Source organism: Hypanus sabinus, chromosome 18 (genome assembly GCF_030144855.1).
Source record: "Hypanus sabinus isolate sHypSab1 chromosome 18, sHypSab1.hap1, whole genome shotgun sequence".
In the NCBI taxonomy this organism is placed as follows: domain Eukaryota; kingdom Metazoa; phylum Chordata; class Chondrichthyes; order Myliobatiformes; family Dasyatidae; genus Hypanus; species Hypanus sabinus.
Genome location: NC_082723.1, coordinates 33,860,955 through 34,005,133, shown reverse-complemented (window position 1 = coordinate 34,005,133; position 144,179 = coordinate 33,860,955).

Sequence of the window (144,179 nt, the reverse complement as noted above, 5' to 3'; positions counted from 1 at the left end):
GTACAACACAGGAACCCACAGACCGATAACCAGACCTGTACAACACAGGAACCCACAGACCGATAAAACTGACCCGTACAACACAGGAACCCACAGACTGATATAACAGACCCATACAACTCAGGAGCACTCCGACCCGTACAACACAGGAACCCACAGACCGATAAAACAGACCCATACAACACAGTTACCCATAGACCGATAAATCAGACCTGTACAACACAGGATCCCACAGACCTGTACAATAATGGAACCCACAGACCGATATCACAGACATATATAACACAGGAACCCACAGAACGATAAAACAGACCTGTACAACACAGTAACCCACAGACTTGTATAATACAGGTACCCACAGACCTATACAACACAGGAACCCACAGTCCGATATAACAGACCCGTACAACACAGGAACCCATAGACCGATATCACAGACCCGTACAACACAGAAACCCACAGACCTGTACAACACAGGAACCCACAGACTTGTATAATACAGGTACCCACAGACCGATATAACAGAGCTGTACAACACAGGAACCCAGAGATCGATATAACAGACCTGTAGAACACAGGAACCCACAGACCCGTTCAACACAGGAACCCACAGACCTGTGCAACACAGGACCCCACAGACTGATAAAACAGACCCATACAACACAGGAACCCGCAGACCGATATAACAGACCCGTACAACACAGGAACTCACAGACCGATAAAACAGACCTGTACAACAGAGGAACCCACAGACCGATATAACAGACTTGTACAACACAGGATCCCGCTGACCGATATAACATAGCTGTACAACACAGGAACCCACAGACCGATAACCAGACCTGTACAACACAGGAACCCACAGACTGATAAAACAGACCTGTACAACACAGGAACCCACAGACCGATAAAACAGACCTGTACAACACAGGAACCCACAGACCGATATAACAGACCAGTACAACACAGGAACCCGCAGACCGATAAAACAGACATGTACAACACAGGAACCCACAGACCTGTACAACACAGGAAACAACAGACCGATAAAACAGACCCGTACAACACAGGAACCCACAGACCGATATAACTGACCCGTACAACACAGGAACACATAGACCGATATCACAGACCCGTACAACACAGAAACCCACAGACCTGTACAACACAGGAACCCACAGACTTGTATAATACCGGTACCCACAGACCGATATAACAGAGCTGTACAACACAGGAACCCACAGATCGATATAACAGACCTGTACAACACAGGAACCCACAGACCCGTTCAACACAGGAACCCACAGACCTGTGCAACACAGGACCCCACAGACTGATAAAACAGACCCATACATCAGAGGAACCCGCAGACCGATAGAACAAACCCGTACAACACAGGGACTCACAGACCGATAAAACAGACCTGTACAACAGAGGAACCCACAGACCGATATAACAGACTTGTACAACACAGGATCCCGCTGACCGATATAACAAAGCTGTACAACACAGGAACCCACAGACCGATAACCAGACCTGTACAACACAGGAACCCACAGACCGATAAATCTGACCCGTACAACTCAGGAGCACTCCGACCCGTACAACACAGGAACCCACAGACTGATATAACAGACCCGTACAACACAGGAACCCACAGACCAATATAACAGACATTTACAGCACAGGAAACCACAGACCTGTACAACACAGGAACCCACAGACCGATAACCAGACCTGTACAACACAGGAACCCACAGACCGATAAAACTGACCCGTACAACACAGGAACCCACAGACTGATATAACAGACCCATACAACTCAGGAGCACTCCGACCCGTACAACACAGGAACCCACAGACCGATAAAACAGACCCATACAACACAGTTACCCATAGACCGATAAATCAGACCTGTACAACACAGGATCCCACAGACCTGTACAATAATGGAACCCACAGACCGATATCACAGACCTATATAACACAGGAACCCACAGAACGATAAAACAGACCTGTACAACACAGTAACCCACAGACTTGTATAATACAGGTACCCACAGACCTATACAACACAGGAACCCACAGTCCGATATAACAGACCCGTACAACACAGGAACCCATAGACCGATATCACAGACCCGTACAACACAGAAACCCACAGACCTGTACAACACAGGAACCCACAGACTTGTATAATACAGGTACCCACAGACCGATATAACAGAGCTGTACAACACAGGAACCCAGAGATCGATATAACAGACCTGTAGAACACAGGAACCCACAGACCCGTTCAACACAGGAACCCACAGACCTGTGCAACACAGGACCCCACAGACTGATAAAACAGGCCCATACAACACAGGAACCCGCAGACCGATATAACAGACCCGTACAACACAGGAACTCACAGACCGATAAAACAGACCTGTACAACAGAGGAACCCACAGACCGATATAACAGACTTGTACAACACAGGATCCCGCTGACCGATATAACATAGCTGTACAACACAGGAACCCACAGACCGATAACCAGACCTGTACAACACAGGAACCCACAGACCTGTACAACACAGGAACCCACAGACTGATAAAACAGACCTGTACAACACAGGAACCCACAGACCGATAAAACAGACCTGTACAACACAGGAACCCACAGACCGATATAACAGACCAGTACAACACAGGAACCCGCAGACCGATAAAACAGACCTGTACAACACAGGAACCCACAGACCTGTACAACACAGGAAACAACAGACCGATAAAACAGACCCGTACAACACAGGAACCCACAGACCGATATAACTGACCCGTACAACACAGGAACACACAGACCCGTAGAACACAGGAACCCACAGACCGATAAAACAAACCCGTACAACACAGTAACCCACAGTCTGATAAAACAGACCTATACAACACAGGAAACCACAGACCGATAAAACAGACCTGTACAACAGAGGAAACGAGAGACTGCTATAACAGACCTGTACAACACAGTAACCCACAGACTGATAAAACAGACCCGTACAACACAGGAACCCACAGACCGATATAACAGACCTGTAGAACACAGGATCCCACAGACCTGTACAACGCAGGAACCCACACACCTGTACAACAGAGGAACTCACAGACCGATATGACATACCTGTACAACACAGCAACCCACAGACTGATAAAACAGACCTGTACAACACAGGAACCCACAGAACTGTACAACACAGTAACCCACAGACCGATAAAACAGACCCGTACAACACAGGAACCCACAGACCGATATAACTGACCCGTACAACACAGGAACACACAGACCCGTAGAACAGAGGAACCCACAGACCGATAAAATAAACCCGTACAACACAGTAACCCACAGTCTGATAAAACAGACCTATACAACACAGGAAACCACAGACCGATAAAACAGACCTGTACAACAGAGGAAACCACAGACTGCTATAACAGACCTGTACAACACAGTAACCCACAGACTGATAAAACAGACCCGTACAACACAGGAACCCACAGACCGATATAACAGACCTGTACAACACAGGATCCCACAGACCTGTACAACGCAGGAACCCACACACCTGTACAACAGAGGAACCCACAGACCGATATGACATACCTGTACAACACAGCAACCCACAGACTGATAAAACAGACCTGTACAACACAGGAACCCACAGAACTGTACAACACAGTAACCCACAGACTGATAAAACAGACCTGTACAACACAGGAACCCACAGACCGATATAAAAGACCTGTATAACGCAGGAACCCACAGAACTGTACAACACAGTAACACACCGACTGATAAAACAGACCTGTACAACACAGGAACCCACAGACCTGTGCAACACAGGGACCCACAGACCTGGACAACACAGGAAACAACATACCGATAAAACAGACCCGTACAACACAGGAACCCACAGACCGATATAACTGACCCGTAGAACACAGGAGCACTCCGACCCGTACAACACAGCAACCCACAGACCGATAAAACAGACCCATACAACACAGTAACCCACAGACCGATAAAACAGACCTGTACAACACAGGATCCCACAGACCTGTACAATAATGGAACCCACAGACCTATATTACAGACCTATATAACACAGGACCCCACAGACTGATAAAACAGACCCATACATCAGAGGAACCCGCAGACCGATAGAATAAACCCGTACAACACAGGGACTCACAGACCGATAAAACAGACCTGTACAACAGAGGAACCCACAGACCGATATAACAGACTTGTACAACACAGGATCCCGCTGACCGATATAACATAGCTGTACAACACAGGAACCCACAGACCGATAACCAGACCTGTACAACACAGGAACCCACAGACCGATAAATCTGACCCGTACAACTCAGGAGCACTCCGACCCGTACAACACAGGAACCCACAGACTGATATAACAGACCCGTACAACACAGGAACCCACAGACTAATATAACAGACATTTACAGCACAGGAAACCACAGACCTGTACAACACAGGAACCCACAGACCGATAACCAGACCTGTACAACACAGGAACCCACAGACCGATAAAACTGACCCGTACAACACAGGAACCCACAGACTGATATAACAGACCCATACAACTCAGGAGCACTCCGACCCGTACAACACAGGAACCCACAGACCGATAAAACAGACCCATACAACACAGTTACCCATAGACCGATAAATCAGACCTGTACAACACAGGATCCCACAGACCTGTACAATAATGGAACCCACAGACCGATATCACAGACCTATATAACACAGGAACCCACAGAACGATAAAACAGACCTGTACAACACAGTAACCCACAGACTTGTATAATACAGGTACCCACAGACCTATACAACACAGGAACCCACAGTCCGATATAACAGACCCGTACAACACAGGAACCCATAGACCGATATCACAGACCCGTACAACACAGAAACCCACAGACCTGTACAACACAGGAACCCACAGACTTGTATAATACAGGTACCCACAGACCGATATAACAGAGCTGTACAACACAGGAACCCAGAGATCTATATAACAGACCTGTAGAACACAGGAACCCACAGACCCGTTCAACACAGGAACCCACAGACCTGTGCAACACAGGACCCCACAGACTGATAAAACAGACCCATACAACACAGGAACCCGCAGACCGATATAACAGACCCGTACAACACAGGAACTCACAGACCGATAAAACAGACCTGTACAACAGAGGAACCCACAGACCGATATAACAGACTTGTACAACACAGGATCCCGCTGACCGATATAACATAGCTGTACAACACAGGAACCCACAGACCGATAACCAGACCTGTACAACACAGGAACCCACAGACCTGTACAACACAGGAACCCACAGACTGATAAAACAGACCTGTACAACACAGGAACCCACAGACCGATAAAACAGACCTGTACAACACAGGAACCCACAGACCGATATAACAGACCAGTACAACACAGGAACCCGCAGACCGATAAAACAGACCTGTACAACACAGGAACCCACAGACCTGTACAACACAGGAAACAACAGACCGATAAAACAGACCCGTACAACACAGGAACCCACAGACCGATATAACTGACCCGTACAACACAGGAACACACAGACCCGTAGAACACAGGAACCCACAGACCGATAAAACAAACCCGTACAACACAGTAACCCACAGTCTGATAAAACAGACCTATACAACACAGGAAACCACAGACCGATAAAACAGACCTGTACAACAGAGGAAACGAGAGACTGCTATAACAGACCTGTACAACACAGTAACCCACAGACTGATAAAACAGACCCGTACAACACAGGAACCCACAGACCTGTACAACACAGGAACCCACAGACTTGTATAATACCGGTACCCACAGACCGATATAACAGAGCTGTACAACACAGGAACCCACAGATCGATATAACAGACCTGTACAACACAGGAACCCACAGACCCGTTCAACACAGGAACCCACAGACCTGTGCAACACAGGACCCCACAGACTGATAAAACAGACCCATACATCAGAGGAACCCGCAGACCGATATAACAGACCTGTACAACACAGGATCCCACAGACCTGTACAACGCAGGAACCCACACACCTGTACAACAGAGGAACCCACAGACCGATATGACATACCTGTACAACACAGCAACCCACAGACTGATAAAACAGACCTGTACAACACAGGAACCCACAGAACTGTACAACACAGTAACCCACAGACTGATAAAACAGACCTGTACAACACAGGAACCCACAGACCGATATAAAAGACCTGTATAACGCAGGAACCCTCAGAACTGTACAACACAGTAACACACAGACTGATAAAACAGACCTGTACAACACAGGAACCCACAGACCTGTGCAACACAGGGACCCACAGACCTGGACAACACAGGAAACAACATACCGATAAAACAGACCTGTACAACACAGGAACCCACAGACCGATATAACTGACCCGTACAACACAGGAGCACTCCGACCCGTACAACACAGGAACCCACAGACCGATAAAACAGACCCATACAACACAGTAACCAACAGACCGATAAAACAGACCTGTACAACACAGGATCCCACAGACCTGTACAATAATGGAACCCACAGACCTATATCACAGACCTATATAACACAGGAACCCACAGAATGATAAAACAGACCCGTACAACACAGGAACCTACAGACTTGTATAATACAGGTACCCACAGACCTATACAACACAGGAACCCACAGACCGATATAACAGACCCGTACAACACAGGAACCCACAGACCTATATAACAGACCCGTACAACACCGAAACCCACAGACCTGTACAACACAGGAACCCACAGACCAATATAGCAGACCTGTACAACACAGGAACCCACAGACCCGTTCAACACAGGAACCCACAGACCTGTACAACACAGGACCCCACAGACTGATAAAACAGACCCGTACAACACAGGAACCTACAGACAGATATAACAGTCGCGCACAACACAGGAAATCACAGACCTGTACAACACAGGAAACTACAGATTGATAAAACCAACCTGTACATCACAGGAACCCACAGACCGATAAAACAGACCTGTACAACACAGGAACCCGCAGACCGATATAACAGACCTGTACAACACAGGATCCCGCAGACCGATATATCATAGCTGTACAATACAGGAACCCACAGACCGATAACCAGACCTGTACAACACAGGAACCCACAGACCGATAAAACTGACCCGTACAACACAGGAACCCACAGACTGATATAACAGACCCTTAGAACTCAGGAGCACTCCGACCCGTACAACACAGGAACCCACAGACCGATATAACAGACCCATACAACACAGTTTCCCATAGACCGATAAATCAGACCTGTACAACACAGGATCCCACAAACTTGTACAATAATGGAACCAACAGACCGATATCACAGACCTATATAACACAGGAACCCACAGAACGATTAAACAGACCCGTACAACACAGTAACCCACAGACCGATATCACAGACCCGTACAACACAGAAACCCACAGACCTGTACAACACCGGAACCCACAGACTTGTATAATACAGGTACCCACAGACTGATATAACAGAGCTGTACAACACAGGAACCCACAGATCGATATAACAGACCTGTACAACACAGGAACCCACAGACCCGTTCAACACAGAAACCCACAGACCTGTGCAACACAGGACCCCACAGACTGATAAAACAGACCCATAGAACACAGGAACCCGCAGACCGATATAGCACACCCGTACAACACAGGAACTCACAGACCGATAAAACAGACCTGTACAACAGAGGAACCCACAGACTGATATTACAGACCTGTACAACACAGGAACCCACAGACCCGTTCAACACAGGAACCCACAGACCTGTACAACACAGGAACCCACAGACCGATATAACAGACCTGTAGAACACAGGAACCCACATGCCGATATAATAGACCTGTACAACACAGGATCCCGCAGACTGATATATCATAGCTGTACAATACAGGAACCCACAGACCGATAAAACAGACCTGTACAACACAGGAACCCACAGACCTGTATAACAGACCCGTAACACACAGGAACCCACAGGCGGATAAAAAAGACCTGTACGACACAGGAACCCACAGACTGATAAAACAGACCCGTAAAACACAGGAACCCACAGACCTGTGCAACACAGGGACCCACAGACCTGGACAACACAGGAAACAACATACCGATAAAACAGACCTGTACAACACAGGAACCCACAGACCGATATAACTGACCCGTACAACACAGGAGCACTCCGACCCGTACAACACAGGAACCCACAGACCGATAAAACAGACCCATACAACACAGTAACCAACAGACCGATAAAACAGACCTGTACAACACAGGATCCCACAGACCTGTACAATAATGGAACCCACAGACCTATATCACAGACCTATATAACACAGGAACCCACAGAATGATAAAACAGACCCGTACAACACAGGAACCTACAGACTTGTATAATACAGGTACCCACAGACCTATACAACACAGGAACCCACAGACCGATATAACAGACCCGTACAACACAGGAACCCACAGACCTATATAACAGACCCGTACAACACCGAAACCCACAGACCTGTACAACACAGGAACCCACAGACCAATATAGCAGACCTGTACAACACAGGAACCCACAGACCCGTTCAACACAGGAACCCACAGACCTGTACAACACAGGACCCCACAGACTGATAAAACAGACCCGTACAACACAGGAACCTACAGACAGATATAACAGTCGCGCACAACACAGGAAATCACAGACCTGTACAACACAGGAAACTACAGATTGATAAAACCAACCTGTACATCACAGGAACCCACAGACCGATAAAACAGACCTGTACAACACAGGAACCCGCAGACCGATATAACAGACCTGTACAACACAGGATCCCGCAGACCGATATATCATAGCTGTACAATACAGGAACCCACAGACCGATAACCAGACCTGTACAACACAGGAACCCACAGACCGATAAAACTGACCCGTACAACACAGGAACCCACAGACTGATATAACAGACCCTTAGAACTCAGGAGCACTCCGACCCGTACAACACAGGAACCCACAGACCGATATAACAGACCCATACAACACAGTTTCCCATAGACCGATAAATCAGACCTGTACAACACAGGATCCCACAAACTTGTACAATAATGGAACCCACAGACCGATATCACAGACCTATATAACAGAGGAACCCACAGAACGATTAAACAGACCCGTACAACACAGTAACCCATAGACCGATATCACAGACCCGTACAACACAGAAACCAACAGACCTGTACAACACAGGAACCCACAGACTTGTATAATACAGGTACCCACAGACCGATATAACAGAGCTGTACAACACAGGAACCCACAGACCCGTTCAACACAGGAACCCACAGACCGATAAAACTGACCCATACAACACAGTTACCCATAGACCGATAAATCAGACCTGTACAACACAGGATCCCACAGACCTGTAAAATAAGGGAACCCACAGACCGATATCACAGATCTATATAACACAGGAACCCACAGAACGATAAAACAGACCTGTACAACACAGTAACCCACAGACTTGTATAATACAGGTACCCACAGACCTATTCAACACAGGAACCCACAGTCCGATATAACAGACCCGTACAACACAGGAACCCATAGACCGATATCACAGACCCGTACAACACAGAATCCCACAGACCTGTACAACACAGGAACCCACAGACTTGTATAATACAGGTACCCACAGACCGATATAACAGAGCTGTACAACACAGGAACCCAGAGATCGATATAACAGACCTGTAGAACACAGGAACCCACAGACCCGTTCAACACAGGAACCCACAGACCTGTGCAACACAGGACCCCACAGACTGATAAAACAGACCCATACAACAGAGGAACCCGCAGACCGATATAACAGACCCGTACAACACAGGGACTCACAGACTGATAAAACAGACCTGTACAACAGAGGAACCCACAGACCGATATAACAGACTTGTACAACACAGGATCCCGCTGACCGATATAACATAGCTGTACAACACAGGATCCCACAGACCGATAACCAGACCTGTACAACACAGGGACACACAGACCGATAAATCTGACCCGTACAACTCAGGAGCACTCCGACCCGTACAACACAGGAACCCACAGACTGATATAACAGACCCGTACAACACAGGAACCCACAGACCAATATAACAGACCTTTACAGCACAGGAAACCACAGACCTGTACAACACAGGAACCCACAGACCGATAACCAGACCTGTACAACACAGGAACCCACAGACCGATAAAACTGACCCGTACAACACAGGAACCCACAGACTGATATAACAGACCCATACAACTCAGGAGCACTCCGACTCGTACAACACAGGAACCCACAGACCGATAAAACAGACCCATACAACACAGTTACCCATAGACCGATAAAACAGACCTGTACAACACAGGAACCCACAGACCAATATAGCAGACCTGTACAACACAGGAACCCACAGACCCGTTCAACACAGGAACCCACAGACCTGTACAACACAGGACCCCACAGACTGATAAAACAGACCCGTACAACACAGGAACCTACAGACAGATATAACAGTCGCGCACAACACAGGAAATCACAGACCTGTACAACACAGGAAACTACAGATTGATAAAACCAACCTGTACATCACAGGAACCCACAGACCGATAAAACAGACCTGTACAACACAGGAACCCGCAGACCGATATAACAGACCTGTACAACACAGGATCCCGCAGACCGATATATCATAGCTGTACAATACAGGAACCCACAGACCGATAACCAGACCTGTACAACACAGGAACCCACAGACCGATAAAACTGACCCGTACAACACAGGAACCCACAGACTGATATAACAGACCCTTAGAACTCAGGAGCACTCCGACCCGTACAACACAGGAACCCACAGACCGATATAACAGACCCATACAACACAGTTTCCCATAGACCGATAAATCAGACCTGTACAACACAGGATCCCACAAACTTGTACAATAATGGAACCCACAGACCGATATCACAGACCTATATAACAGAGGAACCCACAGAACGATTAAACAGACCCGTACAACACAGTAACCCATAGACCGATATCACAGACCCGTACAACACAGAAACCAACAGACCTGTACAACACAGGAACCCACAGACTTGTATAATACAGGTACCCACAGACCGATATAACAGAGCTGTACAACACAGGAACCCAGAGATCTATATAACAGACCTGTAGAACACAGGAACCCACAGACCCGTTCAACACAGGAACCCACAGACCTGTGCAACACAGGAACCCACAGACTTGTATAATACAGGTACTCACAGACCTATACAACACAGGAACCCGCAGACCGATATAACAGACCCGTACAACACAGGAACTCACAGACCTGTACAACACAGGAACCCACACACCTGTATAACACAGGAACCCACAGACCGATATAACAGACCTGTACAACACAGCAACCCACAGACCGATATAACAGACCCGTACAACACAGGAACTCACAGACCTGTACAACACAGGAACCCACAGACTGATAAAACCGACCTGAACATCACAGGAACTCACAGACCAATAAACCAGACCTGTACAACACAGGAACCCACAGACCGATAAAACAGACCTGTACAACACATGAACCCACACACCTATACAACACAGGAACCCACAGACCGATAAAACAGACCCGTAAAACACAGGAACCCACAAACCTGTACAACACAGGAAACAACAGACCGATAAAACAGACCAGTACAACACAGGAACCCACAGACCGATATAACTGACCCATACAACACAGTTACCCATAGACCGATAAATCAGACCTGTACAACACAGGATCCCACAGACCTGTAAAATAAGGGAACCCACAGACCGATATCACAGATCTATATAACACAGGAACCCACAGAACGATAAAACAGACCTGTACAACACAGTAACCCACAGACTTGTATAATACAGGTACCCACAGACCTATTCAACACAGGAACCCACAGTCCGATATAACAGACCCGTACAACACAGGAACCCATAGACCGATATCACAGACCCGTACAACACAGAATCCCACAGACCTGTACAACACAGGAACCCACAGACTTGTATAATACAGGTACCCACAGACCGATATAACAGAGCTGTACAACACAGGAACCCAGAGATCGATATAACAGACCTGTAGAACACAGGAACCCACAGACCCGTTCAACACAGGAACCCACAGACCTGTGCAACACAGGACCCCACAGACTGATAAAACAGACCCATACAACAGAGGAACCCGCAGACCGATATAACAGACCCGTACAACACAGGGACTCACAGACTGATAAAACAGACCTGTACAACAGAGGAACCCACAGACCGATATAACAGACTTGTACAACACAGGATCCCGCTGACCGATATAACATAGCTGTACAACACAGGATCCCACAGACCGATAACCAGACCTGTACAACACAGGGACACACAGACCGATAAATCTGACCCGTACAACTCAGGAGCACTCCGACCCGTACAACACAGGAACCCACAGACTGATATAACAGACCCGTACAACACAGGAACCCACAGACCAATATAACAGACCTTTACAGCACAGGAAACCACAGACCTGTACAACACAGGAACCCACAGACCGATAACCAGACCTGTACAACACAGGAACCCACAGACCGATAAAACTGACCCGTACAACACAGGAACCCACAGACTGATATAACAGACCCATACAACTCAGGAGCACTCCGACCCGTACAACACAGGAACCCACAGACCGATAAAACAGACCCATACAACACAGTTACCCATAGACCGATAAATCAGACCTGTACAACACAGGATCCCACAGACCTGTACAATAATGGAACCCACAGACCGATATCACAGACCTATATAACACAGGAACCCACAGAACGATAAAACAGCCCTGTACAACACAGTAACCCACAGACTTGTATAATACAGGTACCCACAGACCTATACAACACAGGAACCCACAGTCCGATATAACAGACCCTTACAACACAGGAACCCATAGACCGATATCACAGACCCGTACAACACAGAAACCCACAGACCTGTACAACACAGGAACCCACAGACTTGTATAATACAGGTACCCACAGACCGATATAACAGAGCTGTACAACACAGGAACCCAGAGATCGATATAACAGACCTGTAGAACACAGGAACCCACAGACCCGTTCAACACAGGAACCCACAGACCTGTGCAACACAGGAACCCACAGACTTGTATAATACAGGTACCCACAGACCTGTACAACACAGGAACCCACAGACCGATATAGCATACCTGTACAACACAGGAACCCACAGACCCGTTCAACACAGGAACCCACAGACCTGTACAACACAGGACCCCACAGACTGATAAAACAGACCCGTACAACACAGGAACCCACAGACCGATATAACAGTCACGCACAACACAGGAAATCACAGACCTGTACAACACAGGAAACCACAGATTGATAAAACCGACCTGTACATCACAGGAACCCACAGACCGATAAAACAGACCTGTACAACACAGGAACCCGCAGACCGATATAACAGACCTGTACAACACAGGAACCCACAGACCGATATAACAGACCTGTACAACACTGGATCCCGCAGACCGATATATCATAGCTGTACAATACAGGAACCCACAGACCGATAACCAGACCTGTACAACACAGGAACCCACAGACCGATAAAACTGACCCATAGAACTCAGGAGCACTCCGACCCGTACAACACAGGAACCCACAGACCGATAAAACAGACCCATACAACACAGTTACCCATAGACCGATAAATCAGACCTGTACAACACAGGATCCCACAGACCTGTACAATAATGGAACCCACAGACCGATATCACAGACCTATATAACACAGGAACCCACAGAACGATAAAACAGACCCGTACAACACAGTAACCCACAGACTTGTATAATACAGGTACCCACAGACCTATACAACACAGGAACCCACAGTCCGATATAACAGACCCGTACAACACAGGAACCCATAGACCGATATCACAGACCCGTAAAACACAGAAACCCACAGACCTGTACAACACAGGAACCCACAGACTTGTATAATACAGGTACCCACAGTCCGATATAACAGAGCTGTACAACACAGGAACCCACAGACCCGTTCAACACAGGAACCCACAGATCTGTGCAACACAGGACCCCACAGTCTGATAAAACGGACCTGTACAACACAGGAACCCACAGACCGATATAACAGACCTGTACAACAGAGGAAACCACAGACTGCTATAACAGACCTGTACAACACAGTAACCCACAGACTGATAAAACAGACCCGTACAACACAGGAACCCACAGACCGATATAGCAGACCTGTACAACACAGGATCCCACAGACCTGTACAACGCAGGAACCTACACACCTGTACAACACAGCAACCCACAGACTGATAAAACAGACCTGTACAACACAGGAACCCACAGAACTGTACAACACAGTAACCCACAGACTGATAAAACAGACCTGTACAACACAGGAACCCACAGACCGATATAAAAGACCTGTATAACGCAGGAACCCACAGAACTGTACAACACAGTAACACACAGACTGATAAAACAGACCTGTACAACACAGGAACCCACAGACCTGTGCAACACAGGGACCCACAGACCTGGACAACACAGGAAACAACATACCGATAAAACAGACCCGTAAAACACAGGAACCCACAGACCGATATAACTGACCCGTACAACACAGGAGCACTCCGACCCGTACAACACAGGAACCCACAGACAGATAAAACAGACCCATACAACACAGTAACCCACAGACCGATAAAACAGACCTGTACAACACAGGATCCCACAGACCTGTACAATAATGGAACCCACAGACCTATATCACAGACCTATATAACACAGGAACCCACAGAATGATAAAACAGACCCGTACAACACAGGAACCTACAGACTTGTATAATACAGGTACCCACAGACCTATACAACACAGGAACCCACAGACCGATATAACAGACCCGTACAACACAGGAACCCACAGACCTATATAACAGACCCGTACAACACCGAAACCCACAGACCTGTACAACACAGGAACCCACAGACTTGTATCATACAGGTACCCACAGATCTGTACAACACAGGAACCCACAGACCAATATAGCAGACCTGTACAACACAGGAACCCACAGACCCGTTCAACACAGGAACCCACAGACCTGTACAACACAGGACCCCACAGACTGATAAAACAGACCCGTACAACACAGGAACACACAGACCGATATAACAGTCGCGCACAACACAGGAAATCACAGACCTGTACAACACAGGAAACTACAGATTGATAAAACCGACCTGTACATCACAGGAACCCACAGACCGATAAAACAGACCTGTACAACACAGGAACCCGCAGACCGATATAACAGACCTGTACAACACAGGAACCCACAGACCGATATAACAGACCTGTACAACACAGGATCCCGCAGACCGATATATCATAGCTGTACAACACAGGAACCCACAGACCGATAAAACTGACCCGTACAACACAGGAACCCACAGACTGATATAACAGACCCTTAGAACTCAGGAGCACTCCGACCCGTACAACACAGGAACCCACAGACCGATATAACAGACCCATACAACACAGTTTCCCGTAGACCGATAAATCAGACCTGTACAACACAGGATCCCACAAACTTGTACAATAATGGAACCCACAGACCGATATCACAGACCTATATAACACAGGAACCCACAGAACGATTAAACAGACCCGTACAACACAGTAACCCATAGACCGATATCACAGACCCGTACAACACAGAAACCCACAGACCTGTACAACACCAGAACCCACAGACTTGTATAATACAGGAACCCACAGTCCGATATAACAGACCCGTACAACACAGGAACCCATAGACCGATATCACAGACCCGTACAACACAGAATCCCACAGACCTGTACAACACAGGAACCCACAGACTTTTATAATACAGGTACCCACAGACCGATATAACAGAGCTGTACAACACAGGAACCCAGAGATCAATATAACAGACCTGTAGAACACAGGAACCCACAGACCCGTTCAACACAGGAACCCACAGACCTGTGCAACACAGGAACCCACAGACCTGTACAACACAGGACCCCACAGACTGATAAAACAGACCCGTACAACACAGGAACCCGCAGACCGATATAACAGACCCGTACAACACAGGGACTCACAGACTGATAAAACAGACCTGTACAACAGAGGAACCCACAGACCGATATAACAGACTTGTACAACACAGGATCCCGCTGACCGATATAACATAGCTGTACAACACAGGATCCCGCTGACCGATATAACATAGCTGTACAACACAGGATCCCACAGACCGATAACCAGACCTGTACAACACAGGGACCCACAGACCGATAAATCTGACCCGTACAACTCAGGAGCACTCCGACCCGTACAACACAGGAACCCACAGACTGATATAACAGACCCGTACAACACAGGAACCCACAGACCAATATAACAGACCTTTACAGCACAGGAAACCACAGACCTGTACAACACAGGAACCCACAGACCGATAACCAGACCCGTACAACACAGGAACCCACAGTCCGATATAACAGACCCGTACAACACAGGAACCCATAGACCGATATCACAGACCCGTACAACACAGAAACCCACAGACCTGTACAACACAGGAACCCACAGACTTGTATAATACAGGTACCCACAGACCGATATAACAGAGCTGTACAACACAGGAACCCAGAGATCGATATAACAGACCTGTAGAACACAGGAACCCACAGACCCGTTCAACACAGGAACCCACAGACCTGTGCAACACAGGAACCCACAGACTTGTATAATACAGGTACCCACAGACCTGTACAACACAGGAACCCACAGACCGATATAGCAGACCTGTACAACACAGGAACCCACAGACCCGTTCAACACAGGAACCCACAGACCTGTACAACACAGGACCCCACAGACTGATAAAACAGACCCGTACAACACAGGAACCCACAGACCGATATAACAGTCACGCACAACACAGGAAATCACAGACCTGTACAACACAGGAAACCACAGATTGATAAAACCGACCTGTACATCACAGGAACCCACAGACCGATAAAACAGACCTGTACAACACAGGAACCCGCAGACCGATATAACAGACCTGTATAACACAGGAACCCACAGACCGATATAACAGACCTGTACAACACTGGATCCCGCAGACCGATATATCATAGCTGTACAATACAGGAACCTACAGACCGATAACCAGACCTGTACAACACAGGAACCCACAGACCGATAAAACTGACCCGTACAACACAGGAACCCACAGACTGATATAACAGACCCATAGAACTCAGGAGCACTCCGACCCGTACAACACAGGAACCCACAGACCGATAAAACAGACCCATACAACACAGTTACCCATAGACCGATAAATCAGACCTGTACAACACAGGATCCCACAGACCTGTACAATAATGGAACCCACAGACCGATATCACAGACCTATATAAGACAGGAACCCACAGAACGTTAAAACAGACCCGTACAACACAGTAACCCACAGACTTGTATAATACAGGTACCCACAGACCTATACAATACAGGAACCCACAGTCCGATATAACAGACCCGTACAACACAGGAACCCATAGACCGATATCACAGACCCGTACAACACAGAAACCCACAGACCTGTACAACACAGGAACCCACAGACTTGTATAATACAGGTACCCACAGACCGATATAACAGAGCTGTACAACACAGGAACCCACAGACCCGTTCAACACAGGAACCCACAGATCTGTGCAACACAGGACCCCACAGTCTGATAAAACAGACCCATACAACAGAGGAACCCGCAGACCGATATAACAGACCCCTACAACACAGGAACTCACAGACCGATAAAACAGACCTGTACAACACAGGAACCCACAGACCGATAAATCTGACCCGTACAACTCAGGAGCTCTCCGACCCGTACAACACAGGAACCCACAGACTGATATAACAGACCCGTACAACACAGGAACCCACAGACCGATATAACAGACCCGTACAACACAGGAACCCACAGACCTGTTCAACACAGGAACCCACAGACCTGTACAACACAGGAAACCACAGATTGATAAAACCGACCTGTAAATCACAGGAACTCACAGACTGATAAAACAGACCTGTACAACACAGGAACCCACAGACCGATATAACAGACCTGTACAACACAGGAACCCACAGACCGATATAACAGACCTGTACAACACAGGAACCCACAGACCGATATATCAGACCTGTACAACACAGGAACCCACAGACCGATATAACAGACCTGTACAACACTGGATCCTGCAGACCGATATATCATAGCTGTACAATACAGGAACCCACAGACCGATAACCAGACCTGTACAACACAGGAATCCACAGACCGATAAAACTGACCCGTACAACACAGGAACCCACAGACTGATATAACAGACCCATAGAACTCAGGAGCACTCCGACCCGTACAACCCAGGAACCCACAGACCGATAAAACAGACCCATACAACACAGTTACCCATAGACCGATAAATCAGACCTGTACAACACAGGATCCCACAGACCTGTACAATAATGGAAACCACAGACCGATATCACAGACCTATATAACACAGGAACCCACAGAACGATAAAACAGACCCGTACAACACAGTAACCCACAGACTTGTATAATACAGGTACCCACAGACCTATACAACACAGGAACCCACAGTCCGATAAAACAGACCCGTACAACACAGAAACCCACAGACCTGTACAACACAGGAACCCACAGACCCGTTCAACACAGGAACCCACAGATCTGTGCAACACAGGACCCCACAGTCTGATAAAACAGACCTGTACAACACAGGAACCCACAGACCGATATAACAGACCTGTACAACACAGGAACCCACAGACCGATATAACAGACCTGTACAACACAGGAACCCACAGACCGATATAACAGACCTGTACAACACAGGAACCCACAGACCGATATAACAGACCTGTACAACACAGGATCCCACAGACTGATATAACATAGCTGTACAACACAGGAACCAACAGACCGATAACCAGACCTGTACAAAACAGGAACCCACAGACCGATAACCAGACCTGTACAAAACAGGAACCCACGGACCGATAAAACTGACCCATACAACACAGTTACCCATAGACCGATAAATCAGACCTGTACAACACAGGATCCCACAGACCTGTACAATAATGGAACCCACAGACCGATATCACAGACCTATATAACACAGGAACCCACAGAACGATAAAACAGACCTGTACAACACAGTAACCCACAGACTTGTATAATACAGGTACCCACAGACCTATACAACACAGGAACCCACAGTCCGATATAACAGACCCTTACAACACAGGAACCCATAGACCGATATCACAGACCCGTACAACACAGAAACCCACAGACCTGTACAACACAGGAACCCACAGACTTGTATAATACAGGTACCCACAGACCGATATAACAGAGCTGTACAACACAGGAACCCAGAGATCGATATAACAGACCTGTAGAACACAGGAACCCACAGACCCGTTCAACACAGGAACCCACAGACCTGTGCAACACAGGAACCCACAGACTTGTATAATACAGGTACCCACAGACCTGTACAACACAGGAACCCACAGACCGATATAGCAGACCTGTACAACACAGGAACCCGCAGACCCGTTCAACACAGGAACCCACAGACCTGTACAACACAGGACCCCACAGACTGATAAAACAGACCCGTACAACACAGGAACCCACAGACCGATATAACAGTCACGCACAACACAGGAAATCACAGACCTGTACAACACAGGAAACCACAGATTGATAAAACCGACCTGTACATCACAGGAACCCACAGACCGATAAAACAGACCTGTACAACACAGGAACCCGCAGACCGATATAACAGACCTGTACAACACAGGAACCCACAGACCGATATAACAGACCTGTACAACACTGGATCCCGCAGACCGATATATCATAGCTGTACAATACAGGAACCCACAGACCGATAACCAGACCTGTACAACACAGGAACCCACAGACCGATAAAACTGACCCATAGAACTCAGGAGCACTCCGACCCGTACAACACAGGAACCCACAGACCGATAAAACAGACCCATACAACACAGTTACCCATAGACCGATAAATCAGACCTGTACAACACAGGATCCCACAGACCTGTACAATAATGGAACCCACAGACCGATATCACAGACCTATATAACACAGGAACCCACAGAACGATAAAACAGACCCGTAGAACACAGTAACCCACAGACTTGTATAATACAGGTACCCACAGACCTATACAACACAGGAACCCACAGTCCGATATAACAGACCCGTACAACACAGGAACCCATAGACCGATATCACAGACCCGTACAACACAGAAACCCACAGACCTGTACAACACAGGAACCCACAGACTTGTATAATACAGGTACCCACAGACCGATATAACAGAGCTGTACAACACAGGAACCCACAGACCCGTTCAACACAGGAACCCACAGATCTGTGCAACACAGGACCCCACAGTCTGATAAAACAGACCCATACAACAGAGGAACCCGCAGACCGATATAACAGACCCCTACAACACAGGAACTCACAGACCGATAAAACAGACCTGTACAACAGAGGAACCCACAGACCGATATAACAGACTTGTACAACACAGGATCCCGCTGACCGATATAACATAGCTGTACAACACAGGAACCCACAGACCGATAACCAGACCTGTACAACACAGGAACCCACAGACCGATAAATCTGACCCGTACAACTCAGGAGCTCTCCGACCCGTACAACACAGGAACCCACAGACTGATATAACAGACCCGTACAACACAGGAACCCACAGACCGATATAACAGACCCGTACAACACAGGAACCCACAGACCTGTTCAACACAGGAACCCACAGACCTGTACAACACAGGAAACCACAGATTGATAAAACCGACCTGTAAATCACAGGAACTCACAGACCGATAAAACAGACCTGTACAACACAGGAACCCACAGACCGATATAACACACCTGTACAACACAGGAACACACAGACCGATGTAACAGACCTGTACAACACAGGAACCCACAGACCGATATAACAGACCTGTACAACACAGGAACCCACAGACCGATATAACAGACCTGTACAACACTGGATCCCGCAGACCGATATATCATAGCTGTACAATACAGGAACCCACAGACCGATAACCAGACCTGTACAACACAGGAATCCACAGACCGATAAAACTGACCCGTACAACACAGGAACCCACAGACTGATATAACAGACCCATAGAACTCAGGAGCACTCCGACCCGTACAACACAGGAACCCACAGACCGATAAAACAGACCTGTACAACACAGGAACCCACAGACCGATATAACACACCTGTACAACACAGGAACCCACAGACCGATATAACAGACCTGTACAACACAGGAACCCACAGACCGATATAACAGACCTGTACAACACAGGAACCCACAGACCGATATAACAGACCTGTACAACACTGGATCCCGCAGACCGATATATCATAGCTGTACAATACAGGAACCCACAGACCGATAACCAGACCTGTACAACACAGGAATCCACAGACCGATAAAACTGACCCGTACAACACAGGAACCCACAGACTGATATAACAGACCCATAGAACTCAGGAGCACTCCGACCCGTACAACACAGGAACCCACAGACCGATAAAACAGACCCATACAACACAGTTACCCATAGACCGATAAATCAGACCTGTACAACACAGGATCCCACAGACCTGTACAATAATGGAACCCACAGACCGATATCACAGACCTATATAACACAGGAACCCACAGAACGATAAAACAGACCCGTACAACACAGTAACCCACAGACTTGTATAATACAGGTACCCACAGACCTATACAACACAGGAACCCACAGTCCGATAAAACAGACCCGTACAACACAGGAACCCATAGACCGATATCACAGACCCGTACAACACAGAAACCCACAGACCTGTACAACACAGGAACCCACAGACTTGTATAATACAGGTACCCACAGACCGATATAACAGAGCTGTACAACACAGGAACCCACAGACCCGTTCAACACAGGAACCCACAGATCTGTGCAACACAGGACCCCACAGTCTGATAAAACGGACCTGTACAACACAGGAACCCACAGACCGATATAACAGACCTGTACAACACAGGAACCCACAGACCGATATAACAGACCTGTACAACACAGGAACCCACAGACCGATATAACAGACCTGTACAACACAGGATCCCACAGACTGATATAACATAGCTGTACAACACAGGAACCAACAGACCGATAACCAGACCTGTACAAAACAGGAACCCACAGACCGATAACCAGACCTGTACAAAACAGGAACCCACGGACCGATAAAACTGACCCATACAACACAGTAACCCACAGACAGATAAAACAGACCTGTACAACACAGGATCCCACAGACCTGTACAATAATGGAACCCACAGACCGATATCACAGACCTATATAACACAGGAACCCACAGAACGATATAATAGACCCGTACAACACAGGAACCCACAGACCAATAAACCAGACCCATGCAACACAGTAACCCAGAGACCGATAAAACAGACCTGTAGAACACAGGATCGCACAGACCTGTACAATAATGGAACCCACAGACCCATATCACAGACCTATATAGCACAGGAACCCACAGAACGATAAAACAGACCCGTACAACACAGGAACCCACAGACTTGTATAATACAGGTACTCACAGACCTATACAACACAGGAACCCGCAGACCGATATAACAGACCCGTACAACACAGGAACCCACAGACCTGTACAACACAGGAACCCACACACCTGTATAACACAGGAACCCACAGACCGATATAACAGACCTGTATAACACAGCAACCCACAGACCGATATAACAGACCCGTACAACACAGGAACTCACAGACCTGTACAACACAGGAACCCACAGACTGATAAAACCGACCTGAACACCACAGGAACTCACAGACCAAAAAAACAGACCTGTACAACACAGGAATCCACAGACCTATACAACACTGGAACCCACAGACCGATAAAACAGACCCGTACAACACAGGAACCCACAGACCTATACAACACAGGAACCCACAGACTGATAAAACAGACATGTACAACACAGGAACCCACAGAGCGATATATCGGACCTGTACAACACAGGAACGCACAGACCGATATAACAGACCCGTACAACACAGGAACCCACAGACTGATAAAACAGACCCGTGCAACACTGGAACCCACAGACCCGTACAACTCAGGAACCCACAGACCCGTACAACATAGGAACCCTCAGACCTGTACAACACAGGAACGCACAGACCGATATAACAGACCCGTACAACACAGGAACCCAAAGACTGATAAAACAGATCCGTACAACACTGGAACCCACAGACCCGTACAACTCAGGAACCCACAGACCCGTACAACACAGGAACCCACAGACCTATACAACACAGGAACCCACAGACTGATAAAACAGACATGTACAACACAGGAACCCACAGAGCGATATATCGGACCTGTACAACACAGGAACGCACAGACCGATATAACAGACCCGTACAACACAGGAACCCACAGACCGATAAAACAGACCCGTACAACACAGGAACCCACAGACCTATACAACACAGTAACCCAAAGACTGATAAAACAGACCTGTACAACACAGGAACGCACAGACAGATATAACCGACCTGTACAACACAGGAAACCACTGACCGATATAACAGACCCGTACAACACAGGAACCCACAGACTGATAAAACAGACCCGTACAACACTGGAACCCACAGACCCGTACAACTCAGGAACCCACAGACCCGTACAACATAGGAACCCTCAGACCTGTACAACACAGGAACCCACAGACCGATATAACAGACCTGTACAACACAGGAACCCACAGACCGATAAAACAGACCCGTACAACACAGGAACCCACAGACCTATACAACACAGGAACCCACAGACAGATAAAACAGACCCGTACAACATAGGAACCCACAGACCTATACAACACAGGAATCCAAAGACTGATAAAACCGACCTGTACAACACAGGAACCCACAGAGCGATATAACGGACCTTTACAACACAGGAACGCACAGACCGATATAACCAACCCGTACCACACAGGAAACCACTGACCGATATAACAGACCCATACAACACAGGAACCCACAGACTGATAAAACTGACCCGTACAACACTGGATCCCACAGACCCGTAGAACACAGGAACCCACAGATCGATATAACAGACCTGTACAACAGAGGAACCCACAGACCGATATAACAGACTTGTACAACACAGGATCCCGCTGACTGATATAACATAGCTGTACAACACAGGAACCCACAGACCGATAACCAGACCCGTACAACACAGGAACCCACAGACCCGTTCAACACAGGAACCCACAGACCTGTACAACACAGGAAACCACAGATTGATAAAACCGACCTGTAAATCACAGGAACCCACAGACCGATAAAACAGACCTGTACAACACAGGAACCCACAGACCGATATAACAGACCTGTACAACACAGGAACCCACAGACCGATATAACAGACCTGTATAACACAGCAACCCACAGACCGATATAACAGACCCGTACAACACAGGAACTCACAGACCTGTACAACACAGGAACCCACAGACTGATAAAACCGACCTGAACACCACAGGAACTCACAGACCAAAAAAACAGACCTGTACAACACAGGAATCCACAGACCTATACAACACTGGAACCCACAGACCGATAAAACAGACCCGTACAACACAGGAACCCACAGACCTATACAACACAGGAACCCACAGACTGATAAAACAGACATGTACAACACAGGAACCCACAGAGCGATATATCGGACCTGTACAACACAGGAACGCACAGACCGATATAACAGACTTGTACAACACAGGATCCCGCTGACCGATATAACATAGCTGTACAACACAGGATCCCGCTGACCGATATAACATAGCTGTACAACACAGGATCCCACAGACCGATAACCAGACCTGTACAACACAGGGACCCACAGACCGATAAATCTGACCCGTACAACTCAGGAGCACTCCGACCCGTACAACACAGGAACCCACAGACTGATATAACAGACCCGTACAACACAGGAACCCACAGACCAATATAACAGACCTTTACAGCACAGGAAACCACAGACCTGTACAACACAGGAACCCACAGACCGATAACCAGACCTGTACAACACAGGAACCCACAGACCGATAAAACTGACCCGTACAACACAGGAACCCACAGACTGATATAACAGACCCATACAACTCAGGAGCATTCCGACCCGTACAACACAGGAACCCACAGACTGATAAAACAGACCCATACAACACAGTTACCCATAGACCGATAAATCAGACCTGTACAACACAGGATCCCACAGACCTGTACAATAATGGAACCCACAGACCGATATCACAGACCTATATAACACAGGAACCCACAGAACGATAAAACAGACCTGTACAACACAGTAACCCACAGACTTGTATAATACAGGTACCCACAGACCTATACAACACAGGAACCCACAGTCCGATATAACAGACCCGTACAACACAGGAACCCATAGACCGATATCACAGACCCGTACAACACAGAAACCCACAGACCTGTACAACACAGGAACCCACAGACTTGTATAATACAGGTACCCACAGACCGATATAACAGAGCTGTACAACACAGGAACCCAGAGATCGATATAACAGACCTGTAGAACACAGGAACCCACAGACCCGTTCAACACAGGAACCCACAGACCTGTGCAACACAGGAACCCACAGACTTGTATAATACAGGTACCCACAGACCTGTACAACACAGGAACCCACAGACCGATATAGCAGACCTGTACAACACAGGAACCCACAGACCCGTTCAACACAGGAACCCACAGACCTGTACAACACAGGACCCCACAGACAGATAAAACAGACCCGTACAACACAGGAACCCACAGACTGATATAACAGACCCATAGAACTCAGGAGCACTCCGACCCGTACAACACAGGAACCCACAGACCGATAAAACAGACCCATACAACACAGTTACCCATAGACCGATAAATCAGACCTGTACAACACAGGATCCCACAGACCTGTACAATAATGGAACCCACAGACCGATATCACAGACCTATATAACACAGGAACCCACAGAACGTTAAAACAGACCCATACAACACAGTAACCCACAGACTTGTATAATACAGGTACCCACAGACCTATACAACACAGGAACCCACAGTCCGATATAACAGACCCGTACAACACAGGAACCCATAGACCGATATCACAGACCCGTACAACACAGAAACCCACAGACCTGTACAACACAGGAACCCACAGACTTGTATAATACAGGTACCCACAGACCGATATAACAGAGCTGTACAACACAGGAACCCACAGACCCGTTCAACACAGGAACCCACAGATCTGTGCAACACAGGACCCCACAGTCTGATAAAACAGACCCATACAACAGAGGAACCCGCAGACCGATATAACAGACCCCTACAACACAGGAACTCACAGACCGATAAAACAGACCTGTACAACAGAGGAACCCACAGACCGATATAACAGACTTGTACAACACAGGATCCCGCTGACCGATATAACATAGCTGTACAACACAGGAACCCACAGACCGATAACCAGACCTGTACAACACAGGAACCCACAGACCGATAAATCTGACCCGTACAACTCAGGAGCTCTCCGACCCGTACAACACAGGAACCCACAGACTGATATAACAGACCCGTACAACACAGGAACCCACAGACCGATATAACAGACCCGTACAACACAGGAACCCACAGACCTGTTCAACACAGGAACCCACAGACCTGTACAACACAGGAAACCACAGATTGATAAAACCGACCTGTAAATCACAGGAACTCACAGACTGATAAAACAGACCTGTACAACACAGGAACCCACAGACCGATATAACAGACCTGTACAACACAGGAACCCACAGACCGATATAACAGACCTGTACAACACAGGAACCCACAGACCGATATATCAGACCTGTACAACACAGGAACCCACAGACCGATATAACAGACCTGTACAACACTGGATCCTGCAGACCGATATATCATAGCTGTACAATACAGGAACCCACAGACCGATAACCAGACCTGTACAACACAGGAATCCACAGACCGATAAAACTGACCCGTACAACACAGGAACCCACAGACTGATATAACAGACCCATAGAACTCAGGAGCACTCCGACCCGTACAACACAGGAACCCACAGACCGATAAAACAGACCCATACAACACAGTTACCCATAGACCGATAAATCAGACCTGTACAACACAGGATCCCACAGACCTGTACAATAATGGAAACCACAGACCGATATCACAGACCTATATAACACAGGAACCCACAGAACGATAAAACAGACCCGTACAACACAGTAACCCACAGACTTGTATAATACAGGTACCCACAGACCTATACAACACAGGAACCCACAGTCCGATAAAACAGACCCGTACAACACAGAAACCCACAAACCTGTACAACACAGGAACCCACAGACCCGTTCAACACAGGAACCCACAGATCTGTGCAACACAGGACCCCACAGTCTGATAAAACAGACCTGTACAACACAGGAACCCACAGACCGATATAACAGACCTGTACAACACAGGAACCCACAGACCGATATAACAGACCTGTACAACACAGGAACCCACAGACCGATATAACAGACCTGTACAACACAGGAACCCACAGACCGATATAACAGACCTGTACAACACAGGATCCCACAGACTGATATAACATAGCTGTACAACACAGGAACCAACAGACCGATAACCAGACCTGTACAAAACAGGAACCCACAGACCGATAACCAGACCTGTACAAAACAGGAACCCACGGACCGATAAAACTGACCCATACAACACAGTTACCCATAGACCGATAAATCAGACCTGTACAACACAGGATCCCACAGACCTGTACAATAATGGAACCCACATACCGATATCACAGACCTATATAACACAGGAACCCACAGAACGATAAAACAGACCTGTACAACACAGTAACCCACAGACTTGTATAATACAGGTACCCACAGACCTATACAACACAGGAACCCACAGTCCGATATAACAGACCCTTACAACACAGGAACCCATAGACCGATATCACAGACCCGTACAACACAGAAACCCACAGACCTGTACAACACAGGAACCCACAGACTTGTATAATACAGGTACCCACAGACCGATATAACAGAGCTGTACAACACAGGAACCCAGAGATCGATATAACAGACCTGTAGAACACAGGAACCCACAGACCCGTTCAACACAGGAACCCACAGACCTGTGCAACACAGGAACCCACAGACTTGTATAATACAGGTACCCACAGACCTGTACAACACAGGAACCCACAGACCGATATAGCAGACCTGTACAACACAGGAACCCACAGACCCGTTCAACACAGGAACCCACAGACCTGTACAACACAGGACCCCACAGACTGATAAAACAGACCCGTACAACACAGGAACCCACAGACCGATATAACAGTCACGCACAACACAGGAAATCACAGACCTGTACAACACAGGAAACCACAGATTGATAAAACCGACCTGTACATCACAGGAACCCACAGACCGATAAAACAGACCTGTACAACACAGGAACCCGCAGACCGATATAACAGACCTGTACAACACAGGAACCCACAGACCGATATAACAGACCTGTACAACACTGGATCCCGCAGACCGATATATCATAGCTGTACAATACAGGAACCCACAGACCGATAACCAGACCTGTACAACACAGGAACCCACAGACCGATAAAACTGACCCATAGAACTCAGGAGCACTCCGACCCGTACAACACAGGAACCCACAGACCGATAAAACAGACCCATACAACACAGTTACCCATAGACCGATAAATCAGACCTGTACAACACAGGATCCCACAGACCTGTACAATAATGGAACCCACAGACCGATATCACAGACCTATATAACACAGGAACCCACAGAACGATAAAACAGACCCGTACAACACAGTAACCCACAGACTTGTATAATACAGGTACCCACAGACCTATACAACACAGGAACCCACAGTCCGATATAACAGACCCGTACAACACAGGAACCCATAGACCGATATCACAGACCCGTACAACACAGAAACCCACAGACCTGTACAACACAGGAACCCACAGACTTGTATAATACAGGTACCCACAGACCGATATAACAGAGCTGTACAACACAGGAACCCACAGACCCGTTCAACACAGGAACCCACAGATCTGTGCAACACAGGACCCCACAGTCTGATAAAACAGACCCATACAACAGAGGAACCCGCAGACCGATATAACAGACCCCTACAACACAGGAACTCACAGACCGATAAAACAGACCTGTACAACAGAGGAACCCACAGATCGATATAACAGACTTGTACAACACAGGATCCCGCTGACCGATATAACATAGCTGTACAACACAGGAACCCACAGACCGATAACCAGACCTGTACAACACAGGAACCCACAGACCGATAAATCTGACCCGTACAACTCAGGAGCTCTCCGACCCGTACAACACAGGAACCCACAGACTGATATAACAGACCCGTACAACACAGGAACCCACAGACCGATATAACAGACCCGTACAACACAGGAACCCACAGACCTGTTCAACACAGAAACCCACAGACCTGTACAACACAGGAAACCACAGATTGATAAAACCGACCTGTAAATCACAGGAACTCACAGACCGATAAAACAGACCTGTACAACACAGGAACCCACAGACCGATATAACACACCTGTACAACACAGGAACCCACAGACCGATATAACAGACCTGTACAACACAGGAACCCACAGACCGATATAACAGACCTGTACAACACTGGATCCCGCAGACCGATATATCATAGCTGTACAATACAGGAACCCACAGACCGATAACCAGACCTGTACAACACAGGAATCCACAGACCGATAAAACTGACCCGTACAACACAGGAACCCACAGACTGATATAACAGACCCATAGAACTCAGGAGCACTCCGACCCGTACAACACAGGAACCCACAGACCGATAAAACAGACCTGTACAACACAGGAACCCACAGACCGATATAACACACCTGTACAACACAGGAACCCACAGACCGATATAACAGACCTGTACAACACAGGAACCCACAGACCGATATAACAGTCCTGTACAACACAGGAACCCACAGACCGATATAACAGACCTGTACAACACTGGATCCCGCAGACCGATATATCATAGCTGTACAATACAGGAACCCACAGACCGATAACCAGACCTGTACAACACAGGAATCCACAGACCGATAAAACTGACCCGTACAACACAGGAACCCACAGACTGATATAACAGACCCATAGAACTCAGGAGCACTCCGACCCGTACAACACAGGAACCCACAGACCGATAAAACAGACCCATACAACACAGTTACCCATAGACCGATAAATCAGACCTGTACAACACAGGATCCCACAGACCTGTACAATAATGGAACCCACAGACCGATATCACAGACCTATATAACACAGGAACCCACAGAGCGATAAAACAGACCCGTACAACACAGTAACCCACAGACTTGTATAATACAGGTACCCACAGACCTATACAACACAGGAACCCACAGTCCGATAAAACAGACCCGTACAACACAGGAACCCATAGACCGATATCACAGACCCGTACAACACAGAAACCCACAGACCTGTACAACACAGGAACCCACAGACTTGTATAATACAGGTACCCACAGACCGATATAACAGAGCTGTACAACACAGGAACCCACAGACCCGTTCAACACAGGAACCCACAGATCTGTGCAACACAGGACCCCACAGTCTGATAAAACGGACCTGTACAACACAGGAACCCACAGACCGATATAACAGACCTGTACAACACAGGAACCCACAGACCGATATAACAGACCTGTACAACACAGGAACCCACAGACCGATATAACAGACCTGTACAACACAGGATCCCACAGACTGATATAACATAGCTGTACAACACAGGAACCAACAGACCGATAACCAGACCTGTACAAAACAGGAACCCACTGACCGATAACCAGACCTGTACAAAACAGGAACCCACGGACCGATAAAACTGACCCATACAACACAGTAACCCACAGACAGATAAAACAGACCTGTACAACACAGGATCCCACAGACCTGTACAATAATGGAACCCACAGACCGATATCACAGACCTATATAACACAGGAACCCACAGAACGATATAATAGACCCGTACAACACAGGAACCCACAGACCAATAAACCAGACCCATGCAACACAGTAACCCACAGACCGATAAAACAGACCTTTAGAACACAGGATCGCACAGACCTGTACAATAATGGAACCCACAGACCCATATCACAGACCTATATAGCACAGGAACCCACAGAACGATAAAACAGACCCGTACAACACAGGAACCCACAGACTTGTATAATACAGGTACTCACAGACCTATACAACACAGGAACCCGCAGACCGATATAACAGACCCGTACAACACAGGAACCCACAGACCTGTACAACACAGGAACCCACAGACCGATATAACAGACCTGTACAACACAGGAACCCACAGACCGATATAACAGACCTGTATAACACAGCAACCCACAGACCGATATAACAGACCCGTACAACACAGGAACTCACAGACCTGTACAACACAGGAACCCACAGACTGATAAAACCGACCTGAACACCACAGGAACTCACAGACCAAAAAAACAGACCTGTACAACACAGGAATCCACAGACCTATACAACACTGGAACCCACAGACCGATAAAACAGACCCGTATAACACAGGAACCCACAGACCTATACAACACAGGAACCCACAGACTGATAAAACAGACATGTACAACACAGGAACCCACAGAGCGATATATCGGACCTGTACAACACAGGAACGCACAGACCGATATAACAGACCCGTACAACACAGGAACCCACAGACTGATAAAACAGACCCGTGCAACACTGGAACCCACAGACCCGTACAACTCAGGAACCCACAGACCCGTACAACATAGGAACCCTCAGACCTGTACAACACAGGAACGCACAGACCGATATAACAGACCCGTACAACACAGGAACCCAAAGACTGATAAAACAGATCCGTACAACACTGGAACCCACAGACCCGTACAACTCAGGAACCCACAGACCCGTACAACACAGGAACCCACAGACCTATACAACACAGGAACCCACAGACTGATAAAACAGACATGTACAACACAGGAACCCACAGAGCGATATATCGGACCTGTACAACACAGGAACGCACAGACCGATATAACAGACCCGTACAACACAGGAACCCACAGACCGATAAAACAGACCCGTACAACACAGGAACCCACAGACCTATACAACACAGTAACCCAAAGACTGATAAAACAGACCTGTACAACACAGGAACGCACAGACAGATATAACCGACCTGTACAACACAGGAAACCACTGACCGATATAACAGACCCGTACAACACAGGAACCCACAGACTGATAAAACAGACCCGTACAACACTGGAACCCACAGACCCGTACAACTCAGGAACCCACAGACCCGTACAACATAGGAACCCTCAGACCTGTACAACACAGGAACCCACAGACCGATATAACAGACCTGTACAACACAGGAACCCACAGACCGATAAAACAGACCCGTACAACACAGGAACCCACAGACCTATACAACACAGGAACCCACAGACAGATAAAACAGACCCGTACAACATAGGAACCCACAGACCTATACAACACAGGAATCCAAAGACTGATAAAACCGACCTGTACAACACAGGAACCCACAGAGCGATATAACGGACCTTTACAACACAGGAACGCACAGACCGATATAACCAACCCGTACCACACAGGAAACCACTGACCGATATAACAGACCCATACAACACAGGAACCCACAGACTGATAAAACTGACCCGTACAACACTGGATCCCACAGACCCGTAGAACACAGGAACCCACAGATCGATATAACAGACCTGTACAACAGAGGAACCCACAGACCGATATAACAGACTTGTACAACACAGGATCCCGCTGACTGATATAACATAGCTGTACAACACAGGAACCCACAGACCGATAACCAGACCCGTACAACACAGGAACCCACAGACCCGTTCAACACAGGAACCCACAGACCTGTACAACACAGGAAACCACAGATTGATAAAACCGACCTGTAAATCACAGGAACCCACAGACCGATAAAACAGACCTGTACAACACAGGAACCCACAGACCGATATAACAGACCTGTACAACACAGGAACCCACAGAACGATATAACAGACCTGTATAACACAGCAACCCACAGACCGATATAACAGACCCGTACAACACAGGAACTCACAGACCTGTACAACACAGGAACCCACAGACTGATAAAACCGACCTGAACACCACAGGAACTCACAGACCAAAAAAACAGACCTGTACAACACAGGAATCCACAGACCTATACAACACTGGAACCCACAGACCGATAAAACAGACCCGTACAACACAGGAACCCACAGACCTATACAACACAGGAACCCACAGACTGATAAAACAGACATGTACAACACAGGAACCCACAGAGCGATATATCGGACCTGTACAACACAGGAACGCACAGACCGATATAACAGACCCGTACAACACAGGAACCCACAGACTGATAAAACAGACCCGTGCAACACTGGAACCCACAGACCCGTACAACTCAGGAACCCACAGACCCGTACAACATAGGAACCCTCAGACCTGTACAACACAGGAACGCACAGACCGATATAACAGACCCGTACAACACAGGAACCCAAAGACTGATAAAACAGATCCGTACAACACTGGAACCCACAGACCCGTACAACTCAGGAACCCACAGACCCGTACAACACAGGAACCCACAGACCTATACAACACAGGAACCCACAGACTGATAAAACAGACATGTACAACACAGGAACCCACAGAGCGATATATCGGACCTGTACAACACAGGAACGCACAGACCGATATAACAGACCCGTACAACACAGGAACCCACAGACCGATAAAACAGACCCGTACAACACAGGAACCCACAGACCTATACAACACAGTAACCCAAAGACTGATAAAACAGACCTGTACAACACAGGAACGCACAGACAGATATAACCGACCTGTACAACACAGGAAACCACTGACCGATATAACAGACCCGTACAACACAGGAACCCACAGACTGATAAAACAGACCCGTACAACACTGGAACCCACAGACCCGTACAACTCAGGAACCCACAGACCCGTACAACATAGGAACCCTCAGACCTGTACAACACAGGAACCCACAGACCGATATAACAGACCTGTACAACACAGGAACCCACAGACCGATAAAACAGACCCGTACAACACAGGAACCCACAGACCTATACAACACAGGAACCCACAGACAGATAAAACAGACCCGTACAACATAGGAACCCACAGACCTATACAACACAGGAATCCAAAGACTGATAAAACCGACCTGTACAACACAGGAACCCACAGAGCGATATAACGGACCTTTACAACACAGGAACGCACAGACCGATATAACCAACCCGTACCACACAGGAAACCACTGACCGATATAACAGACCCATACAACACAGGAACCCACAGACTGATAAAACTGACCCGTACAACACTGGATCCCACAGACCCGTAGAACACAGGAACCCACAGATCGATATAACAGACCTGTACAACAGAGGAACCCACAGACCGATATAACAGACTTGTACAACACAGGATCCCGCTGACTGATATAACATAGCTGTACAACACAGGAACCCACAGACCGATAACCAGACCCGTACAACACAGGAACCCACAGACCCGTTCAACACAGGAACCCACAGACCTGTACAACACAGGAAACCACAGATTGATAAAACCGACCTGTAAATCACAGGAACCCACAGAGCGATAAAACAGACCTGTACAACACAGGAACCCACAGACCGATATAACAGACCTGTACAACACAGGAACCCACAGACCGATATAACAGACCTGTACAACACAGTATCCCACAGACCTGTACAATAATGGAACCCACAGACCGATATCACAGACCTATATAACACAGGAACCCACAGAACGATAAAATAGACCCGTACAACACAGGAACCCACAGACCAATAAACCAGACCCATGCAACACAGTAACCCACAGTCCGATAAAACAGACCTGTAGAACACAGGATCGCACAGACCTGTACAATAATGGAACCCACAGACCCATATCACAGACCTATATAGCACAGGAACCCACAGAACGATAAAACAGACCCGTACAACACAGGAACCAACAGACTTGTATAATACAGGTACTCACAGACCTATACAACACAGGAACCCGCAGACCGATATAACAGACCCGTACAACACAGGAACCCACAGACCTGTACAACACAGGAACCCACACACCTGTATAACACAGGAACCCACAGACCGATATAACAGACCTGTACAACACAGCAACCCACAGACCGATATAACAGACCCGTACAACACAGGAACTCACAGACCCGTACAACACAGGAACCCACAGACTGATAAAACCGACCTGAACATCACAGGAACTCACAGACCAAAAAAACAGACCTGTACAACACAGGAATCCACAGACCTATACAACACTGGAACCCACAGACCGATAAAACAGACCCGTACAACACAGGAACCCACAGACCTATACAACACAGGAACCCACAGACTGATAAAACAGACATGTACAACACAGGAAACCACAGAGCAATATATCGGACCTGTACAACACAGGAACGCACAGACCGATATAACCGACCCGTACAACACAGGAAACCACTGACCGATATAACAGACCCGTACAACACAGGAACCCACAGACTGATAAAACAGACCCGTACAACACTGGAACCCACAGACCCGTACAACTCAGGAACCCACAGACCCGTACAACATAGGAACCCTCAGACCTGTACAACACAGGAACCCACAGACCGATATAACAGACCTGTACAACACAGGAACCCACAGACCGATAAAACAGACCCGTACAACAAAGGAACCCACAGACCTATACAACACAGGAACCCACAGACAGATAAAACAGACCCGTACAACATAGGAACCCACAGACCTATACAACACAGGAATCCAAAGACTGATAAAACCGACCTGTACAACACAGGAACCCACAGAGCGATATAACGGACCTTTACAACACAGGAACGCACAGACCGATATAACCAACCCGTACAACACAGGAAACCACTGACCGATATAACAGACCCATACAACACAGGAACCCACAGACTGATAAAACAGACCCGTACAACACTGGATCCCACAGACCCGTAGAACACAGGAACCCACAGACCGATATAACAGACCTGTACAACACAAGAACACACAGACCGATATAACAGAGCTGTACAACACAGGAACCCACAGACCGATAAAACAGACCCGTACAACACAGGAACCCACAGACCTATACAACACAGTAACCCAAAGACTAATAAAACAGACCTGTACAACACAGGAACGCACAGACCGATATAACCGACCTGTACAACACAGGAAACCACTGACCGATATAACAGACCCGTACAACACAGGAACCCACAGACCGATATAACAGACCTGTACAACACAGAATCCCACAGACTGATATAACATAGCTGTACAACACAGGAACCAACAGACCGATAACCAGACCTGTACAAAACAGGAACCCACAGACCGATAACCAGACCTGTACAAAACTGGAACCCACGGACCGATAAAACTGACCCATACAACACAGTAACCCACAGACAGATAAAACAGACCTGTACAACACAGGATCCCACAGACCTGTACAATAATGGAACCCACAGACCGATATCACAGACCTATATAACACAGGAACCCACAGAACGATAAAATAGACCCGTACAACACAGGAACCCACAGACCAGTAAACCTGACCCATGCAACACAGTAACCCACAGACCGATAAAACAGACCTGTAGAACACAGGATCGCACAGACCTGTACAATAATGGAACCCACAGACCCATATCACAGACCTATATAGCACAGGAACCCACAGAACGATAAAACAGACCCGTACAACACAGGAACCCACAGACTTGTATAATACAGGTACTCACAGACCTATACAACACAGGAACCCGCAGACCGATATAACAGACCCGTACAACACAGGAACCCACAGACCTGTACAACACAGGAACCCACACACCTGTATAACACAGGAACCCACAGACCGATATAACAGACCTGTACAACACAGCAACCCACAGACCGATATAACAGACCCGTACAACACAGTAACTCACAGACCTGTACAACACAGGAACCCACAGACTGATAAAACCGACCTGAACATCACAGGAACTCACAGACCAAAAAAACAGACCTGTACAACACAGGAATCCACAGACCTATACAACACTGGAACCCACAGACCGATAAAACAGACCCGTACAACACAGGAACCCACAGACCTATACAACACAGGAACCCACAGACTGATAAAACAGACATGTACAACACAGGAACCCACAGAGCAATATATCGGACCTGTACAACACAGGAACGCACAGACCGATATAACCGACCCGTACAACACAGGAAACCACTGACCGATATAACAGACCCGTACAATACAGGAACCCACACACTGATAAAACAGACCCGTACAACACTGGAACCCACAGACCCGTACAACTCAGGAACCCACAGACCCGTACAACATAGGAACCCTCAGACCTGTACAACACAGGAACCCACAGACCGATATAACAGACCTGTACAACACAGGAACCCACAGACCGATAAAACAGACCCGTACAACAAAGGAACCCACAGACCTATACAACACAGGAACCCACAGACAGATAAAACAGACCCGTACAACATAGGAACCCACAGACCTATACAACACAGGAATCCAAAGACTGATAAAACCGACCTGTACAACACAGGAACCCACAGAGCGATATAAAGGACCTTTACAACACAGGAACGCACAGACCGATATAACCAACCCATACAACACAGGAAACCACTGACCGATATAACAGACCCATACAACACAGGAACCCACAGACTGATAAAACAGACCCGTACAACACTGGATCCCACAGACCCGTAGAACACAGGAACCCACAGACCGATATAACAGACCTGTACAACACAAGAACACACAGACCGATATAACAGAGCTGTACAACACAGGAACCCACAGACCGATAAAACAGACCCGTACAACACAGGAACCCACAGACCTATACAACACAGTAACCCAAAGACTGATAAAACAGACCTGTACAACACAGGAACGCACAGACAGATATAACCGACCTGTACAACACAGGAAACCACTGACCGATATAACAGACCCGTACAACACAGGAACCCACAGACTGATAAAACAGACCCGTACAACACTGGATCCCACAGACCTGTACAACACAGTAACCCACAGACTGATATAACGGACCTGTACAACACAGGAACCCACAGACTTATATAATACAGGTACCCACAGACCTATACAACACAGCAACCCACAGACTGATATAACAGTCCTGTACAACACAGGAACCCACAGATCTATACAACACAGGAACCCACAGACTAATAATACAGACCCGTACAACACAGGAACCCACAGACCGATATAACAGACCTGTACAACACAGGAACCCACAGACCGATATAACAGTCCCGTACAACACAGAAACCCACAGACCTGTACAAAACAGGAACCCACAGACCGATAAAACAGACCCGTAAAACACAGGAACCCACAGACCGATAAAAGAGACCTGTGCAACACATGATCCCACAGTGCTGTACAATACAGAAACCCACAGAGCGATATCACAGACCTATATAACACAGGAACCCACAGACTGATAAAACAGACCTTTACAACACAGGAACCCACCGAGCGATATAACGGCCCTGTACAACACAGGAATGTACAGAGCGATATAACCAACCCGTAAAACACAGGAACCCACAGACCGATATAACAGACCCGTAAAACACAGAAACACACAGACTGATAAAACAGACCCGTACAACATTGGATCCCACAGACCCGTACAACACAGGAACCCACAGACCTGTACAACACAGAAACCCACAGACCGATATAACAGACCTGTATAACACAGCAACCCACAGACCGATATAACAGACCCGTACAACACAGGAACTCACAGACCTGTACAACACAGGAACCCACAGACTGATAAAACAGACCTATACAACACAGGAACCCACAGACCGATACAACAGACCCATACAACACAGGAACCCACAGAGCGATATAACGGACCTGTACAACACAGGAACGCACAGACCGATATAACCGACCCGTACAACACAGGAAACCACTGACCGATATAACAGACCCGTACAACACAGAAACACACAGACTGATAAAACAGACCCGTACAACATTGGATCCCACAGACCCGTACAACACAGGAACCCACAGACCTGTACAACACAGAAACCCACAGACCGATATAACAGACCTGTACAACACAGCAACCCACAGACCGATATAACAGACCCGTACAACACAGGAACTCACAGACCTGTACAACACAGGAACCCACAGACTGATAAAACAGACCTATACAACACAGGAACCCACAGACCGATACAACAGACCCATACAACACAGGAACCCACAGAGCGATATAACGGACCTGTACAACACAGGAACGCACAGACCGATATAACCGACCCGTACAACACAGGAAACCACTGACCGATATAACAGACCCGTACAACACAGGAACCCACACACTGATAAAACAGACCCGTACAACACTGGAACCCACAGACCCGTACAACACAGGAACCCACAGACCCGTACAACATAGGAACCCTCAGACCTGTACAACACAGGAACCCACAGACCGATATAACAGACCTGTACAACACAGGAACCCACAGACCGATAAAACAGACCCGTACAACACAGGAACCCACAGACCTATACAACACAGGAACCCACAGACCGATAAAACAGACCCGTACAACACAGGAACCCACAGACCTATACAACACAGGAACCCACAGACCGATAAAACAGACCCATACAACACAGGAACCCACAGACCTATATAACACAGTAACCCACAGACTGATATAACGGACCTGTACAACACAGGAACCCACAGAGCGATATAACGGACCTGTACAACACAGGAAACCACTGACCGATATAACAGACCCGTACAACACAGGAACCCACAGACTGATAAAACAAACCCGTACAACACTGGATCTCACAGACCTGTACAACACAGGCACCCACATACCAATATAACAGACCTGTACAACACAGGAACCCACAGACTTATATAATACAGGTACCCACAGACCTATACAACACAGCAACCCACAGACCGATATAACAGTCCTGTACAACTCAGGAACCCACAGACCTATACAACACAGGAACCCACAGACCCGTACAACATAGGAACCCTCAGACCTGAACAACACAGGAACCCACAGACCGATATAACAGACCTGTACAACACAGGAACCCACAGACCAATAAAACAGACCCATACAACACAGGAACCCACAGACCTATACAACACAGGAACCCACAGACCGATAAAACAGACCCGTACTACACAGGAACCCACAGACCTATACAACACAGGAACCCACAGACCGATAAAACAGACCCATACAACACAGGAACCACAGAGCGATATAACGGACCTGTACAACACAGGAACGCACAGACCGATATAACCGACCCGTACAACACAGGAAACCACTGACCGATATAACAGAACCGTACAACACAGGAACCCACAGACTGATAAAACAGACCGGTACAACACTGGAACCCACAGACCCGTACAACACAGGAACCCACAGACCCGTACAACATAGGAACCCTCAGACCTGTACAACACAGGAACCCACAGACCGATTTAACAGACCTGTACAACACAGGAACCCACAGACCGATAAAACAGACCCGTACAACACAGGAACCCACAGACCTATACAACACAGGAACCCACAGACCGATAAAACAGACCCGTACAACACAGGAACCCACAGACCTATACAACACAGGAACCCACAGACCGATAAAACAGACTCATACAACACAGGAACCCACAGACCTATATAACACAGTAACCCACAGACTGATATAACGGACCTGTACAACACAGGAACCCACAGAGCGATATAACGGACCTGTACAACACAGGAAACCAATGACCGATATAACAGACCCGTACAACACAGGAACCCACAGACTGATAAAACAAACCTGTACAACCCTGGATCTCACAGACATGTACAACACAGGCACCCACATACCAATATAACAGACCTGTACAACACAGGAACCCACAGACTTATATAATACAGGTACCCACAGACCTATACAACACAGCAACCCACAGACCGATATAACAGTCCTGTACAACTAAGGAACCCACAGACCTATACAACACGGGAACCCACAGACCCGTACAACATAGGAACCCTCAGACCTGAACAACACAGGAACCCACAGACCGATATAACAGACCTGTACAACACAGGAACCCACAGACCAATAAAACAGACCCATACAACACAGGAACCCACAGACCTATACAACACAGGAACCCACAGACCGATAAAACAGACCCGTACAACACAGGAACCCACAGACCTATACAACACAGGAACCCAAAGACTGATAAAACCGACCTGTACAACACAGGAACACACAGAGCGATATAACGGACCTGTACAACACAGGAACCCACAGACCGATATAACCGAGCCGTACAACACAGGAAACCACTGACCGATATAACACACCCGTACAACACAGGAACCCACAGACTGATAAAACAGACCCGTAGAACACTGCATCCCACAGACCCGTACAACACAGGAACCCACAGACCGATATAACAGACCTGTACAACACAAGAACCCACAGACCGATATAATAGAGCTGTACAACACAGGAACCCACAGACCGATAAAACAGACCCGTACAACGCAGGAACCCACAGACCTATACAACACAGGAACCCACAGACCGATAAAACAGACCCGTACAACACAGGAACCCACAGACCTGTACAAAACAGGAACCCACAGACCGATAAAACAGACCCGTAAAACACAGGAACCCACAGACCGATAAAAGAGACCTGTGCAACACAGGATCCCACAGTCCTGTACAATACAGAAACCCACAGAGCGATATCACAGACCTATATAACACAGGAACCCACAGACTGATAAAACAGACCTTTACAACACAGGAACCCACCGAGCGATATAACGGCCCTGTACAACACAGGAATGCACAGACCGATATAACCAACCCGTACAATACAGGAACCCACAGACCGATATAACAGACCCGTACAACATAGGAACCCACAGACCTATACAACACAGGAACCCACAGAGCGATATAACAGACCTGTACAACACAAGAACCCACAGAGCGATATAATAGAGCTGTACAACACAGGAACCCACAGACCGATCAAACAGACCCGTACAACGCAGGAACCCACAGACCTATACAACTCAGGAACCCACAGACCGATAAAACAGACCCGTACAACACAGGAAACCACAGACCTATACAACACAGTAACCCACAGACTTATATAAGACAGGAACCCACAGACCGATATAACAGACCTGTACAACACAAGAACCCACAGACCGATATAACAGAGCTGTACAACACAGGAACCCACAGACCGATAAAACAGACCCGTACAACACAGGAACCCACAGACCTATACAACACAGGTACCCACAGACCGATAAAACAGACCCGTACAACACAGGAACCCACAGACCTATACAACAAAGGAACCCAAAGACTGATAAAACCGACCTGTACAACACAGGCACCCACATACCGATATAACAGACCTGTACAACACAGGAACCCACAGACTTATATAATACAGGTACCCACAGACCTATACAACACAGCAACCCACAGACCGATATAACAGTCCTGTACAACACAGGAACCCACAGACCTATACAACACAGGAACCCACAGACTAATAATACAGACCCGTACAACACAGGAACCCACAGACCGATATAACAGACCTGTACAACACAGGAACCCACAGACCGATATAACAGTCCCGTACAACACAGAAACCCACAGACCTGTACAAAACAGGAACCCACAGACCGATAAAACAGACCCGTAAAACACAGGAACCCACAGACCGATAAAAGAGACCTGTGCAACACAGGATCCCACAGTCCTGTACAATACAGAAACCCACAGAGCGATATCACAGACCTATATAACACAGGAACCCACAGACTGATAAAACAGACCTTTACAACACAGGAACCCACCGAGCGATATAACGGCCCTGTACAACACAGGAATGCACAGACCGATATAACCAACCCGTAAAACACATGAACCCACAGACCGATATAACAGACCCGTAAAACACAGAAACACACAGACTGATAAAAAAGACCCGTACAACACTGGATCCCACAGACCCGTACAACACAGGAACCCACAGACCTGTAGAACACAGGAACCCACAGACCGATATAACAGACCTGTACAACACAGCAACCCACAGACCGATATAACAGACCCGTACAACACAGGAACTCACAGACCTGTACAACACAGGAACCCACAGACTGATGAAACTGACCTGAACATCACAGGAACTCAAAGACCAATAAAACAGACCTGTACAACACAGGAACCCACAGACCGATAAATCAGACCCGTACAACACAGGAACCCACATACCTATACAACACAGGAACCCACAGACCGATAAAAAAGACCTGTACAACACAGGAACCCACAGAGCTATACAACACAGGAACCCACAGACCGATAAAACAGACCCGTACAACATAGGAACCCACAGACCTATACAACACAGGAACCCACAGACTGATAAAACCGACCCGTACAACACAGGAAACCACAGACCTGTAGAACACAGGAACCCACAGACCGATATAACAGACCTGTACAACACAGCAACCCACAGACCGATATAACAGACCCGTACAACACAGGAACTCACAGACCTGTACAACACAGGAACCCACAGACTGATGAAACTGACCTGAACATCACAGGAACTCAAAGACCAATAAAACAGACCTGTACAACACAGGAACCCACAGACCGATAAATCAGACCCGTACAACACAGGAACCCACATACCTATACAACACAGGAACCCACAGACCGATAAAAAAGACCTGTACAACACAGGAACCCACAGAGCTATACAACACAGGAACCCACAGACCGATAAAACAGACCCGTACAACATAGGAACCCACAGACCTATACAACACAGGAACCCACAGACTGATAAAACCGACCCGTACAACACAGGAAACCACTGACCGATATAACAGACCCGTACAACACAGGAACCCACAGACTGATAAAACAGACCCGTACAACACTGGAACCCACAGACCCGTACAACACAGGAAACCATAGACCCGTACAACACAGGAACCCACAGACCCGTACAACATAGGAACCCTCAGACCTGTACAACACAGGAACCCACAGACCGATAAAGCAGACCCGTACAACACAGGAACCCACAGACCTATACAACACAGGAACCCACAGACCAATAAAACAGACCCGTACAACACAGGAACCCACAGACCTATACAACACAGGAACCCAAAGACTGATAAAACCCACCTGTACAACACAGGAACCCACAGAGCGATATAACGGACCTGTACAACACAGGAACGCACAGACCGATATAACCGACCCGTACAACACAGGAAACCACTGACCGATATAACAGACCCGTACAACACAGGAACCCACAGACCGATAAAACAGACCCGTACAACACAGGAACCCACAGACCTATACAACACAGGAACCCGAAGTCTGATAAAACTGACCTGTACAACACAGGAACCCCCTGAGCGATATAACGGACCTGTACAACACAGGAACGCACAGACCGATATAACCGACCCGTACAACACAGGAACCCAAAGACTGATAAAACAGACCCGTACAACACTGGATCCCACAGACCCGTACAACACAGGAACCCACAGACCGATATAACAGACCTGTACAACACAAGAACCCACAGACCGATATAACAGAGCTGTACAACACAGGAACCCACAGACCGATAAAACAGACCCGTACAACACAGGAACCCACAGACCTATACAACACAGGAACCCACAGACCGATAAAACAGACCTGTACAACACAGGAACCCACAGACTGATATAACGGACCTGTACAACACAGGAACCCACAGAGCGATATAACGGACCTGTACAACACAGGAACGCACAGACCAATATAACCGACCTGTACAACACAGGAAACCACTGACCGATATAACAGAGCCGTACAACACAGGAACCCACGGACTGATAAAACAGACCCGTACAACACTGGATCTCACAGACCTGTACAACACAGGCACCCACATACCGATATAACAGACCTGTACAACACAGGAACCCACAGACTTATATAATACAGGTACCCACAGACCTATACAACACAGCAACCCACATACCGATATAACAGTCCTGTACAACACAGGAACCCACAGACCTATACAACACAGGAACCCACAGACCCGTACAACATAGGAACCCTCAGACCTATACCACACAGGAACCCACAGACCGATAAAACAGACCCGTACAACACAGGAACCCACAGACCTATACAACACAGGAACCCAAAGAGTGATAAAACCGACCTGTACAACACAAGAACCCACAGAGCGATATAACGGACCTGTACAACACAGGAACGCACAGACCGATATAACCGACCCGTACAACACAGGAAACCACTGACCGATATAACAGACCCGTACAACACAGGAACCCACAGACTGATAAAAGAGACCCGTACAACACTGCATCCCACAGACCCGTACAACACAGGAACCCACAGACCGATATAACAGACCTGTACAACACAAGAACCCACAGACCGATATAACAGAGCTGTACAACACAGGAACCCACAGACCGATATAACAGTCCCGTACAACACAGAAACCCACAGACCTGTACAAAACAGGAACCCACAGACCGATAAAACAGACCCGTAAAACACAGGAACCCACAGACCGATAAAAGAGACCTGTGCAACACAGGATCCTACAGTCCTGTACAATACAGAAACCCACAGAGCGATATCACAGACCTATATAACACAGGAACCCACAGACTGATAAAACAGACCTTTACAACACAGGAACCCACCGAGCGATATAACGGCCCTGTACAACACAGGAATGCACAGACCGATATAACCAACCCGTAAATCACAGGAACCCACAGACCGATATAACAGACCCGTAAAACACAGAAACACACAGACTGATAAAACAGACCCGTACAACACTGGATCCCACAGACTCGTACAACACAGGAACCCACAGACCTGTAGAACACAGGAACCCACAGACCGATATAACAGACCTGTACAACACAGCAACCCACAGACCGATATCACAGACCCGTACAACACAGGAACTCACAGACCTGTATAACACAGGAACCCACAGACTGATAAAACCGACCTGAACATCACAGGAACTCACAGACCAATAAAACAGACCTGTACAACACAGGAACCCACAGACCGATAAAACAGACCCGTACAACACAGGAACCCACACACCTATACAACACAGGAACCCACAGACCGATAAAACAGACCCGTACAACACAGGAACCCACAGACCTATACAACACAGGAACCCACAGACCGATAAAACAGACCCGTACAACATAGGAACCCACAGACCTATACAACACAGGAACCCACAGACTGATAAAACTGACCTGTACAACACAGGAACCCACAGAGCGATATAACGGACCTGTACAACACAGGAACGCACAGACCGATATAACCGACCCGTACAACACAGGAAACCACTGACCGATATAACAGACCCGTACAACACAGGAACCCACAGACTGATAAAACAGACCCGTACAACACTGGAACCCACAGACCCGTACAACACAGGAACCCACAGACCCGTACAACATAGGAACCCTCAGACCTGTACAACACAGGAACCCACAGACCAATAAAACAGACCCGTACAACACAGGAACCCACAGATCTATACAACACAGGAACCCACAGACCGATAAAACAGACCCGTACAACATAGGACCCCACAGACCTATACAACACAGGAACCCACAGACTGATAAAACTGACCTGTACAACACAGGAACCCACAGAGCGATATAACGGACCTGTACAACACAGGAACGCACAGACCGATATAACCGACCCGTACAACACAGGAAACCACTGACCGATATAACACACCCGTACAACACAGGAACCCACAGACTGATAAAACAGACCCGTAGAACACTGCATCCCACAGACCCGTACAACACAGGAACCCACAGACCGATATAACAGACCTGTACAACACAAGAACCCACAGACCGATATAATAGAGCTGTACAACACAGGAACCCACAGACCGATAAAACAGACCCGTACAACGCAGGAACCCACAGACCTATACAACACAGGAACCCACAGACCGATAAAACAGACCCGTACAACACAGGAACCCACAGACCTATACAACACAGTAACCCACAGACTTATATAATACAGGAACCCACAGACCGATATAACAGACCTGTACAACACAAGAACCCACAGACCGATATAACAGAGCTGTACATCACAGGAACCCACAGACCGATAAAACAGACCCGTACAACACAGGAACCCACAGACCTATACAACACAGGTACCCACAGACCGATAAAACAGACCCGTACAACACAGGAACCCACAGACCTATACAACAAAGGAACCCAAAGACTGATAAAACCGACCTGTACAACACAGGAACCCACAGAGCGATATAACGGACCTGTACAACACAGGAACGCACAGACCGATATAACCGACCCGTACAACACAGGAAACCACTGACCGATATAACAGACCCGTACAACACAGGAACCCACAGACTGATAAAACAGACCCGTACAACACTGGATCCCACAGACCTGTACAACACAGGCACCCACATACCGATATAACAGACCTGTACAACACAGGAACCCACAGACTTATATAATACAGGTACCCACAGACCTATACAACACAGCAACCCACAGACCAATATAACAGTCCTGTACAACACAGGAACCCACAGACCTATACAACACAGTAACCCACAGACTAATAATACAAACCCGTACAACACAGGAACCCACAGACCGATATAACAGACCTGTACAACACAGGAACCCACAGACCGATATAACAGTCCCGTACAACACAGAAACCCACAGACCTGTACAAAACAGGAACCCACAGACCGATAAAACAGACCCGTAAAACACAGGAACCCACAGACCGATAAAAGAGACCTGTGCAACACAGGATCCCACAGTCCTGTACAATACAGAAACCCACAGAGCGATATCACAGACCTATATAACACAGGAACCCACAGACTGATAAAACAGACCTTTACAACACAGGAACCCACCGAGCGATATAACGGCCCTGTACAACACAGGAATGCACAGACCGATATAACGAACCCGTAAAACACATGAACCCACAGACCGATATAACAGACCCGTAAAACACAGAAACACACAGACTGATAAAAAAGACCCGTACAACACTGGATCCCACAGACCCGTACAACACAGGAACCCACAGACCTGTAGAACACAGGAACCCACAGACCGATATAACAGACCTGTACAACACAGCAACCCACAGACCAATATAACAGACCCGTACAACACAGGAACTCACAGACCTGTACAACACAGGAACCCACAGACTGATAAAACCGACCTGAACATCACAGGAACTCACAGACCAATAAAACAGACCTGTACAACACAGGAACTCACAGACCGATAAATCAGACCCGTACAACACAGGAACCCACATACCTATACAACACAGGAACCCACAGACCGATAAAATACCCGTACAACACAGGAACCCACAGACCTATACAACACAGGAACCCACAGACCGATAAAACAGACCCGTACAACATAGGAACCCACAGACCTATACAACACAGGAACCCACAGACTGATAAAACTGACCTGTACAACACAGGAACCCACAGAGCGATATAACGGATCTGTACAACACAGGAACGCACAGACCGATACAACCGACCCGTACAACACAGGAAACCACTGACCGATATAACAGACCCGTACAACACAGGAACCCACAGACTGATAAAACAGACCCGTACAACTCTGGAACCCACAGACCCGTACAACACAGGAACCCACAGACCCGTACATCACAGGAACCCACAGACCCGTACAACATAGGAAACCTCAGACCTGTACAACACAGGAACCCACAGACCGATATAACAGACCTGTACAACACAGGAACCCACAGACCGATAAAGCAGACCCGTACAACACAGGAACCCACAGACCTATACAACACAGGAACCCACAGACCGATAAAACAGACCCGTACAACCCAGGAACCCACAGAGCGATATAACGGACCTGTACAACACAGGAACGCACAGACCGATATAACCGACCCGTACAACACAGGAAACCACTGACCGATATAACAGACCCGTACAACACAGGAACCCACAGACCGATAAAACAGACCCGTACAATACAGGAACCCACAGACCTATACAACACAGGAACCCAAAGACTGATAAAACTGACCTGTACAACACAGGAACCCCCTGAGCGATATAACGGACCTGTACAACACAGGAACGCACAGACCGATATAACCGACCCGTACAACATAGGAACCCAAAGACTGATAAAACAGACCCGTACAACACTGGATCCCACAGACCCGTACAACACAGGAACCCACAGAACGATATAACAGACCTGTACAACACAAGAACCCACAGACCGATATAACAGAGCTGTACAACACAGGAACCCACAGACCGATAAAACAGACCCGTACAACACAGGAACCCACAGACCTATACAACACAGGAACCCACAGACCGATAAAACAGACCCGTACAACACAGGAACCCACAGACCTATACAACACAGAAACCCACAGACTGATATAACGGACCTGTACAACACAGGAACCCACAGAGCGATATAACAGACCTGTACAACACAGGAACGCACAGACCGATATAACCGACCCGTACAACACAGGAAACCACTGACCGATATAACAGAGCCGTACAATACAGGAACCCACACACTGATAAAACAGACCCGTACAACACTGGATCTCACAGACCTGTACAACACAGGAACCCACAGACTTATATAATACAGGTACCCACAAACCTATACAACACAGCAACCCACATACCGATATAACAGTCCTGTGCAACACAGGAACCCACAGACCTATACAACACAGGAACTCACAGACCCGTACAACACAGGAACCCTCAGACCTATACCACACAGGAACCCACAGACCGATAAAACAGACCCGTACAACACAGGAACCCACAGACCTATACAACACCGGAACCCAAAGACTGATAAAACCGACCTGTACAACACAGGAACCCACAGAGTGATATAACGGACCTGTACAACACAGGAACGCACAGACCGATATAACCGACCCGTACAACACAGGAAACCACTGACCGATATAACAGACCCGTACAACACAGGAACCCACAGACTGATAAAACAGACCCGTACAACACTGCATCCCACAGACCCGTACAACACAGGAACCCACAGACCGATATAACAGACCTGTACAACACAAGAACCCACAGACCGATATAACAGAGCTGTACAACACAGGAACCCACAGACCGATATAACAGTCCCGTACAACACAGAAACCCACAGACCTGTACAAAACAGGAACCCACAGACCGATAAAACAGACCCGTAAAACACAGGAACCCACAGACCGATAAAAGAGACCTGTGCAACACAGGATCCTACAGTCCTGTACAATACAGAAACCCACAGAGCGATATCACAGACCTATATAACACAGGAACCCACAGACTGATAAAACAGACCTTTACAACACAGGAACCCACCGAGCGATATAACGGCCCTGTACAACACAGGAATGCACAGACCGATATAACCAACCCGTAAAACACAGGAACCCACAGACTGATAAAACCGACCTGAACATCACAGGAACTCACAGACCAATAAAACAGACCTGTACAACACAGGAACCCACAGACCGATAAAACAGACCCGTACAACACAGGAACCCACACACCTATACAACACAGGAACCCACAGACCGATAAAACAGACCCGTACAACACAGGAACCCACAGACCTATACAACACAGGAACCCACAGACCGATAAAACAGACCCATACAACACAGTTACCCATAGACCGATAAATCAGACCTGTACAACACAGGATCCCACAGACCTGTACAATAATGGAACCCACAGACCGATATCACAGACCTATATAACACAGGAACCCACAGAACGATAAAACAGACCTGTACAACACAGTAACCCACAGACTTGTATAATACAGGTACCCACAGACCTATACAACACAGGAACCCACAGTCCGATATAACAGACCCGTACAACACAGGAACCCATAGACCGATATCACAGACACGTACAACACAGAAACCCACAGACCTGTACAACACAGGAACCCACAGACTTGTATAATACAGGTACCCACAGACCGATATAACAGAGCTGTACAACACAGGAACCCAGAGATCGATATAACAGACCTGTAGAACACAGGAACCCACAGACCCGTTCAACACAGGAACCCACAGACCTGTGCAACACAGGAACCCACAGACTTGTATAATACAGGTACCCACAGACCTGTACAACACAGGAACCCACAGACCGATATAGCAGACCTGTACAACACAGGAACCCACAGACCCGTTCAACACAGGAACCCACAGACCTGTACAACACAGGACCCCACAGACTGATAAAACAGACCCGTACAACACAGGAACCCACAGACCGATATAACAGTCACGCACAACACAGGAAATCACAGACCTGTACAACACAGGAAACCACAGATTGATAAAACCGACCTGTACATCACAGGAACCCACAGACCGATAAAACAGACCTGTACAACACAGGAACCCGCAGACCGATATAACAGACCTGTACAACACAGGAACCCACAGACCGATATAACAGACCTGTACAACACTGGATCCCGCAGACCGATATATCTTAGCTGTACAATACAGGAACCCACAGACCGATAACCAGACCTGTACAACACAGGAACCCACAGACCGATAAAACTGACCCGTACAACACAGGAACCCACAGACTGATATAACAGACCCATAGAACTCAGACGCACTCCGACACGTACAACACAGGAACCCACAGACCGATAAAACAGACCCATACAACACAGTTACCCATAGACCGATAAATCAGACCTGTACAACACAGGATCCCACAGACCTGTACAATAATGGAACCCACAGAACGATATCACAGACCTATATAACACAGGAACCCACAGAACGATAAAACAGACCCGTACAACACAGTAACGCACAGACTTGTATAATACAGGTACCCACAGACCTATACAACACAGGAACCCACAGTCCGATATAACAGACCCGTACAACACAGGAACCCATAGACCGATATCACAGACCCGTACAACACAGAAACCCACAGACCTGTACAACACAGGAACCCACAGACTTGTATAATACAGGTACCCACAGACCGATATAACAGAGCTGTACAACACAGGAACCCACAGACCCGTTCAACACAGGAACCCACAGATCTGTGCAACACAGGACCCCACAGTCTGATAAAACAGACCCATACAACAGAGGAACCCACAGACCGATATAACAGACCTGTACAACACAAGAACCCACAGACCGATATAACAGAGCTGTACAACACAGGAACCCACAGACCGATATAACAGTCCCGTACAACACAGAAACCCACAGACCTGTACAAAACAGGAACCCACAGACTGATAAAACAGACCCGTAAAACACAGGAACCCACAGACCGATAAAAGAGACCTGTGCAACACAGGATCCTACAGACCTGTACAATACAGAAACCCACAGAGCGATATCACAGACCTATATAACACAGGAACCCACAGACTGATAAAACAGACCTTTACAACACAGGAACCCACCGAGCGATATAACCGCCCTGTACAACACAGGAATGCACAGACCGATATAACCAACCCGTAAAACACAGGAACCCACAGACCGATATAACAGACCCGTAAAACACAGAAATACACATACTGATAAAACAGACCCGTACAACACTGGATCCCACAGACCCGTACAACACAGGAACCCACATACCTGTAGAACACAGGAACCCACAGACCGATATAACAGACCTGTACAACACAGCAACCCACAGACCGATATAACAGACCCGTACAACACAGGAACTCACAGACCTGTACAACACAGGAACCCACAGACTGATAAAACCGACCTGAACATCACAGGAACTCACAGACCAATAAAACAGACCTGTACAACACAGGAACCCACAGACCGATAAAACAGACCCGTACAACACAGGAACCCACACACCTATACAACACAGGAACCCACAGACAGATAAAACAGACCCGTACAACACAGGAACCCACAGACCTATACAACACAGGAACCCACAGACCGATAAAACAGACCCATACAACACAGTTACCCATAGACCGATAAATCAGACCTGTACAACACACGATCCCACAGACCTGTACAATAATGGAACCCACAGACCGATATCACAGACCTATATAACACAGGAACCCACAGAACGATAAAACAGACCTGTACAACACAGTAACCCACAGACTTGTATAATACAGGTACCCACAGACCTATACAACACAGGAACCCACAGTCCGATATAACAGACCCGTACAACACAGGAACCCATAGACCGATATCACAGACCCGTACAACACAGAAACCCACAGACCTGTACAACACAGGAACCCACAGACTTGTATAATACAGGTACCCACAGACCGATATAACAGAGCTGTACAACACAGGAACCCAGAGATCGATATAACAGACCTGTAGAACACAGGAACCCACAGACCCGTTCAACACAGGAACCCACAGACCTGTGCAACACAGGAACCCACAGACTTGTATAATACAGGTACCCACAGACCTGTACAACACAGGAACCCACAGACCGATATAGCAGACCTGTACAACACAGGAACCCACAGACCCGTTCAACACAGGAACCCACAGACCTGTACAACACAGGACCCCACAGACTGATAAAACAGACCCGTACAACACAGGAACCCACAGACCGATATAACAGTCACGCACAACACAGGAAATCACAGACCTGTACAACACAGGAAACCACAGATTGATAAAACCGACCTGTACATCACAGGAACCCACAGACCTATAAAACAGACCTGTACAACACAGGAACCCGCAGACCGATATAACAGTCCTGTACAACACAGGAACCCACAGACCGATATAACAGACCTGTACAACACTGGATCCCGCAGACCGATATATCATAGCTGTACAATACAGGAACCCACAGACCGATAACCAGACCTGTACAACACAGGAACCCACAGACCGATAAAACTGACCCGTACAACACAGGAACCCACAGACTGATATAACAGACCCATAGAACTCAGGAGCACTCCGACCTGTACAACACAGGAACCCACAGACCGATAAAACAGACCCATACAACACAGTTACCCATAGACCGATAAATCAGACCTGTACAACACAGGATCCCACAGACCTGTACAATAATGGAACCCACAGACCGATATCACAGACCTATATAACACAGGAACCCACAGAACGATAAAACAGACCCGTACAACACAGTAACCCACAGACTTGTATAATACAGGTACCCACAGACCTATACAACACAGGAACCCACAGTCCGATATAACAGACCCGTACAACACAGGAACCCATAGACCGATATCACAGACCCGTACAACACAGAAACCCACAGACGTAATACAACACAGGAACCCACAGACTTGTATAATACAGGTACCCACAGACCGATATAACAGAGCTGTACAACACAGGAACCCACAGACCCGTTCAACACAGGAACCCACAGATCTGTGCAACACAGGACCCCACAGTGTGATAAAACAGACCCATACAACAGAGGAACCCGCAGACCGATATAACAGACCCCTACAACACAGGAACTCACAGACCGATAAAACAGACCTGTACAACAGAGGAACCCACAGACCGATATAACAGACTTGTACAACACAGGATCCCGCTGACCGATATAACATAGCTGTACAACACAGGAACCCACAGACCGATAACCAGACCTGTACAACACAGGAACCCACAGACCGATAAATCTGACGCGTACAACTCAGGAGCTCTCCGACCCGTACAACACAGGAACCCACTGACTGATATAACAGACCCGTACAACACAGGAACCCACAGACCGATATAACAGACCCGTACAACACAGGAACCCACAGACCTGTTCAACACAGGAACCCACAGACCTGTACAACACAGGAAACCACAGATTGATAAAACCGACCTGTAAATCACAGGAACTCACAGACCGATAAAACAGACCTGTACAACACAGGAACCCACAAACCGATATAACAGACCTGTACAACACAGGAACCCACAGACCGATATAACAGACCTGTACAACACAGGAACCCACAGACCGATATAACAGACCTGTACAACACAGGAACCCACAGACCGATATAACAGACCTGTACAACACTGGATCCCGCAGACCGATATATCATAGCTGTACAATACAGGAACCCACAGACCGATAACCAGACCTGTACAACACAGGAACCCACAGACCGATAAAACTGACCCGTACAACAAAGGAACCCACAGACTGATATAACAGACCCATAGAACTCAGGAGCACTCCGACCCGTACAACACAGGAACCCACAGACCGATAAAACAGACCCATACAACACAGTTACCCATAGACCGATAAATCAGACCTGTACAACACAGGATCCCACAGACCTGTACAATAATGGAACCCACAGACCGATATCACAGACCTATATAACACAGGAACCCACAGACCGATATCACAGACCTATATAACACAGGAACCCACAGAACGATATAACAGACCTGTACAACACAGGAACCCACAGACCGATATAACAGACCTGTACAACACAGGATCCCACAGACTGATATAACATAGCTGTACAACACAGGAACCAACAGACCGATAACCAGACCTGTACAAAACAGGAACCCACAGACCGATAACCAGACCTGTACAAAACAGGAACCCACGGACCAATAAAACTGACCCATACAACACAGTAACCCACAGACAGATAAAACAGACCTGTACAACACAGGATCCCACAGACCTGTACAATAATGGAACCCACAGACCGATATCACAGACCTATATAACACAGGAACCCACAGAACGATAAAATAGACCCGTACAACACAGGAACCCACAGACCAATAAACCAGACCCATGCAACACAGTAACCCACAGACCGATAAAACAGACCTGTAGAACACAGGATCGCACAGACCTGTACAATAATGGAACCCACAGACCCATATCACAGACCTATATAGCACAGGAACCCACAGAACGATAAAACAGACCCGTACAACACAGGAACCCACAGACTTGTATAATACAGGTACTCACAGACCTATACAACACAGGAACCCGCAGACCGATATAACAGACCCGTACAACACAGGAACTCACAGACCTGTACAACACAGGAACCCACACACCTGTATAACACAGGAACCCACAGACCGATATAACAGACCTGTACAACACAGCAACCCACAGACCGATATAACAGACCCGTACAACACAGGAACTCACAGACCTGTACAACACAGGAACCCACAGACTGATAAAACCGACCTGAACACCACAGGAACTCACAGACCAAAAAAACAGACCTGTACAACACAGGAATCCACAGACCTATACAACACTGGAACCCACAGACCGATAAAACAGACCCGCACAACACAGGAACCCACAGACCTATACAACACAGGAACCCACAGACTGATAAAACAGACATGTACAACACAGGAACCCACAGAGCGATATATCGGACCTGTACAACACAGGAACGCACAGACCGATATAACAGACCCGTACAAAACAGGAACCCACAGACTGATAAAACAGACCCGTGCAACACTGGAACCCACAGACCCGTACAACTCAGGAACCCACAGACCCGTACAACATAGGAACCCTCAGACCTGTACAACACAGGAACGCACAGACCGATATAACAGACCCGTACAACACAGGAACCCAAAGACTGATAAAACAGATCCGTACAACACTGGAACCCACAGACCCGTACAACTCAGGAACCCACAGACCCGTACAACACAGGAACCCACAGACCTATACAACACAGGAACCCACAGACTGATAAAACAGACATGTACAACACAGGAACCCACAGAGCGATATATCGGATCTGTACAACACAGGAACGCACAGACCGATATAACCAACCCGTACCACACAGGAAACCACTGACCGATATAACAGACCCGTACAACACAGGAACCCACAGACTGATAAAACAGACCCGTACAACACTGGAACCCACAGACCCGTACAACTCAGGAACCCACAGACCCGTACAACATAGGAACCCTCAGACCTGTACAACACAGGAACCCACAGACCGATATAACAGACCTGTACAACACAGGAACCCACAGACCGATAAAACAGACCCGTACAACACAGGAACCCACAGACCTATACAACACAGGAACCCACAGACTGATAAAACAGACCCGTACAACACAGGAACCCACAGACCTATACAACACAGGAATCCAAAGACTGATAAAACCGACCTGTACAACACAGGAACCCACAGAGCGATATAACGGACCTTTACAACACAGGAACGCACAGACCGATATAACCAACCCGTACCACACAGGAAACCACTGACCGATATAACAGACCCATACAACACAGGAACCCACAGACTGATAAAACAGACCCTTACAACACTGGATCCCACAGACCCATAGAACACAGGAACCCACAGATCGATATAACAGACCTGTACAACAGAGGAACCCACAGACCGATATAACAGACTTGTACAACACAGGATCCCGCTGACCGATATAACATAGCTGTACAACACAGGAACCCACAGACCGATAACCAGACCTGTACAACACAGGAACCCACAGACCGATAAATCTGACCCGTACAACTCAGGAGCTCTCCGACCCATACAACACAGGAACCCACAGACTGATATAACAGACCCGTACAACACAGGAACCCACAGACCGATATAACAGACCCGTACAACACAGGAACCCACAGACCCGTTCAACACAGGAACCCACAGATCTGTGCAACACAGGACCCCACAGTGTGATAAAACAGACCCATACAACAGAGGAACCCGCAGACCGATATAACAGACCCCTACAACACAGGAACTCACAGACCGATAAAACAGACCTGTACAACAGAGGAACCCACAGACCGATATAACAGACTTGTACAACACAGGATCCCGCTGACCGATATAACATAGCTGTACAACACAGGAACCCACAGACCGATAACCAGACCTGTACAACACAGGAACCCACAGACCGATAAATCTGACCCGTACAACTCAGGAGCTCTCCGACCCGTACAACACAGGAACCCACTGACTGATATAACAGACCCGTACAACACAGGAACCCACAGACCGATAAAACAGACCCATACAACACAGTTACCCATAGACCGATAAATCAGACCTGTACAACACAGGATCCCACAGACCTGTACAATAATGGAACCCACAGACCGATATCACAAACCTATATAACACAGGAACCCACAGACCGATATCACAGACCTATATAACACAGGAACCCACAGAACGATAAAACAGACCCGTACAACACAGTAACCCACAGACTTGTATAATACAGGTACCCACAGACCTATACAACACAGGAACCCACAGTCCGATATAACAGACCCGTACAACACAGGAACCCATAGACCGATATCACAGACCCGTACAACACAGAAACCCACAGACCTGTACAACACAGGAACCCACAGACTTGTATAATACAGGTACCCACAGACCTATACAACACAGCAACCCACAGACCGATATAACAGTCCTGTACAACTAAGGAACCCACAGACCTATACAACACGGGAACCCACAGACCCGTACAACATAGGAACCCTCAGACCTGAACAACACAGGAACCCACAGACCGATATAACAGAACTGTACAACACAGGAACCCACAGACCAGTAAAACAGACCCATACAACACAGGAACCCACAGACCTATACAACACAGGAATCCACAGACCGATAAAACAGACCCGTACAACACAGGAACCCACAGACCTATACAACACAGGAACCCAAAGACTGATAAAACCGACCTGTACAACACAGGAACATACAGAGCGATATAACGGACCTGTACAACACAGGAACCCACAGACCGATATAACCGAGCCGTACAACACAGGAAACCACTGACCGATATAACACACCCGTACAACACAGGAACCCACAGACTGATAAAACAGACCCGTAGAACACTGCATCCCACAGAACCGTACAACACAGGAACCCACAGACCGATATAACAGACCTGTACAACACAAGAACCCACAGACCGATATAACAGAGCTGTACAACACAGGAACCCACAGACCGATATAACAGACCTGTACAACACAATAACCCACAGACCGATATAACAGAGCTGTACAACACAGGAACCCACAGACCTATACAACACAGGAACCCACAGACCGATAACCAGACCTGTACAAAACAGGAACCCACGTACCGATAAAACTGACCCATACAACACAGTAACCCACAGACAGATAAAACAGACCTGTACAACACAGGATCCCACAGACCTGTACAATAATGGAACCCACAGACCGATATCACAGACCTATATAACACAGGAACACACAGAACGATAAAATAGACCCGTACAACACAGGAACCCACAGACCAATAAACCAGACCCATGCAACACAGTAACCCACAGACCGATAAAACAGACCTGTAGAACACAGGATCGCACAGACCTGTACAATAATGGAACCCACAGACCCATATCACAGACCTATATAGCACAGGAACCCACAGAACGATAAAACAGACCCGTACAACACAGGAACCCACAGACTTGTATAATACAGGTACTCACAGACCTATACAACACAGGAACCCGCAGACCGATATAACAGACCCGTACAACACAGGAACCCACAGACCTGTACAACACAGGAACCCACACACCTGTATAACACAGGAACCCACAGACCGATATAACAGACCTGTACAACACAGCAACCCACAGACCGATATAACAGACCCGTACAACACAGGAACTCACAGACCTGTACAACACAGGAACCCACAGACTGATAAAACCGACCTGAACATCACAGGAACTCACAGACCAAAAAAACAGACCTGTACAACACAGGAATCCACAGACCTATACAACACTGGAACCCACAGACCGATAAAACAGACCCGTACAACACAGGAACCCACAGACCTATACAACACAGGAACCCACAGACTGATAAAACAGACATGTACAACACAGGAACCCACAGAGCAATATATCGGACCTGTACAACACAGGAACGCACAGACCGATAAAACAGACCCGTACAACACAGGAACCCACAGACCTATACAACACAGGAACCCACAGACCGATAAAACAGACCCGTACAACACAGGAACCCACAGACCTATACAACACAGGAACCCACAGACCGATAAAACAGACCCATACAACACAGGAACCCACAGACCTATATAACACAGTAACCCACAGACTGATATAACGGACCTGTACAACACAGGAACCCACAGAGCGATATAACGGACCTGTACAACACAGGAAACCACTGACCGATATAACAGACCCGTACAACACAGGAACCCACAGACTGATAAAACAAACCCGTACAACACTGGATCTCACAGACCTGTACAACACAGGCACCCACATACCAATATAACAGACCTGTACAACACAGGAACCCACAGACTTATATAATACAGGTACCCACAGACCTATACAACACAGCAACCCACAGACCGATATAACAGTCCTGTACAACTCAGGAACCCACAGACCTATACAACACAGGAACCCACAGACCCGTACAACATAGGAACCCTCAGACCTGAACAACACAGGAACCCACAGACCGATATAACAGACCTGTACAACACAGGAACCCACAGACCAATAAAACAGACCCATACAACACAGGAACCCACAGACCTATACAACACAGGAACCCACAGACCGATAAAACAGACCCGTACTACACAGGAACCCACAGACCTATACAACACAGGAACCCACAGACCGATAAAACAGACCCATACAACACAGGAACCCACAGAGCGATATAACGGACCTGTACAACACAGGAACGCACAGACCGATATAACCGACCCGTACAACACAGGAAACCACTGACCGATATAACAGACCCGTACAACACAGGAACCCACAGACTGATAAAACAGACCGGTACAACACTGGAACCCACAGACCCGTACAACACAGGAACCCACAGACCCGTACAATATAGGAACCCTCAGACCTGTACAACACAGGAACCCACAGACCGATTTAACAGACCTGTACAACACAGGAACCCACAGACCGATAAAACAGACCCGTAAAACACAGGAACCCACAGACCAGTAAAACAGACCCATACAACACAGGAACCCACAGACCTATACAACACAGGAACCCACAGACCGATAAAACAGACCCGTACAACACAGGAACCCACAGACCTATACAACACAGGAACCCAAAGACTGATAAAACCGACCTGTACAACACAGGAACACACAGAGCGATATAACGGACCTGTACAACACAGGAACCCACAGACCGATATAACCGAGCCGTACAACACAGGAAACCACTGACCGATATAACACACCCGTACAACACAGGAACCCACAGACTGATAAAACAGACCCGTAGAACACTGCATCCCACAGAACCGTACAACACAGGAACCCACAGACCGATATAACAGACCTGTACAACACAAGAACCCACAGACCGATATAACAGAGCTGTACAACACAGGAACCCACAGACCGATATAACAGACCTGTACAACACAAGAACCCACAGACCGATATAACAGAGCTGTACAACACAGGAACCCACAGACCTATACAACACAGGAACCCACAGACCGATAACCAGACCTGTACAAAACAGGAACCCACGGACCGATAAAACAGACCCATACAACACAGGAACCCACAGACCTATATAACACAGTAACCCACAGACTGATATAACGGACCTGTACAACACAGGAACCCACAGAGCGATATAACGGACCTGTACAACACAGGAAACCACTGACCGATATAACAGACCCGTACAACACAGGAACCCACAGACTGATAAAACAAACCCGTACAACACTGGATCTCACAGACCTGTACAACACAGGCACCCACATACCAATATAACAGACCTGTACAACACAGGAACCCACAGACTTATATAATACAGGTACCCACAGACCTATACAACACAGCAACCCACAGACCGATATAACAGTCCTGTACAACTCAGGAACCCACAGACCTATACAACACAGGAACCCACAGACCCGTACAACATAGGAACCCTCAGACCTGAACAACACAGGAACCCACAGACCGATATAACAGACCTGTACAACACAGGATCGCACAGACCTGTACAATAATGGAACCCACAGACCCATATCACAGACCTATATAGCACAGGAACCCACAGAACGATAAAACAGACCCGTACAACACAGGAACCCACAGACTTGTATAATACAGGTACTCACAGACCTATACAACACAGGAACCCGCAGACCGATATAACAGACCCGTACAACACAGGAACTCACAGACCTGTACAACACAGGAACCCACACACCTGTATAACACAGGAACCCACAGACCGATATAACAGACCTGTACAACACAGCAACCCACAGACCGATATAACAGACCCGTACAACACAGGAACTCACAGACCTGTACAACACAGGAACCCACAGACTGATAAAACCGACCTGAACACCACAGGAACTCACAGACCAAAAAAACAGACCTGTACAACACAGGAATCCACAGACCTATACAACACTGGAACCCACAGACCGATAAAACAGACCCGCACAACACAGGAACCCACAGACCTATACAACACAGGAACCCACAGACTGATAAAACAGACATGTACAACACAGGAACCCACAGAGCGATATATCGGACCTGTACAACACAGGAACGCACAGACCGATATAACAGACCCGTACAAAACAGGAACCCACAGACTGATAAAACAGACCCGTGCAACACTGGAACCCACAGACCCGTACAACTCAGGAACCCACAGACCCGTACAACATAGGAACCCTCAGACCTGTACAACACAGGAACGCACAGACCGATATAACAGACCCGTACAACACAGGAACCCAAAGACTGATAAAACAGATCCGTACAACACTGGAACCCACAGACCCGTACAACTCAGGAACCCACAGACCCGTACAACACAGGAACCCACAGACCTATACAACACAGGAACCCACAGACTGATAAAACAGACATGTACAACACAGGAACCCACAGAGCGATATATCGGATCTGTACAACACAGGAACGCACAGACCGATATAACCAACCCGTACCACACAGGAAACCACTGACCGATATAACAGACCCGTACAACACAGGAACCCACAGACTGATAAAACAGACCCGTACAACACTGGAACCCACAGACCCGTACAACTCAGGAACCCACAGACCCGTACAACATAGGAACCCTCAGACCTGTACAACACAGGAACCCACAGACCGATATAACAGACCTGTACAACACAGGAACCCACAGACCGATAAAACAGACCCGTACAACACAGGAACCCACAGACCTATACAACACAGGAACCCACAGACTGATAAAACAGACCCGTACAACACAGGAACCCACAGACCTATACAACACAGGAATCCAAAGACTGATAAAACCGACCTGTACAACACAGGAACCCACAGAGCGATATAACGGACCTTTACAACACAGGAACGCACAGACCGATATAACCAACCCGTACCACACAGGAAACCACTGACCGATATAACAGACCCATACAACACAGGAACCCACAGACTGATAAAACAGACCCTTACAACACTGGATCCCACAGACCCATAGAACACAGGAACCCACAGATCGATATAACAGACCTGTACAACAGAGGAACCCACAGACCGATATAACAGACTTGTACAACACAGGATCCCGCTGACCGATATAACATAGCTGTACAACACAGGAACCCACAGACCGATAACCAGACCTGTACAACACAGGAACCCACAGACCGATAAATCTGACCCGTACAACTCAGGAGCTCTCCGACCCATACAACACAGGAACCCACAGACTGATATAACAGACCCGTACAACACAGGAACCCACAGACCGATATAACAGACCCGTACAACACAGGAACCCACAGACCCGTTCAACACAGGAACCCACAGATCTGTGCAACACAGGACCCCACAGTGTGATAAAACAGACCCATACAACAGAGGAACCCGCAGACCGATATAACAGACCCCTACAACACAGGAACTCACAGACCGATAAAACAGACCTGTACAACAGAGGAACCCACAGACCGATATAACAGACTTGTACAACACAGGATCCCGCTGACCGATATAACATAGCTGTACAACACAGGAACCCACAGACCGATAACCAGACCTGTACAACACAGGAACCCACAGACCGATAAATCTGACCCGTACAACTCAGGAGCTCTCCGACCCGTACAACACAGGAACCCACTGACTGATATAACAGACCCGTACAACACAGGAACCCACAGACCGATAAAACAGACCCATACAACACAGTTACCCATAGACCGATAAATCAGACCTGTACAACACAGGATCCCACAGACCTGTACAATAATGGAACCCACAGACCGATATCACAAACCTATATAACACAGGAACCCACAGACCGATATCACAGACCTATATAACACAGGAACCCACAGAACGATAAAACAGACCCGTACAACACAGTAACCCACAGACTTGTATAATACAGGTACCCACAGACCTATACAACACAGGAACCCACAGTCCGATATAACAGACCCGTACAACACAGGAACCCATAGACCGATATCACAGACCCGTACAACACAGAAACCCACAGACCTGTACAACACAGGAACCCACAGACTTGTATAATACAGGTACCCACAGACCTATACAACACAGCAACCCACAGACCGATATAACAGTCCTGTACAACTAAGGAACCCACAGACCTATACAACACGGGAACCCACAGACCCGTACAACATAGGAACCCTCAGACCTGAACAACACAGGAACCCACAGACCGATATAACAGACCTGTACAACACAGGAACCCACAGACCAGTAAAACAGACCCATACAACACAGGAACCCACAGACCTATACAACACAGGAATCCACAGACCGATAAAACAGACCCGTACAACACAGGAACCCACAGACCTATACAACACAGGAACCCAAAGACTGATAAAACCGACCTGTACAACACAGGAACATACAGAGCGATATAACGGACCTGTACAACACAGGAACCCACAGACCGATATAACCGAGCCGTACAACACAGGAAACCACTGACCGATATAACACACCCGTACAACACAGGAACCCACAGACTGATAAAACAGACCCGTAGAACACTGCATCCCACAGAACCGTACAACACAGGAACCCACAGACCGATATAACAGACCTGTACAACACAAGAACCCACAGACCGATATAACAGAGCTGTACAACACAGGAACCCACAGACCGATATAACAGACCTGTACAACACAATAACCCACAGACCGATATAACAGAGCTGTACAACACAGGAACCCACAGACCTATACAACACAGGAACCCACAGACCGATAACCAGACCTGTACAAAACAGGAACCCACGTACCGATAAAACTGACCCATACAACACAGTAACCCACAGACAGATAAAACAGACCTGTACAACACAGGATCCCACAGACCTGTACAATAATGGAACCCACAGACCGATATCACAGACCTATATAACACAGGAACACACAGAACGATAAAATAGACCCGTACAACACAGGAACCCACAGACCAATAAACCAGACCCATGCAACACAGTAACCCACAGACCGATAAAACAGACCTGTAGAACACAGGATCGCACAGACCTGTACAATAATGGAACCCACAGACCCATATCACAGACCTATATAGCACAGGAACCCACAGAACGATAAAACAGACCCGTACAACACAGGAACCCACAGACTTGTATAATACAGGTACTCACAGACCTATACAACACAGGAACCCGCAGACCGATATAACAGACCCGTACAACACAGGAACCCACAGACCTGTACAACACAGGAACCCACACACCTGTATAACACAGGAACCCACAGACCGATATAACAGACCTGTACAACACAGCAACCCACAGACCGATATAACAGACCCGTACAACACAGGAACTCACAGACCTGTACAACACAGGAACCCACAGACTGATAAAACCGACCTGAACATCACAGGAACTCACAGACCAAAAAAACAGACCTGTACAACACAGGAATCCACAGACCTATACAACACTGGAACCCACAGACCGATAAAACAGACCCGTACAACACAGGAACCCACAGACCTATACAACACAGGAACCCACAGACTGATAAAACAGACATGTACAACACAGGAACCCACAGAGCAATATATCGGACCTGTACAACACAGGAACGCACAGACCGATAAAACAGACCCGTACAACACAGGAACCCACAGACCTATACAACACAGGAACCCACAGACCGATAAAACAGACCCGTACAACACAGGAACCCACAGACCTATACAACACAGGAACCCACAGACCGATAAAACAGACCCATACAACACAGGAACCCACAGACCTATATAACACAGTAACCCACAGACTGATATAACGGACCTGTACAACACAGGAACCCACAGAGCGATATAACGGACCTGTACAACACAGGAAACCACTGACCGATATAACAGACCCGTACAACACAGGAACCCACAGACTGATAAAACAAACCCGTACAACACTGGATCTCACAGACCTGTACAACACAGGCACCCACATACCAATATAACAGACCTGTACAACACAGGAACCCACAGACTTATATAATACAGGTACCCACAGACCTATACAACACAGCAACCCACAGACCGATATAACAGTCCTGTACAACTCAGGAACCCACAGACCTATACAACACAGGAACCCACAGACCCGTACAACATAGGAACCCTCAGACCTGAACAACACAGGAACCCACAGACCGATATAACAGACCTGTACAACACAGGAACCCACAGACCAATAAAACAGACCCATACAACACAGGAACCCACAGACCTATACAACACAGGAACCCACAGACCGATAAAACAGACCCGTACTACACAGGAACCCACAGACCTATACAACACAGGAACCCACAGACCGATAAAACAGACCCATACAACACAGGAACCCACAGAGCGATATAACGGACCTGTACAACACAGGAACGCACAGACCGATATAACCGACCCGTACAACACAGGAAACCACTGACCGATATAACAGACCCGTACAACACAGGAACCCACAGACTGATAAAACAGACCGGTACAACACTGGAACCCACAGACCCGTACAACACAGGAACCCACAGACCCGTACAATATAGGAACCCTCAGACCTGTACAACACAGGAACCCACAGACCGATTTAACAGACCTGTACAACACAGGAACCCACAGACCGATAAAACAGACCCGTAAAACACAGGAACCCACAGACCAGTAAAACAGACCCATACAACACAGGAACCCACAGACCTATACAACACAGGAACCCACAGACCGATAAAACAGACCCGTACAACACAGGAACCCACAGACCTATACAACACAGGAACCCAAAGACTGATAAAACCGACCTGTACAACACAGGAACACACAGAGCGATATAACGGACCTGTACAACACAGGAACCCACAGACCGATATAACCGAGCCGTACAACACAGGAAACCACTGACCGATATAACACACCCGTACAACACAGGAACCCACAGACTGATAAAACAGACCCGTAGAACACTGCATCCCACAGAACCGTACAACACAGGAACCCACAGACCGATATAACAGACCTGTACAACACAAGAACCCACAGACCGATATAACAGAGCTGTACAACACAGGAACCCACAGACCGATATAACAGACCTGTACAACACAAGAACCCACAGACCGATATAACAGAGCTGTACAACACAGGAACCCACAGACCTATACAACACAGGAACCCACAGACCGATAACCAGACCTGTACAAAACAGGAACCCACGGACCGATAAAACAGACCCATACAACACAGGAACCCACAGACCTATATAACACAGTAACCCACAGACTGATATAACGGACCTGTACAACACAGGAACCCACAGAGCGATATAACGGACCTGTACAACACAGGAAACCACTGACCGATATAACAGACCCGTACAACACAGGAACCCACAGACTGATAAAACAAACCCGTACAACACTGGATCTCACAGACCTGTACAACACAGGCACCCACATACCAATATAACAGACCTGTACAACACAGGAACCCACAGACTTATATAATACAGGTACCCACAGACCTATACAACACAGCAACCCACAGACCGATATAACAGTCCTGTACAACTCAGGAACCCACAGACCTATACAACACAGGAACCCACAGACCCGTACAACATAGGAACCCTCAGACCTGAACAACACAGGAACCCACAGACCGATATAACAGACCTGTACAACACAGGAACCCACAGACCAATAAAACAGACCCATACAACACAGGAACCCACAGACCTATACAACACAGGAACCCACAGACCGATAAAACAGACCTTTACAACACAGGAACCCACCGAGCGATATAACGGCCCTGTACAACACAGGAATGTACAGACCGATATAACCAACCCGTAAAACACAGGAACCCACAGACCGATATAACAGACCCGTAAAACACAGAAACACACAGACTGATAAAACAGACCCGTACAACATTGGATCCCACAGACCCGTACAACACAGGAACCCACAGACCTGTACAACACAGAAACCCACAGACCGATATAACAGACCTGTACAACACAGCAACCCACAGACCGATATAACAGACCCGTACAACACAGGAACTCACAGACCTGTACAACACAGGAACCCACAGACTGATAAAACAGACCTATACAACACAGGAACCCACAGACCGATACAACAGACCCATACAACACAGGAACCCACAGAGCGATATAACGGACCTGTACAACACAGGAACGCACAGACCGATATAACCGACCCGTACAACACAGGAAACCACTGACCGATATAACAGACCCGTACAACACAGGAACCCACACACTGATAAAACAGACCCGTACAACACTGGAACCCACAGACCCGTACAACACAGGAACCCACAGACCCGTACAACATAGGAACCCTCAGACCTGTACAACACAGGAACCCACAGACCGATATAACAGACCTGTACAACACAGGAACCCACAGACCGATAAAACAGACCCGTACAACACAGGAACCCACAGACCGATAAAACAGACCCGTACAACACAGGAACCCACAGACCTATACAACACAGGAACCCACAGACCGATAAAACAGACCCATACAACACAGGAACCCACAGACCTATATAACACAGTAACCCACAGACTGATATAACGGACCTGTACAACACAGGAACCCACAGAGCGATATAACGGACCTGTACAACACAGGAAACCACTGACCGATATAACAGACCCGTACAACACAGGAACCCACAGACTGATAAAACAAACCCGTACAACACTGGATCTCACAGACCTGTACAACACAGGCACCCACATACCAATATAACAGACCTGTACAACACAGGAACCCACAGACTTATATAATACAGGTACCCACAGACCTATACAACACAGCAACCCACAGACCGATATAACAGTCCTGTACAACTCAGGAACCCACAGACCTATACAACACAGGAACCCACAGACCCGTACAACATAGGAACCCTCAGACCTGAACAACACAGGAACCCACAGACCGATATAACAGACCTGTACAACACAGGAACCCACAGACCAATAAAACAGACCCATACAACACAGGAACCCACAGACCTATACAACACAGGAACCCACAGACCGATAAAACAGACCCGTACTACACAGGAACCCACAGAGCGATATAACGGACCTGTACAACACAGGAACGCACAGACCGATATAACCGACCCGTACAACACAGGAAACCACTGACCGATATAACAGACCCGTACAACACAGGAACCCACAGACTGATAAAACAGACCGGTACAACACTGGAACCCACAGACCCGTACAACACAGGAACCCACAGACCCGTACAACATAGGAACCCTCAGACCTGTACAACACAGGAACCCACAGACCGATTTAACAGACCTGTACAACACAGGAACCCACAGACCGATAAAACAGACCCGTAAAACACAGGAACCCACAGACCTATACAACACAGGAACCCACAGACCGATAAAACAGACCCGTACAACACAGGAACCCACAGACCTATACAACACAGGAACCCACAGACCGATAAAACAGACCCATACAACACAGGAACCCACAGACCTATATAACACAGTAACCCACAGACTGATATAACAGACCTGTACAACACAGGAACCCACAGAGCGATATAACGGACCTGTACAACACAGGAAACCAATGACCGATATAACAGACCCGTACAACACAGGAACCCACAGACTGATAAAACAAACCCGTACAACCCTGGATCTCACAGACATGTACAACACAGGCACCCACATACCAATATAACAGACCTGTACAACACAGGAAAGCACAGACTTATATAATACAGGTACCCACAGACCTATACAACACAGCAACCCACAGACCGATATAACAGTCCTGTACAACTAAGGAACCCACAGACCTATACAACACGGGAACCCACAGACCCGTACAACATAGGAACCCTCAGACCTGAACAACACAGGAACCCACAGACCGATATAACAGACCTGTACAACACAGGAACCCACAGACCAGTAAAACAGACCCATACAACACAGGAACCCACAGACCTATACAACACAGGAATCCACAGACCGATAAAACAGACCCGTACAACACAGGAACCCACAGACCTATACAACACAGGAACCCAAAGACTGATAAAACCGACCTGTACAACACAGGAACATACAGAGCGATATAACGGACCTGTACAACACAGGAACCCACAGACCGATATAACCGAGCCGTACAACACAGGAAACCACTGACCGATATAACACACCCGTACAACACAGGAACCCACAGACTGATAAAACAGACCCGTAGAACACTGCATCCCACAGAACCGTACAACACAGGAACCCACAGACCGATATAACAGACCTGTACAACACAAGAACCCACAGACCGATATAACAGAGCTGTACAACACAGGAACCCACAGACCGATATAACAGACCTGTACAACACAAGAACCCACAGACCGATATAACAGAGCTGTACAACACAGGAACCCACAGACCTATACAACACAGGAACCCACAGACCGATAACCAGACCTGTACAAAACAGGAACCCACGGACCGATAAAACTGACCCATACAACACAGTAACCCACAGACAGATAAAACAGACCTGTACAACACAGGATCCCACAGACCTGTACAATAATGGAACCCACAGACCGATATCACAGACCTATATAACACAGGAACACACAGAACGATAAAATAGACCCGTACAACACAGGAACCCACAGACCAATAAACCAGACCCATGCAACACAGTAACCCACAGACCGATAAAACAGACCTGTAGAACACAGGATCGCACAGACCTGTACAATAATGGAACCCACAGACCCATATCACAGACCTATATAGCACAGGAACCCACAGAACGATAAAACAGACCCGTACAACACAGGAACCCACAGACTTGTATAATACAGGTACTCACAGACCTATACAACACAGGAACCCGCAGACCGATATAACAGACCCGTACAACACAGGAACCCACAGACCTGTACAACACAGGAACCCACACACCTGTATAACACAGGAACCCACAGACCGATATAACAGACCTGTACAACACAGCAACCCACAGACCGATATAACAGACCCGTACAACACAGGAACTCACAGACCTGTACAACACAGGAACCCACAGACTGATAAAACCGACCTGAACATCACAGGAACTCACAGACCAAAAAAACAGACCTGTACAACACAGGAATCCACAGACCTATACAACACTGGAACCCACAGACCGATAAAACAGACCCGTACAACACAGGAACCCACAGACCTATACAACACAGGAACCCACAGACTGATAAAACAGACATGTACAACACAGGAACCCACAGAGCAATATATCGGACCTGTACAACACAGGAACGCACAGACCGATAAAACAGACCCGTACAACACAGGAACCCACAGACCTATACAACACAGGAACCCACAGACCGATAAAACAGACCCGTACAACACAGGAACCCACAGACCTATACAACACAGGAACCCACAGACCGATAAAACAGACCCATACAACACAGGAACCCACAGACCTATATAACACAGTAACCCACAGACTGATATAACGGACCTGTACAACACAGGAACCCACAGAGCGATATAACGGACCTGTACAACACAGGAAACCACTGACCGATATAACAGACCCGTACAACACAGGAACCCACAGACTGATAAAACAAACCCGTACAACACTGGATCTCACAGACCTGTACAACACAGGCACCCACATACCAATATAACAGACCTGTACAACACAGGAACCCACAGACTTATATAATACAGGTACCCACAGACCTATACAACACAGCAACCCACAGACCGATATAACAGTCCTGTACAACTCAGGAACCCACAGACCTATACAACACAGGAACCCACAGACCCGTACAACATAGGAACCCTCAGACCTGAACAACACAGGAACCCACAGACCGATATACAGACCTGTACAACACAGGAACCCACAGACCAATAAAACAGACCCATACAACACAGGAACCCACAGACCTATACAACACAGGAACCCACAGACCGATAAAACAGACCCGTACTACACAGGAACCCACAGACCTATACAACACAGGAACCCACAGACCGATAAAACAGACCCATACAACACAGGAACCCACAGAGCGATATAACGGACCTGTACAACACAGGAACGCACAGACCGATATAACCGACCCGTACAACACAGGAAACCACTGACCGATATAACAGACCCGTACAACACAGGAACCCACAGACTGATAAAACAGACCGGTACAACACTGGAACCCACAGACCCGTACAACACAGGAACCCACAGACCCGTACAACATAGGAACCCTCAGACCTGTACAACACAGGAACCCACAGACCGATTTAACAGACCTGTACAACACAGGAACCCACAGACCGATAAAACAGACCCGTAAAACACAGGAACCCACAGACCTATACAACACTGGAACCCACAGACCGATAAAACAGACCCGTACAACACAGGAACCCACAGACCTATACAACACAGGAACCCACAGACCGATAAAACAGACCCATACAACACAGGAACCCACAGACCTATATAACACAGTAACCCACAGACTGATATAACAGACCTGTACAACACAGGAAACCAATGACCGATATAACAGACCCGTACAACACAGGAACCCACAGACTGATTAAACAAACCCGTACAACCCTGGATCTCACAGACATGTACAACACAGGCACCCACATACTAATATAACAGACCTGTACAACACAGGAAAGCACAGACTTATATAATACAGGTACCCACAGACCTATACAACACAGCAACCCACAGACCGATATAACAGTCCTGTACAACTAAGGAACCCACAGACCTATACAACACGGGAACCCACAGACCCGTACAACATAGGAACCCTCAGACCTGAACAACACAGGAACCCACAGACCGATATAACAGACCTGTACAACACAGGAACCCACAGACCAGTAAAACAGACCCATACAACACAGGAACCCACAGACCTATACAACACAGGAACCCACAGACCGATAAAACAGACCCGTACAACACAGGAACCCACAGACCTATACAACACAGGAACCCAAAGACTGATAAAACCGACCTGTACAACACAGGAACACACAGAGCGATATAACGGACCTGTACAACACAGGAACCCACAGACCGATATAACCGAGCCGTACAACACAGGAAACCACTGACCGATATAACACACCCGTACAACACAGGAACCCACAGACTGATAAAACAGACCCGTAGAACACTGCATCCCACAGAACCATACAACACAGGAACCCACAGACCGATATAACAGACCTGTACAACACAAGAACCCACAGACCGATATAACAGACCTGTACAACACAGGAACCCACAGAGCGATATAACGGACCTGTACAACACAGGAAACCAATGACCGATATAACAGACCCGTACAACACAGGAACCCACAGACTGATAAAACAAACCCGTACAACCCTGGATCTCACAGACATGTACAACACAGGCACCCACATACCAATATAACAGACCTGTACAACACAGGAAAGCACAGACTTATATAATACAGGTACCCACAGACCTATACAACACAGCAACCCACAGACCGATATAACAGTCCTGTACAACTAAGGAACCCACAGACCTATACAACACGGGAACCCACAGACCCGTACAACATAGGAACCCTCAGACCTGAACAACACAGGAACCCACAGACCGATATAACAGACCTGTACAACACAGGAACCCACAGACCAGTAAAACAGACCCATACAACACAGGAACCCACAGACCTATACAACACAGGAACCCACAGACCGATAAAACAGACCCGTACAACACAGGAACCCACAGACCTATACAACACAGGAACCCAAAGACTGATAAAACCGACCTGTACAACACAGGAACACACAGAGCGATATAACGGACCTGTACAACACAGGAACCCACAGACCGATATAACCGAGCCGTACAACACAGGAAACCACTGACCGATATAACACACCCGTACAACACAGGAACCCACAGACTGATAAAACAGACCCGTAGAACACTGCATCCCACAGAACCGTACAACACAGGAACCCACAGACCGATATAACAGACCTGTACAACACAAGAACCCACAGACCGATATAACAGAGCTGTACAACACAGGAACCCACAGACCGATATAACAGACCTGTACAACACAAGAACCCACAGACCGATATAACAGAGCTGTACAACACAGGAACCCACAGACCTATACAACACAGGAACCCACAGACCGATAACCAGACCTGTACAAAACAGGAACCCACGGACCGATAAAACTGACCCATACAACACAGTAACCCACAGACAGATAAAACAGACCTGTACAACACAGGATCCCACAGACCTGTACAATAATGGAACCCACAGACCGATATCACAGACCTATATAACACAGGAACACACAGAACGATAAAATAGACCCGTACAACACAGGAACCCACAGACCAATAAACCAGACCCATGCAACACAGTAACCCACAGACCGATAAAACAGACCTGTAGAACACAGGATCGCACAGACCTGTACAATAATGGAACCCACAGACCCATATCACAGACCTATATAGCACAGGAACCCACAGAACGATAAAACAGACCCGTACAACACAGGAACCCACAGACTTGTATAATACAGGTACTCACAGACCTATACAACACAGGAACCCGCAGACCGATATAACAGACCCGTACAACACAGGAACCCACAGACCTGTACAACACAGGAACCCACACACCTGTATAACACAGGAACCCACAGACCGATATAACAGACCTGTACAACACAGCAACCCACAGACCGATATAACAGACCCGTACAACACAGGAACTCACAGACCTGTACAACACAGGAACCCACAGACTGATAAAACCGACCTGAACATCACAGGAACTCACAGACCAAAAAAACAGACCTGTACAACACAGGAATCCACAGACCTATACAACACTGGAACCCACAGACCGATAAAACAGACCCGTACAACACAGGAACCCACAGACCTATACAACACAGGAACCCACAGACTGATAAAACAGACATGTACAACACAGGAACCCACAGAGCAATATATCGGACCTGTACAACACAGGAACGCACAGACCGATATAACCGACCCGTACAACACAGGAAACCACTGACCGATATAACAGACCCGTACAACACAGGAACCCACAGACTGATAAAACAGACCCGTACAACACTGGAACCCACAGACCCGTACAACTCAGGAACCCACAGACCCGTACAACATAGGAACCCTCAGACCTGTACAACACAGGAACCCACAGACCGATATAACAGACCTGTACAGCACAGGAACCCACAGACCGATAAAACAGACCCGTACAACACAGGAACCCACAGACCTATACAACACAGGAACCCACAGACAGATAAAACAGACCCGTACAACATAGGAACCCACAGACCTATACAACACAGGAATCCAAAGACTGATAAAACCGACCTGTACAACACAGGAACCCACAGAGCGATATAACGGACCTTTACAACACAGGAACGCACAGACCGATATAACCAACCCGTACAACACAGGAAACCACTGACCGATATAACAGACCCATACAACACAGGAACCCACAGACTGATAAAACAGACCCGTACAACACTGGATCCCACAGACCCGTAGAACACAGGAACCCACAGACCGATATAACAGACCTGTACAACACAAGAACACACAGACTGATATAACAGAGCTGTACAACAAAGGAACCCACAGACCGATAAAACAGACCCGTACAACACAGGAACCCACAGACCTATACAACACAGTAACCCAAAGACTGATAAAACAGACCTGTACAACACAGGAACGCACAGACCGATAAAACCGACCTGTACAACACAGGAAACCACTGCCCGATATAACAGACCCGTACAACACAGGAACCCACAGACCGATATAACAGACCTGTACAACACAGAATCCCACAGACTGATATAACATAGCTGTACAACACAGGAACCAACAGACCGATAACCAGACCTGTACAAAACAGGAACCCACAGACCGATAACCAGACCTGTACAAAACAGGAACCCACGGACCGATAAAACTGACCCATACAACACAGTAACCCACAGACAGATAAAACAGACCTGTACAACACAGGATCCCACAGAACTGTACAATAATGGAACCCACAGACCGATATCACAGACCTATATAACACAGGAACCCACAGAACGATAAAATAGACCCGTACAACACAGGAACCCACAGACCAGTAAACCAGACCCATGCAACACAGTAACCCACAGACCGATAAAACAGACCTGTAGAACACAGGATCGCACAGACCTGTACAATAATGGAACCCACAGACCCATATCACAGACCTATATAGCACAGGAACCCACAGAACGATAAAACAGACCCGTACAACACAGGAACCCACAGACTTGTATAATACAGGTACTCACAGACCTATACAACACAGGAACCCGCAGACCGATATAACAGACCCGTACAACACAGGAACCCACAGACCTGTACAACACAGGAACCCACACACCTGTATAACACAGGAACCCACAGACCGATATAACAGACCTGTACAACACAGCAACCCACAGACCGATATAACAGACCCGTACAACACAGGAACTCACAGACCTGTACAACACAGGAACCCACAGACTGATAAAACCGACCTGAACATCACAGGAACTCACAGACCAAAAAAACAGACCTGTACAACACAGGAATCCACAGACCTATACAACACTGGAACCCACAGACCGATAAAACAGACCCGTACAACACAGGAACCCACAGACCTATACAACACAGGAACCCACAGACTGATAAAACAGACATGTACAACACAGGAACCCACAGAGCAATATATCGGACCTGTACAACACAGGAACGCACAGACCGATATAACCGACCCGTACAACACAGGAAACCACTGACCGATATAACAGACCCGTACAACACAGGAACCCACAGACTGATAAAACAGACCCGTACAACACTGGAACCCACAGACCCGTACAACTCAGGAACCCACAGACCCGTACAACATAGGAACCCTCAGACCTGAACAACACAGGAACCCACAGACCGATATAACAGACCTATACAACACAGGAACCCACAGACAGATAAAACAGACCCGTACAACATAGGAACCCACAGACCTATACAACACAGGAATCGAAAGACTGATAAAACCGACCTGTACAACACAGGAACCCACAGAGCGATATAACGGACCTTTACAACACAGGAACGCACAGACCGATATAACCAACTCGTACAACACAGGAAACCACTGACCGATATAACAGACCCATACAACACAGGAACCCACAGACTGATAAAACAGACCCGTACAACACTGGATCCCACAGACCCGTAGAACACAGGAACCCACAGACCGATATAACAGACCTGTACAACACAGGAAACCACTGACCGATATAACAGACCCATACAACACAGGAACCCACAGACTGATAAAACAGACCCGTACAACACTGGATCCCACAGACCTGTACAACACAGTAACCCACAGACTGATATAACGGACCTGTACAACACAGGAACCCACAGACTTATATAATACAGGTACCCACAGACCTATACAACACAGCAACCCACAGACCGATATAACAGTCCTGTACAACACAGGAACCCACAGATCTATACAACACAGGAACACACAGACTAATAATACAGACCCGTACAACACAGGAACCCACAGACCGATATAACAGACCTGTACAACACAGGAACCCACAGACCGATATAACAGTCCCGTACAACACAGAAACCCACAGACCTGTACAAAACAGGAACCCACAGACCGATAAAACAGACCCGTAAAACACAGGAACCCACAGACGGATAAAAGAGACCTGTGCAACACAGGATCCCACAGTCCTGTACAATACAGAAACCCACAGAGCGATATCACAGACCTATATAACACAGGAACCCACAGACTGATAAAACAGACCTTTACAACACAGGAACCCACCGAGCGATATAACGGCCCTGTACAACACAGGAATGTACAGACCGATATAACCAACCCGTAAAACACAGGAACCCACAGACCGATATAACAGACCCGTAAAACACAGAAACACACAGACTGATAAAACAGACCCGTACAACATTGGATCCCACAGACCCGTACAACACAGGAACCCACAGACCTGTACAACACAGAAACCCACAGACCGATATAACAGACCTGTACAACACAGCAACCCACAGACCGATATAACAGACCCGTACAACACAGGAACTCACAGACCTGTACAACACAGGAACCCACAGACTGATAAAACAGACCTATACAACACAGGAACCCACAGACCGATACAACAGACCCATACAACACAGGAACCCACAGAGCGATATAACGGACCTGTACAACACAGGAACGCACAGACCGATATAACCGACCCGTACAACACAGGAAACCACTGACCGATATAACAGACCCGTACAACACAGGAACCCACACACTGATAAAACAGACCCGTACAACACTGGAACCCACAGACCCGTACAACACAGGAACCCACAGACCCGTACAACATAGGAACCCTCAGACCTGTACAACACAGGAACCCACAGACCGATATAACAGACCTGTACAACACAGGAACCCACAGACCGATAAAACAGACCCGTACAACACAGGAACCCACAGACCTATACAACACAGGAACCCACAGACCAATAAAACAGACCCGTACAACACAGGAACCCACAGACTGATATAACGGACCTGTACAACACAGGAACCCACAGAGCGATATAACGGACCTGTACAACACAGGAAACCACTGACCGATATAACAGACCCGTACAACACAGGAACCCACAGACTGATAAAACAAACCCGTACAACACTGGATCTCACAGACCTGTACAACACAGGCACCCACATACCAATATAACAGACCTGTACAACACAGGAACCCACAGACTTATATAATACAGGTACCCACAGACCTATACAACACAGCAACCCACAGACCGATATAACAGTCCTGTACAACTCAGGAACCCACAGACCTATACAACACAGGAACCCACAGACCCGTACAACATAGGAACCCTCAGACCTGAACAACACAGGAACCCACAGACCGATATAACAGACCTGTACAACACAGGAACCCACAGACCAATAAAACAGACCCATACAACACAGGAACCCACAGACCTATACAACACAGGAACCCACAGACCGATAAAACAGACCCGTACTACACAGGAACCCACAGACCTATACAACACAGGAACCCACAGACCGATAAAACAGACCCATACAACACAGGAACCCACAGAGCGATATAACGGACCTGTACAACACAGGAACGCACAGACCGATATAACCGACCCGTACAACACAGGAAACCACTGACCGATATAACAGACCCGTACAACACAGGAACCCACAGACTGATAAAACAGACCGGTACAACACTGGAACCCACAGACCCGTACAACACAGGAACCCACAGACCCGTACAACATAGGAACCCTCAGACCTGTACAACACAGGAACCCACAGACCGATTTAACAGACCTGTACAACACAGGAACCCACAGACCGATAAAACAGACCCGTAAAACACAGGAACCCACAGACCTATACAACACAGGAACCCACAGACCGATAAAACAGACCCGTACAACACAGGAACCCACAGACCTATACAACACAGGAACCCACAGACCGATAAAACAGACCCATACAACACAGGAACCCACAGACCTATATAACACAGTAACCCACAGACTGATATAACAGACCTGTACAACACAGGAACCCACAGAGCGATATAACGGACCTGTACAACACAGGAAACCAATGACCGATATAACAGACCCGTACAACACAGGAACCCACAGACTGATAAAACAAACCCGTACAACCCTGGATCTCACAGACATGTACAACACAGGCACCCACATACCAATATAACAGACCTGTACAACACAGGAAAGCACAGACTTATATAATACAGGTACCCACAGACCTATACAACACAGCAACCCACAGACCGATATAACAGTCCTGTACAACTAAGGAACCCACAGACCTATACAACACGGGAACCCACAGACCCGTACAACATAGGAACCCTCAGACCTGAACAACACAGGAACCCACAGACCGATATAACAGACCTGTACAACACAGGAACCCACAGACCAGTAAAACAGACCCATACAACACAGGAACCCACAGACCTATACAACACAGGAATCCACAGACCGATAAAACAGACCCGTACAACACAGGAACCCACAGACCTATACAACACAGGAACCCAAAGACTGATAAAACCGACCTGTACAACACAGGAACACACAGAGCGATATAACGGACCTGTACAACACAGGAACCCACAGACCGATATAACCGAGCCGTACAACACAGGAAACCACTGACCGATATAACACACCCGTACAACACAGGAACCCACAGACTGATAAAACAGACCCGTAGAACACTGCATCCCACAGAACCGTACAACACAGGAACCCACAGACCGATATAACAGACCTGTACAACACAAGAACCCACAGACCGATATAACAGAGCTGTACAACACAGGAACCCACAGACCGATATAACAGACCTGTACAACACAAGAACCCACAGACCGATATAACAGAGCTGTACAACACAGGAACCCACAGACCTATACAACACAGGAACCCACAGACCGATAACCAGACCTGTACAAAACAGGAACCCACGGACCGATAAAACTGACCCATACAACACAGTAACCCACAGACAGATAAAACAGACCTGTACAACACAGGATCCCACAGACCTGTACAATAATGGAACCCACAGACCGATATCACAGACCTATATAACACAGGAACACACAGAACGATAAAATAGACCCGTACAACACAGGAACCCACAGACCAATAAACCAGACCCATGCAACACAGTAACCCACAGACCGATAAAACAGACCTGTAGAACACAGGATCGCACAGACCTGTACAATAATGGAACCCACAGACCCATATCACAGACCTATATAGCACAGGAACCCACAGAACGATAAAACAGACCCGTACAACACAGGAACCCACAGACTTGTATAATACAGGTACTCACAGACCTATACAACACAGGAACCCGCAGACCGATATAACAGACCCGTACAACACAGGAACCCACAGACCTGTACAACACAGGAACCCACACACCTGTATAACACAGGAACCCACAGACCGATATAACCGACCTGTACAACACAGGAAACCACTGCCCGATATAACAGACCCGTACAACACAGGAACCCACAGACCGATATAACAGACCTGTACAACACAGAATCCCACAGACTGATATAACATAGCTGTACAACACAGGAACCAACAGACCGATAACCAGACCTGTACAAAACAGGAACCCACAGACCGATAACCAGACCTGTACAAAACAGGAACCCACGGACCGATAAAACTGACCCATACAACACAGTAACCCACAGACAGATAAAACAGACCTGTACAACACAGGATCCCACAGAACTGTACAATAATGGAACCCACAGACCGATATCACAGACCTATATAACACAGGAACCCACAGAACGATAAAATAGACCCGTACAACACAGGAACCCACAGACCAGTAAACCAGACCCATGCAACACAGTAACCCACAGACCGATAAAACAGACCTGTAGAACACAGGATCGCACAGACCTGTACAATAATGGAACCCACAGACCCATATCACAGACCTATATAGCACAGGAACCCACAGAACGATAAAACAGACCCGTACAACACAGGAACCCACAGACTTGTATAATACAGGTACTCACAGACCTATACAACACAGGAACCCGCAGACCGATATAACAGACCCGTACAACACAGGAACCCACAGACCTGTACAACACAGGAACCCACACACCTGTATAACACAGGAACCCACAGACCGATATAACAGACCTGTACAACACAGCAACCCACAGACCGATATAACAGACCCGTACAACACAGGAACTCACAGACCTGTACAACACAGGAACCCACAGACTGATAAAACCGACCTGAACATCACAGGAACTCACAGACCAAAAAAACAGACCTGTACAACACAGGAATCCACAGACCTATACAACACTGGAACCCACAGACCGATAAAACAGACCCGTACAACACAGGAACCCACAGACCTATACAACACAGGAACCCACAGACTGATAAAACAGACATGTACAACACAGGAACCCACAGAGCAATATATCGGACCTGTACAACACAGGAACGCACAGACCGATATAACCGACCCGTACAACACAGGAAACCACTGACCGATATAACAGACCCGTGCAACACAGGAACCCACAGACTGATAAAACAGACCCGTACAACACTGGAACCCACAGACCCGTACAACTCAGGAACCCACAGACCCGTACAACATAGGAACCCTCAGACCTGAACAACACAGGAACCCACAGACCGATATAACAGACCTGTACAACACAGGAACCCACAGACCGATAAAACAGACCCGTACAACACAGGAACCCACAGACCTATACAACACAGGAACCCACAGACAGATAAAACAGACCCGTACAACATAGGAACCCACAGACCTATACAACACAGGAATCCAAAGACTGATAAAACCGACCTGTACAACACAAAAAACCCACAGAGCGATATAACGGACCTTTACAACACAGGAACGCACAGACCGATATAACCAACTCGAACAACACAGGAAACCACTGACCGATATAACAGACCCATACAACACAGGAACCCACAGACTGATAAAACAGACCCGTACAACACTGGATCCCACAGACCCGTAGAACACAGGAACCCACAGACCGATATAACAGACCTGTACAACACAGGAAACCACTGACCGATATAACAGACCCATACAACACAGGAACCCACAGACTGATAAAACAGACCCGTACAACACTGGATCCCACAGACCTGTACAACACAGTAACCCACAGACTGATATAACGGACCTGTACAACACAGGAACCCACAGACTTATATAATACAGGTACCCACAGACCTATACAACACAGCAACCCACAGACCGATATAACAGTCCTGTACAACACAGGAACCCACAGATCTATACAACACAGGAACACACAGACTAATAATACAGACCCGTACAACACAGGAACCCACAGACCGATATAACAGACCTGTACAACACAGGAACCCACAGACCGATATAACAGTCCCGTACAACACAGAAACCCACAGACCTGTACAAAACAGGAACCCACAGACCGATAAAACAGACCCGTAAAACACAGGAACCCACAGACCGATAAAAGAGACCTGTGCAACACAGGATCCCACAGTCCTGTACAATACAGAAACCCACAGAGCGATATCACAGACCTATATAACACAGGAACCCACAGACAGATAAAACAGACCTTTACAACACAGGAACCCACCGAGCGATATAACGGCCCTGTACAACACAGGAATGTACAGACCGATATAACCAACCCATAAAACACAGGAACCCACAGACCGATATAACAGACCCGTAAAACACAGAAACACACAGACTGATAAAACAGACCCGTACAACATTGGATCCCACAGACCCGTACAACACAGGAACCCACAGACCTGTACAACACAGAAACCCACAGACCGATATAACAGACCTGTACAACACAGCAACCCACAGACCGATATAACAGACCCGTACAACACAGGAACTCACAGACCTGTACAACACAGGAACCCACAGACTGATAAAACAGACCTATACAACACAGGAACCCACAGACCGATACAACAGACCCATACAACACAGGAACCCACAGAGCGATATAACGGACCTGTACAACACAGGAACGCACAGACCGATATAACCGACCCGTACAACACAGGAAACCACTGACCGATATAACAGACCCGTACAACACAGGAACCCACACACTGATAAAACAGACCCGTGCAACACTGGAACCCACAGACCCGTACAACACAGGAACCCACAGACCCGTACAACATAGGAACCCTCAGACCTGTACAACACAGGAACCCACAGACCGATATAACAGACCTGTACAACACAGGAACCCACAGACCGATAAAACAGACCCGTACAACACAGGAACCCACAGACCTATACAACACAGGAACCCACAGACCGATAAAACAGACCCGTACAACACAGGAACCCACAGACTGATATAACGGACCTGTACAACACAGGAACCCACAGAGCGATATAACGGACCTGTACAACACAGGAAACCACTGACCGATATAACAGACCCATACAACACAGGAACCCACAGACTGATAAAACAAACCCGTACAACACTGGATCTCACAGACCTGTACAACACAGGCACCCACATACCAATATAACAGACCTGTACAACACAGGAACCCACAGACTTATATAATACAGGTACCCACAGACCTATACAACACAGCAACCCACAGACCGATATAACAGTCCTGTACAACTCAGGAACCCACAGACCTATACAACACAGGAACCCACAGACCCGTACAACATAGGAACCCTCAGACCTGAACAACACAGGAACCCACAGACCGATATAACAGACCTGTACAACACAGGAACCCACAGACCAATAAAACAGACCCATACAACACAGGAACCCACAGACCTATACAACACAGGAACCCACAGACCGATAAAACAGACCGCTACTGCACAGGAACCCACAGACCTATACAACACAGGAACCCACAGACCGATAAAACAGACCCATACAACACAGGAACCCACAGAGCGATATAACGGACCTGTACAACACAGGAACGCACAGACCGATATAACCGACCCGTACAACACAGGAAACCACTGACCGATATAACAGACCCGTACAACACAGGAACCCACAGACTGATAAAACAGACCGGTACAACACTGGAACCCACAGACCCGTACAACACAGGAACCCACAGACCCGTACAACATAGGAACCCTCAGACCTGTACAACACAGGAACCCACAGACCGATTTAACAGACCTGTACAACACAGGAACCCACAGACCGATAAAACAGACCCGTAAAACACAGGAACCCACAGACCTATACAACACAGGAACCCACAGACCGATAAAACAGACCCGTACAACACAGGAACCCACAGACCTATACAACACAGGAACCCACAGACCGATAAAACAGACCCATACAACACAGGAACCCACAGACCTATATAACACAGTAACCCACAGACTGATATAACAGACCTGTACAACACAGGAACCCACAGAGCGATATAACGGACCTGTACAACACAGGAAACCAATGACCGATATAACAGACCCGTACAACACAGGAACCCACAGACTGATAAAACAAACCCGTACAACCCTGGATCTCACAGACATGTACAACACAGGCACCCACATACCAATATAACAGACCTGTACAACACAGGAAAGCACAGACTTATATAATACAGGTACCCACAGACCTATACAACACAGCAACCCACAGACCGATATAACAGTCCTGTACAACTAAGGAACCCACAGACCTATACAACACGGGAACCCACAGACCCGTACAACATAGGAACCCTCAGACCTGAACAACACAGGAACCCACAGACCGATATAACAGACCTGTACAACACAGGAACCCACAGACCAGTAAAACAGACCCATACAACACAGGAACCCACAGACCTATACAACACAGGAACCCACAGACCGATAAAACAGACCCGTACAACACAGGAACCCACAGACCTATACAACACAGGAACCCAAAGACTGATAAAACCGACCTGTACAACACAGGAACACACAGAGCGATATAACGGACCTGTACAACACAGGAACCCACAGACCGATATAACCGAGCCGTACAACACAGGAAACCACTGACCGATATAACACACCCGTACAACACAGGAACCCACAGACTGATAAAACAGACCCGTAGAACACTGCATCCCACAGAACCGTACAACACAGGAACCCACAGACCGATATAACAGACCTGTACAACACAAGAACCCACAGACCGATATAACAGAGCTGTACAACACAGGAACCCACAGACCGATATAACAGACCTGTACAACACAAGAACCCACAGACCGATATAACAGAGCTGTACAACACAGGAACCCACAGACCTATACAACACAGGAACCCACAGACCGATAACCAGACCTGTACAAAACAGGAACCCACGGACCGATAAAACTGACCCATACAACACAGTAACCCACAGACAGATAAAACAGACCTGTACAACACAGGATCCCACAGACCTGTACAATAATGGAACCCACAGACCGATATCACAGACCTATATAACACAGGAACACACAGAACGATAAAATAGACCCGTACAACACAGGAACCCACAGACCAATAAACCAGACCCATGCAACACAGTAACCCACAGACCGATAAAACAGACCTGTAGAACACAGGATCGCACAGACCTGTACAATAATGGAACCCACAGACCCATATCACAGACCTATATAGCACAGGAACCCACAGAACGATAAAACAGACCCGTACAACACAGGAACCCACAGACTTGTATAATACAGGTACTCACAGACCTATACAACACAGGAACCCGCAGACCGATATAACAGACCCGTACAACACAGGAACCCACAGACCTGTACAACACAGGAACCCACACACCTGTATAACACAGGAACCCACAGACCGATATAACAGACCTGTACAACACAGCAACCCACAGACCGATATAACAGACCCGTACAACACAGGAACTCACAGACCTGTACAACACAGGAACCCACAGACTGATAAAACCGACCTGAACATCACAGGAACTCACAGACCAAAAAAACAGACCTGTACAACACAGGAATCCACAGACCTATACAACACTGGAACCCACAGACCGATAAAACAGACCCGTACAACACAGGAACCCACAGACCTATACAACACAGGAACCCACAGACTGATAAAACAGACATGTACAACACAGGAACCCACAGAGCAATATATCGGACCTGTACAACACAGGAACGCACAGACCGATATAACCGACCCGTACAACACAGGAAACCACTGACCGATATAACAGACCCGTACAACACAGGAACCCACAGACTGATAAAACAGACCCGTACAACACTGGAACCCACAGACCCGTACAACTCAGGAACCCACAGACCCGTACAACATAGGAACCCTCAGACCTGTACAACACAGGAACCCACAGACCGATATAACAGACCTGTACAACACAGGAACCCACAGACCGATAAAACAGACCCGTACAACACAGGAACCCACAGACCTATACAACACAGGAACCCACAGACAGATAAAACAGACCCGTACAACATAGGAACCCACAGACCTATACAACACAGGAATCCAAAGACTGATAAAACCGACCTGTACAACACAGGAACCCACAGAGCGATATAACGGACCTTTACAACACAGGAACGCACAGACCGATATAACCAACCCGTACAACACAGGAAACCACTGACCGATATAACAGACCCATACAACACAGGAACCCACAGACTGATAAAACAGACCCGTACAACACTGGATCCCACAGACCCGTAGAACACAGGAACCCACAGACCGATATAACAGACCTGTACAACACAAGAACACACAGACTGATATAACAGAGCTGTACAACAAAGGAACCCACAGACCGATAAAACAGACCCGTACCACACAGGAACCCACAGACCTATACAACACAGTAACCCAAAGACTGATAAAACAGACCTGTACAACACAGGTACGCACAGACCGATATAACCGACCTGTACAACACAGGAAACCACTGCCCGATATAACAGACCCGTACAACACAGGAACCCACAGACCGATATAACAGACCTGTACAACACAGAATCCCACAGACTGATATAACATAGCTGTACAACACAGGAACCAACAGACCGATAACCAGACCTGTACAAAACAGGAACCCACAGACCGATAACCAGACCTGTACAAAACAGGAACCCACGGACCGATAAAACTGACCCATACAACACAGTAACCCACAGACAGATAAAACAGACCTGTACAACACAGGATCCCACAGAACTGTACAATAATGGAACCCACAGACCGATATCACAGACCTATATAACACAGGAACCCACAGAACGATAAAATAGACCCGTACAACACAGGAACCCACAGACCAGTAAACCAGACCCATGCAACACAGTAACCCACAGACCGATAAAACAGACCTGTAGAACACAGGATCGCACAGACCTGTACAATAATGGAACCCACAGACCCATATCACAGACCTATATAGCACAGGAACCCACAGAACGATAAAACAGACCCGTACAACACAGGAACCCACAGACTTGTATAATACAGGTACTCACAGACCTATACAACACAGGAACCCGCAGACCGATATAACAGACCCGTACAACACAGGAACCCACAGACCTGTACAACACAGGAACCCACACACCTGTATAACACAGGAACCCACAGACCGATATAACAGACCTGTACAACACAGCAACCCACAGACCGATATAACAGACCCGTACAACACAGGAACTCACAGACCTGTACAACACAGGAACCCACAGACTGATAAAACCGACCTGAACATCACAGGAACTCACAGACCAAAAAAACAGACCTGTACAACACAGGAATCCACAGACCTATACAACACTGGAACCCACAGACCGATAAAACAGACCCGTACAACACAGGAACCCACAGACCTATACAACACAGGAACCCACAGACTGATAAAACAGACATGTACAACACAGGAACCCACAGAGCAATATATCGGACCTGTACAACACAGGAACGCACAGACCGATATAACCGACCCGTACAACACAGGAAACCACTGACCGATATAACAGACCCGTACAACACAGGAACCCACAGACTGATAAAACAGACCCGTACAACACTGGAACCCACAGACCCGTACAACTCAGGAACCCACAGACCCGTACAACATAGGAACCCTCAGACCTGAACAACACAGGAACCCACAGACCGATATAACAGACCTGTACAACACAGGAACCCACAGACCGATAAAACAGACCCGTACAACACAGGAACCCACAGACCTATACAACACAGGAACCCACAGACAGATAAAACAGACCCGTACAACATAGGAACCCACAGACCTATACAACACAGGAATCCAAAGACTGATAAAACCGACCTGTACAACACAGGAACCCACAGAGCGATATAACGGACCTTTACAACACAGGAACGCACAGACCGATAAAACAGACCTGTAGAACACAGGATCGCACAGACCTGTACAATAATGGAACCCACAGACCCATATCACAGACCTATATAGCACAGGAACCCACAGAACGATAAAACAGACCCGTACAACACAGGAACCCACAGACTTGTATAATACAGGTACTCACAGACCTATACAACACAGGAACCCGCAGACCGATATAACAGACCCGTACAACACAGGAACCCACAGACCTGTACAACACAGGAACCCACACACCTGTATAACACAGGAACCCACAGACCGATATAACAGACCTGTACAACACAGCAACCCACAGACCGATATAACAGACCCGTACAACACAGGAACTCACAGACCTGTACAACACAGGAACCCACAGACTGATAAAACCGACCTGAACATCACAGGAACTCACAGACCAAAAAAACAGACCTGTACAACACAGGAATCCACAGACCTATACAACACTGGAACCCACAGACCGATAAAACAGACCCGTACAACACAGGAACCCACAGACCTATACAACACAGGAACCCACAGACTGATAAAACAGACATGTACAACACAGGAACCCACAGAGCAATATATCGGACCTGTACAACACAGGAACGCACAGACCGATATAACCGACCCGTACAACACAGGAAACCACTGACCGATATAACAGACCCGTACAACACAGGAACCCACAGACTGATAAAACAGACCCGTACAACACTGGAACCCACAGACCCGTACAACTCAGGAACCCACAGACCCGTACAACATAGGAACCCTCAGACCTGAACAACACAGGAACCCACAGACCGATATAACAGACCTGTACAACACAGGAACCCACAGACCGATAAAACAGACCCGTACAACACAGGAACCCACAGACCTATACAACACAGGAACCCACAGACAGATAAAACAGACCCGTACAACATAGGAACCCACAGACCTATACAACACAGGAATCCAAAGACTGATAAAACCGACCTGTACAACACAGGAACCCACAGAGCGATATAACGGACCTTTACAACACAGGAACGCACAGACCGATATAACCAACTCGTACAACACAGGAAACCACTGACCGATATAACAGACCCATACAACTCAGGAACCCACAGACTGATAAAACAGACCCGTACAACACTGGATCCCACAGACCCGTAGAACACAGGAACCCACAGACCGATATAACAGACCTGTACAACACAGGAAACCACTGACCGATATAACAGACCCATACAACACAGGAACCCACAGACTGATAAAACAGACCCGTACAACACTGGATCCCACAGACCTGTACAACACAGTAACCCACAGACTGATATAACGGACCTGTACAACACAGGAACCCACAGACTTATATAATACAGGTACCCACAGACCTATACAACACAGCAACCCACAGACCGATATAACAGTCCTGTACAACACAGGAACCCACAGATCTATACAACACAGGAACACACAGACTAATAATACAGACCCGTACAACACAGGAACCCACAGACCGATATAACAGACCTGTACAACACAGGAACCCACAGACCGATATAACAGTCCCGTACAACACAGAAACCCACAGACCTGTACAAAACAGGAACCCACAGACCGATAAAACAGACCCGTAAAACACAGGAACCCACAGACCGATAAAAGAGACCTGTGCAACACAGGATCCCACAGTCCTGTACAATACAGAAACGAACAGAGCGATATCACAGACCTATATAACACAGGAACCCACAGACTGATAAAACAGACCTTTACAACACAGGAACCCACCGAGCGATATAACGGCCCTGTACAACACAGGAATGTACAGACCGATATAACCAACCCGTAAAACACAGGAACCCACAGACCGATATAACAGACCCGTAAAACACAGAAACACACAGACTGATAAAACAGACCCGTACAACATTGGATCCCACAGACCCGTACAACACAGGAACCCACAGACCTGTACAACACAGAAACCCACAGACCGATATAACAGACCTGTACAACACAGCAACCCACAGACCGATATAACAGACCCGTACAACACAGGAACTCACAGACCTGTACAACACAGGAACCCACAGACTGATAAAACAGACCTATACAACACAGGAACCCACAGACCGATACAACAGACCCATACAACACAGGAACCCACAGAGCGATATAACGGTCCTGTACAACACAGGAATGCACAGACCGATATAACCGACCCGTACAACACAGGAAACCACTGACCGATATAACAGACCCGTACAACACAGGAACCCACACACTGATAAAACAGACCCGTACAACACTGGAACCCACAGACCCGTACAACACAGGAACCCACAGACCCGTACAACATAGGAACCCTCAGACCTGTACAACACAGGAACCCACAGACCGATATAACAGACCTGTACAACACAGGAACCCACAGACCGATAAAACAGACCCGTACAACACAGGAACCCACAGACCTATACAACACAGGAACCCACAGACCGATAAAACAGACCCGTACAACACAGGAACCCACAGACCTATACAACACAGGAACCCACAGACCGATAAAACAGACCCATACAACACAGGAACCCACAGACCTATATAACACAGTAACCCACAGACTGATATAACGGACCTGTACAACACAGGAACCCACAGAGCGATATAACGGACCTGTACAACACAGGAAACCACTGACCGATATAACAGACCCGTACAACACAGGAACCCACAGACTGATAAAACAAACCCGTACAACACTGGATCTCACAGACCTGTACAACACAGGCACCCACATACCAATATAACAGACCTGTACAACACAGGAACCCACAGACTTATATAATACAGGTACCCACAGACCTATACAACACAGCAACCCACAGACCGATATAACAGTCCTGTACAACTCAGGAACCCACAGACCTATACAACACAGGAACCCACAGACCCGTACAACATAGGAACCCTCAGACCTGAACAACACAGGAACCCACAGACCGATATAACAGACCTGTACAACACAGGAACCCACAGACCAATAAAACAGACCCATACAACACAGGAACCCACAGACCTATACAACACAGGAACCCACAGACCGATAAAACAGACCCGTACTACACAGGAACCCACAGACCTATACAACACAGGAACCCACAGACCGATAAAACAGACCCATACAACACAGGAACCCACAGAGCGATATAACGGACCTGTACAACACAGGAACGCACAGACCGATATAACCGACCCGTACAACACAGGAAACCACTGACCGATATAACAGACCCGTACAACACAGGAACCCACAGACTGATAAAACAGACCGGTACAACACTGGAACCCACAGACCCGTACAACACAGGAACCCACAGACCCGTACAACATAGGAACCCTCAGACCTGTACAACACAGGAACCCACAGACCGATTTAACAGACCTGTACAACACAGGAACCCACAGACCGATAAAACAGACCCGTAAAACACAGGAACCCACAGACCTATACAACACAGGAACCCACAGACCGATAAAACAGACCCGTACAACACAGGAACCCACAGACCTATACAACACAGGAACCCACAGACCGATAAAACAGACCCATACAACACAGGAACCCACAGACCTATATAACACAGTAACCCACAGACTGATATAACAGACCTGTACAACACAGGAACCCACAGAGCGATATAACGGACCTGTACAACACAGGAAACCAATGACCGATATAACAGACCCGTACAACACAGGAACCCACAGACTGATAAAACAAACACGTACAACCCTGGATCTCACAGACATGTACAACACAGGCACCCACATACCAATATAACAGACCTGTACAACACAGGAAAGCACAGACTTATATAATACAGGTACCCACAGACCTATACAACACAGCAACCCACAGACCGATATAACAGTCCTGTACAACTAAGGAACCCACAGACCTATACAACACGGGAACCCACAGACCCGTACAACATAGGAACCCTCAGACCTGAACAACACAGGAACCCACAGACCGATATAACAGACCTGTACAACACAGGAACCCACAGACCAGTAAAACAGACCCATACAACACAGGAACCCACAGACCTATACAACACAGGAACACACAGACCGATAAAACAGACCCGTACAACACAGGAACCCACAGACCTATACAACACAGGAACCCAAAGACCGATAAAACAGACCCATACAACACAGGAACCCACAGACCGATACAACAGACCCATACAACACAGGAACCCACAGAGCGATATAACGGACCTGTACAACACAGGAACGCACAGACCGATATAACCGACCCGTACAACACAGGAAACCACTGACCGATATAACAGACCCGTACAACACAGGAACCCACACACTGATAAAACAGACCCGTACAACACTGGAACCCACAGACCCGTACAACACAGGAACCCACAGACCCGTACAACATAGGAACCCTCAGACCTGTACAACACAGGAACCCACAGACCGATATAACAGACCTGTACAACACAGGAACCCACAGACCGATAAAACAGACCCGTACAACACAGGAACCCACAGACCTATACAACACAGGAACCCACAGACCGATAAAACAGACCCGTACAACACAGGAACCCACAGACCTATACAACACAGGAACCCACAGACCGATAAAACAGACCCATACAACACAGGAACCCACAGACCTATATAACACAGTAACCCACAGACTGATATAACGGACCTGTACAACACAGGAACCCACAGAGCGATATAACGGACCTGTACAACACAGGAAACCACTGACCGATATAACAGACCCGTACAACACAGGAACCCACAGACTGATAAAACAAACCCGTACAACACTGGATCTCACAGACCTGTACAACACAGGCACCCACATACCAATATAACAGACCTGTACAACACAGGAACCCACAGACTTATATAATACAGGTACCCACAGACCTATACAACACAGCAACCCACAGACCGATATAACAGTCCTTTACAACTCAGGAACCCACAGACCTATACAACACAGGAACCCACAGACCCGTACAACATAGGAACCCTCAGACCTGAACAACACAGGAACCCACAGACCGATATAACAGACCTGTACAACACAGGAACCCACAGACCAATAAAACAGACCCATACAACACAGGAACCCACAGACCTATACAACACAGGAACCCACAGACCGATAAAACAGACCCGTACTACACAGGAACCCACAGACCTATACAACACAGGAACCCACAGACCGATAAAACAGACCCATACAACACAGGAACCCACAGAGCGATATAACGGACCTGTACAACACAGGAACGCACAGACCGATATAACCGACCCGTACAACACAGGAAACCACTGACCGATATAACAGACCCGTACAACACAGGAACCCACAGACTGATAAAACAGACCGGTACAACACTGGAACCCACAGACCCGTACAACACAGGAACCCACAGACCCGTACAACATAGGAACCCTCAGACCTGTACAACACAGGAACCCACAGACCGATTTAACAGACCTGTACAACACAGGAACCCACAGACCGATAAAACAGACCCGTAAAACACAGGAACCCACAGACCTATACAACACAGGAACCCACAGACCTATACAACACAGGAACCCACAGACAGATAAAACAGACCCGTACAACACAGGAACCCACAGACCTATACAACACAGGAACCCACAGACCGATAAAACAGACCCATACAACACAGGAACCCACAGACCGATATAACAGACCCGTACAACACAGGAACTCACAGACCTGTACAACACAGGAACCCACAGACTGATAAAACCGACCTGAACATCACAGGAACTCACAGACCAAAAAAACAGACCTGTACAACACAGGAATCCACAGACCTTTACAACACTGGAACCCACAGACCGATAAAACAGACCCGTACAACACAGGAACCCACAGAGCGATATAACGGACCTGTACAACACAGGAAACCAATGACCGATATAACAGACCCGTACAACACAGGAACCCACAGACTGATAAAACAAACCCGTACAACCCTGGATCTCACAGACATGTACAACACAGGCACCCACATACCAATATAACAGACCTGTACAACACAGGAAAGCACAGACTTATATAATACAGGTACCCACAGACCTATACAACACGGGAACCCACAGACCCGTACAACATAGGAACCCTCAGACCTGAACAACACAGGAACCCACAGACCGATATAACAGACCTGTACAACACAGGAACCCACAGACCAGTAAAACAGACCCATACAACACAGGAACCCACAGACCTATACAACACAGGAACCCACAGACCGATAAAACAGACCCGTACAACACAGGAACCCACAGACCTATACAACACAGGAACCCAAAGACTGATAAAACCGACCTGTACAACACAGGAACACACAGAGCGATATAACGGACCTGTACAACACAGGAACCCACAGACCGATATAACCGAGCCGTACAACACAGGAAACCACTGACCGATATAACACACCCGTACAACACAGGAACCCACAGACTGATAAAACAGACCCGTAGAACACTGCATCCCACAGAACCGTACAACACAGGAACCCACAGACCGATATAACAGACCTGTACAACACAAGAACCCACAGACCGATATAACAGAGCTGTACAACACAGGAACCCACAGACCGATATAACAGACCTCTACAACACAAGAACCCACAGACCGATATAACAGAGCTGTACAACACAGGAACCCACAGACCTATACAACACAGGAACCCACAGACCGATAACCAGACCTGTACAAAACAGGAACCCACGGACCGATAAAACTGACCCATACAACACAGTAACCCACAGACAGATAAAACAGACCTGTACAACACAGGATCCCACAGACCTGTACAATAATGGAACCCACAGACCGATATCACAGACCTATATAACACAGGAACACACAGAACGATAAAATAGACCCGTACAACACAGGAACCCACAGACCAATAAACCAGACCCATGCAACACAGTAACCCACAGACCGATAAAACAGACCTGTAGAACACAGGATCGCACAGACCTGTACAATAATGGAACCCACAGACCCATATCACAGACCTATATAGCACAGGAACCCACAGAATGATAAAACAGACCCGTACAACACAGGAACCCACAGACTTGTATAATACAGGTACTCACAGACCTATACAACACAGGAACCCGCAGACCGATATAACAGACCCGTACAACACAGGAACCCACAGACCTGTACAACACAGGAACCCACACACCTGTATAACACAGGAACCCACAGACCGATATAACAGACCTGTACAACACAGCAACCCACAGACCGATATAACAGACCCGTACAACACAGGAACTCACAGACCTGTACAACACAGGAACCCACAGACTGATAAAACCGACCTGAACATCACAGGAACTCACAGACCAAAAAAACAGACCTGTACAACACAGGAATCCACAGACCTATACAACACTGGAACCCACAGACCGATAAAACAGACCCGTACAACACAGGAACCCACAGACCTATACAACACAGGAACCCACAGACTGATAAAACAGACATGTACAACACAGGAACCCACAGAGCAATATATCGGACCTGTACAACACAGGAACGCACAGACCGATATAACCGACCCGTACAACACAGGAAACCACTGACCGATATAACAGACCCGTACAACACAGGAACCCACAGACTGATAAAACAGACCCGTACAACACTGGAACCCACAGACCCGTACAACTCAGGAACACACAGACCCGTACAACATAGGAACCCTCAGACCGATATAACAGACCTGTACAACACAGGAACCCACAGACCGATAAAACAGACCCGTACAACACAGGAACCCACAGACCTATACAACACAGGAACCCACAGACCGATAAAACAGACCCGTACAACACAGGAACCCACAGACCTATACAACACAGGAACCCACAGACAGATAAAACCGACCTGTACAACACAGGAACCCACAGAGCGATATAACGGACCTTTACAACACAGGAACGCACAGACCAATATAACCAACCCGTACAACACAGGAAACCACTGACCAATATAACAGACCCATACAACACAGGAACCCACAGACTGATAAAACAGACCCGTACAACACTGGATCCCACAGACCCGTAGAACACAGGAACCCACAGACCGATATAACAGACCTGTACAACACAAGAACACACAGACTGATATAACAGAGCTGTACAACAAAGGAACCCACAGACCGATAAAACAGACCCGTACAACACAGGAACCCACAGACCTATACAACACAGTAACCCAAAGACTGATAAAACAGACCTGTACAACACAGGAACGCACAGACCGATATAACCGACCTGTACAACACAGGAAACCACTGACCGATATAACAGACCCGTACAACACAGGAACCCACAGACCGATATAACAGACCTGTACAACACAGAATCCCACAGACTGATATAACATAGCTGTACAACACAGGAACCAACAGACCGATAACCAGACCTGTACAAAACAGGAACCCACAGACCGATAACCAGACCTGTAGAAAACAGGAACCCACGGACCGATAAAACTGACCCATACAACACAGTAACCCACAGACAGATAAAACAGACCTGTACAACACAGGATCCCACAGAACTGTACAATAATGGAACCCACAGACCGATATCACAGACCTATATAACACAGGAACCCACAGAACGATAAAATAGACCCGTACAACACAGGAACCCACAGACCAGTAAACCAGACCCATGCAACACAGTAACCCACAGACCGATAAAACAGACCTGTAGAACACAGGATCGCACAGACCTGTACAATAATGGAACCCACAGACCCATATCACAGACCTATATAGCACAGGAACCCACAGAACGATAAAACAGACCCGTACAACACAGGAACCCACAGACTTGTATAATACAGGTACTCACAGACCTATACAACACAGGAACCCGCAGACCGATATAACAGACCCGTACAACACAGGAACCCACAGACCTGTACAACACAGGAACCCACACACCTGTATAACACAGGAACCCACAGACCGATATAACAGACCTGTACAACACAGCAACCCACAGACCGATATAACAGACCCGTACAACACAGGAACTCACAGACCTGTACAACACAGGAACCCACAGACTGATAAAACCGACCTGAACACCACAGGAACTCACAGACCAAAAAAACAGACCTGTACAACACAGGAATCCACAGACCTATACAACACTGGAACCCACAGACCGATAAAACAGACCCGTACAACACAGGAACCCACAGACCTATACAACACAGGAACCCACAGACTGATAAAACAGACATGTACAACACAGGAACCCACAGAGCGATATATCGGACCCGTACAACACAGGAACCCACAGACTGATAAAACAGACCCGTAGAACACTGCATCCCACAGAACCGTACAACACAGGAACCCACAGACCGATATAACAGACCTGTACAACACAAGAACCCACAGACCGATATAACAGAGCTGTACAACACAGGAACCCACAGACCGATATAACAGACCTGTACAACACAAGAACCCACAGACCGATATAACAGAGCTGTACAACACAGGAACCCACAGACCTATACAACACAGGAACCCACAGACCGATAACCAGACCTGTACAAAACAGGAACCCACGGACCGATAAAACTGACCCATACAACACAGTAACCCAAAGACAGATAAAACAGACCTGTACAACACAGGATCCCACAGACCTGTACAATAATGGAACCCACAGACCGATATCACAGACCTATATAACACAGGAACACACAGAACGATAAAATAGACCCGTACAACACAGGAACCCACAGACCAATAAAACAGACCCATGCAACACAGTAACCCACAGACCGATAAAACAGACCTGTAGAACACAGGATCGCACAGACCTGTACAATAATGGAACCCACAGACCCATATCACAGACCTATATAGCACAGGAACCCACAGAACGATAAAACAGACCCGTACAACACAGGAACCCACAGACTTGTATAATACAGGTACTCACAGACCTATACAACACAGGAACCCGCAGACCGATATAACAGACCCGTACAACACAGGAACCCACAGACCTGTACAACACAGGAACCCACACACCTGTATAACACAGGAACCCACAGACCGATATAACAGACCTGTACAACACAGGAACTCACAGACCTGTACAACACAGGAACCCACAGACTGATAAAACCGACCTGAACATCACAGGAACTCACAGACCAAAAAAACAGACCTGTACAACACAGGAATCCACAGACCTATACAACACTGGAACCCACAGACCGATAAAACAGTCCCGTACAACACAGGAACCCACAGACCTATACAACACAGGAACCCACAGACTGATAAAACAGACATGTACAACACAGGAACCCACAGAGCAATATATCGGACCTGTACAACACAGGAACGCACAGACCGATATAACCGACCCGTACAACACAGGAAACCACTGACCGATATAACAGACCCGTACAACACAGGAACCCACAGACTGATAAAACAGACCCGTACAACACTGGAACCCACAGACCCGTACAACTCAGGAACCCACAGACCCGTACAACATAGGAACCCTCAGACCTGTACAACACAGGAACCCACAGACCGATATAACAGACCTGTACAACACAGGAACCCACAGACCGATAAAACAGACCCGTACAACACAGGAACCCACAGACCTATACAACACAGGAACCCACAGACAGATAAAACAGACCCGTACAACATAGGAACCCACAGACCTATACAACACAGGAATCCAAAGACTGATAAAACCGACCTGTACAACACAGGAACCCACAGAGCGATATAACGGACCTTTACAACACAGGAACGCACAGACCGATATAACCAACCCGTACAACACAGGAAACCACTGACCGATATAACAGACCCATACAACACAGGAACCCACAGACTGATAAAACAGACCCGTACAACACTGGATCCCACAGACCCGTAGAACACAGGAACCCACAGACCGATATAACAGACCTGTACAACACAAGAACACACAGACTGATATAACAGAGCTGTACAACAAAGGAACCCACAGACCGATAAAACAGACCCGTACAACACAGGAACCCACAGACCTATACAACACAGTAACCCAAAACTGATAAAACAGACCTGTACAACACAGGAACGCACAGACCGATATAACCGACCTGTACAACACAGGAAACCACTGCCCGATATAACAGACCCGTACAACACAGGAACCCACAGACCGATATAACAGACCTGTACAACACAGAATCCCACAGACTGATATAACATAGCTGTACAACACAGGAACCAACAGACCGATAACCAGACCTGTACAAAACAGGAACCCACAGACCGATAACCAGACCTGTACAAAACAGGAACCCACGGACCGATAAAACTGACCCATACAACACAGTAACCCACAGACAGATAAAACAGACCTGTACAACACAGGATCCCACAGAACTGTACAATAATGGAACCCACAGACCGATATCACAGACCTATATAACACAGGAACCCACAGAACGATAAAATAGACCCGTACAACACAGGAACCCACAGACCAGTAAACCAGACCCATGCAACACAGTAACCCACAGACCGATAAAACAGACCTGTAGAACACAGGATCGCACAGACCTGTACAATAATGGAACCCACAGACCCATATCACAGACCTATATAGCACAGGAACCCACAGAACGATAAAACAGACCCGTACAACACAGGAACCCACAGACTTGTATAATACAGGTACTCACAGACCTATACAACACAGGAACCCGCAGACCGATATAACAGACCCGTACAACACAGGAACCCACAGACCTGTACAACACAGGAACCCACACACCTGTATAACACAGGAACCCACAGACCGATATAACAGACCTGTACAACACAGCAACCCACAGACCGATATAACAGACCCGTACAACACAGGAACTCACAGACCTGTACAACACAGGAACCCACAGACTGATAAAACCGACCTGAACATCACAGGAACTCACAGACCAAAAAAACAGACCTGTACAACACAGGAATCCACAGACCTATACAACACTGGAACCCACAGACCGATAAAACAGACCCGTACAACACAGGAACCCACAGACCTATACAACACAGGAACCCACAGACTGATAAAACAGACATGTACAACACAGGAACCCACAGAGCAATATATCGGACCTGTACAACACAGGAACGCACAGACCGATATAACCGACCCGTACAACACAGGAAACCACTGACCGATATAACAGACCCGTACAACACAGGAACCCACAGACTGATAAAACAGACCCGTACAACACTGGAACCCACAGACCCGTACAACTCAGGAACCCACAGACCCGTACAACATAGGAACCCTCAGACCTGAACAACACAGGAACCCACAGACCGATATAACAGACCGGTACAACACAGGAACCCACAGACCGATAAAACAGACCCGTACAACACAGGAACCCACAGACCTATACAACACAGGAACCCACAGACAGATAAAACAGACCCGTACAACATAGGAACCCACAGACCTATACAACACAGGAATCCAAAGACTGATAAAACCGACCTGTACAACACAGGAACCCACAGAGCGATATAACGGACCTTTACAACACAGGAACGCACAGACCGATATAACCAACCCGTACAACACAGGAAACCACTGACCGATATAACAGACCCATACAACACAGGAACCCACAGACTGATAAAACAGACCCGTACAACACTGGATCCCACAGACCCGTAGAACACAGGAACCCACAGACCGATATAACAGACCTGTACAACACAGGAAACCACTGACCGATATAACAGACCCGTACAACACAGGAACCCACAGACTGATAAAACAGACCCGTACAACACTGGATCCCACAGACCTGTACAACACAGTAACCCACAGACTGATATAACGGACCTGTACAACACAGGAACCCACAGACTTATATAATACAGGTACCCACAGACCTATACAACACAGCAACCCACAGACCGATATAACAGTCCTGTACAACACAGGAACCCACAGACCTATACAACACAGGAACCCACAGACTAATAATACAGACCCGTACAACACAGGAACCCACAGACCGATATAACAGACCTGTACAACACAGGAACCCACAGACCGATATAACAGTCCCGTACAACACAGAAACCCACAGACCTGTACAAAACAGGAACCCACAGACCGATAAAACAGACCCGTAAAACACAGGAACCCACAGACCGATAAAAGAGACCTGTGCAACACAGGATCCCACAGTCCTGTACAATACAGAAACCCACAGAGCGATATCACAGACCTATATAACACAGGAACCCACAGACTGATAAAACAGACCTTTACAACACAGGAACCCACCGAGCGATATAACGGCCCTGTACAACACAGGAATGTACAGACCGATATAACCAACCCGTAAAACACAGGAACCCACAGACCGATATAACAGACCCGTAAAACACAGAAACACACAGACTGATAAAACAGACCTGAACATCACAGGAACTCACAGACCAAAAAAACAGACCTGTACAACACAGGAATCCACAGACCTATACAACACTGGAACCCACAGACCGATAAAACAGACCCGTACAACACAGGAACCCACAGACCTATACAACACAGGAACCCACAGACTGATAAAACAGACATGTACAACACAGGAACCCACAGAGCAATATATCGGACCTGTACAACACAGGAACGCACAGACCGATATAACCGACCCGTACAACACAGGAACCCACAGACTTGTATAATACAGGTACTCACAGACCTATACAACACAGGAACCCGCAGACCGATATAACAGACCCGTACAACACAGGAACCCACAGACCTGTACAACACAGGAACCCACACACCTGTATAACACAGGAACCCACAGACCGATATAACAGACCTGTACAACACAGCAACCCACAGACCGATATAACTGACCCGTACAACACAGGAACTCACAGACCTGTACAACACAGGAACCCACAGACTGATAAAACCGACCTGAACATCACAGGAACTCACAGACCAAAAAAACAGACCTGTACAACACAGGAATCCACAGACCTATACAACACTGGAACCCACAGACCGATAAAACAGACCCGTACAACACAGGAACCCACAGACCTATACAACACAGGAACCCACAGACTGATAAAACAGACATGTACAACACAGGAACCCACAGAGCAATATATCGGACCTGTACAACACAGGAACGCACAGACCGATATAACCGACCCGTACAACACAGGAAACCACTGACCGATATAACAGACCCGTACAACACAGGAACCCACAGACTGATAAAACAGACCCGTACAACACTGGAACCCACAGACCCGTACAACTCAGGAACACACAGACCCGTACAACATAGGAACCCTCAGACCTGTACAACACAGGAACCCACAGACCGATATAGCAGACCTGTACAACACAGGAACCCACAGACCGATAAAACAGACCCGTACAACACAGGAACCCACAGACCTATACAACACAGGAACCCACAGACAGATAAAACAGACCCGTACAACATAGGAACCCACAGACCTATACAACACAGGAATCCAAAGACTGATAAAACCGACCTGTACAACACAGGAACCCACAGAGCGATATAACGGACCTTTACAACACAGGAACGCACAGACCGATATAACCAACCCGTACAACACAGGAAACCACTGACCAATATAACAGACCCATACAACACAGGAACCCACAGACTGATAAAACAGACCCGTACAACACTGGATCCCACAGACCCGTAGAACACAGGAACCCACAGACCGATATAACAGACCTGTACAACACAAGAACACACAGACTGATATAACAGAGCTGTACAACAAAGGAACCCACAGACCGATAAAACAGACCCGTACAACACAGGAACCCACAGACCTATACAACACAGTAACCCAAAGACTGATAAAACAGACCTGTACAACACAGGAACGCACAGACCGATATAACCGACCTGTACAACACAGGAAACCACTGACCGATATAACAGACCCGTACAACACAGGAACCCACAGACCGATATAACAGACCTGTACAACACAGAATCCCACAGACTGATATAACATAGCTGTACAACACAGGAACCAACAGACCGATAACCAGACCTGTACAAAACAGGAACCCACAGACCGATAACCAGACCTGTACAAAACAGGAACCCACGGACCGATAAAACTGACCCATACAACACAGTAACCCACAGACAGATAAAACAGACCTGTACAACACAGGATCCCACAGAACTGTACAATAATGGAACCCACAGACCGATATCACAGACCTATATAACACAGGAACCCACAGAACGATAAAATAGACCCGTACAACACAGGAACCCACAGACCAGTAAACCAGACCCATGCAACACAGTAACCCACAGACCGATAAAACAGACCTGTAGAACACAGGATCGCACAGACCTGTACAATAATGGAACCCACAGACCCATATCACAGACCTATATAGCACAGGAACCCACAGAACGATAAAACAGACCCGTACAACACAGGAACCCACAGACTTGTATAATACAGGTACTCACAGACCTATACAACACAGGAACCCGCAGACCGATATAACAGACCCGTACAACACAGGAACCCACAGACCTGTACAACACAGGAACCCACAGACCGATATAACAGACCTGTACAACACAGCAACCCACAGACCGATATAACAGACCCGTACAACACAGGAACTCACAGACCTGTACAACACAGGAACCCACAGACTGATAAAACCGACCTGAACACCACAGGAACTCACAGACCAAAAAAACAGACCTGTACAACACAGGAATCCACAGACCTATACAACACTGGAACCCACAGACCGATAAAACAGACCCGTACAACACAGGAACCCACAGACCTATACAACACAGGAACCCACAGACTGATAAAACAGACATGTACAACACAGGAACCCACAGAGCGATATATCGGACCCGTACAACACAGGAACCCACAGACTGATAAAACAGACCCGTAGAACACTGCATCCCACAGAACCGTACAACACAGGAACCCACAGACCGATATAACAGACCTGTACAACACAAGAACCCACAGACCGATATAACAGAGCTGTACAACACAGGAACCCACAGACCGATATAACAGACCTGTACAACACAAGAACCCACAGACCGATATAACAAAGCTGTACAACACAGGAACCCACAGACCTATACAACACAGGAACCCACAGACCGATAACCAGACCTGTACAAAACAGGAACCCACGGACCGATAAAACTGACCCATACAACACAGTAACCCAAAGACAGATAAAACAGACCTGTACAACACAGGATCCCACAGACCTGTACAATAATGGAACCCACAGACCGATATCACAGACCTATATAACACAGGAACACACAGAACGATAAAATAGACCCGTACAACACAGGAACCCACAGACCAATAAAACAGACCCATGCAACACAGTAACCCACAGACCGATAAAACAGACCTGTAGAACACAGGATCGCACAGACCTGTACAATAATGGAACCCACAGACCCATATCACAGACCTATATAGCACAGGAACCCACAGAACGATAAAACAGACCCGTACAACACAGGAACCCACAGACTTGTATAATACAGGTACTCACAGACCTATACAACACAGGAACCCGCAGACCGATATAACAGACCCGTACAACACAGGAACCCACAGACCTGTACAACACAGGAACCCACACACCTGTATAACACAGGAACCCACAGACCGATATAACAGACCTGTACAACACAGGAACTCACAGACCTGTACAACACAGGAACCCACAGACTGATAAAACCGACCTGAACATCACAGGAACTCACAGACCAAAAAAACAGACCTGTACAACACAGGAATCCACAGACCTATACAACACTGGAACCCACAGACCGATAAAACAGACCCGTACAACACAGGAACCCACAGACCTATACAACACAGGAACCCACAGACTGATAAAACAGACATGTACAACACAGGAACCCACAGAGCAATATATCGGACCTGTACAACACAGGAACGCACAGACCGATATAACCGACCCGTACAACACAGGAAACCACTGACCGATATAACAGACCCGTACAACACAGGAACCCACAGACTGATAAAACAGACCCGTACAACACTGGAACCCACAGACCCGTACAACTCAGGAACCCACAGACCCGTACAACATAGGAACCCTCAGACCTGTACAACACAGGAACCCACAGACCGATATAACAGACCTGTACAACACAGGAACCCACAGACCGATAAAACAGACCCGTACAACACAGGAACCCACAGACCTATACAACACAGGAACCCACAGACAGATAAAACAGACCCGTACAACATAGGAACCCACAGACCTATACAACACAGGAATCCAAAGACTGATAAAACCGACCTGTACAACACAGGAACCCACAGAGCGATATAACGGACCTTTACAACACAGGAACGCACAGACCGATATAACCAACCCGTACAACACAGGAAACCACTGACCGATATAACAGACCCATACAACACAGGAACCCACAGACTGATAAAACAGACCCGTACAACACTGGATCCCACAGACCCGTAGAACACAGGAACCCACAGACCGATATAACAGACCTGTACAACACAAGAACACACAGACTGATATAACAGAGCTGTACAACAAAGGAACCCACAGACCGATAAAACAGACCCGTACAACACAGGAACCCACAGACCTATACAACACAGTAACCCAAAACTGATAAAACAGACCTGTACAACACAGGAACGCACAGACCGATATAACCGACCTGTACAACACAGGAAACCACTGCCCGATATAACAGACCCGTACAACACAGGAACCCACAGACCGATATAACAGACCTGTACAACACAGAATCCCACAGACTGATATAACATAGCTGTACAACACAGGAACCAACAGACCGATAACCAGACCTGTACAAAACAGGAACCCACAGACCGATAACCAGACCTGTACAAAACAGGAACCTACGGACCGATAAAACTGACCCATACAACACAGTAACCCACAGACAGATAAAACAGACCTGTACAACACAGGATCCCACAGAACTGTACAATAATGGAACCCACAGACCGATATCACAGACCTATATAACACAGGAACCCACAGAACGATAAAATAGACCCGTACAACACAGGAACCCACAGACCAGTAAACCAGACCCATGCAACACAGTAACCCACAGACCGATAAAACAGACCTGTAGAACACAGGATCGCACAGACCTGTACAATAATGGAACCCACAGACCCATATCACAGACCTATATAGCACAGGAACCCACAGAACGATAAAACAGACCCGTACAACACAGGAACCCACAGACTTGTATAATACAGGTACACACAGACCTATACAACACAGGAACCCGCAGACCGATATAACAGACCCGTACAACACAGGAACCCACAGACCTGTACAACACAGGAACCCACACACCTGTATAACACAGGAACCCACAGACCGATATAACAGACCTGTACAACACAGCAACCCACAGACCGATATAACAGACCCGTACAACACAGGAACTCACAGACCTGTACAACACAGGAACCCACAGACTGATAAAACCGACCTGAACATCACAGGAACTCACAGACCAAAAAAACAGACCTGTACAACACAGGAATCCACAGACCTATACAACACTGGAACCCACAGACCGATAAAACAGACCCGAACAACACAGGAACCCACAGACCTATACAACACAGGAACCCACAGACTGATAAAACAGACATGTACAACACAGGAACCCACAGAGCAATATATCGGACCTGTACAACACAGGAACGCACAGACTGATAAAACAGACCCGTACAACACTGGAACCCACAGACCCGTACAACTCAGGAACCCACAGACCCGTACAACATAGGAACCCTCAGACCTGAACAACACAGGAACCCACAGACCGATATAACAGACCGGTACAACACAGGAACCCACAGACCGATAAAACAGACCCGTACAACACAGGAACCCACAGACCTATACAACACAGGAACCCACAGACAGATAAAACAGACCCGTACAACATAGGAACCCACAGACCTATACAACACAGGAATCCAAAGACTGATAAAACCGACCTGTACAACACAGGAACCCACAGAGCGATATAACGGACCTTTACAACACAGGAACGCACAGACCGATATAACCAACCCGTACAACACAGGAAACCACTGACCGATATAACAGACCCATACAACACAGGAACCCACAGACTGATAAAACAGACCCGTACAACACTGGATCCCACAGACCCGTAGAACACAGGAACCCACAGACCGATATAACAGACCTGTACAACACAGGAAACCACTGACCGATATAACAGACCCGTACAACACAGGAACCCACAGACTGATAAAACAGACCCGTACAACACTGGATCCCACAGACCTGTACAACACAGTAACCCACAGACTGATATAACGGACCTGTACAACACAGGAACCCACAGACTTATATAATACAGGTACCCACAGACCTATACAACACAGCAACCCACAGACCGATATAACAGTCCTGTACAACACAGGAACCCACAGACCTATACAACACAGGAACCCACAGACTAATAATACAGACCCGTACAACACTGGAACCCACAGACCGATATAACAGACCTGTACAACACAGGAACCCACAGACCGATATAACAGTCCCGTACAACACAGAAACCCACAGACCTGTACAAAACAGGAACCCACAGACCGATAAAACAGACCCGTAAAACACAGGAACCCACAGACCGATAAAAGAGACCTGTGCAACACAGGATCCCACAGTCCTGTACAATACAGAAACCCACAGAGCGATATCACAGACCTATATAACACAGGAACCCACAGACTGATAAAACAGACCTTTACAACACAGGAACCCACCGAGCGATATAACGGCCCTGTACAACACAGGAATGTACAGACCGATATAACCAACCCGTAAAACACAGGAACCCACAGACCGATATAACAGACCCGTAAAACACAGAAACACACAGACTGATAAAACAGACCTGAACATCACAGGAACTCACAGACCAAAAAAACAGACCTGTACAACACAGGAATTCACAGACCTATACAACACTGGAACCCACAGACCGATAAAACAGACCCGTACAACACAGGAACCCACAGACCTATACAACACAGGAACCCACAGACTGATAAAACAGACATGTACAACACAGGAACCCACAGAGCAATATATCGGACCTGTACAACACAGGAACGCACAGACCGATATAACCGACCCGTACAACACAGGAAACCACTGACCGATATAACAGACCCGTACAACACAGGAACCCACAGACTGATAAAACAGACCCGTACAACACTGGAACCCACAGACCCGTACAACTCAGGAACCCACAGACCCGTACAACATAGGAACCCTCAGACCTGAACAACACAGGAACCCACAGACCGATATAACAGACCTGTACAACACAGGAACCCACAGACCGATAAAACAGACCCGTACAACACAGGAACCCACAGACCTATACAACACAGGAACCCACAGACAGATAAAACTGACCCGTACAACATAGGAACCCACAGACCTATACAACACAGGAATCCAAAGACTGATAAAACCGACCTGTACAACACAGGAACCCACAGAGCGATATAACAGACCTGTACAACACAGGAAACCACTGACCGATATAACAGACCCGTACAACACAGGAACCCACAGACTGATAAAACAGACCCGTACAACACTGGATCCCACAGACCTGTACAACACAGTAACCCACAGACTGATATAACGGACCTGTACAACACAGGAACCCACAGACTTATATAATACAGGTACCCACAGACCTATACAACACAGCAACCCACAGACCGATATAACAGTCCTGTACAACACAGGAACCCACAGACCTATACAACACAGGAACCCACAGACTAATACTACAGACCCGTACAACACAGGAACCCACAGACCGATATAACAGACCTGTACAACACAGGAACCCACAGACCGATATAACAGACCTGTACAACACAGGAACCCACAGACCGATATAACAGTCCCGTACAACACAGAAACCCACAGACCTGTACAAAACAGGAACCCACAGACCGATAAAACAGACCCGTAAAACACAGGAACCCACAGACCGATAAAAGAGACCTGTGCAACACAGGATCCCACAGTCCTGTACAATACAGAAACCCACAGAGCGATATCACAGACCTATATAACACAGGAACCCACAGACTGATAAAACAGACCTTTACAACACAGGAACCCACCGAGCGATATAACGGCCCTGTACAACACAGGAATGTACAGACCGATATAACCAACCCGTAAAACACAGGAACCCACAGACCGATATAACAGACCCGTAAAACACAGAAACACACAGACTGATAAAACAGACCTGAACATCACAGGAACTCACAGACCAAAAAAACAGACCTGTACAACACAGGAATCCACAGACCTATACAACACTGGAACCCACAGACTGATAAAACAGACCCGTACAACACTGGATCCCACAGACCCGTAGAACACAGGAACCCACAGACCGATATAACAGACCTGTACAACACAAGAACACACAGACTGATATAACAGAGCTGTACAACAAAGGAACCCACAGACCGATAAAACAGACCCGTACAACACAGGAACCCACAGACCTACACAACACAGTAACCCAAAGACTGATAAAACAGACCTGTACAACACAGGAACGCACAGACCGATATAACCGACCTGTACAACACAGGAAACCACTGCCCGATATAACAGACCCGTACAACACAGGAACCCACAGACCGATATAACAGACCTGTACAACACAGAATCCCACAGACTGATATAACATAGCTGTACAACACAGGAACCAACAGACCGATAACCAGACCTGTACAAAACAGGAACCCACAGACCGATAACCAGACCTGTACAAAACAGGAACCCACGGACCGATAAAACTGACCCATACAACACAGTAACCCACAGACAGATAAAACAGACCTGTACAACACAGGATCCCACAGAACTGTACAATAATGGAACCCACAGACCGATATCACAGACCTATATAACACAGGAACCCACAGAACGATAAAATAGACCCGTACAACACAGGAACCCACAGACCAGTAAACCAGACCCATGCAACACAGTAACCCACAGACCGATAAAACAGACCTGTAGAACACAGGATCGCACAGACCTGTACAATAATGGAACCCACAGACCCATATCACAGACCTATATAGCACAGGAACCCACAGAACGATAAAACAGACCCGTACAACACAGGAACCCACAGACTTGTATAATACAGGTACTCACAGACCTATACAACACAGGAACCCGCAGACCGATATAACAGACCCGTACAACACAGGAACCCACAGACCTGTACAACACAGGAACCCACACACCTGTATAACACAGGAACCCACAGACCGATATAACAGACCTGTACAACACAGCAACCCACAGACAGATATAACAGACCCGTACAACACAGGAACTCACAGACCTGTACAACACAGGAACCCACAGACTGATAAAACCGACCTGAACATCACAGGAACTCACAGACCAAAAAAACAGACCTGTACAACACAGGAATCCACAGACCTATACAACACTGGAACCCACAGACCGATAAAACAGACCCGTACAACACAGGAACCCACAGACCTATACAACACAGGAACCCACAGACTGATAAAACAGACATGTACAACACAGGAACCCACAGAGCAATATATCGGACCTGTACAACACAGGAACGCACAGACTGATAAAACAGACCCGTACAACACTGGAACCCACAGACCCGTACAACTCAGGAACCCACAGACCCGTACAACATAGGAACCCTCAGACCTGAACAACACAGGAACCCACAGACCGATATAACAGACCTGTACAACACAGGAACCCACAGACCGATAAAACAGACCCGTACAACACAGGAACCCACAGACCTATACAACACAGGAACCCACAGACAGATAAAACAGACCCGTACAACATAGGAACCCACAGACCTATACAACACAGGAATCCAAAGACTGATAAAACCGACCTGTACAACACAGGAACCCACAGAGCGATATAACGGACCTTTACAACACAGGAATGCACAGACCGATATAACCAACCCGTACAACACAGGAACCCACAGACTGATAAAACAGACCCGTACAACACTGGATCCCACAGACCCGTAGAACACAGGAACCCACAGACCGATATAACAGACCTGTACAACACAGGAAACCACTGACCGATATAACAGACCCGTACAACACAGGAACCCACAGACTGATAAAACAGACCCGTACAACACTGGATCCCACAGACCTGTACAACACAGTAACCCACAGACTGATATAACGGACCTGTTCAACACAGGAACCCACAGACTTATATAATACAGGTACCCACAGACCTATACAACACAGCAACCCACAGACCGATATAACAGTCCTGTACAACACAGGAACCCACAGACCTATACAACACAGGAACCCACAGACTAATAATACAGACCCGTACAACACAGGAACCCACAGACCGATATAACAGACCTGTACAACACAGGAACCCACAGACCGATATAACAGTCCCGTACAACACAGAAACCCACAGACCTGTACAAAACAGGAACCCACAGACCGATAAAACAGACCCGTAAAACACAGGAACCCACAGACCGATAAAAGAGACCTGTGCAACACAGGATCCCACAGTCCTGTACAATACAGAAACCCACAGAGCGATATCACAGACCTATATAACACAGGAACCCACAGACTGATAAAACAGACCTTTACAACACAGGAACCCACCGAGCGATATAACGGCCCTGTACAACACAGGAATGTACAGACCGATATAACCAACCCGTAAAACACAGGAACCCACAGACCGATATAACAGACCCGTAAAACACAGAAACACACAGACTGATAAAACAGACCTGAACATCACAGGAACTCACAGACCAAAAAAACAGACCTGTACAACACAGGAATCCACAGACCTATACAACACAGGAACCCACAGACCGATAAAACAGACCCGTACAACACAGGAACCCACAGACCTATACAACACAGGAACCCACAGACTGATAAAACAGACATGTACAACACAGGAACCCACAGAGCAATATATCGGACCTGTACAACACAGGAACGCACAGACCGATATAACCGACCCGTACAACACAGGAAACCACTGACCGATATAACAGACCCGTACAACACAGGAACCCACAGACTGATAAAACAGACCCGTACAACACTGGAACCCACAGACCTGAACAACACAGGAACCCACAGACCGATATAACAGACCTGTACAACACAGGAACCCACAGACCGATAAAACAGACCCGTACAACACAGGAACCCACAGACCTATACAACACAGGAACCCACAGACAGATAAAACAGACCCGTACAACATAGGAACCCACAGACCTATACAACACAGGAATCCAAAGACTGATAAAACCGACCTGTACAACACAGGAACCCACAGAGCGATATAACAGACCTGTACAACACAGGAAACCACTGACCGATATAACAGACCCGTACAACACAGGAACCCACAGACTGATAAAACAGACCCGTACAACACTGGATCCCACAGACCTGTACAACACAGTAACCCACAGACTGATATAACGGACCTGTACAACACAGGAACCCACAGACTTAAATAATACAGGTACCCACAGACCTATACAACACAGCAACCCACAGACCGATATAACAGTCCTGTACAACACAGGAACCCACAGACCTATACAACACAGGAACCCACAGACTAATAATACAGACCCGTACAACACAGGAACCCACAGACCGATATAACAGACCTGTACAACACAGGAACCCACAGACCGATATAACAGACCTGTACAACACAGGAACCCACAGACCGATATAACAGTCCCGTACAACACAGAAACCCACAGACCTGTACAAAACAGGAACCCACAGACCGATAAAACAGACCCGTAAAACACAGGAACCCACAGACCGATAAAAGAGACCTGTGCAACACAGGATCCCACAGTCCTGTACAATACAGAAACCCACAGAGCGATATCACAGACCTATATAACACAGGAACCCACAGACTGATAAAACAGACCTTTACAACACAGGAACCCACCGAGCGATATAACGGCCCTGTACAACACAGGAATGTACAGACCGATATAACCAACCCGTAAAACACAGGAACCCACAGACCGATATAACAGACCCGTAAAACACAGAAACACACAGACTGATAAAACAGACCTGAACATCACAGGAACTCACAGACCAAAAAAACAGACCTGTACAACACAGGAATCCACAGACCTATACAACACTGGAACCCACAGACCGATAAAACAGACCCGTACAACACAGGAACCCACAGACCTATACAACACAGGAACCCACAGACTGATAAAACAGACATGTACAACACAGGAACCCACAGAGCAATATATCGGACCTGTACAACACAGGAACGCACAGACCCGTACAACTCAGGAACCCACAGACCCGTACAACATAGGAACCCTCAGACCTGAACAACACAGGAATACACAGACCGATATAACAGACCTGTACAACACAGGAACCCACAGACCGATAAAACAGACCCGTACAACACAGGAACCCACAGACCTATACAACACAGGAACCCACAGACAGATAAAACAGACCCGTACAACATAGGAACCCACAGACCTATACAACACAGGAATCCAAAGACTGATAAAACCGACCTGTACAACACAGGAACCCACAGAGCGATATAACGGACCTTTACAACACAGGAACGCACAGACCAATATAACCAACCCGTACAACACAGGAAACCACTGACCGATATAACAGACCCATACAACACAGGAACCCACAGACTGATAAAACAGACCCGTACAACACTGGATCCCACAGACCCGTAGAACACAGGAACCCACAGACCGATATAACAGACCTGTACAACACAGGAAACCACTGACCGATATAACAGACCCGTACAACACAGGAACCCACAGACTGATAAAACAGACCCGTACAACACTGGATCCCACAGACCTGTACAACACAGTAACCCACAGACTGATATAACGGACCTGTACAACACAGGAACCCACAGACTTATATAATACAGGTACCCACAGACCTATACAACACAGCAACCCACAGACCGATATAACAGTCCTGTACAACACAGGAACCCACAGACCTATACAACACAGGAACCCACAGACTAATAATACAGACCCGTACAACACAGGAACCCACAGACCGATATAACAGACCTGTACAACACAGGAACCCACAGACCGATATAACAGTCCCGTACAACACAGAAACCCACAGACCTGTACAAAACAGGAACCCACAGACCGATAAAACAGACCCGTAAAACACAGGAACCCACAGACCGATAAAAGAGACCTGTGCAACACAGGATCCCACAGTCCTGTACAATACAGAAACCCACAGAGCGATATCACAGACCTATATAACACAGGAACCCACAGACTGATAAAACAGACCTTTACAACACAGGAACCCACCGAGCGATATAACGGCCCTGTACAACACAGGAATGTACAGACCGATATAACCAACCCGTAAAACACAGGAACCCACAGACCGATATAACAGACCCGTAAAACACAGAAACACACAGACTGATAAAACAGACCCGTACAACAGTGGATCCCACAGACCCGTACAACACAGGAACCCACAGACCTGTACAACACAGAAACCCACAGACCGATATAACAGACCTGTACAACACAGCAACCCACAGACCGACATAACAGACCCGTACAACACAGGAACTCACAGACCTGTACAACACAGGAACCCACAGACTGATAAAACAGACCTATACAACACAGGAACCCACAGACCGATACAACAGACCCATACAACACAGGAACCCACAGAGCGATATAACGGTCCTGTACAACACAGGAACGCACAGACCGATATAACCGACCCGTACAACACAGGAAACCACTGACCGATATAACAGACCCGTACAACACAGGAACCCACACACTGATAAAACAGACCCGTACAACACTGGAACCCACAGACCCGTACAACACAGGAACCCACAGACCCGTACAACATAGGAACCCTCAGACCTGTACGACACAGGAACCCACAGACCGATATAACAGACCTGTACAACACAGGAACCCACAGACCGATAAAACAGACCCGTACAACAGAGGAACCCACAGACCTATACAACACAGGAACCCACAGACCGATAAAACAGACCCGTACAACACAGGAACCCACAGACCTATACAACACAGGAACCCACAGACCGATAAAACAGACCCATACAACACAGGAACCCACAGACCTATATAACACAGTAACCCACAGACTGATATAACGGACCTGTACAACACAGGAACCCACAGAGCGATATAACTGACCTGTACAACACAGGAAACCACTGACCGATATAACAGACCCGTACAACACATGAACCCACAGACTGATAAAACAAACCCGTACAACACTGGATCTCACAGACCTGTACAACACAGGCACCCACATACCAATATAACAGACCTGTACAACACAGGAACCCACAGACTTATATAATACAGGTACCCACAGACCTATACAACACAGCAACCCACAGACCGATATAACAGTCCTGTACAACTCAGGAACCCACAGACCTATACAACACAGGAACCCACAGACCCGTACAACATAGGAACCCTCAGACCTGAACAACACAGGAACCCACAGACCGATATAACAGACCTGTACAACACAGAAACCCACAGACCAATAAAACAGACCCATACAACACAGGAACCCACAGACCTATACAACACAGGAACCCACAGACCGATAAAACAGACCCGTACTACACAGGAACCCACAGACCTATACAACACAGGAACCCACAGACCGATAAAACAGACCCATACAACACAGGAACCCACAGAGCGATATAACGGACCTGTACAACACAGGAACGCACAGACCGATATAACCGACCCGTACAACACAGGAACCCACAGACTGATAAAACAGACCGGTACAACACTGGAACCCACAGACCCGTACAACACAGGAACCCACAGACCCGTACAACATAGGAACCCTCAGACCTGTACAACACAGGAACCCACAGACCGATTTAACAGACCTGTACAACACAGGAACCCACAGACCGATAAAACAGACCCGTACAACACAGGAACCCACAGACCTATACAACACAGGAACCCACAGACCGATAAAACAGACCCGTACAACACAGGAACCCACAGACCTATACAACACAGGAACCCACAGACCGATAAAACAGACCCATACAACACAGGAACCCACAGACCTATATAACACAGTAACCCACAGACTGATATAACGGACCTGTACAACACAGGAACCCACAGAGCGATATAACGGACCTGTACAACACAGGAAACCAATGACCGATATAACAGACCCGTACAACACAGGAACCCACAGACTGATAAAACAAACCCGCACAACCCTGGATCTCACAGACATGTACAACACAGGCACCCACATACCAATATAACAGACCTGTACAACACAGGAACCCACAGACTTATATAATACAGGTACCCACAGACCTATACAACACAGCAACCCACAGACCGATATAACAGTCCTGTACAACTAAGGAACCCACAGACCTATACAACACGGGAACCCACAGACCCGTACAACATAGGAACCCTCAGACCTGAACAACACAGGAACCCACAGACCGATATAACAGACCTGTACAACACAGGAACCCACAGACCAATAAAACAGACCCAGACAACACAGGAACCCACAGACCTATACAACACAGGAACCCACAGACCGATAAAACAGACCCGTACAACACAGGAACCCACAGACCTATACAACACAGGAACCCAAAGACTGATAAAACCGACCTGTACAACACAGGAACACACAGAGCGATATAACGGACCTGTACAACACAGGAACCCACAGACCGATATAACCGAGCCGTACAACACAGGAAACCACTGACCGATATAACACACCCGTACAACACAGGAACCCACAGACTGATAAAACAGACCCGTAGAACACTGCATCCCACAGAACCGTACAACACAGGAACCCACAGACCGATATAACAGACCTGTACAACACAAGAACCCACAGACCGATATAACAGAGCTGTACAACACAGGAACCCACAGACCGATATAACAGACCTGTACAACACAAGAACCCACAGACCGATATAACAGAGCTGTACAACACAGGAACCCACAGACCTATACAACATAGGAACCCACAGACCGATAAAACAGACCCGTACAACACAGGAACCCACAGACTGATATAACGGATCTGTACAACACAGGAACGCACAGACCGATATAACCGACCCGTACAACACAGGAAACCACTGACCGATATAACAGACCCGTACAACACAGGAACCCACAGACTGATAAAACAGACCCGTACAACACTGGATCCCACAGACCTGTACAACACAGGCACCCACATACTGATATAACAGACCTGTAAAACACAGGAACCCACAGACTTATATAATACAGGTACCCACAGACCTATACAACACAGCAACCCACAGACCGATATAACAGTCCTGTACAACACAGGAACCAACAGACCTATACAACACAGGAACCCACAGACTAATAATACAGACCCGTACAACACAGGAACCCACAGACCGATATAACAGACCTGTACAACACAGGAACCCACAGACCGATATAACAGCCCCGTACAACACAGAATCCCACAGACCTGTACAAAACAGGAACCCACAGACCGATAAAACAGACCCGTAAAACACAGGAACCCACAGACCTATACAACACAGTAACCCACAGACTAATAATACAGACCCGTACAACACAGGAACCCACAGACCGATATAACAGACCCGTACAACACAGGAACCCACAGACTGATAAAAGAGACCCGTACAACACTGCATCCCACAGACCCGTACAACACAGGAACCCACAGACCGATATAACAGACCTGTACAACACAAGAACCCACAGACCGATATAACAGAGCTGTACAACACAGGAACCCACAGACCGATATAACAGTCCCGTACAACACAGAAACCCACAGACCTGTACAAAACAGGAACCCACAGACCGATAAAACAGACCCGTACAACACAGCAACCCACAGACCGATATAACAGACCCGTACAACACAGGAACTCACAGACCTGTACAACACAGGAACCCACAGACTGATAAAACCGACCTGAATATCACAGGAACTCACAGACCAATAAAACAGACCTGTACAACACAGGAACCCACAGACCGATAAAACAGACCCGTACAACACAGGAACCCACACACCTATACAACACAGGAACCCACAGACCGATAAAACAGACCCGTACAACACAGGAACCCACAGACCTATACAACACAGGAACCCACAGACCGATAAAACAGACCCGTACAACATAGGAGCCCACAGACCTATACAACACAGGAACCCACAGACTGATAAAACTGACCTGTACAACACAGGAACCCACAGAGCGATATAACGGACCTGTACAACACAGGAACGCACAGACCGATATAACCGACCCGTACAACACAGGAAACCACTGACCGATATAACAGACCCGTACAACACAGGAACCCACAGACTGATAAAACAGACCCGTACAACACTGGAACCCACAGACCCGTACAACACAGGAACCCACAGACCCGTACAACATAGCAACCCTCAGACCTGTACAACACAGGAACCCACAGACCAATAAAACAGACCCGTAGAACACAGGAACCCACAGATCTATACAACACAGGAACCCACAGACCGATAAAACAGACCCGTACATCATAGGAACCCACAGACCTATACAACACAGGAACCCGCAGACTGATAAAACTGACCTGTACAACACAGGAACCCACAGAGCGATATAACGGACCTGTACAACACAGGAACGCACAGACCGATATAACCGACCCGTACAACACAGGAAACCACTGACCGATATAACACACCCGTACAACACAGGAACCCACAGACTGATAAAACAGACCCGTAGAACACTGCATCCCACAGACCCGTACAACACAGGAACCCACAGACCGATATAACAGACCTGTACAACACAAGAACCCACAGACCGATATAATAGAGCTGTACAACACAGGAACCCACAGACCGATAAAACAGACCCGTACAACGCAGGAACCCACAGACCTATACAACACAGGAACCCACAGACCGATAAAACAGACCCGTACTACACAGGAACCCACAGACCTATACAACACAGTAACCCACAGACTTATATAATACAGGAACCCACAGACCGATATAACAGACCTGTACAACACAAGAACCCACAGACCGATATAACAGAGCTGTACAACACAGGAACCCACAGACCGATAAAACAGACCCGTACAACACAGGAACCCACAGACCTATACAACACAGGTACCCACAGACCGATAAAACAGACCCGTACAACACAGGAACCCACAGACCTATACAACAAAGGAACCCAAAGACTGATAAAACCGACCTGTACAACACAGGAACCCACAGAGCGATATAACGGACCTGTACAACACAGGAACGCACAGACCGATATAACCGACCCTTACAACACAGGAAACCACTGACCGATATAACAGACCCGTACAACACAGGAACCCACAGACTGATAAAACAGACCCGTACAACACTGGATCCCACAGACCTGTACAACACAGGCACCCACATACCGATATAACAGACCTGTACAACACAGGAACCCACAGACTTATATAATACAGGTACCCACAGACCTATACAACACAGCAACCCACAGACCGATATAACAGTCCTGTACAACACAGGAACCCACAGACCTATACAACACAGTAACCCACAGACTAATAATACAGACCCGAACAACACAGGAACCCACAGACCGATATAACAGACCTGTACAACACAGGAACCCACAGACCGATATAACAGTCCCGTACAACACTGAAACCCACAGACCTGTACAAAACAGGAACCCACAGACCGATATAACAGTCCTGTACAACACAGGAACCCACAGACCTATACAACACAGTAACCCACAGACTAATAATACAGACCCGTACAACACAGGAACCCACAGACCGATATAACAGACCTGTACAACACAGGAACCCACAGACCGATATAACAGTCCCGTACAACACAGAAACCCACAGACCTGTACAAAACAGGAACCCACAGACCGATAAAACAGACCCGTAAAACACAGGAACCCACAGACCGATAAAAGAGACCTGTGCAACACAGGATCCCACAGTCCTGTACAATACAGAAACCCACAGAGCGATATCACAGACCTATATAACACAGGAACCCACAGACTGATAAAACAGACCTTTACAACACAGGAACCCACCGAGCGATATAACGTCCCTGTACAACACAGGAATGCACAGACCGATATAACCAACCCGTAAAACACATGAACCCACAGACCGATATAACAGACCCGTAAAACACAGAAACACACAGACTGATAAAACAGACCCGTACAACACAGGAACCCACAGACCTATACAACACAGGAACCCACAGACCGATAAAGCAGACCCGTACAACACAGGAACCCACAGACCTATACAACACAGGTACCCACAGACCGATAAAACAGACCCGTACAACACAGGAACTCACAGACCTGTACAACACAGGAACCCACAGACCGATAAAACAGACCCGTACAACACAGGAAACCACTGACCGATATAACAGACCCGTACAACACAGGAACCCACAGACCGATAAAACAGACCCGTACAATACAGGAACCCACAGACCTATACAACACAGGAACACAAAGACTGATAAAACTGACCTGTACAACACAGGAAACCCCTGAGCGATATAACGGACCTGTACAACACAGGAACGCACAGCCCGATATAACTGACCCGTACAACACAGGAACCCAAAGACTGATAAAACAGACCCGTACAACACTGGATCCCACAGACCCGTACAACACAGGAACCCACAGACCGATATAACAGACCTGTACAACACAAGAACCCACATACCGATATAACAGAGCTGTACAACAAAGGAACCCACAGACCGATATAACAGTCCCGTACAACACAGAAACCCACAGACCTGTACAAAACAGGAACCCACAGACCGATAAAACAGACCCGTAAAACACAGGAACCCACAGACCGATAAAAGAGACCTGTGCAACACAGGATCCTACAGTCCTGTACAATACAGAAACCCACAGAGCGATATCACAGACCAATATAACACAGGAACCCACAGACTGATAAAACAGACCTTTACAACACAGGAACCCACCGAGCGATATAACGGCCCTGTACAACACAGGAATGCACAGACCGATATAACCAACCCGTAAAAAACAGGAACCCACAGACTGATAAAACAGACCCGTAAAACACAGAAACACACAGACTGATAAAACAGACCCGTACAACACTGGATCCCACAGACCCGTACAACACAGGAACCCACATACCTGTAGAACACAGGAACCCACAGACCGATATAACAGACCTGTACAACACAGCAACCCACAGACCGATATAACAGACCCGTACAACACAGGAACTCACAGACCTGTACAACACAGGAACCCACAGACCGATAAAACAGACCCGTACAACACAGGAACCCACACACCTATACAACACAGGAACCCACAGACCGATAAAACAGACCCGTACAACACAGGAACCCACAGACCTATACAACACAGGAACCCACAGACCGATAAAACAGACCCGTACAACATAGGAGCCCACAGACCTATACAACACAGGAACCCACAGACTGATAAAACTGACCTGTACAACACAGGAACCCACAGAGCGATATAACGGACCTGTACAACACAGGAACGCACAGACCGATATAACCGACCCGTACAACACAGGAAACCACTGACCGATATAACAGACCCGTACAACACAGGAACCCACAGACTGATAAAACAGACCCGTACAACACTGGAACCCACAGACCCGTACAACACAGGAACCCACAGACCCGTACAACATAGGAACCCTCAGACCTGTACAACACAGGAACCCACAGACCGATATAACAGACCTGTACAACACAGGAACCCACAGACCGATAAAGCAGACCCGTTCAACACAGGAACCCACAGACCTATACAACACAGGTACCCACAGACCGATAAAACAGACCCGTACAACACAGGATCCCACAGTCCTGTACAATACAGAAACCCACAGAGCGATATCACAGACCTATATAACACAGGAACCCACAGACTGAAAAAACAGACCTTTACAACACAGGAACCCAACGAGCGATATAACGGCCCTGTACAACACAGGAATGCACAGACCGATATAACCAACCCGTAAAACACAGGAACCCACAGACCGATATAACAGACCCGTAAAACACAGAAACACACAGACTGATAAAACAGACCCGTACAACACTGGATCCCACAGACCCGTACAACACAGGAACCCACAGACCTGTAGAACACAGGAACCCACAGACCGATATAACAGACCTGTACAACACAGCAACCCACAGACCGATATAACAGACCCGTACAACACAGGAACTCACAGACCTGTACAACACAGGAACCCACAGACCTATACAATACAGAAACCCACAGACTGATATAACGGACCTGTACAACACAGGAACCCACAGAGCGATATAACAGACCTGTACGACACAGGAACGCACAGACCGATATAACCGACCCGTACAACACAGGAACGCACAGACCGATATAACCGACCCGTACAACACAGGAAACCACTGACCGATATAACAGAGCCGTACAACACAGGAACCCACAGACTGATAAAACAGACCCGTACAACACTGGATCTCACAGACCAGTACAACACAGGCACCCACATACCGATATAACAGACCTGTACAACACAGGAACCCACAGAGTTATATAATACAGGTACCCACAGACCTATACAACACAGCAACCCACATACCGATATAACAGTCCTGTACAACACAGGAACCCACAGACCTATACAACACAGGAACCCACAGACCCGTACAACATAGGAACACTCAGACCTATACCACAGAGGAACCCACAGACCGATAAAACAGACCCGTACAACACAGGAACCCACAGACCTATACAACACAGGAACCCACAGACCGATAAAGCAGACCCGTACAACACAGGAACCCACAGACCTATACAACACAGGTACCCACAGACTGATAAAACAGACCCGTACAACACAGGAACTCACAGACCTGTACAACACAGGAACCCACAGACCGATAAAACAGACCCGTACAACACAGGAAACCACTGACCGATATAACAGACCCGTACAACACAGGAACCCACAGACCGATAAAACAGACCCGTACAATACAGGAACCCACAGACCTATACAACACAGGAACCCAAAGACTGATAAAACTGACCTGTACAACACAGGAAACCCCTGAGCGATATAACGGACCTGTACAACACAGGAACGCACAGACCGATATAACCGACCCGTACAACACAGGAACCCAAAGACTGATAAAACAGACCCGTACAACACTGGATCCCACAGACCCGTACAACACAGGAACCCACAGACCGATATAACAGACCTGTACAACACAAGAACCCACATACCGATATAACAGAGCTGTACAACAAAGGAACCCACAGACCGATATAACAGTCCCGTACAACACAGAAACCCACAGACCTGTACAAAACAGGAACCCACAGACCGATAAAACAGACCCGTAAAACACAGGAACCCACAGACCGATAAAAGAGACCTGTGCAACACAGGATCCTACAGTCCTGTACAATACAGAAACCCACAGAGCGATATCACAGACCTATATAACACAGGAACCCACAGACTGAAAAAACAGACCTTTACAACACAGGAACCCAACGAGCGATATAACGGCCCTGTACAACACAGGAATGCACAGACCGATATAACCAACCCGTAAAACACAGGAACCCACAGACCGATATAACAGACCCGTAAAACACAGAAACACACAGACTGATAAAACAGACCCGTACAACACTGGATCCCACAGACCCGTACAACACAGGAACCCACAGACCTGTAGAACACAGGAACCCACAGACCGATATAACAGACCTGTACAACACAGCAACCCACAGACCGATATAACAGACCCGTACAACACAGGAACTCACAGACCTGTACAACACAGGAACCCACAGACCTATACAACACAGAAACCCACAGACTGATATAACGGACCTGTACAACACAGGAACCCACAGAGCGATATAACAGACCTGTACGACACAGGAACGCACAGACCGATATAACCGACCCGTACAACACAGGAACGCACAGACCGATATAACCGACCCGTACAACACAGGAAACCACTGACCGATATAACAGAGCCGTACAACACAGGAACCCACAGACTGATAAAACAGACCCGTACAACACTGGATCTCACAGACCAGTACAACACAGGCACCCACATACCGATATAACAGACCTGTACAACACAGGAACCCACAGAGTTATATAATACAGGTACCCACAGACCTATACAACACAGCAACCCACATACCGATATAACAGTCCTGTAGAACACAGGAACCCACAGACCTATACAACACAGGAACCCACAGACCCGTACAACATAGGAACACTCAGACCTATACCACAGAGGAACCCACAGACCGATAAAACAGACCCGTACAACACAGGAACCCACAGACCTATACAACACAGGAACCCACAGACCGATAAAGCAGACCCGTACAACACAGGAACCCACAGACCTATACAACACAGGTACCCACAGACCGATAAAACAGACCCGTACAACACAGGAACTCACAGACCTGTACAACACAGGAACCCACAGACCGATAAAACAGACCCGTACAACACAGGAAACCACTGACCGATATAACAGACCCGTACAACACAGGAACCCACAGACCGATAAAACAGACCCGTACAATACAGGAACCCACAGACCTATACAACACAGGAACCCAAAGACTGATAAAACTGACCTGTACAACACAGGAAACCCCTGAGCGATATAACGGACCTGTACAACACAGGAACGCACAGACCGATATAACCGACCCGTACAACACAGGAACCCAAAGACTGATAAAACAGACCCGTACAACACTGGATCCCACAGACCCGTACAACACAGGAACCCACAGACCGATATAACAGACCTGTACAACACAAGAATCCACATACCGATATAACAGAGCTGTACAACAAAGGAACCCACAGACCGATATAACAGTCCCGTACAACACAGAAACCCACAGACCTGTACAAAACAGGAACCCACAGACCGATAAAACAGACCCGTAAAACACAGGAACCCACAGACCGATAAAAGAGACCTGTGCAACACAGGATCCCACAGTCCTGTACAATACAGAAACCCACAGAGCGATATCACAGACCAATATAACACAGGAACCCACAGACTGATAAAACAGACCTTTACAACACAGGAACCCACCGAGCGATATAACGGCCCTGTACAACACAGGAATGCACAGACCGATATAACCAACCCGTAAAAAACAGGAACCCACAGACTGATATAACAGACCCGTAAAACACAGAAACACACAGTCTGATAAAACAGACCCGTACAACACTGGATCCCACAGACCCGTACAACACAGGAACCCACAGACCTGTAGAACACAGGAACCCACAGACCGATATAACAGACCTGTACAACACAGCAACCCACAGACCGATAAAACAGACCCGTACAACACAGGAACCCACACACCTATACAACACAGGAACCCACAGACCGATAAAACAGACCCGTACAACACAGGAACCCACAGACCTATACAACACAGGAACCCACAGACCGATAAAACAGACCCGTACAACATAGGAGCCCACAGACCTATACAACACAGGAACCCACAGACTGATAAAACTGACCTGTACAACACAGGAACCCACAGAGCGATATAACGGACCTGTACAACACAGGAACGCACAGACCGATATAACCGACCCGTACAACACAGGAAACCACTGACCGATATAACAGACCCGTACAACACAGGAACCCACACACTGATAAAACAGACCCGTACAACACTGGAACCCACAGACCCGTACAACACAGGAACCCACAGACCCGTACAACATAGGAACCCTCAGACCTGTACAACACAGGAACCCACAGACCGATATAACAGACCTGTACAACACAGGAACCCACAGACCGATAAAGCAGACCCGTACAACACAGGAACCCACAGACCTATACAACACAGGTACCCACAGACCGATAAAACAGACCCGTACAAGACAGGATCCCACAGTCCTGTACAATACAGAAACCCACAGAGCGATATCACAGACCTATATAACACAGGAACCCACAGACTGAAAAAACAGACCTTTACAACACAGGAACCCAACGAGCGATATAACGGCCCTGTACAACACAGGAATGCACAGACCGATATAACCAACCCGTAAAACACAGGAACCCACAGACCGATATAACAGACCCGTAAAACACAGAAACACACAGACTGATAAAACAGACCCGTACAACACTGGATCCCACAGACCCGTACAACACAGGAACCCACAGACCTGTAGAACACAGGAACCCACAGACCGATATAACAGACCTGTACAACACAGCAACCCACAGACCGATATAACAGACCCGTACAACACAGGAACTCACAGACCTGTACAACACAGGAACCCACAGACCGATAAAACAGACCCGTACAACACAGGAACCCACACACCTATACAACACAGGAACCCACAGAACGATAAAACAGACCCGTACAACACAGGAACCCACAGACCTATACAACACAGGAACCCACAGACCGATAAAACAGACCCGTACAACATAGGAGCCCACAGACCTATACAACACAGGAACCCACAGACTGATAAAACTGACCTGTACAACACAGGAAACCACAGAGCGATATAACGGACCTGTACAACACAGGAAAGCACAGACCGATATAACCGACCCGTACAACACAGGAAACCACTGACCGATATAACAGACCCGTACAACACAGGAACCCACAGACTGATAAAACAGACCCGTACAACACTGGAACCCACAGACCCGTACAACACAGGAACCCACAGACCCGTACAACATAGGAACCCTCAGACCTGTACAACACAGGAACCCACAGACCGATATAACAGACCTGTACAACACAGGAACCCACAGACCGATAAAGCAGACCCGTACAACACAGGAACCCACAGACCTATACAACACAGGTACCCACAGACCGATAAAACAGACCCGTACAACACAGGAACCCACAGACCTATACAACACAGGAACCCAAAGACTGATAAAACCGACCTGTACAACACAGGAACCCACAGAGCGATATAACGGACCTGTACAACACAGGAACGCACAGACCGATATAACCGACCCGTACAACACAGGAAACCACTGACCGATATAACAGACCCGTACAACACAGGAACCCACAGACTGATAAAACAGACCCGTACAACACTGGATCCCACAGACCCGTACAACACAGGAACCCACAGACCTATACAACACAGTAACCCACAGACTGATATAACGAATTTGTACAACACAGAAATGCACAGACCGATATAACCGACCCGTACAACACAGGAAACCACTGACCGATATAACAGACCCCGTACAACACAGGAACCCACAGACTGATAAAACAGACCCGTACAACACTGGATCCCACAGACCTATACAACACAGGCACCCACATACCGATATAACAGACCTGTACAACACAGGAACCCACAGACTTATATAATACAGGTACCCACAGACCTATACAACACAGCAACCCACAGACCGATATAACAGTCCTGTACAACACAGGAACCCACAGACCTGTACAACACAGGAACCCACAGACTAATAATACAGACCCGTACAACACAGGAACCCACAGACCGATATAACAGACCTGTACAACACAGGAACCCACAGACTTATATAATACAGGTACCCACAGACCTATACAACACAGCAACCCACAGACCGATATAACAGTCCTGTACAACACAGGAACCCACAGACCTGTACAACACAGGAACCCACAGACTAATAATACAGACCCGTACAACACAGGAACCCACAGACCGATATAACAGTCCCGTACAACACAGAAACCCACAGACCTGTACAAAACAGGAACCCACAGACCGATAAAACAGACCCGTAAAACACAGGAACCCACAGACCGATAAAAGAGACCTGTGCAACACAGGATCCCAAAGTCCTGTACAATACAGAAATCCACAGACCGATATCAGAGACCTATATAACACAGTAACCCACAGACTGATAAAACAGACCTTTACAACACAGGAACCCACCGAGCGATATAACGGCCCTGTACAACACAGGAATGCACAGACCGATATAACCAAACCGTACAATACAGGAACCCACAGACCGATATAACAGACCCTTAAAACACAGGAACCCACAGACCCGTACAACACAGGAACCCACAGACCTGTACAACACAGGAACCCACAGACCGATATAACAGACCTGTACAACACAGCAACCCACAGACCGATATAACAGACCCGTACAACACAGGAACTCACAGACCTGTACAACACAGGAACCCACAGACTGATAAAACCGACCTGAACATCACAGGAACTCACAGACCAATAAAACAGACCTGTACAACACAGGAACCCACAGACCGATAAAACAGACCCGTACAACACAGGAACCCACAGACCTATACAACACAGGAACCCACAGACTGATAAAACAGACCTGTACAACACAGGAACCCACAGAGCGATATGACGGACCTGTACAACACAGGAATGCACAGACCGATATAACCGACCCGTACAACACAGGAAACCACTGACCGATATAACAGACCCGTACAACACAGGAACCCACAGACTGATAAAACAGACCCGTACAACACTGGAACCCACAGACCCGTACAACACCGGAACCCACAGACCCGTACAACATAGGAACCCTCAGACCTGTACAACACAGGAACCCACAGACCAATATAACCGACCTGTACAACACAGGAACCCACAGACCGATAAAACAGACCCATACAACACAGGAACCCACAGACCTATACAACTCAGGAACCCACAGACCGATAAAACAGACCCGTACAACACTGGATCCCACAGACCTATACAACACAGGCACCCACATACCGTTATAACAGACCTGTACAACACAGGAACCCACAGACTTATATAATACAGGTACCCACAGACCTATACAACACAGCAACCCACAGAACGATATAACAGTCCTGTACAACACAGGAACCCACAGACCTATACAACACAGGAACCCACAGACTAATAATACTGACCCGTACAACACAGGAACCCACAGACCGATATAACAGTCCCGTACAACACAGAAACCCACAGACCTGTACAAAACAGGAACCCACAGACCGATAAAACAGACCCGTAAAACACAGGAACCCACAGACCGATAAAAGAGACCTGTGCAACACAGGATCCCACAGTCCTGTACAATACAGAAATCCACAGACCGATATCAGAGACCTATATAACACAGTAACCCACAGACTGATAAAACAGACCTTTACAACACAGGAACCCACCGAGCGATATAACGGCCCTGTACAACACAGGAATGCACAGACCGATATAACCAACCCGTACAATACAGGAACCCACAGACCGATATAACAGACCCGTAAAACACAGGAACCCACAGACCCGTACAACACAGGAACCCACAGACCTGTACAACACAGGAACCCACAGACCGATATAACAGACCTGTACAACACAGCAACCCACAGACCAATATAACAGACCCGTACAACACAGGAACTCACAGACCTGTACAACACAGGAACCCACAGACTGATAAAACCGACCTGAACATCACAGGAACTCACAGACCAATAAAACAGACCTGTACAACACAGGAACCCACAGACCGATAAAACAGACCCGTACAACACAGGAACCCACAGACCTATACAACACAGGAACCCACAGACTGATAAAACAGACCTGTACAACACAGGAACGCACAGACCGATATAACCGACCCGTACAACACAGGAAACCACTGACCGATATAACAGACCCGTACAACACAGGAACCCACAGACTGATAAAACAGACCCGTACAACACTGGAACCCACAGACCCGTACAACACAGGAACCCACAGACCCGTACAACATAGGAACCCACAGACCGATATAACAGACCTGTACAACACAGGAACCCACAGACCGATAAAGCAGACCCGTACAACACAGGAACCCACAGACCTATACAACACAGGTACCCACAGACCGATAAAACAGACCCGTACAACACAGGAACCCACAGACCTATACAACACAGGAACCCAAAGACTGATAAAACCGACCCGTACAACACTGGATCCCACAGACCCGTACAACACAGGAACCCACAGACCAATAAAACAGACCCGTACAACACAGGAACCCACAGACCTGTACAACACAGTAACCCACAGACTGATATAACGGATTTGTACAACACAGAAACGCACAGACCGATATAACCGACCCGTACAACACAGGAAACCACTGACCGATATAACAGACCCCGTACAACACAGGAACCCACAGACTGATAAAACAGACCCGTACAACACTGGATCCCACAGACCTATACAACACAGGCACCCACATACCGATATAACAGACCTGTACAACACAGGAACCCACAGACTTATATAATACAGGTACCCACAGACCTATACAACACAGCAACCCACAGACCGATATAACAGTCCTGTACAACACAGGAACCCACAGACCTATACAACACAGGAACCCACAGACTAATAATACAGACCCGTACAACACAGGAACCCACAGACCGATATAACAGTCCCGTACAACACAGAAACCCACAGACCTGTACAAAACAGGAACCCACAGACCGATAAAACAGACCCGTAAAACACAGGAACCCACAGACCGATAAAAGAGACCTGTGCAACACAGGATCCCAAAGTCCTGTACAATACAGAAATCCACAGACCGATATCAGAGACCTATATAACACAGTAACCCACAGACTGATAAAACAGACCTTTACAACACAGGAACGCACCGAGCGATATAACGGCCCTGTACAACACAGGAATGCACAGACCGATATAACCAACCCGTACAATACAGGAACCCACAGACCGATATAACAGACCCGTAAAACACAGGAACCCACAGACCCGTACAACACAGGAACCCACAGACCTGTACAACACAGGAACCCACAGACCGATATAACAGACCTGTACAACACAGCAACCCACAGACCGATATAACAGACCCGTAGAACACAGGAACTCACAGACCTGTACAACACAGGAACCCACAGACTGATAAAACCGACCTGAACATCACAGGAACTCACAGACCAATAAAACAGACCTGTTCAACACAGGAACCCACAGACCGATAAAACAGACCCGTAAAACACAGGAACCCACAGACCTATACAACACAGGAACCCACAGACTGATAAAACAGACCTGTACAACACAGGAACGCACAGACCGATATAACCGACCCGTACAACACAGGAAACCACTGACCGATATAACAGACCCGTACAACACAGGAACCCACAGACTGATAAAACAGACCCGTACAACACTGGAACCCACAGACCCGTACAACACAGGAACCCACAGACCCGTACAACATAGGAACCCACAGACCGATATAACAGACCTGTACAACACAGGAACCCACAGACCGATAAAGCAGACCCGTACAACACAGGAACCCACAGACCTATACAACACAGGTACCCACAGACCGATAAAACAGACCCGTACAACACAGGAACCCACAGACCTATACAACACAGGAACCCAAAGACTGATAAAACCGACCCGTACAACACTGGATCCCACAGACCCGTACAACACAGGAACCCACAGACCAATAAAACAGACCCGTACAACACAGGAACCCACAGACCTGTACAACACAGTAACCCACAGACTGATATAACGGATTTGTACAACACAGAAACGCACAGACCGATATAACCGACCCGTACAACACAGGAAACCACTGACCGATATAACAGACCCCGTACAACACAGGAACCCACAGACTGATAAAACAGACCCGTACAACACTGGATCCCACAGACCTATACAACACAGGCACCCACATACCGATATAACAGACCTGTACAACACAGGAACCCACAGACTTATATAATACAGGTACCCACAGACCTATACAACACAGCAACCCACAGACCGATATAACAGTCCTGTACAACACAGGAACCCACAGACCTATACAACACAGGAACCCACAGACTAATAATACAGACCCGTACAACACAGGAACCCACAGACCGATATAACAGTCCCGTACAACACAGAAACCCACAGACCTGTACAAAACAGGAACCCACAGACCGATAAAACAGACCCGTAAAACACAGGAACCCACAGACCGATAAAAGAGACCTGTGCAACACAGGATCCCAAAGTCCTGTACAATACAGAAATCCACAGACCGATATCAGAGACCTATATAACACAGTAACCCACAGACTGATAAAACAGACCTTTACAACACAGGAACGCACCGAGCGATATAACGGCCCTGTACAACACAGGAATGCACAGACCGATATAACCAACCCGTACAATACAGGAACCCACAGACCGATATAACAGACCCGTAAAACACAGGAACCCACAGACCCGTACAACACAGGAACCCACAGACCTGTACAACACAGGAACCCACAGACCGATATAACAGACCTGTACAACACAGCAACCCACAGACCGATATAACAGACCCGTAGAACACAGGAACTCACAGACCTGTACAACACAGGAACCCACAGACTGATAAAACCGACCTGAACATCACAGGAACTCACAGACCAATAAAACAGACCTGTTCAACACAGGAACCCACAGACCGATAAAACAGACCCGTAAAACACAGGAACCCACAGACCTATACAACACAGGAACCCACAGACTGATAAAACAGACCTGTACAACACAGGAACCCACAGAGCGATATGACGGACCTGTACAACACAGGAATGCACAGACCGATATAACCGACCCGTACAACACAGGAAACCACTGACCGATATAACAGACCCGTACAACACAGGAACCCACAGACTGATAAAACAGACCCGTACAACACTGGAACCCACAGACCCGTACAAGACCGGAACCCACAGACCCGTACAACATAGGAACCCTCAGACCTGTACAACACAGGAACCCACAGACCAATATAACCGACCTGTACAACACAGGAACCCACAGACCGATAAAACAGACCCATACAACACAGGAACCCACAGACCTATACAACTCAGGAACCCACAGACCGATAAAACAGACCGGTACAACACTGGATCCCACAGACCTATACAACACAGGCACCCACATACCGATATAACAGACCTGTACAACACAGGAACCCACAGACTTATATAATATAGGTACCCACAGACCTATACAACACAGCAACCCACAGAACGATATAACAGTCCTGTACAACACAGGAACCCACAGACCTATACAACACAGGAACCCACAGACTAATAATACTGACCCGTACAACACAGGAACCCACAGACCGATATAACAGTCCCGTACAACACAGAAACCCACAGAACTGTACAAAACAGGAACCCACAGACCGATAAAACAGACCCGTAAAACACAGGAACCCACAGACCGATAAAAGAGACCTGTGCAACACAGGATCCCACAGTCCTGTACAATACAGAAATCCACAGACCGATATCAGAGACCTATATAACACAGTAACCCACAGACTGATAAAACAGACCTTTACAACACAGGAACCCACCGAGCGATATAACGGCCCTGTACAACACAGGAATGCACAGACCGATATAACCAACCCGTACAATACAGGAACCCACAGACCGATATAACAGACCCGTAAAACACAGGAACCCACAGACCCGTACAACACAGGAACCCACAGACCTGTACAACACAGGAACCCACAGACCGATATAACAGACCTGTACAACACAGCAACCCACAGACCAATATAACAGACCCGTACAACACAGGAACTCACAGACCTGTACAACACAGGAACCCACAGACTGATAAAACCGACCTGAACATCACAGGAACTCACAGACCAATAAAACAGACCTGTACAACACAGGAACCCACAGACCGATAAAATAGACCCGTACAACACAGGAACCCACAGACCTATACAGCACAGGAACCCACAGACTGATAAAACAGACCTGTACAACACAGGAACCCACAGAGCGATATGACGGACCTGTACAACACAGGAATGCACAAACCGATATAACCGACCCGTACAACACAGGAAACCACTGACCGATATAACAGACCCGTACAACACAGGAACCCACAGACTGATAAAACAGACCCGTACAACACTGGAACCCACAGACCCGTACAACACCGGAACCCACAGACCCGTACAACATAGGAACTCTCAGACCTGTACAACACAGGAACCCACAGACCAATATAACCGACCTGTACAACACAGGAACCCACAGACCGACAAAACAGACCCATACAACACAGGAACCCACAGACCTATACAACTCAGGAACCCACAGACCGATAAAACAGACCCGTACAACACAGGAACCCACAGACCTATACAACACAGGAACCCAAAGACTGATAAAACTGACCTGTACAACACCGGAACCCACTGAGCGATATAACGGACCTGTACAACACAGGAACGCACAGACCGATATAACCGACCCGTACAACACAGGAACCCGAAGACTGATAAAACAGACCCGTACAACACTGGATCCCACAGACCCGTACAACACAGGAACCCACAGACCGATATAACAGACCTGTACAACACAAGAACCCACAGACCGATATAACAGAGCTGTACAACACAGGAACCCACAGACCGATAAAACAGACCCGTACAACACTGGAACCCACAGACCTATACAACACAGAAACCCACAGACCGATAAAACAGACCCGTACAACACAGGAACCCACAGACCTATACAACACAGAAACCCACAGACTGATATAACGGACCTGTACAACACAGGAACCCACAGAGCGATATAACGGACCTGTACAACACAGGAACGCACAGACCGATATAACCGACCCGTACAACACAGGAAACCACTGACCGATATAACAGAGCCGTAAAACACTGGAACCCACAGACTGATAAAACAGACCCGTACAACACTGGATCTCACAGAACTGTACAACACAGGCACCCACATACCGATATAACAGACCTGTACAACACAGGAACCACAGACTTATATAATACAGGTACCCACAGACCTATACAACACAGCAACCCACATACCGATATAACAGTCCTGTACAACACAGGAACCCACAGACCTATACAACACAGGAACCCACAGACCCGTACAACATAGGAACCCTCATACCTATACCACACAGGAACCCACAGACCGATAAAACAGACCCGTACAAAACAGGAAACCACAGACCTATACAACACAGGAACCCAAAGACTGATAAAACCGACCTGTACAACACAGGAACCCACAGAGCGATATAACGGACCTGTACAACACAGGAACGCACAGACCGACATAACCGACCCGTACGACACAGGAAACCACTGACCGATATAACAGACCCGTACAACACAGGAACCCACAGACTGATAAAACAGACCCGTACAACACTGCATCCCACAGACCCGTACAACACAGGAACCCACAGACCGATATAACAGACCTGTACAACACAAGAACCCACAGACCGATATAACAGAGCTGTACAACACAGGAACCCACAGACCGATATAACAGTCCCGTACAACACAGAAACCCACAGACCTGTACAATACAGAAACCCACAGACCTGTAGAACACAGGAACCCACAGACCGATATAACAGACCTGTACAACACAGCAACCCACAGACCGATATAACAGACCCGTACAACACAGGAACTCACAGACCTGTACAACACAGGAACCCACAGACTGATAAAACCGACCTGAACATCACAGGAACTCACAGACCAATAAACCAGACCTGTACAACACAGGAACCCACAGACCGATAAAACAGACCTGTACAACACAGGAACCCACACACCTATACAACACAGGAACCCACAGACCGATAAAACAGACCCGTAAAACACAGGAACCCACAGACCGATAAAAGAGACCTGTGCAACACTGGATCCCACAGACCCGTACAACACAGGAACCCACAGACCTGTAGAACACAGGAACCCACAGACTGATAAAACCGACCTGAACATCACAGGAACTCACAGACCAATAAAACAGACCTGCACAACACAGGAACCCACAGACCGATAAAACAGACCTGTACAACACAGGAACCCACACACCTATACAACACAGGAACCCACAGACCGATAAAACAGACCCGTACAACACAGGAACCCACAGACCTATACAACACAGAAACCCACAGACTGATATAACGGACCTGTACAACACAGGAACCCACAGAGCGATATAACGGACCTGTACAACACAGGAACGCACAGACCGATATAACCGACCCGTACAACACAGGAAACCACTGACCGATATAACAGAGCCGTACAACACAGGAACCCACAGACTGATAAAACAGACCCGTACAACACTGGATCTCACAGACCAGTACAACACAGGCACCCACATACCGATATAACAGACCTGTACAACACAGGAACCCACAGACTTATATAATACAGGTACCCACAGACCTATACAACACAGCAACCCACATACCGATATAACAGTCCTGTACAACACAGGAACCCACAGACCTATACAACACAGGAACCAACAGACCCGTACAACATAGGAACACTCAGACCTATACCACAGAGGAACCCACAGACCGATAAAACAGACCCGTACAAAACAGGAAACCACAGACCTATACAACACAGGAACCCAAAGACTGATAAAACCGACCTGTACAACACAGGAACCCACAGACTGATAAAACAGACCCGTACAACACTGCATCCCACAGACCCGTACAACACAGGAACCCACAGACCGATATAACAGAGCTGTACAACACAGGAACCCACAGACCGATAGAACAGTCCCGTACAACACAGAAACCCACAGACCTGTACAAAACAGGAACCCACAGACCGATAAAACAGACCCGTAAAACACAGGAACCCACAGACCGATAAAAGAGACCTGTGCAACACAGGATCCCACAGTCCTGTACAATACAGAAACCCACAGAGCGATATCACAGACCTATATAACACAGGAACCCACAGACTGAAAAAACAGACCTTTACAACACAGGAACCCAACGAGCGATATAACGGGCCTGTACAACACAGGAATGCACAGACCGATATAACCAACCCGTAAAACACAGGAACCCACAGACCGATATAACAGACCCGTAAAACACAGAAACACACAGACTGATAAAACAGACCCGTACAACACTGGATCCGACAGACCCGTACAACACAGGAACCCACAGACCTGTAGAACACAGGAATCCACAGACCGATATAACAGACCTGTACAACACAGCAACCCACAGACCGATAAAACAGACCTGTACAACACAGGAACCCACACACCTATACAACACAGGAACCCACAGACCGATAAAACAGACCCGTACAACACAGGAACCCACAGACCTATACAACACAGGAACCCACAGACCGATAAAACAGACCCGTACAACATAGGAACCCACAGACCTATACAACACAGGAACCCACAGACTGATAAAACTGACCTGTACAACACAGGAACCCACAGAGCGATATAACGGACCTGTACAACACAGGAACTCACAGACCGATATAACCGACCCGTACAACACAGGAAACCACTGACCGATATAACAGACCCGTACAACACAGGAACCCACAGACTGATAACACAGACCCGTACAACACTGGAACCCACAGACCCGTACAACACAGGAACCCACAGACCCGTACAACATAGGAACCCTCAGACCTGTACAACACAGGAACCCACAGACCGATATAACAGACCTGTACAACACAGGAACCCACAGACCGATAAAGCAGACCCGTACAACACAGGAACCCACAGACCTATACAACACAGGTACCCACAGACCGATAAAACAGACCCGTACAACACAGGAACCCACAGACCTATACAACACAGGAACCCAAAGACTGATAAAACCGACCTGTACAACACAGGAACCCACAGAGCGATATAACGGACCTGTACAACACAGGAACGCACAGACCGATATAACCGACCCGTACAACACAGGAAACCACTGACCGATATAACAGACCCGTACAACACAGGAACCCACAGACTGATAAAACAGACCCGTACAACACTGGATCCCACAGACCCGTACAACGCAGGAACCCACAGACCAATAAAACAGACCCGTAGAACACAGGAACCCACAGACCTATACAACACAGTAACCCACAGACTGATATAACGGATTTGTACAACACAGGAACGCACAGACCGATATAACCGACCCGTACAACACAGGAAACGACTGACCGATATAACAGACCCCGTACAACACAGGAACCCACAGACTGATAAAACAGACCTGTACAACACTGGATCCCACAGACCTATACAACACAGGCACCCACATACCGATATAACAGACCTGTACAACACAGGAACCCACAGACTTATATAATACAGGTACCCACAGACCTATACAACACAGCAACCCACAGACCGATATAACAGTCCTGTACAACACAGGAACCCACAGGCCTATACAACACAGGAACCCACAGACTAATAATACAGACCCGTACAACACAGGAACCCACAGACCGATATAACAGTCCCGTACAACACAGAAACCCACAGACCTGTACAAAACAGGAACCCACAGACCGATAAAACAGACCCGTAAAACACAGGAACCCACAGACCGATAAAAGAGACCTGTGCAACACAGGATCCCACAGTCCTGTACAATACAGAAATCCACAGACCGATATCAGAGACCTATATAACACAGTAACCCACAGACTGATAAAACAGACCTTTACAACACAGGAACCCACCGAGCGATATAACGGCCCTGTACAACACAGGAATGCACAGACCGATATAACCAACCCGTACAATACAGGAACCCACAGACCGATATAACAGACCCGTAAAACACAGGAACCCACAGACTGATAAAACAGACCCGTACAACACTGGATCCCACAGACCAGTACAACACAGGAACCCACAGACCGATATAACAGACCTGTACAACACAGGAACCCACAGACCGATATAACAGACCTGTACAACACAGGAACCCACAGACCGATATAACAGTCCCGTACAACACAGAAACCCACAGACCTGTACAAAACAGGAACCCACAGACCGATAAAACAGACCCGTAAAACACAGGAACCCACAGACCGATAAAAGAGACCTGTGCAACACAGGATCCCACAGTCCTGTACAATACAGAAACCCACAGAGCGATATCACAGACCTATATAACACAGGAACCCACAGACTGAAAAAACAGACCTTTACAACACAGGAACCCAACGAGCGATATAACGGGCCTGTACAACACAGGAATGCACAGACCGATATAACCAACCCGTAAAACACAGGAACCCACAGACCGATACAACACAGGAACCCACAGACTGATAAAACAGACCTGTACAACACAGGAACCCACAGAGCGATATGACGGACCTGTACAACACAGGAATGCACAGACCGATATAACCGACCCGTACAACACAGGAAACCACTGACCGATATAACAGACCCGTACAACACAGGAACCCACAGACTGATAAAACAGACCCGTACAACACTGGAACCCACAGACCCGTACAAGACCGGAACCCACAGACCCGTACAACATAGGAACCCTCAGACCTGTACAACACAGGAACCCACAGACCAATATAACCGACCTGTACAACACAGGAACCCACAGACCGATAAAACAGACCCATACAACACAGGAACCCACAGACCTATACAACTCAGGAACCCACAGACCGATAAAACAGACCGGTACAACACTGGATCCCACAGACCTATACAACACAGGCACCCACAT